Source organism: Rhinoderma darwinii, chromosome 1, assembly GCF_050947455.1.
Source record: "Rhinoderma darwinii isolate aRhiDar2 chromosome 1, aRhiDar2.hap1, whole genome shotgun sequence".
NCBI lineage: Eukaryota > Metazoa > Chordata > Amphibia > Anura > Rhinodermatidae > Rhinoderma > Rhinoderma darwinii.
The window spans coordinates 146,331,815-146,475,993 of NC_134687.1; positions in this window are offsets into that span (position 1 = coordinate 146,331,815).

Consider the following 144,179-nt stretch of genomic DNA (forward strand, 5'->3'; position numbering starts at 1 on the left):
GTGGGTCCACAAACCCAGTGTCCGTGACAGCTTGTATTTCTGAGACTAGGAGTTTGATTCCATCAATTGGTTTGTAACGTCCAGGACCGCGGACCTTGTTCCGACTTACCCCTCGACGGCCGCAGCCATGGACTTATCCTTCCTCGGAGACGCCAGCACTCACTTCTGCTCCGCTCTGCTTTGTCCCGTAGGGTGCGTGTGCAAGTGACCGGCCTTAAAGGGCCAGCACGCGCACATGTATAAAGTAATCAATTAGCCCATGTTCCCCCTGGACTATAAAAAGGGCTCTGCACTCTCACTCCTTGCCTGAGTGTTGTTGTGTATAGCCATGTTAGTCTTAGCAAATGGTCCCTTAGTGCTATCCTGCTCCCGTTGTTCCCGTGCCCTGCTACTTGTATCCTGTATCCTATGCTGTATTTGTTCCTATGCCTTAGAGTGTTGGAGTCATGTTGCTGTCTTACACCACGTCTGGTGTCATCTGCCTTCAAGTTCATCTGTGCCTAAGCCTCTGCTACTGTCTGGACTATCAAAGTTACTATTTGTCATGTCCGTGGCTGCGGGCCGTCAGGTTCACTCTCCTCCTGACGGCCACAGCCATGGGTCTGCGAGCGCTGGCCCCAGTCTCCCCCTCAGGAGACACCAGCGCTCACATCCACTCACCTCGCCCGGGTCCCATAGGGTCCAGTTCCCAGTGTTCCCTATTCATGTATCCCATGCTATCCTGGTCAAGTGCCATGCCGTAGTCGTGCTGTGCTGTATTTTATGCCTGTCCTGCTACTCCACGCCTGACATCTACCTGCTGCCTAGTCCCAGCCGAGCCTGCCTTGCTACTGTCCGAACTGTCACAGGTACCCTATACGAACTATAGACTGTGACCTGTGCCCTGTTGGCCAGCTGCCATGCCACCAAAGCGGTACGGCCCAGTGGGTCCACGAAACCTACATGACACTCTTGTACTAAGACTTTGTATAGACTGTTGTTTGGCCAGCTGCTACTCCGCTACGGCAGTGCGGCCTAGTGGGTCCACATACCCACGCATCGTGACATGGTTAATCTACAAGGGGTTTTGTTCTACCTCCCCCGCCTTAACACAAATAAAACAAAGGATCTATAATGGCGCTGCTGCTTGTTCGTGGACAAAGTAAGTATCCTGAGATCAAGTATAGAGTTTTGTAAAAAACTATTTATTCGCAACGCGTTTCAGCACCGAACTGGCGCTTTCATCAGGCATAGGGTTACAGACAAAAGTGACATGTTTATATAGGGCCAGTTCAGATTGGATGATTGGGTAAAAAACCGCGAAAGCACAGTAACAGGTCAAAGTTCAAAATGTACGATCTAATAAAACAAGTTAAAATACAAATACAAAAGGGGCAGGTAAAGGGTGTGAATAATAAAAGGCTGTATGTTTTGTCAAAGACTGATTACGGGATGGAGTGAGTTAAAACCATGCGTGCAGCGTAAAATGTGTATACTGACAATATCATTTTATTTTATTTTAACTAGAAACAATAGTTGGTACCATCAGGAAGCAGGGGTGGGTAGACATGATTTTATTAGGGGTTTGTGTGTAGTGTTTTTCGGAGTAATACTGTATGTTGTTTTCAATGTTTATACGTTGCCTCGGGAACCAGAAGAGATACGGAAGCCGAGACGCTCCAAAAGGAAATGGAACGCACGGTGAACCGCATTACGCGAAGGAAGAATGAGATGCTCAGAACAGGACCGGCGGAGACTACTGGACCGAATTGGAATATGAAGATCGGGCAGGGGGTGAGTGAAAAATCTATATCTAATATCTAATATAGATATGCTCCAGAACCTTAGGTTAAATAGGTTGATATAACACTTGTGGGCGTTTATTTGGAAGGAGCGTACATAAATGGTAGTGGGTGAGGATAACGGCGGTAAGGATGCCCATACCTATATTAGTTGTTTTGGTGACAATTGCCACAGTGTGCATTATTTAACAGGAGAATTGGATTGTTGGTTTATTAGTTTGTTATGTGAATTCCGTGATAAATGCTCATTGCCCAGCTGGAGGTTGGATATGGCTAAATGCTGTAAAAAACGAAGGGATCTAAGTGATGTTTTATTTATAATATTTTATAATTCTTTTTTTATATTTTTTATAAAAAATTAAAACTGGTTCAGTGCATAGTCTGACTGATTAGTCTAGAGATGACTCTGTAATGTCATTTAGACCCAAAGGGTGAAGTGTGTTCATTTTAAAAATCCAGTAGTTTTCTCTTTGTTTTAACTTGCTGAATCTGTTTGGGACATCAATACTGATGTGTTCTATTGGTGTGATATTGATTTTATTGGATTGGCAGTCATGTACTTGGAGGAAATGTCTAGAAACGCTATGCTTGAGGTATCCATTGTTTATATTGTACCGATGGTTGTTAACTCTGGTCCTTAGACACTGAGTGGTTCTACCAATATATTGTAAGTGGCAAGGGCACTCTAATAAGTAAATGACATAGGAACTGCCAAAATTTAGGAGAGTTTGTATATTGAAGGTTTCGTTGGTAACTGTGGATGTATAATCTAATTTTCTGTGGCTGATGGAATTGCAGCACAGGCAACGAGAGTGTCCGCATTTGTATGACCCTTTGATGCTGGAAAGGAAGTCTGTACTAGTTATAGGATGTTTTCTTACTCTGCTGGGGGCCAGAATATTTTTCAGGGTTAGGGACCGTCTGAAGGTGATATTGGGTTTACATAATAATGTGTCTTTGAGGTACGGATCATTTTTAAGGATGTGCCAATGTTTGGAAAGAATATTCCTGATTGTTTTATTGCCCCTGTTGTAAGTGGTGATGAAGTTGAGATTGGAACTATTTGCACCCAATTTTGAAATCTTGACAGAGGGGTTTAGACAAGACATTTGAGTAAGCTCCGAAGCTTTTGATCGTGCGCCTTTTATGAGATTTGTTGGAAAACCTTTGTCTTTGAACCTTTTTTCAAGGACTGCGCATTCTTTGTTGAAGTCATTGTCAGTACTGCAATTTTTCCTGATCCTCCTGAATTGACCAAAGGGTATGTTTTTCAGCCAGGGGCGGTGGTGGGCACTTCTGAAATCAATATAACTATTAACATCGACTAATTTAAAATGTGTTTTCGTTATAAATTCGTTGCTGACAATGTCGTATTTAATGGTCAGATCGAGATAATCTATGGATGTGGAAGAAAATGCATATGTGAATGCTAGGTCATAATTGTTTTTATTGAGGGTATCGATGAAGCGTACAGCTTCCTCCTCAGTGCCCTTTTAGAATTATAAAATATTATAAATAAAACATCACTTAGATCCCTTCGTTTTTACAGCATTTAGCCATATCCAACCTCCAGCTGGGCAATGAGCATTTATCACGGAATTCACATAACAAACTAATAAACCAACAATCCAATTCTCCTGTTAAATAATGCACACTGTGGCAATTGTCACCAAAACAACTAATATAGGTATGGGCATCCTTACCGCCGTTATCCTCACCCACTACCATTTATGTACGCTCCTTCCAAATAAACGCCCACAAGTGTTATATCAACCTATTTAACCTAAGGTTCTGGAGCATATCTATATTAGATATTAGATATAGATTTTTCACTCACCCCCTGCCCGATCTTCATATTCCAATTCGGTCCAGTAGTCTCCGCCGGTCCTGTTCTGAGCATCTCATTCTTCCTTCGCGTAATGCGGTTCACCGTGCGTTCCATTTCCTTTTGGAGCGTCTCGGCTTCCGTATCTCTTCTGGTTCCCGAGGCAACGTATAAACATTGAAAACAACATACAGTATTACTCCGAAAAACACTACACACAAACCCCTAATAAAATCATGTCTACCCACCCCTGCTTCCTGATGGTACCAACTATTGTTTCTAGTTAAAATAAAATAAAATGATATTGTCAGTATACACATTTTACGCTGCACGCATGGTTTTAACTCACTCCATCCCGTAATCAGTCTTTGACAAAGCATACAGCCTTTTATTATTCACACCCTTTACCTGCCCCTTTTGTATTTGTATTTTAACTTGTTTTATTAGATCGTACATTTTGAACTTTGACCTGTTACTGTGCTTTCGCGGTTTTTTACCCAATCATCCAATCTGAACTGGCCCTATATAAACATGTCACTTTTGTCTGTAACCCTATGCCTGATGAAAGCGCCAGTTCGGTGCTGAAACGCGTTGCGAATAAATAGTTTTTTACAAAACTCTATACTTGATCTCAGGATACTTACTTTGTCCACGAACAAGCAGCAGCGCCATTATAGATCCTTTGTTTTATCTGCATCTCTCGTACTCAAGCGGTCTCCTAGGCGACCGGCTCGGATCTGGCAGCAGCTACCCCGTGGACCCCGACGCTGAACGTTTCTAAACCACACGGTGAGCATATATATTTCCTCCTATTCTTACCTCATCTTCCTTGATCCATACCAAGTGGCGCCGTGGCTTTTTTCTCCTCATTCTGCCTTAACACAAAAACAGACTAGAACTGTATCTTCAGAAATTGGCCCTAGAGTACCATATGATTTTCTAAGGTGGGGTAATTTAATGGTAAGCCACGTTGGAATTAAGACCAACCTGAGTATGCTTAATACTGCAGAATATATGTGTCTATTACGCAACTCTGAAGAAAAAGGTGAATATTAGCATGGAAAGAATATAGTAATTGCAATAAGGGCAATTGCTCTGGGCCAAAGGCTCCTGGGGGGCCCATGAGTTAGTCCTCATTATAATTTTCCCCTTGCTGCCTCCTGTGCTTCACATCAGGCAGAATCTGCACTGTCTGTGTTCTTTCATTTACTGCCTGTGCAATTTCCAAGACTGCTGGCAGCAATAGACGTCATCAGCACAGTCAGTCAATGAGCAGCTGTTGAAGTCTATTGCTGGTGTCCAGCAGTCCTGGCACTGCACGACCTGTAGCAAGCTCAGCTATGAAAGGACACAGACAGTATAGGGCACACTTGGGCAATTGTTTGCGTTAAAGAGGCTCCGTCACCAGATTATCAAATCCCTATCTCCTATCGCATGTGATCGGCGCTGCAATGTAGATAACAGTAACGTTTTTGTTTTTTTAAAAACTATAATTTTTGGCCAAGTTATGAGCAATTTTATATTTATGCAAATGAGCCTTTCTAATGGACAACTGGGCGTGTTTTCTCTTATTTCCAACTGGGCGTGTATTGTGTTTGTAACATCTGGGCGTGTTTATTTGTTTTACTAGCTGGGCGTTGTGAATAGAAGTGTATGTCAGCTGGGTCCTGCATCTATCAGACATTTATGTCATATCCTGTGGATATGCCATGAATGTCTGAGATGGGAATAACTCTTTAACCCCTTTACGGCAGCAATACGGCTATATTAATTCCATCTGCCGATGCCCCGTGCAGTTGTTATGCATATAAACATTGGCAGTCTGGAACGGGGTTTAATGAGTGCAGGGCTGCTTCATTGTAAGCAGCGCTGCACTCTCAAGTCTGCCAGGGCTTTGAGAGCCCCGGAATACATCCCCCTGTAGATAGCCCCACCTTAGCTCCCGCTAGGAGCGGAATCCCCAACCAAAGCACTCTGGCAGGGGATTCCACTCCTACAGGGAGCCCTCGATGTCTCTCCATCTCCCCTGTAGATAGCTCCATTCCCCCTGTAGATAGTGCCACTCCCCTACATATAGCATCACCTCTACTGTAGATACAGTGGGCAATATGGCTCTATGTACAGGCTTATTGCGGCCCTATCTACATGGGCACTGTAGTGTTTTTCAGGGGGTTGGGACAAAAAAAACTAACAAATAAAATTCATCCATTTTTGGTCCGACGATGAAAAACAGATGTCAAATTGTGGTGAAAAACGGTCAGACGGCCGGGAAATGGATTAAAATTTATTATAGATAAATATTTATTTTTTTCACATTTTTTGTGATTTGTCTGCTCATAATATAAATTAAAAACATGGAATTACTTAAACAAATCTTGAAAATAAAAGCCTCAATAGTCTTGTAAAAAAAAAAGCAAAGTAAAAATAGTTGTGATATTCAAAGCGGTGGAAAAGATATTATAGTTTATAGAAGTGCATATCAAAAATGGAAAATTTGACCTGGACACAGGGACATCAATGACCCTTGGCCATGAAAGGGTTAAACAAGGGTTCCGTAGACATGGAGTTGTGAACTATTTTCTGTAATGCAGAGATTTTACAGCGATTTTGGTGACTCCAAAATTACATGTAAAAACGAAGTGTAAAAACTTGTCAGGCATTGGGAGCCGTCAATTAAAAGATGCTGATGGTTTCTTTTCTTATACATTTACTGCTCGGGACAGTCTATGTTCTCTTTAGACTGTTCTGTCCAAGGTGATGGGGCAAGGGTGGGCACAGGGAGGTGCAGTGACTGTGGATGCAAAAGGAGGTTAAGTGTGTTGAATGGGATTTGGAACACAGGAAGGAGGGGTCTAGTATATGGGGAGGTGTGCAGTGACTACAGGAAACAGGCCGGTGAAGTGATTGACAGAAGACCCACAGGAAGGTGAGAGGTAGTGACTGTTGTAGCATCAAGGAGTACACTCCATAAAACAGAAGCCTCCTAGAGTATATTGCAAAAATGATGAATTTAACATTTTTTACAGGTGTGTAAATATGTATGTATGCGTATAAGGGTGTTGCTGCATGAGTGCATGGAGTTGGGAGTCTGGATCACAGAAGGTCTGTCCTTGGTCATCTGCATAATGGTGCACCCAAACCTTAGTGTGTGGGTGAGCATTTAAAATCCTGGAATGGAGGGGCCTTTACCTTCCAAATACAAAGGGGCCATAATACCCCTGAATATTAGCCATTTACTACACATGTTTATTATTATGAATGCTATAGAATGAAACATCATTCTAATTTCAATAAACTTTATTTTGTATGATGTTTGCGATCAGCTACCACTCAACCATACCGCCCACTTCTCCAATTATTTGTTAGGGTTCGTTCACATATATCAGTTGCATCAGCATCAGTTTTTTTGTCTTCCAAGTGAGGGCCTGTTCACATCAGCTTTGGCTTTCCGTTCCGGGGTTCCGTCTGAGGTTTCCGTCGGGTGAACCCCGCAACGGAAAGTCAAACTGAAACCACAGCTTCTATTTCCATCACCACTGATATCAATGGTGACGGAAACATTGCTAATGATTTCTGTTCATCACCATTCCGGCAGGTTTCCGTTTTTCTGATGGAATCAATAGCGCAGTCGACTGCGCTACCCTCAGTTGTCATCAGTTGTCATTAGTTGTCATCAGTTTTTACCATCCGTTTTTAAACATCAGTTTTTACCACAGTGGTCCACCAAGAAGATAGTCTAGGCTCTGAAAATGTGCCAATTTTATCTGAGTGGTGCATAGTTTGTTATAGATTAGATACTTGTTGTGTACTATGTGAGGGCTCTCCTTCTCTGCTCCGGCCTCGGCGCTACACTGAAATCTGACAAATTTATTGTGATGTCACGTGTGTCATATTCAGTGCAGCGCTGAGGCCGGCGCTGAGAGAGAGCCCAGAAGGCAGCTGCTGTCCACTGACCTCACCTCAGATCAGATATACGAAGCAGCCAAGTGAGCCTGTAAAGACTCCAAACACTAGCCCTAACTTCAGGGAAAGCCAGTTTTTGGCGTCTTTACAGCTACACAATCCCACCCCGCATCTCCTACCCACGCCATGCCGAGATTGCTGTTGTATCTATTCACACAACAGGATCCGGGTGTAGGGCGTTAAAAATGGCCGTCTTAGTCCATTTTTTACGGCCGTTTTGCATCTGTTTTGTATCCATTCCATGTTCGTGTTTCCGTTTTTGCCAAATTTGTATAAACAGACGAATTTCATGTGTATATAATAAAACAGTGCCCTCTCTAGATAATGCAGCAGTTCCCTCTGTATATAGTGCCACAAACCCCCTGTAGATAATGCCACAGTGCCCTCTGTAGATAATGCAACACTGCTCTCTGTATATAGTACCACACCCCCCCTGTAGATAATGCTGCAGTGCCCTCCTTAGATAGTGCCACACACCCCCTTGTATATAGTGCCACTGCCACCGACCCTCTGTAGTTACAGCTCAGTAATGATACATTCTGAGACTGAGAGAGCGGGGTTACAGCTCAGTGATGATACGTTCTGAGTCTGAGAGAGCAGAGTTACAGCTCAGTGATGATACGTTCTGAGACTGAGAGAGCGGAGTTACAGCTCAGTGATGATACTTTCTGAGACTGCTGCTGAGACTGAGAGAGTGGAATTACAACTCAGTGATGATACTTTCTGAGCCTGAGAGAGCGGAGTTACAGCTCAGTGATGATACGTTCTGAGACTGCATGTCAGGATTTGAATCCATTAACTCCTGTGTCCCAAGCAGATCTACTGGACAGCTCAAATGGTCAATCTAGTGTCTAGCTTCAGTTGATAATTGCCTCTTGAAATTCTTTCCTTCATTGCCTAATTAGTCTCACCCTTTTGGCTTTTATATAAGCTTGGACCTTGTCCTTCTTTGTCAGACTATTGAGATTCCTGCCTGTAGTCTTGTTACTTGATGCCTCTCTACAGATTGATGTTGCTCATCTGCGTACCAAACTTTGATTGTTTCATGACTACATCTCTACGTCACGCTACAATATGCTGCAGCTTATCTGTGTATCAAACTTGGATTGTTCCCTGACCACTGTTCTGCTTCCCGCTACAACCTGTTGACGCTTATCTGTTTACCAAACTTGGACTGTTACTTGACTACTCGTGCTATTATCACCCTCCTGCCTAATCGTTTCAGCTATTGGACTCCAAATGTACTACAGACCTCAGAATAGAATAGAAAACTTTTGCCAACTATGACAATCGCAAAACAAAACATCTCCAATTTACACATTAGAAAATGTAAAAGCACACAGACCTTGACACTGCTGCTGAGACTGGAAAAGATGAGTATACAGTTTGAGACTGATGCTGATACTGGGAAAACTGGGTTACAGCTCAGTGATGATACATACAAGTACCCGATGGATGTTAAAAGTATTTTTTTTCCTGAATTGGGCCAGTATACGTTGGCATACCTTTTATTATGTGGCATGGAATGGAATAGTAGACTACGCTATTGCAAATGAAGATATAAAGTTTAAAAAAAAGTATACTGCGCAGTACAGTCTGTACTTTTTCTCCTTGATTTTTGTACTTGCCATTGCCCCTGTCTTTCTAGGCCATGTTTATTTAGGCCTATCAAGAAAACAATAGATCTGTCATTCTGTCATACCAATCCTCCACCTACTATTATAATAAGATTACCTTTATAGGAGCAGTAAACTGACAATAGTTTGCCCTGCCATTCAGGGTAAGCCTGCTGACTGCTAAAATAAATACAATATACAGTACTGTATTAAAATGTTAATGGCATAGCACTGCCAAAATGAAGAAAAACTGCAAAAAATTTGAAAAAAAATTCACATGAATATTGAGTTTAAAAAGATTCCTTTCAGAATATCCCTTTAAATGGGTCACACTGAAGACTGACATTAATGGTCAAACTTGCTACTTCTAAATTAAGAATAAACAAGAAATATAATAGATGCAATTATATATGCTCACAACACATTGGCCAGCATTTACTAAGCACTTTATACCAGTTTAAGGAAAGAGCAAAATGTGTCAATTTTGCCAAATTTGAAAAGTGAAAAGTGGGCATGATCTCCATGAAGGAGTAGTTTAAAGGGGTATTCCCACAAACACATGTATCCCCTATCCACAAGAGACTGAATGTCCCCCAAAGTGCTCCATGGGAATGGAGCGCTGGTGCGCCTGCTCAACCAGTGCACCATTCATTTCTATGGAGCTGCCGGAGACAGAGGTCCCGGAAGTCCAATACAAATGAATAGAGCGCTGGCCGAGCATGCGGTCGGACCCCAGTGATCACACATGTATCCCCTATCCTGTGGATAGGGAATAAATGTGTTTTGTGGGAAAACCCCTTTAAAGAGGATCTGTCATCTTTCATATGCCACCAGGACCACTGTTCTAGGTGGTCCACAGCCAGAGATATGGCTATTTGAAGTGATCCCCCTGCCCTCCAGCCTCAGTCTCTCACATTGTGTGAGGCAGCTTTATGCTGATAGAACAGCATCAGAGGCTGTGACGGAGCGCCACCTCAGGAGAATCGCTGGTGTTGACACCCACTTGTCTAGTATAGGCTCATTTGCATATTTAGAAAAAGTTCATAACTTTTAAAATAATAAACGTTTTGGCACACAATTTTCCCGAGCATTATCAGTGTGACAGCGCCTATTAGATTAGCTAGGAGATTGGGCATTACTAAACTAGTGACAGAGCCTCTTTAACCCCTTAATGACCGGGCCATTTTGCACGTTAATGACCATGGATTATTTTTTGTTTTTTCACGGTCGCATTCCAAGAGTCGTAACTTTTTTTTTATTCCGTCGACATAGCCGTATAAGGGCTTGTTTTTTGCGGGACGAGTTGTATTTTGTAAATGTACCATTTTTAGATGCTTATAATATATTGATTAACTTTTATTAACTTTATTTTAGGAGAGAATTGAAAATAATCAGCTATTCCAGCATTAATTTTCACGTTATAAATTTACGCCGTTTACTATGCAGCGTAAACAACATGTTAACTTTATTCTATGGGTCAGCACGATTACGGGAATACCAAATATGTAAAGGTTTTATATGTTTTCCTACGTTTGCACAAAAAAAACCTTTTAGAAAAAAAATACTTGTTTTTCCATCGCCACGTTCCATTTTTTTATTTTTCCATCTATGTGGCCGTATGTGGGCTTGATTTTTGTGGGCCAATGTGTAGTTTTCATTAGTACTATTTTGGGGTACATAGGACTTATAGATTAACTTTTATTTTATTTTTTATGGGGGGAATGGGAGAAAAGAGAGAATTTTTCGGACGCCGTTCAGCCGGCGGTTTAATTAATGTGTTAATTTTATTGGTCAAGTTGTTACGATCACGGGGATACCACATATGTGTATGTGTTATTTGTTTTGACACTTTTACTAAATAAAACCACTTTTTGGGCAAAAAAAGTAGTTTTATATGATTTTGACTGTCATTTTTATTTTTATTTTTTCACAAACTTTATTTAACTGATTGACATTTTTTTTTTAAGTCCCACCAGGGGACTTCACTATGGTATCTGCTGATCGCATATATAATGCTTTGGTATACTTAGTATACCAAAGCATTATTGCCTGTCAGTCTAAATCTGACAGGCAATCTGTTAGGCGATGCCTCCGGCATTTGCTGAAGACAGACCTGGGGGTCTTTGTTAGGCCCCCAGCTGTCATGGAAACCCGACGGCGACCCACGATTTGTTTGCGGGGGTGCCGATCGGGTGAGAGAGGGAGCTCCCTCCCTCTGTCAAACACATTAGATGCTGCTGTTACTATTGACAGCAGCATTTAATGGGTTAAACTGCTGGAATCGGCGCGCGCTTCAATTCCGGCAGTTGCGGCAAGAGCCAGGCTGTGTATAACAGCCGTGCTCCTGCCTGTTAAGGATCTGCCAGGCACAGCTTCTGTATCCAAGCCCATAGGTAATCAGTCTGCACCTGCTTCTATGTCTGTGAGACTGACTCCATCTTCCACCACTCAGGATGGCAGGCTTAGGAGTGGGAGAGCCTATGACAGCCTGGCCAGACGGAGCTAGCTCCCGCCCTCTGTCTATTTATACCTGCCTTTCCTGTTCCTCCTTGCTTGTGATTCTTCTCTGTTGGTTTCCTGGCCCTGCTGCAGCTTCTTGAACTACTTGTCCCTGCTTCGTATTGACCCTGGCTTACAGACTACTCTTCTGCTCTGCGTTTGGTACCAGGAGCTAAGCTCCCTAAGGGTAGGATATTTAATCTCTCTTGTCCCGAACGTGAAGCCATGAGAGAGTATATCCAGGAATGCCTGGCCAAGGGTTACATTCGCCCCTCTACTTCTCCGGTAGGTGCTGGCTTCATCTTCGTAGGGAAGAAGGATGGTGGTCTTAGGCCATGCATTGACTACCGTAACTTGAATAAGGTCACTGTAAGGAACCAGTATCCCCTTCCTTTGATTCCTGATCTCTTTAATCAGGTTCAGGGGGCCCAATTGTTCTCTAAGTTTGATCTACGGGGGGTGTATAACCTTATCCGCATCAAAGAGGGGGGTGAGTGGAAGACTGCGTTTAACACGCCCGAAGGTAATTTCGAATACCTCGTCATGCCCTTTGGGTTGTGTAATGCTCCCGCGGTCTTCCAGAATTTCATAAATGAGATTTTAAGAGATTACCTGGGGGTATTTCTTGTAGTGTTCCTTGATGACATACTTGTGTTTTCCAAGGACTGGTCCTCCCACATTGAGCATGTCAGGAAGGTGCTCCAGGTCCTTCGGGAAAACAAACTGTTTGCGAAGACCGAAAAATGTGTGTTTGGGGTGCAGGAGATACCATTTTTGGGTCAAATCCTCACTCCTCATGAATTCCGCATGTACCCCGCCAAGGTCCAGGCTGTGGCGGAATGGGTCCAACCTGCCTCCCTGAAGGCGTTACAGTGCTTCTTGGGGTTCGCTAATTATTACAGGAGATTTATTGCTAACTTCTCGGTCATCGCTAAGCCTCTTACGGATCTCACTCGCAAGGGTGCTGATTTCCTCCACTGGCCTCCTGAGGCTGTCTAGGCTTTTGAGGTCCTTAAGAAGTGCTTTATCTCGGCACCGGTGTTGGTTCAGCCCAACCAAATGGAGCCATTTATCGTGGAGGTTGACGCGTCCGAGGTGGGAGTGGGGGCTGTCTTGTCCCAGGCTACCAGGTCCCTCACCCATCTCCGTCCCTGTGCCTACTTCTCCAGGAAGTTTTCGCCCACTGAGAGTAACTATGATATTGGCAACCGCAAACTCTTAGCCATTAAATGGGCATTTGAAGAGTGGCGCCACTTCCTGGAGGGGGCTAGGCACCAGGTAACGGTCCTTACCGACCACAAGAATCTGGTTTCCTAGAATCGGCCCGGAGGCTAAACCCGAGACAAGCTCGATGGGCGTTATTTTTTACCAGATTCAATTTTTGGGTTACCTATAGGGCTGGGTCTAAAAATATTAAGGCTCATGCACTGTCGCATAGCTTCATGGCCAGCCCTCCTTCGGAGAAAGATCCTGCTTGTATTTTGCCTACAGGTATAAGCATTTCCTCTATTGTTTCTGATTTAGTCTCTGAAATTGCTGCTGATCAAGGTTCAGCTCCCGGGAACCTTCCTGAGAACAAGCTGTTTGTTCCCCTGCAATTCCGGCTAAGGGTACTTAGGGAAAATCATGACTCCGCACTATCTGGTCATCCAGGCATCCTGGGTACCAAGCACCTCATTGCCAGAAACTATTGGTGGCCTGGGTTGCCTAAAGACGTTAAGGCCTACGTCGCCGCTTGTGAGGTTTGTGCTAGGTCCAAGACTCCCAGGTCCCGACCAGCAGGCTTACTACGTTCTTTGCCCATTCCCCAGAGACCTTGTACCCATATCTCCATGGATTTTATCACCGATTTGCCTCCATCTCAAGGCAAGTCGGTGGTGTGGGTTGTAGTAGACCGCTTCAGTAAGATGTGCCACTTTGTGCCCCTCAAAAAACTACCCAATGCTAAGACGTTAGCTACCTTGTTTGTCAAACACATCCTGCGTCTCCATTGGGTCCCTGTCAATATTGTTTCTGACAGAGGGGTACAATTTGTTTCTTTGTTTTGGAGAGCCTTCTGTAAAAAGTTGGAGATTGATCTGTCCTTCTCCTCTGCCTTCCATCCTGAAACTAATGGCCAAACCGAGAGGACTAATCAGTCTCTAGAACAATATTTAAAGTGTTTTATCTCTGACTGTCAATATGATTGGGTCTCATTCAGTCCCCTCGCCAAATTTTCCCTTAATAACCGGGTCAGTAACTCGTCAGGGGTCTCCCCCTTTTTCTGTAATTTTGGGTTTAATCCACGGTTCTCCTCCGTTTCACCTTGTAGTTCCAACAATCCCGAGGTAGAGGTCGTTCATCGGGAACTGTGCACAGTCTGGGCCCAGGTTCAGAAGAACCTAGAGGTGTCCCAGAGCATACAAAAAACTCAGGCAGATAGAAGACGTTCTGCTAACCCCTTGTTTATGGTCGAGGATCTGGTGTGGCTATCGTCAAAGAACTTGCACCTTAAAGTCCCGTCCAAGAAGTTTGCTCCCCGGTTTATAGGGCCGTACAAGGTCATTGAAGTCCTCAATCCTGTCTCCTTCCGACTGGAGTTGCCCCCATCTTTTCGAGTACACGACGTGCTTCATGCCTCCCTCCTTAAACGCCTCCTTCCCTGTTTTGCTGACAAAGACACGCGAGCCAGGAGGGGGGGTCACTGTGTTTTGCGGTGTATCACGCTATGGAAAATTATTCTTATAATAAAATAAAACAATTATGATATTCCAAATACCCCTATATTAAAGTGGACTCTAAATAAATACATTTCCTGTCCAGAAGGTTTAACTGGATTTCCACACTATGTATATATTTACATGAGCCACCTGCCCCCAGTGGTATCAGGAATAGCCGGGTATAATCTGGTACCCAACCATCTGTAGCGATGGTCGGACACTGTGGATGACACGGGCTGGTATTATTAGGCTGGGAAGGGCCAAAAACAGTGGCCCTTCCCACCTTGGTAATGATAGCCTGCCTCTGCTATGTTGTATCTGGCTGGTTATGAAATTGAGGGGGACCCCACGTCATTTTCATCAACTATTTAGTGATTTTTTTTAAAAAACAAAACAGAATGACGTGGGATCCCCCCCATTTTTCATAACCAGCCAGATACAAAAAGCAGCCACAGCCTAGCATTACCACTGTGGGAAGGGGCACGGTTTTTGGCCCTTCCCAGCCTCATAATACCAGCCTGCAGCCTCACCAGTGCCCGACCATCACTACAGATGTTCGGGTACTGGATCATACCCGGCTCTTCCCGGCACCCCTGGTTGCGGTGGGTACCGGCGTAATAATGGGGGGTTAGTGCTAGCTTTTTTACTGACTAACACAAAGCCCCGCTTTAGTAATGAACGTCGTCAAACAGACAACTGCCATTACTAAGGCGCTAATAAAGTATTAAAATAACCACGGAGACTGAGTAATATTACTCAGGCCGGTGTTGCCCAAACTTCTCAGCAGAGAGGTACAGTTTCTTTAACAACGTTACCACTAGTTCAACCAGGCGATGATGAATGGCTTACCATTCAGTTGGACAGTGTCTCGGGCACTACTCCCTGATACAAGAGACATTCTCTTTCAATCTTCCACTTTGCCATGACTAAGGCTGCTCAATCACTGGTCATGGGGAGGCTCCTGCCCATCACCCGCTAATCCACAGCAACTCATTGTTGGGTGACGTGAAGGCTCCTGCCTGTCACCTGACAATGGTCTGGGACCCACTACATCTCAAGGCCCTCACTCGTCCATTCGGCACCAATTGCAGCTCGCAGAGCAACAGCTGTTACAGTTGTTTTCACCCTTACCTTTGCTTGAATTTGGTTAGACACCCCAATTTCTCATAAAATAAATTTAACACAGTTAGGTGGGAACAGCCACCTTTTTTATGCTAAGCCTGAGGGCACAGCAAAGCAACACTGGTAACATCCTCGCTGCTGTTATGGTGCGGCAAACATACTAACTAAGATGGGGTCCAGGCCTTTTTCCTGGTGGCAAACAATTTAAAGTGAGTCATCATTGCCTGTTAACTATAACATAAATTACCCAGCAAGAATAAACATAAAACATGCGTAGGTCGCTTAAGGCCTGTTCACATCACCGTTCATTTCTGTTTCCGGGGTTCCGTCGGGGGGCTCCGTCGGGTGAACCCCGCAACGGAAAGTGAAACTGACAGCACAGCTTCTGTTTCAGTCACCATTGATCTCAATGGTGACGGAAACATCGCTAATGCTTTCCGTTCGTCGCCATTCCGGCTGGTTTCCGGGCTTCCGACGGAATCAATAGTGTAGTCGACTACGCTATTGAGTCCGTCGGAAAACCGGAAACCAGCCGGAATGGTGACGAACGGAAAGCATTAGCGATGTTTCCGTCACCATTGAGATCAATGGTGACTGAAACGGTAGCTGTGCTGTCAGTTTCACTTTCCGTTGCGGGGTTCACCCGACGGAACCCTCCGACGGTACCCCGGAACGGAAATGAACGGTGATGTGAACAGGCCCTTACTCTTGCATCAATACTCCTGGGGGAGGCAAAAGCAGGTTACAGCATTTTCATGAAAGAATGCACACTACATTCTGACACAATAAAGAAAATGCTCACAAAACATAACTTGCATCCTTTTTGTGGGATTGGAACCATCCCCACATTCTTACACCTCAGCCATTTAACTTGTGTGATCCTCGGCATTGGAACAACAAAATATAAGGCTGGATGGCCAAAAACTGGAACACAACAGGAACACAAACAGTCCCTTAAAGGGGAACACACCCCACATTAGTAAAAGCTCTGGTATGAGAGGTTCGACCCAATATGGACGTCAGGCTGGGCATTGATTGACATGATCATGGGAACGTGGAATGGCCCTTTGAATGAATAGTTCACAAGCACACAGTCCCCATTGCCTGCGGTATGACATCTCATGCCAAAGTATAGTCCTTCGCTGGAAGCGAATCTCTCCTCTGGAACAGTAGCTGCAACTGGGTCATCCTCTGGCTCCAAATCCCACTAAACCTCTTGGGGTTAAGCAGTTCTCCACTGTGTAAAGGCACCAGCCCAGCTAACAGGGTAGACTATCCTCCAGGGTCTTGTGATACTAGCAGCCTAGGCACTCTTTGAATTTACCCTGGCGGGAGGGCCAATCTGCTTACCCAGCTTGAGGTTTTCTAACCTCTCTGGCATACTGGCCTACTTGAGAGATCGACAGTGGACCTCTTTACTAGTACCATTCAGGGCATCGAACCCGTACCCCATTTTGTTGCTGGACCAGGTCACAAAGCTTTGGTTCCTGTATTCCTGCTCACTCTGGTCCATTGGGCCCATCGGCTGGTCTTTTACATGCTGTGCTTTTAGAATCTGCTGCGCCTCATGCACTGGAAGCTGGTCAAGGCACTGCCTGCCTCTGATGCAGCCTAGGAATGGCCTCCACTGGAACTACCGCCAATTGTGGTGGTGGCAGTTGCGCATTTGCACTTAGGCCCTCCTTTATTAACTTGCTTAGGCCTAATTGCACAGTCCCACTCAGACCTAATTTTACTGCCTCACTCAGGCCCACTCTCATGGCCTCGCTCAGGACTACTCCTACAAAACCATACCAAACTTACTCCACAGCTGTCTCTTTTTATGTTCAGCACAGCAGCAGGTAGACTTCACTCCACTTGCTTTCTTAGAAAATTGTCAGTCCTCAGCAGAGAGAGGACTGTCAGTAAATATCAGCTATGCCACAGCTCTTATATGACCCATGAATGCTGGGGCACTTTTTCACCCCAGGGAGAAGATTGTCTGGGAACAGGGCTAATTAATGATAATGACTCCCTTTCTCTGCTTTTCTCTGTTGTTTCCTCTGTCTCAGCAACCCTTTATTCAGTCTGGCCAAGTAAGGCTGGGTTCACACAACCTATTTTCAGACGTAAACTAGTCGTATTATGCCTCGTTTTACGTCTGAAAATAGGGCTACAATACGTCGGCAAACATCTGCCCATTCATTTGAATGGGTTTGCCGACGTACTGTGCAGACGACCTGTAATTTACGCGTCGTCGTTTGACAGCTATCAAACGACGACGCGTAAATTGACTGCCTCGGCAAAGAAGTGCAGGGCACTTCTTTGCAACGTAATTTCAGCCGTTCTTCATTGAACTCAATGAAGAGCAGCTCAAGATTTACGAGTGTCACAGGCGCCTCGCATAATACGAGGAGGAGCATTTACGTGTGAAACGACGCAGCTGTTTTCTATTGAAAACAGTCTGTCTTTTCACAGGTAAATGCCTGCTATCGTGTGCACATGCCCTAACACTCGACACATTAACTGTCCCTAACCAGCAGCAGCACCTCTTACTGCCTAACGTGCGCTCCACATCGCATGCACACGCTTGCATCTCCCTTCTACCATAAGAAGTACCCTTCAGTCACTTGAGGACCTGCCAGCCCAGAACATGTGACCACAGGTCCTTTGCCCATAATAACACAGTTCCACATCAGGGAATAATACAGTCTGGCCACCAGATGGCAGCATAGTCATAGAAACAAAGCAATATGACAGCATTTACAATGAATAAAAAGCACGTCACACAGAAATAAGGCCAACATAACAGCAGCATTCACTATAGCCCTTTTCCCATATCTGGACCTAGAAAAAAAGTAAATTTAATATGCATAACACCCTACATTTAAAGCAACAGTAGCACTTTCACTGGGGTGATGCTGCTCCACGCCTTACACCACTATCCAGAATATAAGAAAAATTTGTTGCTGAGGCTGCAGTTCAGGCCTTATATGATCTCCCATCATCTTTGTGGCTCCAGAAGGTTTGTTTACTGGAGTGATAAATCAAATTTCACTATCTGGCAGTCTTTGGATGAATCTTGATTTGGCAGATGCCGGGAAAATGCTACCTACCAAAATGCATACTGTACTATGAAATTTGGTGAAGGATGGATAATGGTCAGGGTTTGAGCTAGCCTTCTTATTTTCAGTGAAGGATAATATACTGAAAGGGTAATCCGCTCACAAAAACACATGCTCATTGCTGTTAATATCCAAAATCATTCTGTGACATTGCTGAAGGGGCTGGCTAAGCTACTGAGCTACCAGTTTCTTCAACAATGTCACGGAATCACGAGCCAACACAGGAAGGGGGAAGAAGCTCTTCTCCAACACGGTTGTCCTTTCTCTGCATGATTTGAGAGGCTGGACAATAAGCTATTAGTGGGCGGAGAAACAGGAGTGAAGGTGGAAGTAGAGCATGCTGGGATTTGAAGTTTTTCAGCAAATAAAAAGAAATGAAGGAGCAACTCGGCAGGGATAGCGGTGCTAAGTAGTTGTGGAGTAAAGGATTTTTTTTTTTGCGTACAGTACTTTATATCTGGGAGCATGACTGAAGTGTTTTAAATGTGTTTTGGAGTATTTTTTGTATGCCATCGGTTAATCCCTTTAATGCTACAGCATATAAAGACATTTTACACAATTGAATGCTTCAAAATTTGTGACAAGAGTTTGGGGTAGATCCTTTCCTGTTCCACTATGACTGTGTTCCTGTGAACAAAGCAAGGTCCATAAACACATGGTGTGACAAGTTTGGTGTGGAGAAAATGGATTGGCCTGTCCATAACCCTGACTGCCTCCTTATAGAACACCTTTGGGATGAATTGGAAGCAGATTGCAAGCCTTCACATCCTACATCATTGCCTGACCTCACAAAATCTCTTTTGGCTAAATGGGCACAAATTCCCCTCAGACACACTCGAGTTATTAAAGAGGCAAAAGAGGGCCCAACTCTATATTATCACCCATGGTTTTGGAATGGGATTTCCAACAAACTCATATTGGCGTGATAATCGGGTGTCCATATACTTTTGGCCATATAGTGTATTTTAGTGAGTTGAGTAATGTAATAAACAGTCAACCATCAGCAAAGACTAAACAATAATAATTGCTGCAGATTTCTTACTCACTTGCACAGTGCCAAGTTGGCTTCATAACTTTTAGTATAATATTTTTGTGATTTTCAACAATCCACGGTATTAAAAAGACATTCATATATAATCATGTCATTTTGATTGAAGCCTTTTGTTTAAATCAATCAATTTTTATTCGGGATAAAGTATGGCTTTGTAAATGTTTTTTTCTAAATTATATTACAAAGTGTCCAATGTTTCTGGTCGTTTCCTATTCCTTATTCTACTTTGTTCACCTGTCTGAGCTTTCTGCACTTTTGAGGCAGCAGCAAAATTAATTGAGGTTTATCATAATCCAGGCACAAAACAAACTAGATTTCATTACCTGGAAATAAGTTGGCTAAGACTTCTTTATGTCCATTTGCAGATGCTTTCTCTGGAAGGAAAAAAAATGTTTTCATTTTATTTTGCTTCCTGCATACAATTGGAAAGGAGAAAGATGAATATGAAATAGGTTCAGAGAATACACTAACAGTTAATTGATATTGATACATCCCTGCTCAGCAGCATAGCATAAAATAAAATTAAATTCACAAGAGCATAAAAAGACCTGCAAATACATTAGCATAAGCAACACAGAGGAACAGAAATGATCAACTTTCATTATTTTCTCATTTTTCTATGTTATGCTCAATCAGTGTTGTTCTCTTGTTTTATATTTATTCTGTCATTTAATTCAGTTTTATAATTTAACTGCAAATCTACCTATACTATCCTTTCTGACCTTGCCCTAGACTAAATTTGTCACCGAGTTTTCAGTGTTTCATTGCCATGGAATCATTTATGTATATATCCCAATCTGCAGAAACAATATAATTGGAAAACAATATTCGCATAAAATCATAACATATTTACGGTTTCCAAAGTTACTTAAAAACTAAATAACTTTTGCATACTGATGACTATTAAACACTGGGAATAGTCCATGACTGTAAAGTTCTTTGTTTCACGTGTTTGCAGTACATTAGGTTTGATGGTTGCCCTCCGTAACCTTATATAGATTTACATTTATGGTGAATAATTCAGTGGTACATAGCTAAGTTTCATTCCATAGGGTTATAATGGTAGGTTTACTGGAAAATATAACTGTATCATTACTTACTCTAACACCATCGTATGGCCTGTAGTCCATCCACCAATTGACATCTCTACTAGGTCTCTCAATATTTGTCTGCTATAAATAATATCATATATAGCTTTTGGATTAGTGGAGACATTTTGGGAGTTTTTTTTTTTCTATAAGCACATCATGAGAATTACAATCTGTTCCCATTGCTGGATTATTCATAAAACCATTTAGCCAAAGTACAAACATTCAATATTATTGATTATATTATCTAGACTTGTGGCTGAATGTCTATACTTTTAATGGTTATCTGCTCTCAAGTAGTCTCAGCTGTTTTCCTAAACAAACCCCCCTAACATACAAATCTAGTGGTTAGGCTTTTAGAGACTTGTCTCATTTAAGGTTGTGTTCACAGTTGTGTCGGATGTGAATGAAGCTTTAACTGGTTGAAGTCATTTTATAGTCCTAAAAACCTGCCAACGATGTTCCTCAATTGTAATACCAAAGAGGTGTTGCTGCTTTTGACTATGCAACATGAATACTCTGTTGGATATGCCTTGAATGGGCCTCATGGGGAAATATTGATTTTCACCCTATGATGGTACCGATGCACCTGCATAGAGGGAATTTCATGAAGACCTTATCATTTATTAAGGTCATGTTATCAAAAACAGCAAGTCTTTTAGAAAAAGGTTCAGTGGTCTTAGGTGTGCTACCAAATAGATTAGTTCTTATCGTTTCTACAATTATCAATATTGTTAATAATCCATTATTGTTAAAGGGGTTCTCCAGTCCCAAAAAAATTACGCTACAGACTCCAAAAAAGCATAGTTACCTGATTATAGCCTGATTATAGTCTTATAGAGGCCATTTTGGTAAGCTTGCCTCTATTTTGTTTTTGAATCTTTCTTCTGTGGAAAAATCTGGAAGCACAAATGATAATAGCAGCGTAAGATGTACCAATGTAAGAATGTTCAAATTTCATCCCTTTTTTTGACACCGCAATTTATACATTTAAACATTAAAATGATACTCCAAACATACAGCTCTGGTTAGCCCAGTGGTGACCATGGATGCTTATTATAAGAACAGGAAAGATATTTGAACTGACATGGATGAAGATTAAAAACACAACATAGTTGTTTGTATATATGGCTATACCGTTTTGGAAGTTTACATGCCAATTCGTAAGAGATCTAGCGTTAAGGCCCTTTTAGATGGGCTAATTATCGGGCAAACAAGCGTTCATATGAACGCTCGTTGCAGACTATTGCCCTGGTGAGCAAACGCTCGTTCATCGGCTGATCTGCTCGTTTATGCAGCATTAAATATTATCGTTCTCGGCAGCACATCTCCCTGTGTAAACAGGGAGTTGTGCTGCCGACATGATGGAAATGTATGGGGATGAACGATCATAGTAATCTCTTGTCCCCATACATTGCTGATCATAGCTCCTTGTGAAAGGAGCAAACGAGCGCCAATCAACTAGCTGTCTCGTTGATCGGTGTTCGTTTTCACTACCCATATCGGGCCGCGTAATAGTAACCAAAGAGATGAACAAACTATATAAGCAACCTGTGCAACTGCACAGGGGCCCTGAAGGAAGGGGCCCACTGCTACCTTAAAAATAATAATAGTGGTTCCAGCTGTCATTAGATCCCATGTAAAAGGCTATGCTCTTTCCTATCAAGGACAATTACTGGTGGATTTTCTACAGCAATGAGGGATTTTTATAGGATGACTAGCACCCTACTATCTTTAAAGCAGATGTAATTAAAGAAGTTCATATTTGGTGTCTGCCCCAGGGTAAGCAACTGTGATATCACAAAAGTGTTTTAGTCAGGTAAGCGGCTGTGACATTACAAGTGGGTTTCAGACAGGTGAGCTGTTGCAAATGCACAAGTGGGTTTTAGTTAGGTAGGGCTTTGTTCACATCTGCATCAGGGTCCCGTTCTGACGTTCCGTCCGAGCTTCCCGTCAGAACGGGACCCTGACTGAAACAAACGGAAGCCATAGGTTTCCGTTTGCATCACCCTTTATTTCAATGGTGACAGATCCGGTGCTAATGGTTTCCGTTTGTCTCAGTTGTACAAGGGTTCTGTCGTTTTGACGGAAGCAATGCCATAGTTGACTACGCTATTCATTTCATCAAAATTACGGACCCCTTGCACAACTGAGACAAACCATTGGTACCAGATCCGCCACCATTGAAATCAAGGGTGATGCAAACCGAAACCTATGGTTTCCATTTGTTTCAATCAGGGTCCCGTTCTGACGGGAAGCTCTCATGGAACGGCAGAACGGAACCCTGACACCAATGTGAACGAAGCCTAAGCTGCAGTGACATCAGAATTGTGTTTCTGTTGTCACATCACAAGTGGGTTTCAGCCAGGTAAACAGCTATCTGCTTCTGTGAAATCACTGCTGTGTTAAAGTAAGGTAAACCACTGTGAAATTACAAGGGGGTTTCAGACAAGTAACATACCGTACTATGACATTACAAATGTGTTACGAAAGCCGTGGTGATATCACAAGTGTGTTTTTGTCAGATAATCTGTTATCTCTTTACAAGTGTATTTTACTCAGGTTAGCTATTGTGACATCACAAATAGTTTCTGGCAGGTAAAATCAGGGGTGGAAATATCATACAGCATGTACTATCAAATTAGGATTTGTAAATTAAGTAGCCCATAAACATACACAGTGCTCCTCTGTTGTTTGTTGTCTGCCCTGAGATTTATTATTATCCAAAGTATAGAAAAATTATACTCCGGGTAAATTACAGTAGACACATGCGTAGCTTCTGTCAGAAAGTGACGTCAGGGCTACTTCTCAAATGTAAGTGAATTCATTATATTATTTACCCTCAGAGATACAATGCCATTAATGTTGTGCACAACTAAGATAGAAAAAGGTTAAAAGATTCCTATAATAAGTATTGCACATGATCACAAACTTCACAAAACCCTCAACAATTTTGGAGAATAATCAAGATCACCTAAATGTATAGGCTGTATTTACTTGTGCCTTTTTGGGTGTAGTTGGGGTGTGCTTTTTGCAGTGCTTTTAACCCCTAAGTGACCACCAATACGCCTTTTCACGGCGGTCACTAAGGGGCCTTAGGCTAGGTCGTCGCCTCTTCACAGCAGTCCAGTCTAAGTCCTGGACGGGTGTCCCATGCAGGCTGGAGCCGGGGGTTGACTGCCTGATGACAGTCGGACTCTTGCTCCAACGGCCGCGATCGAAGTTTACTTTGATCGTGTCCGTTTAACCCGTTAAATGAAGTGGTCAATAGCAACTGCGGCATATGACTTGTTTACAGAGGGAGGGAGCTCCCTCTGTCACCCATCAGTGGCCTGCAAATGCAATTGCGGGCTTCTGATGGGGTGCCATGGCAGCCGGGGGCCTGATAAAAGCCCCCAGGTCTGCCCTGGGCATATGCCTATTAGGACGTGCCAGAGGCATGTCCTAATAGATTGCCTGTCAGTTGTACACTGACAGGTAATAATGCTTTGGTATACTAAGTATACCAAAGCATTATAGCACAATCTGAAGATAGTGGGACTAATAAAATAAGTAATAAATTTGAAATAAAAGTTCGTAATAAAAATGACAGTAAAAAAATAAATAAAACAATTTTTTCCATAAAAAGTGGTTTTATTTAGTAAAAGTATAAAAAATAAATAAAAAATACACATATATGGTATTGTCGCGACCATAATGACCCAAACAATAAAGTTAATATGTCATTTAAACCACCAGGTGAACACCGTAAAAAATAACCGCAAAAAACAATGGCAAAATTGCTATTTTTTTTCCATTGCCCCCCAAAAAGTCATAATAAAAGTTAATCAATAAGTCCCATATGCCCCAAAACAGTACCAATCAACACTACGCCTTGTCCTGAAAAAAACAAGCCCATATATCACTACATTGACAGAAAAATTAAATTACGGCTCTTGGAAAGAGACGATGCAAAATCAAATTATTTTAGTTAAAAAGTGTTTTTATTGTGCAATAGTCATAAAACTTAAAAAAACTATACATATGTGGTATCGCCGTAATCATACCAACCCATAGAATAAAGGCAATGTTTTATTTACGCCACACAGTGAATGGCGTGAATTTAAAACGCATAGAACTTTGGCGGAATTTCAGGGTTTTCTTTTATTTCCCCAAAAAAAAGTTAATAAAAGTTAATCAAAATATTATATGTACCCTAAAAATGTGGCAATAAAAAGTACAACTAATCCCGCAAAAAACAAGTCCTCATACAGCTATGTCGACAGAAAAATAATAAAGCTATAGCTCTTTGAATTCGATATGTATTATATATGAATATTATATTTGAATATAAAGATGTAAAGGGCTCTTGTGTATACCTTGTCAATACCTGTTTTAGTTGATGTGCCATTTATGGAATGTCTGCCATCTTGGTTTCTTCTTCCCCTCTGATGTGGTTCTGTCTAATGCAGCCTACATTTCCCATGATGTTTCTGGCTTTGCAGAGGAAGAGGGGGTGAAGTCTCAGACGCTAAGACTGCACTTGCTCTGCTCTGAGTCCTATCTAAGGGCAGCAAGTGATAGTTCAGTGACATAGAACTTCTGTCCCCTAACTCACACTTCAGAGTCTGTGTATTCCTGTGTGATGCAGCTTAGATTTTTACCCTCGCTCCTGCTTGTGATAGGTTTCTCCATGTCAATTTTTACACATGAGCCAGTGAGAAGCAGCATCTCATAAAAATTCACTGGCCTCTGCACACAGCACTGACAGATACTAAAGAGAGTTAGGCCAGATTCACACAGATTTCACATCCGAGTTGCACCCGTGCCAGTCCCGTTTTCATGGATCCCCATAGACTTGAGTCTATCGAGGGATCTGTGAAAACTGAAGAAATTAGGACATGTTATTTTTTTCAACAGACCCTTCACTTGGTTCGTTAAAACAACGGCCATGGGAATGGCCCCTTTGAAATACAACCATACGTGTGACTGCCGTTGTTTTAACGGCCGTCACACGGACATATACTAGGGTTATCTGAATTTGGCCTTAGTGTCAGTTAGGGGAGCTTAGAACTCAACAGCTAATCATTGTTTAGACTCACCTTTTATATCTCTGCACTCTTGCTCCCTTAGATATAAATAAGAATAAATAAACTCTTCAGCAGCACTATATGCATGGGGAGATATAGAGAGGAACAAGGAGGGTGGAGCAGGGTGGGTGGAGGAAAGGATTCAGAAGCTGCCAGGGGCAATTTGATAGGTGATTATGTAATCCTGTAGTTCACAGGAAGTCAGACACACAGAAGAAAATTACCTCCTTTCTACATATGAGAGAACAGTCTATTTTGGTGGTCACACTGAGATGACATGACACAGCTGCCCATAATGAAAGGGTTCAAAATGTATAGTGGAACTGAGCAGGGAAAAAGCAAATGACACTGCTAGAATATTGCTGATGAGTTAGGATGTTGTCACGTTGGGTATGTGGACCCACTGGGCCGTACCACTTTGACGGTATGGTAGCTTGCCAACAGGACACAGGTCACAGTCTATAGTTCGTATAGTGTACCTGTGGTTGCTCAGACAGTAGCAAGACAGGCTCGGCTGGGACTAGGCAGCAGGCAGGTGCCAGGCGTGGAGCAGCAGGACAGGCGTGGTACACAGCATAGCACGACTTCAGCTCAACACGGCACTTGACCAGGATAGCACAGTATACAGTTTACAGGTAGCAGGAACGGGGAACACTGGGAACTGGAAAACACTTAGGAGACCATTTGCATAGACATACTAGGATAATGACATTGTAGGGAGGGACACAGCCCTTCTTATAGTCCAGGGTGCTCTGGGAGCAATCAGCTCAATCTCCCACCTGAGAAACATGAAAGGAGTTGGGGATCCGGAGGGAGGCAGCCGAAGCTTGTAGGAGACAGGGTTTATCTGTTGCAAGATCTCGATGGGTCCGAGGAACCTGGGAGCAAACTTGTAAGATGGCACCCTCAGCCGGATATTTCCAGAGGACAGCCAGACCTTGGTACCTGGAGAAAACTGTGGAGGTTCTCTTCTCCTTGTTCATGCGGTCCACCGCCAGCAGAATGGAGGATCGGGTCTACTGCCAGATCTGCAGGAAGTCCCTAAAAGCAGAATCAGCTGCAGGTACTTTGGACATAAAGGACAGCGGAAGAGGGAGTCTTGGGTGTTGGCCGTAATCTATGAAGAATGGTGTTTTTCTTGTGGACTCACTAGTATGATTATTATACGAGAACTCGGCCCAAGGAAGAAGCTGCACCCAGTCATCATGCTGCTTGGAGATGAAGTGTTGTAAGTAGTTCTCCATAATTTGGTTGATCCTCTCGACTTGACCATGGGACTGAGGATGGTAGGCTGAGGAAAAGTCCAACTTCACACCGATGAGTCCGCAGAGGGCTCTCCAGAACTTTGAGATGGTCCTGAACCGCTACTCTAAGACTCTTAGCCCTGCAGTTGCCCCCAGCGGTTCTTCCGAGATATTTGAGGTTAAGGAGATCCTGGACACTTTTGTTTTATTAGTCCCCTTAGGAGACTTGAACCAGGGATCGTTGGATCGCTTGCATGATATACTGCAATACTAATGTATTGCAGTATATCTTGATATGGACAGTCTCCTTTGAAGCTCCATACTTCCTCTTGGTGACATTTCAGTAATAGTACATCATATTTTGCCAAGGGGTTAAAGTCTTATTTCTCTACTATAGTAAAGAGGAATAATATAAAGGCCTATTTACAAATCTCAATGTAATGTGGCAAGATGCAAATTCCATTTTGCAACATTAGACATGTTTGAAGGTAGCTCATGTATATTGGTGTAAGAACACTTTCTGCTTCTATTAAATGCTAGATGCGACCATTCTAAGGTCAAGATTGGAATATGCATTGTATTAGAGGTTCAAATGCCAGGCTTCATTCACTGTTATCCTGATCTCTTAGAATAGTCTAATTTATTACTTAAAACACTGTATCTCCCAAACGGAAACATCAAATAACATGTGTAACATCTGTGGTTGCTGACCACGAACTCCTTCCATCCGGTCGATGCCCTTCTCTCCAGAGACGTCTGCACATGCGGCCGTCCTGTTCCACAGTGACCACCATGGTGCGCTTGTGAGCTCAGTCCAGACAAGGAGCCAGGTCGCACATAGGTGGGATATTAAGCTGATTGCTCCCAGAGGTCCCCTTAACCATAAGAGGCATGGTCAAAGCTGTGGACTCCAAAGGCGTAAGCCGCATTTAGGAGCCTGAAGAGTGCCTTCACGTCAGCCTCGATCCTCCATAATCCATTTGTTTCTCGACAGTTCTCGTTGGAGGTGGACGCCCCCTCTATCGGTGCTGGTGCACTCCTGTTGCAGAGAGGTTCCAAGGGCAAGTCAATGGTATGTGGCTATTACTCCAAACTCTTCCCTTCCGCAGAACGCAACTACTCGATTGGGTTTCGGGAGTTACTAGCCATCAAATTGGGTCTGGAAGAGTGGAGACATCTATTACAGGGCGCAGTTCATCCCATCTTGATATTTACGGACCACAAGAACCTCACTTATCTCCAGACGGCCCAATGACTGAATCCACATCAGGCCAGGTGGTCGCTGTTCTTTGCCCGGTCCCAGTTTGAGCTCCACTACCGTCCTGCCGACAAGGGGTGAGGGTGATGCCTTGTCCAGGTCGTTCGAGACAGAGGACACTATGGAGTCTCCACAGAATATTATTAATCTGTCCTGTATCATCCCTGTCAACCCTCTGCAAGTTAGAGACATTCCCCCGGGGAGGACTGCGACACAGTTCCAAACTGGCAGGTCACGCGTGTGTCCGTAAGACCCGAGACTTGATTGCTCATCAGTTCTGGTGGCCCACGCTGCCCAAAGACATCACGGTCTCCTCCTGCACGGTGTGCGCAGCAAATAAAGTTGCCCACTCCAAACCAGCTGGCCTGCTCCAGCCGCTGCCTGTGCAGAATGACCTTTGGCAACGTATTGCTAAGGATTTTGTCACAGACCTGCCTCCCTCTGCGGGATGCAGTGTGGTTTGGGTGGTGGTGGACCGATTTTCGAAGATGGCTCACTTCGTTCTGACAGGTCTACCTTCTGCATCTCAACTGGCCGCCCTCTTCATCCAACACTGTTAAATAAAGGTTTTTTTTATGTTTAAAAAAAAAAAAAAAAGGGTATTAAAAGTTAAAATAAATAACCTTTCCCATTTTTCCCCTAAAAAATAAAAGTTAACGTAACTGTCCGAACCATCACAATATAACTTTGTTTAACGCGCTCGGTGAACACCATAAAAAAAATTATGAAAAAACAAATTGATGTTTTTTTGGTCACCATAGATCGACAAAAAAAAGAAATAAAAACTGATCAAAAAGTCGCATATGCCCCAAAATGGTATCGGTGAAAACTACAGCTCGCCTCGCAAAAATTACTCCCTCACATCGCTAAATTGATGGAAAAATAAAAAAGTTATGGCTCTCACAACATGGCAACACAAAACATTTATTTTTTAGCAAATAGTTATTTTTTTTTTTAAAGTGGTAAAACATAAAACAAAACATATAAATTTGGAATCGGTGTAATCGTATCCACCTGTGAATAAGATGCACATGTAGTTTTTACCGCCTGATGGACTCCGTAAAACAAAAACCCCTAAAAAATTGATTGTTTTTTTCCCATTTCACCCCACAAATAAAAAAATGTCAGCTTCCAAGTACATTATGCAGAGCAAGAAATGGTGCCATGACAAACTAAAACTTGGCCCGCAAAAAACAAGCCCTCATATGGCTATGTCGACAAAAAAACAAAAAAGTTATGGCTTTTGGAAGGCGGGGAGGAAAAAACGAAAATGAAAAAAAATAATAATTGGCCGTGTCTCCTAGGGGTTAATAACGTTTCTATAATCTAGACCATCATTTGTGTCTACACCAATAGTGAGAGCCTGTAAAACGTTTAAATATTTCAGAATTTTAGTTAGTATACTTCCCAAAATCATTCTATTTCTTGCATTCATAGTCTCTCCTTAGAATAGGCCATCAATGTTTGATCGGTGCTGCATGTTATGGACAAGCTGCTGTGCCTCTGTAAACAGTGAATTTCATGGTCCCTTATTTCTGCTTATCGGCAAGGGCTGGACCTCACCAAACAAATATTCATGGCCTCTCCTGAAACCCCTTGAAATATATCCAATTCTTAAAGGGGTGTTCCCATGAGGGACATTTATGACATATCCACAGGATATGTCATAAATGTCAGATAGATGCGGGACCCACCTCTGGGACCTGCACCTATCTCTAGAACCGGGTCCCCTAAACCCTGTTCTAGCTTTTTGTGCTCACGCTCCCTCCTGGTCCCTTCCTGATTAGATGGTCGGGACATTGTCGGGAGTTACAGAAACAGCATAACTCACTGAGCTACGCTGTTTCCCTAACTCCCATAGTAGTGAATGGCAGTTAGGGAAGCAACGTAGCATGCGAGCTACGCTGTTTCCGTAACTACTATTCAGTTCTATGGGACTTACGAAACAGCAAAGTTCAATGAGTTATGCTGTTTCCGTAACTCCCGATCATGTAATCAGTAAGTGGCTGGGAGGCAGTGTGAGCACAAAAAGATAGAATAGGGTTTAGGGGACCCTGCACTAGAGATAGGTGAACCCCTTTAAATATTTGCTTGTCCAAAGTCAAATCTATTAAATAGCACAGTGGATCCACAACCTGCTAAATATTACAATAAGTAGATAGAAAGATAGATCCTTCCGCTCCGCTCTGCTGTGTCCATAAGGTGTGCGTGCACGCTCGCACACTGCCTTGAAGGCCCAGTGTGCACATGTAAATTATCAGTAATTAGCCCATGACTACGCTGGACTTTGAGAAGGGCTCTGCCCTTTTACTCCTTACCTGAGCGTTGTTTGTACTCCTCTGTTACTCTTGCAAATAGTCCCGTAGTCGTATCCAGTTCCCTGTGTTCCCATGCCCTGATACCCGTACCCTGTATCCTGTGCTGTACTTGTTCTTGTGCCATCATTAGTGTGAAGTTGCATTGTGCTGTGTTACACCACATCTGATTTCCTCCGCCACGTCTTGCATCACCTGCTGACAAATATTCCGGCTGTGCCTGTCGTTACTACTGTATGGACTATCACAGGTACCCTTGTGCTTAGACTATATATATTGACACTGTAGTTTGGTCCCAAATGTCCCCACCGCTGCCTGTTATAGACCCATCCCATGCAGCCTCCTCTGCCGCAGTCATTAGCGGGATTACCTACTAATTATTCCCAATTTGCAGACGTCTTCAGCAAAAAGGAAGCTGAGATGCTTCCTCCACACAGGACTTACGACTGTCCGATTGAACTGGTTCCAAACGCTTCTCCTCCCCGTGGACGGGTATATCCTCTCTCCTTGCCAGCGACTCAGTCTATGTCAACCTATATCAAGGAGAATTTCGAGAGTGGTTTCATACGAAGGTCTTCCTCCCCGGCCGGGGCCGGGTCCTTCTTCGTTAAGAAGAGAGAAGTAACTCTGTGTCCCTGCATTGACTACCGTGGTGTCAACCAGATCACGGTCAAGAACAAATACCCGTTGCCACTAATATCCGAGCTGTTTGACCGCATACGAGGAGCCAGAATTTTCTCTAAACTAGACTTTGATGGGGCTTACAATTTTATCCGAATCCGTCAAGGTGACGGGTGGAAGATGGCATTGAACACTCGAGACGGGCACTATGAATACCTGGTGATGCCCTTCGGTCTGTGTAACGCTCCCGCGGTCTTCTAGGAATTTGTCAATGATATCTTCCTCGATCTCCTCTATGTCTGTGTTGTGGTCTATCTCAATGATATTTTAATTTTCTCTCCAGATCCGACGACTCATCGGAGGCATATCCGTCAAGTTCTACTGTGTTTAAGAGAGAATCGTCTGTATGCCAAGCTGGAGAGGTGCGTCTTTGAAAAAAATGCTCTGCCCTTCCTGGGCTACATCATCTCGGATAAAGGTCTCAAGATGAATCCTGAGAAAGTAACGTTCATCCTGGAATGGCCACGTCCTCAGGGCCTGCCGTCCATACAACGTTTTTTTGGGATTTGCCAACTTCTAGCGGCAGTTTATCCCAAACTTCTCATCACTGACGGCTTCCATCTCTACCCTTACCAAGAAGGGTGTGAACGCCAAGGTGAGGGCTCCAGAGGCAGAATCTGCATTTAATAGCCTCAAGAATGCCTTTACCTCAGCCTCAATCCCCCATCATCCTGATGTCTCTCGACAGTTCTTGTTGGAGGTGGACGCTTCCTCTGTTGGTGCAGGTGTGCTTGTGTTCCAGAGAAACTTCAAAGGAAAGGCGGTGGTGTGTGGCTATTACTCAAGACTTTTTTCCTCCACTGAGCGCAAGTACTCTATTGGGGATCGGGAGTTATTGGCCATCAAATTGGCACTGGAGGAGTGGAGACATCTGCTGGCGGGCGCAGCTCATCCCATCCTGATATACAATGACCACAAGAATCTTACTTATCTCCAGTCAGCTCAACCCCCGTCAAGCCAGGTGGTTGCTGTTCTTCACCCGTTTCCAATTTGTGCACCACTACCGTCCTTCTGACAAAAATGTGAGGGCCGATGCCCTATCCAGGTCATTTGAAATAGAGGACATTTTGGAGTCCCCGCAATGTATCGTTGACCCGTCCTGCATTATTATGGCTAATCCCGTTCAAGTTAGAGACATCCCTCCGGAGAGCCTTCTATAAACTCCTGGATGTAAGATTGGACTTTTCCTCAGCCCCCAGTCCAATGGTCAAGTCGAGAGGATTAACCAGATCATGGAGAATTATCTCCGCCACTTCATCTCCATGCAGCATGATGACTGGGTACAGCTTCTTCCATGGGCCGAGTTCTCGTATAACAACCACACCAGTAAGTCCACCACTTCCACACCGTTCTTCATTGTCTACGACCAACATCCATGAATCCCTCTTGCTGTGGTGGCAACATCTCAGGTACCTGCAGCTGACTCTGCATCTGCTCTGGGGACTTTCTGCAAATCTGGCAACAGACCCGTTCCTCTATTCTGCTGGCAGTCGATTGCATGAAGCGAAAGAAGAAGAGAACCGCCTCAGTATCTGGCTGTCCTCGAGGAATATCCGTCTGAAGGTGCCTTCATACAAATTTACTCCCAGGTTCCTTTGACCTTTTGAGATTCTGCATCAAATTAACTTAGTCTTCTATAAGCTTCGGCTGCCACCTACCCTCAAAATTCCCAACTCCTTTCATATGTCCCTCCTGAAGCCTGTGGTCCTGAACTTCTACACTACAACTCCTAGCCCTGCAGTTGCTCCCAGTGATTCTTCCGTTGTGTTCGAGGTAAAGAGATCCTGGACTTCAAGAGAGTAGGTGGAAGGACTTTTTATTTGGTGGATTGGAAGGGATTTGGTCCAGAGGAGAGGTCCTGGGAGCCAGAAGAGAATCTCAATGTCCCTACCCTCATTAAGAAGTTCTTCTCTCGCTCTGGTCTCAAGAAGAGGGGGCATTAGAGGGAGGATACAGTTACATCCACGGCCGCGGACCAACGGGATTACTCACCCCTCGATGGCCGCAGCCATAGACTTGTGAGCGCTGGTCCCCATCTGCTCCCCAGGAGAAGCCAAAGCTCACTTCCGCTCCACTCTGCTGTGTCCCATAGGGCCAGTGCGCGCACATGTAAATTATCAGTAATTAGCCCATGATCACCCTGGACTATAATAAGGGCTCTGTCCTTTTACTCCTTGCCTGAGCGTTGTTTGTATTTCTTTGTTAGTCTTGCAAATGGTCCCGTAGTCGTATCCTGTTCCCTGTGTTCCCTTGCCCTGCTACCCGTATCCTGTGGCCTGTGCTGTACTTGTTCTTGTGCCATCTTTAGTGTGAAGTTGCACTGTGCTATGTTACACTATGTCTGGTGCCCTCCGCCACGTCTTGCATCACCTGTTGCTAAAGATCCCATCTGTGCCTGCCGTTACTACTGTCTGGACTATCACAGGTACCTTGTGTTTGGACTATATATATTGACTTGGTACACTGTAGTTTGGCCATCTGCCATACCACTATGCCGGTGCGGCCCAGTGAGTCCACACACCCACAGATCGTGATAGATAGATAGATAGATAGATAGATAGATAGATAGATAGATAGATAGATAGATAGATAGATAGATAGATAGATAGATAGATAGATAGATATAGTATTTTTTTTCTAAATAAGCTACAATTTATATTCAGAACAAACAAGTATATTTAGGAATAGTATAAAAAAAAATTGGTCTCAAACTGTTCAAAATCAGTGATTCTTACTTTTGCGTATTTTCCTATTTGTTTACCATAGATTTTGCTGTTATTCCTCTGAGAAATTCTCAAGTGCATTTCAAAAGTATTTCAGGTATGTGTTTTTAAATAAAGCAAAAGCTTGTGCATTTATAACTTATTCATACGTAATGGTCTTTGCGTTAAAACAATATTGTTTTTCTGTGTACTGGGATTCATTATAACAGGTATAAATTAGACTGTTAAAACAGCAGAATGCAAGGAAAAACTCCTTAAGAGCTTCTTCTCCTCTTTGCACTAGCCGGAGGCCATCCCAAGAACTACTCATTTGTCATAAACAATTAGGATATGCCCATCAAACAATTGTTCTTGTCCCATGGATACACTGCTTTTAAGATCTATAGCATGCAGTGCATTACAAACACAGACAAATAAATACTTTTATGGCTGTAAGCTTCTAAAAATAAGATACAATTATTTCTATTTCAGGGAAACCAGGAATCAAAGATGATAATTTTCAACAGTCATGACACAAAAAGATGTGTATATCCTATAAGCTATTGTGTCTGCTTATTATCTTAGAAAACACAAGGAGAGCAGCACTTATAGGCTCATAGCCTTATTTGTAATTCTTTGGGAGCAAGCCCTCGGACCCCGATCACCGATTCCATATATAGAAAAACAAAGGAAGGCAGCACTCTACAGCAGATGGTTTTCAAGTGAAAAATTGCATTTTTATTCACCCATTGGCAGTGCATTGGCCCCAGCATGGACCTTTCTCAAGGTTATTATCTTAACCACATCTCATACACTTTACAGAAGGTAAACATTTTGAGTTTCATTTTATTTTAATTTTATGTTGACAAGGAACAGAAATAAAATAAATAAATATATATATATATGTGCTTAGTGTATACACACTGTAGTCGCTGATTTTATTTGTCTATTTGTTTCCTGTAGTGATGTTCATATTATAAAGTTTATTAGGTCGTAAAGAGTAGTACAGTGGTAGTAAATAAGGTAGAATCGATTTACCAGGTTGGAGTTTCGAAGCTAAACAGAATAATTTGCATTCAAATTTGCTATTCTATATTTTCAAGCTTTTACTTAGGGGGTCCCTACTACTGTATTTTGTTAAATAACCTCTCAATATCCAAGAGCAGGGGCAATTTGACCATTGACTCTAACAGTAAAAAATCCCAGTACGCTGGTCAAGCAGGGCCCTGGGAATATGTGGGAATAGTTTTTGTTAAACTTTTTTGATACCAGATTATATTGATACTTGGATACATCTTATGTCTGGTAGCTGCTGTTATGGTTTTTGGATGTCTGTTTGCTTGAATTTATTTTACCCTGTCTTTTGCTCTAAACTCTAGTTTGCTTTTTGGCAATTTATCCTAAGGGTATAAGAGGGCCCTACTAGGGACAGGGTGGAGGTCAGGGTCCCCCCTTTCAGGGGGGATGCTCTGATTAGGCAGGTCAGCACTAGGGTGTACCAAGGTCCGATATTTTGCATGCCTTTTGCCTTTAAGGCCTTCCACCCCCACTTTTGGTCAAAAATTCTAAAGTGCAATTTGACAGTACATCACTAGGGCATAACAGGGCCAGACCCAGGATAAGACAGAGGTTGGAGTCGCCCTTTTCAGGAGTTTGATTAGGCAGGGCTACACTAGGGCGTATTAGGGTTTGTTTAGTAGGTTTAGTACTTACTATTTTAGCTGCCTATTATCAAAACTTAAGTCCTATTTTATACTGGGGGATTTTTGTCTCTGTGAATACACTACAAGCAGTACTGTTGTCAGGGGCCAGACCAATCCACTGCCAAACAAGAGACCTGAGCTCTGGTAGTTAAAACTCTGCTTCTGCAGCACACATCAGGATAGGCACTCCCAGTAAAGTTACAAATCATAGGGAGGAAGGTGGTCCTGTCTGACCAATGATTAATGTGAAAGGAATAGAGGAGACCTGCTCTGTCCAGAAAAAGAAAAGGAGCTGCCCATGTTTCTCCGTGTGGCTGGGACTGCTACAAAGAAAACCCAATCGCTGAGTGGTAAAACACATGCTAGCGGCAAATGGGGAGTTTCATATGTACTCTACCCAAGAAAATGACATGGATTTTTAACACTGACTAAATTCACGATTTTAACTGGTGTTTTACTGTATACTACAGTAGTTATTGCCAACAGTCAGTGATATGACTGGAAATTTATGTAACGTCAATATGCACAGCAGAAGCAATAAGCTGCGTACAGCCTGCTTTACAAAGGAGAATGACTAAAATAAAGATACAGGTCTAACAAAGGAGGGGCCCCATAGGGCCCTGTGAATTTACTTGTATGGGGCCTAGAAATGTTATATGGACTCTATAGTACTTGTAGACTATGAGAACATTTCAGTCAGCTTTGGGGCTGTGCTTAATGGGAGATAGAGTGTTGATGTGTGAGCGCTGCACGGTGATGGAATGTGCTGAGTGGGGCAGAGAGAGGCTGAGCAAAGGAGGCTCCGAACTGCACAAATGGTAACACACAATTCACACATGGCAAATTCCAGTCCTGGAGAAGCCCTTTCAGCGCATCCCTCCATGTGATAATCTCCAGCACATATACCGGGGGGATCGGAGGATGCTGTGGTGAAGGAAGGTGAGGCTGCTCTGGAGAGCCTGCACCTTGTGCCTCCTCTGCACTCACTATTCCACTGAGCTAAAGTGCAACTCATTCTCCCAACCCGTGGTTCAGGTAAGTGAGTCCCCCAAACTCTGTAAAGTAGGAAGTGGTCCGGGGAATAGAGCTGTAGTGTCCTGTATATTATGATAGTGCAGTGCGTATAATAACTGTGCTCAGTACAGTATGTAACTATAGTAATGTATATTTAATAGTGAGTCCCAAAAATTACTATTGTCCTGTAGAGGGCCGGTTTTAGACAATGTGTGGCCCTGTGTAAAGTGAAAAGTGGGGCCATAAAGGCTGAATAACTGTATCAATAATGCAGCCAATTCAGAAGGTGGTTTGCAAGACCCAAAGAATATGCCCCCCTCCCACACAAAAACATTATCTATAGACATATACAGTTATTAAATTATACCACTATGCCAGATTAAATATTACCTGCATACTGTTGCTGAACACAACTCACTATTATAAGACAAATATTACCAATAATAACACAATATAAGGTCCAAATAGTACCACCATGCCATAACCCCATAGCGACTGAACAATACCCCCATACTGTTACTGAATAATACCTCCACACCGCAACCACAGTGACTGAATAATATTACTATACTGTTACAGAATAATACATCCAAACCATAACCACATAGTGACTGAATAATACTCTCATACTGATACTGAATAATACCTCCACACCAGAACCACATAGTGACTGAATGATATCCCCATACTGTTACTGAATAATACCGCCGCACAATAACCACATAGTGACTGAATAATACCCACATACTATTACTGAATAATACTTCCACACCATAACCACATAGTGACTGAATAATACCCCCATAATGTTACTGAATAATACCGCCACATGGTAACTACATAGTGACTGATTAATACCCCCAAACTGTTACTGAAAAAAAAAACACTATACAGAGTCCAATATTACCACCATATAGTTACCATATAGCGGAAGATTCCAGTTGTAAACAGGAACTCTGCAGACCGTATACAGTGGAGGAAATAAGTATTTGATCCCTTGCTGATTTTGTAAGTTTGCCCACTGTCAAAGTCATGAACAGTCTAGAATTTTTAGGCTAGGTTAATTTTACCAGTGAGAGATAGATTATATTAAAAAAAAAAAAGAAAATCACATTGTCAAAATTATATATATTTATTTGCATTGTGCACAGAGAAATAAGTATTTGATCCCCTACCAACCATTAAGAGTTCAGCCTCCTCCAGACCCGTTATACGCTCCAAATCAACTTGGTGCCTGCATTAAAGACAGCTGTCTTACATGGTCACCTGTATAAAAGACTCCTGTCCACAGACTCAATTAATCAGTCTGACTCTAACCTCTACAACATGGGCAAGACCAAAGAGCTTTCTAAGGATGTCAGGGACAAGATCATAGACCTGCACAAGGCTGCAATGGGCTACAAAACCATAAGTAAGATGCTGGGTGAGAAGGAGACAACTGTTGGTGCAATAGTAAGAAAATGGAAGACATACAAAATCACTGTCAATCGACATCGATCTGGGGCTCAATGCAAAATCTCACCTCGTGGGGTATCCTTGATCCTGAGGAAGGTGAGAGCTCAGCCGAAAACTACACGGGGGGAACTTGTTAATGATCTCAAGGCAGCTGGGACCACAGTCACCAAGAAAACCATTGGTAACACATTACGCCGTAATGGATTAAAATCCTGCAGTGCCCGCAAGGTCCCCCTGCTCAAGAAGGCACATGTACAGGCCCGTCTGAAGTTTGCAAATTAACATCTGGATGATTCTGAGAGTGATTGGGAGAAGGTGCTGTGGTCAGATGAGACTAAAATTGAGCTCTTTGGCATTAACTCAACTCGCCGTTTTTGGAGGAAGAGAAATGCTGCCTATGACCCAAAGAACACTGTCCCCACTGTCAAGCATGGAGGTGGAAACATTATGTTTTGGGGGTGTTTCTCTGCTAAGGGCACAGGACTACTTCACCGCATCAATGGGAGAATGGATGGAGCCATGTACCGTCAAATCCTGAGTGACAACCTCCTTCCCTCCACCAGGACATTAAAAATGGCTCGTGGCTGGGTCTTCCAGCACGACAATTACCCAAAACATACAGCCAAGGCAACAAAGGAGTGGCTCAAAAAGAAGCACATTAAGGTCATGGAGTGGCCTAGCCAGTCTCCAGACCTTAATCCCATCGAAAACTTATGGAGGGAGCTGAAGATCCGAGTTGCCAAGCGACAGCCTCGAAATCTTAATGATTTACAGATGATCTGCAAAGAGGAGTGGGCCAAAATTCTATCTAACATGTGTGCAAACCTCATCATCAACTACTAAAAATGTCTGACTGCTGTGCTTGCCAACAAGGGTTTTGCCACCAAGTATTAAGTCTTGTTTGCCAAAGGGATCAAATACTTATTTCTCTGTGCACAATGCAAATAAATATATATAATTTTGACAATGTGATTTATTTATTTTTTTTTACATAATCTATCTCTCACTGGTAAAATTAACCTAGCCTAAAAATTCTAGACTGTTCATGTCTTTGACAGTGGGCAAACGTACAAAATCAGCAAGGGATCAAATACTTATTTCCTTCACTGTAAGTGATTACAGCATATTTGTATCCAGTGACTCACAGGTGATGTTTTCTCTGATTAGAGTCATTCACTTTCCCTTTTTTTCTTCATCCGGCCGAGACCACTGTGACAAGTGGCGGATCATCATTAGGGCAGTTCGGGTGGGTCCCGGGGGCCCAAGGCTCACAGGGGGCCCATGGCTGCCCGAACCGCACATGACTGCATGAGACCTCTCATGCCTGGTGGCATTGCTAGCACCGTAGGGGGCCCCGGGACACAAATACAAATGAATACTATGGGCTGCAGCCACGTTAGGTCTGCAGGCTATAAGTTACTGGGCAGACTCCCTGCACAGGCCGGCGTGATAACTGCATCACGCTGGTCTGCGAATGCGTCCCACCCAGAGGATGTGTAGCGCAATGTCCATTGCGGGAACGGGGCTAGGTAAGTAAAATATTTTTTATTTTATTTGTTTGTTTGTGGTTTTTGGGGGGGAGCGCTGTGTAGCACTATATACAAGAAGGGGAGCTCTGTGTACCACTATATGCAAGGGGGAGCACTGTGTAGCACTATATACAAGAAGGGGGAAGCGCTGTGTAGCACTATATTCAAGCAGGGGGGAAGCGTTGTGTAACACCATATACAAGGAGGGGGGAATCGCTGTGTAGCACTATATACAAGAAGCGGGAGCGCTGTTTAGCACTATATACAAGAAGGGGAAGCGCTGTGTAGCACTATATACAAGAAGGGGGAAGCGCTGTGTAGCACTATATACAAGAACGGGGAGCGCTATGTAGCACTATATACAAGAAGGTGGGAGCGCTGTGTAGCACCATATACAAGAAGGGGGAAGTGCTGTGTAGCACTATATACAAGAAGGTGGGAGCGCTGTGTAGCACCATATACAAGAAGGGGGAAGTGCTGTGTAGCACTATATACAAGAAGGGGAGCGCTGTGTGACACTATATACAAGAGGTGAAGCGCTGTGTAGCACTATATACAAGAAGGGGGGAGCGATGTGTAGCACTATATACAAAAAGGGGGAGCGCTGTGTGACACTATATACAAGAGGTGAAGTGCTGTGTAGCACTATATACAAGAGGGGTAGCGCTGTGTAGCACTATATACAAGGGGGAGCGTTGTTTGACACTATATAAAAGGGGGAGCGCTGTGTGACACTATCTATAAGGGGGAGTGCTGTGTAGCACTATATACAAGGGGGAGCGCTGTGTGACACTATCTATAAGGGGGAGTGCTGTGTAGCACTATATACAAGGGGAGAGTGCTGTGTGACACTATATACAATGGGAAGCGCTGTCTAGCACTATATACAAGGGGGGAAGCGCTGTGTAGCTTTATATACAAGGAGTGGAGTGCTGTGTGACACTATATACAAGGGGGAGCGCTGTGTAGCACTATATACAAGGGGGAGCGCTGGGTAGCACTATATACAAGGGGGAGCGCTGTGTAGCACTATATGCAAGTGGGGAAAACGCTTTGTAGCACTATATACGAGGGGGGAGTGCTTTGTAGCACTATATACAAGGGGGAGAGCTGTGTGGCACTATATACAAGGGGGGAAGCACTGGGTAGCTCTATATACAAGGAGGGTAGTGCTGTGTGACACTATATACAAGGGGGAGTGCTGTGTAGCACTATACAGTGAAGGAAATACGTATTTGATCCCTTGCTGATTTTGTAAGTTTGCCCACTGTCAAAGACATGAACAGTCTAGAATTTTTAGGCTAGGTTAATTTTACCAGTGAGAGATAGATTATATATATATATTAAAAAAAAGAAAAGAAAATCACATAGTCAAAATTATATATATTTATTTGCATTGTGCACAGAGAAATAAGTATTTGATCCCTTTGGCAAACAAGACTTAATACTTGGTGGCAAAACCCTTGTTGGCAAGCACAGCAGTCAGACGTCTTTTGTAGTTGATGATGAGGTTTGCACACATGTTAGATGGAATTTTGGCCCACTCCTCTTTGCAGATCATCTATAAATCATTAAGATTTCGAGGCTGTCGCTTGGCAACTCGGATCTTCAGCTCCCTCCATAAGTTTTCGATGGGATTAAGGTCTGGAGACTGGCTAGGCCACTCCATGACCTTAATGTGCTTCTTTTTGAGCCACTCCTTTGTTGCCTTGGCTGCATGTTTCGGGTCATTGTCGTGCTGGAAGACCCAGCCACGAGCCATTTTTAATGTCCTGGTGGAGGGAAGGCGGTTGCACCAACTGTTGTCTCCTTCTCACCCAGCGTCTTACTTATGGTTTTGTAGCCCATTCCAGCCTTGTGCAGTTCTATGATCTTGTCCCCGACATCCTTAGAAAGCTCTTTGGTCTTGCCCATGTTGTAGAGGTTAGAGTCAGACTGATTAATTGAGTCTGTGGACAGGAGTCTTTTATACAGGTGACCATTTAAGACAGCTGTCTTTAATGCAGGTACCAAGTTGATTTGGAGCGTGTAACTGGTCTGGAGGAGGCTGAACGAACTCTTAATGGTTGGTAGGGGATCAAATACTTATTTCTCTGTGCACAATGCAAATAAATATATATAATTTTGACTATGTGATTTTCTTTTTTTTTTTTTATATAATCTATCTCTCACTGGTAAAATTAACCTAGCCTAAAAATTCTAGACTGTTCATGTCTTTGACAGTGGGCAAACTTACAAAATCAGTAAGGGATCAAATACTTATTTCCTTCACTGTATACAAGGGGGAGCGCTGGGTAGCACTATATACAAGGGGGAGAGCTGTGTAGCACTATATACAAGTGGGGAAAATGCTTTGTAGCACTATATACGAGGGGGGAGTGCTGTGTAGCACTACATACAAGGGGGGAAGTGCTGTGTGACACTAAATACAAGGGTGAGCGCTGTGTGGCACTATATACAAGGGGAAGCGCTGTGTGGCGCTGTTTACAGGGGGATGTGTGTGATGCTATCTACAGGGGGTCTGTGTGGCGCTATCTATAGGGGGTCTGTGCTATCTACAGGGGGATGTGTGTGGCGCTATCTACAGGGAGGTGTGTGTGGCGCTATCCTTTGTGCTATCTCTGTAGACAGTGCTATACTTAGCCCCCTGTAGACAAGGCTATACAGCCTCCCCACACATTGCTACACCCTTCCCCCCTGTAGACAGTTCTATACTGTCAAGTATCACAAAGAAGGACAATCAATACGGTATTTTTTTTCTAATCCCACCCAATCCTCGCCCATACACACCCGGTTCAGCCCACACAGTATAATACTCCCATAGTGCCCCCCACACAGTATAATGCCCCCATAGCTGCCACCATAAAGTATAATGCCCACACAGATGCCCCATACAGTATAATGCCAACACAAATGCCCCATACAGTATAATGCCCACACAAATGCCCCATACAGTATAATGCCCACACAGATGTCCCCATACAGTATAATTCCCACACAGATGCCCCATACAGTATAATTCCCACACAGATGCCCCATACAGTATAATGCCCACACATATGCCCTCATTCAGTACAATGCCCAAACAAATTCCAGCATACAGCATAATGCCTCATAGCTGACCCATGCAGCATAGCAGCATAATACCCCCATAGCTGCCCACAGTATAATGCTCCCCATAGCTGTCCCACACAGTATAATGCCCCCCATAGCTGCCCCCATACAGTATAATGCTCTCCATAGCTGCCCCTGCACAGTATAATGCCTCCCATAGCTGCCCCCACACAGTATAATGCCTCCCATAGCTGCCCCACAGTATATTGCCCCCCATAACAGCCCCTACAGAATAAGGCCCCACGCAGTATAATGCCCCCATGGCTGCCCCACAAATTATAATGCCCCCCATAGCTGCCCCCACAGTATAAGGCCCCAAATTGTATATGCCCCCTCATAGCTGCCCCCACAATATAATGCCCCCATAGCTGCCCCCACAGTATAATGCCACCCATAGCTGTCCCCACAATATAATGCCCCCCATACATTATAATGCCCCCATAGCTGTCCCCACAGTATAATGCCCCCATACAGTATAATGCCGCCCATACAGTATAATGCCCCTCATATATTAAAATGCTCCTATAGCTGCCACCATATCAGCCCCCCTTCCTTACCTAGTATAATGCCCCATAGTGCCTAACAGAAAAATAATAACATAACTACTTACCTATCCCCGTTCCCACGAAGAGGTGGAGGATCCTTCTCCTCCGGTTTGTGCTGTGAGCGACTCGGCAGGCGCGATGACGTCACTACACCGCGCCTGCCTGCGCCGAGCCGCTCACGCCAGAGTGAATGCTGGAGCAAGGAGCCATCAGCTCCTTGCTCCAGCATTCATGAAGCGGGTCCAGCACGGTAAGCGCTGCGTGGCTATGGGGGCTCCTTGTTCTGTCATAGTGTTCAATAGCATCTGCATCCGAAGGACGCAGACACTATTGAATGTGGCGTCGCTACCACTGTAGCAGCCATAACGGCAGCTAGCGGAGCCTCCGGGCATGGTGGGGGGGCCGTAGCAGCCGCAATGGCTGCTACAGCGGTAGTTACACCACTATTCAGGGGCACAGTGTTTGGTACTATTATAGTCAGGGGCGCAGTGTTTGGTGCTATTATATTTAGGAGCACTGCGTGACCCCATGATAATTTTAGCATCGTTTATAGGTGTAGAAATGTTGGAAAAATGAGAAGCCGAAGGCATCTGAGTGGCAAATTCTGCAGAAATGGATCATGGCCGGGAGAAGTAGTCATGAAGTCTGGACCGGATGGAGAAGAAAATAGGAAAAAAACTACTAGAAGCATTGTCACCTGTAAGTCACTAGATTTATAGACAATCTGTCACCTCTCCTGACATGTTTATTGTAGGAAATCCTTGTATTTCACAAAAAGTCTTTGTGCAGTCCAGGACTGATAGACAAATTGATGTTACCAGTCCGCTTGTCAGGAGGAGGTCCATGCACAGTGTGATACTGTCACTATGTAGGGACTCTGCCCTTTGACAAGGGGTATCATAACACCCATTTGTTAATGTTATTAGTCCCTAAGTGGGTGGGTCACATGACACAAAAACCTTCCACAGGTTTGTCTAAAAGTCAAGACGTGTAGAAATTAACCCTAGGTTATCTACTTCATAAAAGAAAAGTGGAGATGTTTAGATCAGACTCCAGGGAGGGACGGTACCCGTGGCGAATATAAGTCTATGGGCCTGTAATTACGGGCCGTAATTACGGCTCGTAATTATAGGCGTTTTTATGTTCGTGCTCCCCCTTAAGCTGGGGGAGCAGCTTCTAACCGCTACTACATCTCGGGCAAAATCTATGCCAAATATCTACTCACTCCTGCTACTTTGTGCCTCTAGCGCACAAACTTACTTTGTGAGGGAATTGGAGAATTAACTTACTAGACACACCACTCAATACTCCTGCTCCACCTCCTATGGCTGGCAGTTCTGGAACCTAAATATTATGTAAACTTTTAAATGTACTAGCTCTTATTATGGTAATACACCTCGGTATCTATGGGCTTTATAAATAAACCCTGTACTTTTATCTTTGTATTTTTCATATCAGTTAAACAAGTGCTTTCTTGGAAGTAAATCTCCCCTTTTTTGTGCTGAGGTCTGGTCTCGACACTATTTTGTATATTTTGTAAATTTGTTTATTAGTACTTTTTTATGTGATTGTTTTTCTCACAGGTTTCTATGAGTACATATGCCTATTTGCTATCCCGCGTGGTACTCAATTGGCTTGGTTTCTATTAATTGCCTTTTCACCTGTTTGTTTTGAAAATTCTAATAAAACAAATTTAATAAATAAATAATAAAAAGTCGATCTTTTAGTAAAATATACTGTCCTAGTTAAGCGCATCATTTTAAAATGCTGCTGACTATTATGCCAGAAAGTGCATGAAAATATTGTAATAATGAAATAGTTTGTATAATATATATTATATGTGAATACCTCGCCTCTACTCGTCCTCTTCAGTGCTTAGTGATTGCTATTGATGTATATGTTGTATAGCTCTTGCATGTACTTATGTACATAGCATTTGAGTTAGTTATTACAGTTTCACCTAAATAATTTATCGTTCCAAAAACCACTAGATTTTTTTCCAGTGATAGGTGGGAGCAAAAAAGCAGATACTTAGTGGTATGAAAATATTTTTTCAAAATTCAATGCTCAAGAGTGTTGATAAGGCATACACAGTCTGATCAGACTTTCTTGTCTTATAACAGGCCTTCAACAGGAAAAACGGAAGAAGGGGATGTTATGCTATTTTAATATGATTAATATGATATAATAAATATTACATACCATGACCCCCTGTGCCACCTAGTAGGTCACTGTTTGAAATTACCAGGTTGGTGGATGGGCTAACAGACAATACAAATGCTTGTGGTAGACAAGGGCCAAACAGTACATGAATGAGATTTGGCATGTCAAAGCCTAAACTTATCTTGTCTGTTTATAATTGGAAAGATTTCAGAGTACATATGGGCAGCACAGGTTCATGCTACTACGCATGCCTTCCCATTCATTTTAATGATATGGTGTACTGGTGGTCAAACTGGAGAGCTCCTGCACATGTACAGACTATGCTCAATAAAAAAAAATCAGCTGGGAGAATAGAGGACTGGGAAAGAGGTACTTCGCTTGCATGGCTATCACAATGGGCACAGGTTGGTGGAGGTGTCCAGTAGCAACAGCAAAAACAAGGAGCCTGTCACCGGAACTTGGTAAAAGAATATCTTTTGATAGAGGCACTTTCTTGTATTAATTCCAATTTATGAAAAGAATAGCCTTCATAAGGGGATTTGTTTATATATAATGTCTTTGCTGAGACTACTTCTTTATGCATTTATTGAAAACTAGAACATATTGCTATTATTTATACCAATGTGTTATGCAAATTACTTGCCACAGTTCCCTTGAGGGATCATACCCACGACCGTATCAGGGCTCTATATAAGAGTTAGAGCAGCAACAGCGCCCATAGTTTTCAATGGGGGCATATTGTACGTCTATATGCCTCCAATTTCATATGAATTAATACTAAGTATTTTTCTGTCAAAATCCTTATGAATCCGACAGAAAATAAAATTGTGCCATACTCAATCAGATGCCATATAATGGAGGTACCCTCCCCTAGAAGCATTATCTCTAAGGGAGAATATATTTGTAATGCAGTGCCATAAGAAGGCACCATAATAAATTGTATGTCTGTATAAGGACATGCAGGGTGTGAAAATGTTGTAGATTTTAACTGGCAATAATTTAAGAATAGTTTTGGGGACACGATTTTCAGGGAGGTACCCCTAACTCTATTTTTGTTAAAGGAAAAGATTAGGGTGAGTGAGGCTTGTTTGCTACCAGAATTAGCCACGTCACAATTTTTAACCCTACCCCCTTTCAACCATTGAGCTGAATTTTCGGACTTAACTGAGTGAATGGTGACACAGATTGTATATTGCCTTTTAATTGCCACTGTGATCAATATATTATAACTTGATTATAAAAGTTATGTTTTAAACGGATACACTATTGCTGCAGTGAGGCATGAGATAGAGTTCATCTCTTTATTACAGTCTATCATCAACTAGTTTGAATGTCAGCAGGATGTCAATGGCTTTGCTGAACACTTTGGACAGCTATGGAATCTGAGATGTTATATGAGATGTGAGTGTTTATTTGTTTGAGGTTGTCTGCTGAAGAATAATGACTTGTTATCTGCCTATATAAACATAAGTTCATGCCATTTTGCAGTTTATTTAGCTAGTAATACCTTCTATTCAATGAACTGTATCCGCTCTCTGCCAGTCACAGCTGAAATTGCATGTCACCTATGTCTTAGATCACCTACTAATGTATAAAATGTCATGTATTGTTCGTTATTATTTGATGAAGAAAAATAAAACATAAACAAAAATCAAACATTGATCTATTGATCTCATAATATAATTTGTCTTTGCTCATGTCTTTGAATTCTGAAGGCTTTCAGATTGAAAACTGACAGACCTGGGTCAGAAAATGGGTGTTTACCCTGTGTTTTAGTCTCTTCTTCCATCTTCTGGGTGTGATTCTAGTGCTTGGCTCTGCACCCTAAGCCAATAAAATGTCTCCCTACTTCTGCTGCCCCCTCTCCTCTCACGGCAGGCAGTGTCACGGGCATTCAAAAAGAGTCAAAAAGAGAGAAACTGCAGCTAGACCCTCCTCTGCCACCCATCTTACTGTCTTCTGTTTACTGTGTTACTTTAGATGGATGTTTTGTGGACTAGTAGCTTTCTGAACATTTACACAACGTTTTATATATTCACATGTATAACATAGGTACTCTTTTAACTATGTTATTTGTGCTCCATGTATGACAGTGGTGTTTTTCACATTGCCGTGACCATCCTCTCCACTACTTGTTCCTCGATACAACAGTAAATAATGTATCACAAAAAAGAATAAGTGCAAATCAATATAACGCAATCACATTTTCTAATACATATGCATTGCTTGTCCACAGAACAATGAATATGCATTAGTGCTTCATCACGGAAAGGTGATTTATTGCACAAGTGACTGAAAAGCAGTATCTATTTTCTATTCTTTTGGGGAATATGTCATGCTGTGAAATATGAAATATAACTCATGTATGTGCCCAACAGCTCTAATTTTGAATTACAATATTTCAAATAAACGGAGATGTGTGTGGTTCGGCAATATTCAAATTTTCAAAGAGTTCTTTTAATTCATAGCTCTCAAATTAATTTGTGGGAAAATTTGTTTTGGGATTTGTTGCCAGTTTAAGTGGTCAGGCACTGTCGAGTATGTAATCATATCATTATAATATAGAATCAATCTGACACTTGAATCTTTAATTGCTCTTCCAGCAGTTTATCACTTATTTTATTCTCATTTAAACATAGGCAGGATGTATTACTTTACTGTTATTTGATATTTCCATTTAAGAAGTCATTTTGATTATTTAAAAAAACAGTGTAAAACGTACCATGAAATAGGCTAGGAGAGTAAATCACATTTAATACATTAGTATACAGCTGCTTTCATTTTCACAAAGTGTAACTTAAGCTCCTAATTGTCTAACGCACTTACAATTTAAGAGACCCGCAAGTAACAAATAATTGCCTGAATTTGCCAAATGACGGATCACAATGCCTTTTGTACTGACATGTGAACAAATTTGCCTGGTATTAAATTTGTGTAATTTTATCATACTGTGATTTATGTACTGTGATAAGTGTCTACTGTAAGAAAAGCTAAGTGCTAATATGGACTAGACTAGATTTTAAATACAATTAGCGGGAATGTTAAAGGACATGCCACAATTTCATAGACTTTAACGATTAAGATGCCTTTCTGTCATTTAACACACATTGTTAATCAGGTCATCTGATACACAATTGCTAGTCAACAAAAGAGCAATGACTGTTGTCATGGTGGGAGCCACCAACTTTGGAAAAATAATAAGTAATTTGGGGATGAAGACATGTTTGCTGGTTACTAGTAAACTATTCAGGGTAGTCCCACACTAGTATATGTCTCGGGGTCCCTTTTTTATGTTACTCTGGTTATATTATGTATGAAAAAAGTCAGAGCAAAAAGTTATTAAAGCAGTTCTCACAACTCTTGCAAATAAAAGTAAGTGATCATAATGTACTGTATTACATTATTACACTTACTTACTGTCCATTTTACTGCCAGTTTAAGTTTTTCTTCCTCAATTGGACATAGAACTATGATAATTTAGCACTGTATTTTGGTGTACATTCTACAAAAATCATTAACTGAGGTTTGGTTTATTGCAATAAGTAAATGTAGTAATATGCAAAGTTATCAAATATTTGTTACAGTTAGTATGCACAACCAAAACTTTTTATTGATTTACTGGCTACATATATAATGTAAGACAATAGGAGAATAAAACAGATAGGGAGTTGCATGATGGAACATGTAGTTTTAAAAGCAGTGCTGTCATTCATGATGCTCGGCTACAGTCAAAGTCAAACCAATGCAAACCAGTTTTCAACAAATGTTACCTGAGAAATCCAGGTGCCTGTCTATAATATCCCTTAGGAAGATTCACAACTCATTAGTATTGGTTATGTTGAATTCAGATAAAGGTCAAAGTCAAGCTGCAGAGATCTGAATCAAAGACATAAAGACAGTCAACAACAGTACTCTGAAGTTACAATGTGATAGCAACCTAAACCAAAGTTATTATCTCAAAATTAAATGCTATAGAATAAAGAATACTCTCCTTAAAGGTAATGTGTTGCCAGCAAAACATGTTTTTTTTTTTAGTTAAACAATTAGTGTGTAGGTGATTAAACATTGTTCTAATTTTTATTTTATTTTTCACGAGTCAGAAAATATTATAAATTGGATTCAATTGGATTCTAATTTATAATATTTTCCATTGCTGGTCACTAGATGGAGCCATTCCCAAAATTGCAGCATTGCATGTGGTAAAGCAACCACATTGCTTTATGCTGCAAAATTGGGTAAAAATCCCTCGCTCTAGTGAGCTCTGAGAGTCCCCCCCTCCTTTATCCTGGCTAGTGCCGGGATAAACGAGGGGATTGAACGGTCTAACCTCCTACACTGTGTGTCGCCATTTTTTGAGCTAACACACAGTGTAGTAGGTTAACATACAGTAGTAAACACACACTGAAACACAAACATACATAGAAATCCCTTACCTGCTCCAGTCGCCGCCACTCCCTCCTGTCCATCCGCTCCGTCTGCTGCCGCTGCTCCATGTGCACAAGTCCGGAAGCCGCGACCGGAAGTAGTAATATTACTGTCCGGCCGCGACTTCCGGTCCACAGGAAAATGGCGCCGGATGGCGCGCATTTCAAATTGAACTGTGTGGGAGTGGCGCATGCGCCGTTCCCACACAGCGGCGTACATGATAGTGGATGGAACGGGCCCCGTTCGCAGTCCCTATGGGACTGGAGCTGCCGTATTCCATGTCTGTATGTGTCGTTAATCGACACATACAGAAATTGAAAAAAAAATGGCAGCCCCCATAGGGAAGAAAAAGTGTAAAAATAAAAAAAAGTAACACACAAACACACAAATTAATCCAAACGTTTTTAATAAAGCACTAACATCTTTAACATATTAAAAAAAAAATTGTGGTGACACTGTTCCTTTAAGTACAAATGTGACCTTTAAAATACATGTTCTTATCTTATCAAATAGCTGCCTCCCCCCAAAAACAAAACCACACACCGAGATAGATACAGTAAATAAATAAAATAGATAGATAGATCCTACCTTCCCCGAGTATATCCTGCATGCTAAGACCCAGAACAGGGTACATGTGCAGCGTAGGGACCCACCTTCTAAGTTAGGCCATCTTGTCATTGCAGGTGGGCTCACACAATTTGATCAAAATGTGTGCTAACAACCTCACTACTGTAAGTAGATTCAGCAGTAATGCATATTTATTTATAGATAGTGTTTTAGGTGGCTTTGGTGTCCGCAGAGCGCTGTCGCCATTTTCTTGTGTATTGTTTTGCAGTAACAGGCGTGCTTGCACCTGTATACGTGTTTTTTTCATTTTGCTGCAATGTGCTGGTCAAACTTGTCGTAATTTGATCAAAATGTGCGCTAAAAACCTTACTTCTATAAGTAGATTCAGCAGTAATGCATATTTATTTATATATAATGTTTTAGGTGGCATTGGTGTTCGCAGGGTGTTGTCAACATGGATGGATGGATGGATGGATGGATGGATGGATGGATGGATGGATGAATGGATGGATGGATGGATGGATGGATGGATGGATGGATGGATGGAAGCTTTTCCAATCAATAGTAAATTTTTTGACTGGGTTCTAACACCATCTTGGGCCCTAATGTCTAACATGAGTTCTAAGTACATAAATGTGTTGTGAACAGCAGTCCTAAAAGAGCTTCTTTCACTATCCTAGAGTCAGCTTTGGTTTTGCCAACTTTACATGTGCAATGTTCTTGTATTTTTTCCCACCAACACATAAGCAACTGTAACGTCCATGGCCGCGGACTGTCGGGATTACTCACCTCTTGAAGGACGCAGCCATGGTCTGGTGAGCGCTGGCACACATCTTCTCCCCAGGAGACACCAGTGCTCACTTCCACTCCACTCTGCTGTGTCCCGTAGGGTGCGCACGCACGCTCATGCCCGGCCTTAAAGGGACAGTGCGCGCACATGTAAAATATCATTAATTAGCCCATGATTACCCTGGACTATAAGAAGGGCCCTGCCCCTTTACTCATTGCCTGAGCATTGTTCATATTCCTCTGTTGGTCTTGCAAATGGTCCCTTAGTGTTATCCTGTTCCCGTTGTTCCCGTGCCCTCCTACCTGTATCCTGTATCCTGTGTTGTAGTTGTTCCTGTCCCCGCTATAGTGTTGGAGTCAAGTTCTGCCACGTCTGCTCTGTTACACCATGTCTGGTGTCATCTGTCTCGTCTGCATCACTTGCCGTCAAGATCCCATCTGTGCCTAGCCGTTGCTACTGTCTGGACTATCACGGGTACCCTTGTGCTTGGACTATATATATTTAACTTGACACACTGTAGATTGGCCAGCTGCCATCCCGCTACGGTGGTGCGGCCCAGTGTGTCCACACACCCACAGATTGTGACAGCAACGTTATATTTCAACTGAGAATAGCTCAACTATATTGCACAAAAATATTACCTACATTGCTCATTGAAATTGTTCTATTCTTTGCAAGGTTTTGTGTGAACTTTAGGGACAACTGAGCAGGTAGATATTGGTCTTCTTCCTATTTTTTAGAGGTTCTTTATAGTTTCCTTTTATATGATGAAGAGACATCCAAACTTACCTCCATTTGTAATATAGTTAATAATTGATATGTCTTAATATTGCTTTTATCATGCCCTGAGACTAGGAGATGCCGGCCAGTAATCACAGATCCATGGCCGCAGCCGCCGAGGGGTGAGTAGGAAAGGTGGTCTGCTGCCATGGACGCTACATTAGTTAGTCATAAAATTTAAAAAAAGGAACTTTGTAACATAAACCTCACCTGTAACATGAGACCTATATCTCCTAAAAAATCTATATGATATGTCAGAATATATAGCCGCCATGGACGCTACAGTATCCCCCCTCTTCTTGGGACCAGAGCGTGAAAGAAATTTCTTTATGAGGGTAGAGGCATTAAGGTTCTCTTCTGGCTCCCAGGACCTCTCCGCAGGAACAAACCCTCTCCCATCGACCAAATAGAAAGTCCTTCCTCTTACCCTCTTGCAGTCCAGGATCTCCTTCACCTCAAACACATCAGATGACCCGCTGGGAGCAACTGCGGGGCTAGAAGTCTTAATGTATAGGTTCAGGACCACCGGTTTCAGGAGGGACACATGAAAGGACTTGGGGTTTCTGAGGGTAGGAGGCAGGCAAAGCTTATAGGAGACAGGGTTTATCTGTTTTAGTATCTCAAAGGGTCCGAGGAACCTGGTAGCAAACTTGTACGAAGGTAACTTTAAACGAATATTCAGTGAGGAGAGCCAGACTTTGGTACCTGGTAGATACTGAGTCGGCTCTCTCCTTTTTATATCCGCTTTTTGCTTAATGCGATCGACTGCTAGTAGAATAGAGGACCGGATCTGTTACCGGATTTGTGGAAAGTCCGCAAATGCAGAGTCAGCAGCGGGTACCCGAGATGTGTCCGACACAGGAAGAGAGATTCTAGGATAATGACCGTACACAATGTGGAATGGTGTGGAATGGGGGGACTCACTTGTGTTATTGTTGTATGAGCACTCGGCCCATGCAAGAAGCTGTGCCAGTCATCATGCTGCATGGAGATGACGTGGCAGAGATAATTCTCCATGATCTGGTTAATCCTCTCTACTTGACCATTGGACTGGGTGTGATAAGCTGAGGAAAAGTCCCATTTCACATCCAGGAGTCTACAGCGGGCTCTCCAGAATTTTAAGGTGAACTCAACCCCCCGATCAGACACGATGTGAACGGGCAAGCCATGCAAATGGAAAATGTGCTGGTTAAAGAGACTTGCCAGTCGAGGAGCAGAAGGAAGGCCGGTCGGTGGGATAAAATGTGCCATCTTCGAGAACCGGTCCACCACCAACCAGACAGTGTTGCATCCTGCTGAAAGAGGAAGGTATGTGACAAAGTTCATCGCAATTTGCTGCCAGGGGGCATTGGGTACAGGCAGAGGTTGGAGCAGGCAGGCTTGGTGTGAGCAACCTTGTTAGAAGCACACACCATGCAGGAAGAGACAAAGTCCACAACATCTTTGGGTAACGTGGGCTACCAGAAATGACGAGTAATCAGGTCTCAAGTCTTACGAACATCAGCATGCAAAGGCAGTTTAGAGCTGTGTCCCCAGCGGAGAATTCTTCTCCTGTCTGCCAACCGAACAAAAATCCTCCCCGGAGGGATGTCTCTAACTTGCAAAGGATTGGCAGTGACAATGCAGAACGGGTCTATTATACTTTGAAGGGACTCCACCGAGTTATCCGTCGCAAATGACTGGGACAGGCCATCGGCCCTCATATTTTTGACAGCTTGACGGTAGTGGAGCACAAATGGAAACGAGTGAACAGCGACCACCTGGCTTGACGGGGGTTTAGTTGTTGGGCCGACTGGAGGTAGGTGAGGTTCTTGTGGTCAGTGTCAATCAGGATGGGGTGAGCTGCGCCCTCTAGCAGATGTCTCCACTCCTCCAGAGCCAATTTGATGGCCAGTAGCACACGATCCCCAATAGAGTAGTTGCGCTCTGCCGAGGAAAGAAGTCATAGCCACATACTACTTCCTTTCCTTTGGAGCTCCTCTGGAACAAAAGTAAACCTGCACCAACAGAAGAAGCGTCCACCTCCAATGAGTACTGCCGAGACACGTCAAGATGATGAAGGATCGAGGCTGAAGTGAAGGCTTTCTTGAGGCTATTAAACACAGATTCTGCTTCTGGAGTCCACATTTTGGTGTTCACACCCTTCTTGGTAAGGGTAGAGATGGGAGCCATCAGTGATGAGAAGTTTGAGATAGATGCCAGTAGAAGTTGGCGAATCCCATAAAAACACTCTATCGACCACTCCTGGGCGAACTTTACCTTCTCAGGGTCCATCTTGAGACCTTGATCCGAAATGATGTAGCCCAGGAACGGCAGACATTTTTTTCAATTTTGCACTTCTCCAGCTTGGCATACAGACGATTATCCCTTGATCATAGTAGAACTTGACGAAAATGTCTCCAATGAGTCATCGGATCTGGAGAGAAAATCAAAATGTCATCGAGATAAACGACAACACAGGCAAAGAGGAGATTTTGGAAAACATCATTGACGAATTCTTGGAAGACCGCAGGAGCGTTAAATAGACCGAAAGGCATCACTAGGTATTCGTAGTGCCCATCTCGGGTGTTGAATGCTGTTAAAACCGGCCGGGGAGCAAGACTTTCGTATGAAACCCCTCTCCAGATTCTCCTTGTTATAGGCCGACATGGATTGAGTCTCTGGCAAGGAGAGAGGATATACCCGTCCACGGGGAAGAGAAGTTTCTTGCTAAAGACGTCTGCAAATTGAGAAAAATTAGTAGGCAATCCCGCTATCTACTGAGGCAGAGAACGCTGGATGGGATGGATCTGTAACAGGCAGCAGTGGGAGCATGTGGGGCCCCAATGGAGAACCTCTCTGTAACTCCAATCCAGGACAGGAGCATGCAGCTGGAGAAAAGGCAGGCCCAGTAGAACCAGATTGATGGCTTTAGGCAAGACTAGGAAGGTAATCAGTTCAGTATGAAGGACTCCAACTAGGAGCCTCATTGGCTTGGTTTCAGACACGATTGGATCGTGCAGAGGAATACTAATCACCGAGGCAACAACCAAAGACGAACCACTAGGTCTTGCTGGATGAAGTTTGCCGCGGATCCTGAGTGTAGAAAGACAGAAACCCGGTGCGTCTTCTCGCCAGACACTATGGTCACAGGAATGGTCAGTTTGGAAGAGAATTTCTTATTTAGTGCTGTTCCACCTAGGGTTGTCTCTCCAACCAATCCTAAGCACTGGTGTATCTTTGGCTTCTGGGGACACAAATGCACAACATGGCCTCCGAGGCTGCAATACAGACACAGTCCTGAAGTGCATCTGCGTTGTTTCTCCTGGGTAGACAATTTGGCCTGGTCCACCTGCATAGGCTCCTCTGGTGGGACGACTGAAGAGGACAGTAGGGATTGCTGGAAAGTAGAAGCCAGCCTAGGAAATCCTCCCTCCCGGTGAACCTCTTGGGAACGCTTCCGGATCCTCATGTCAACCCAGGTGGCTAGTAGAATGAGATCATCCAGGGTAGGTTGTAGATCGCGAGCGGCAAGCTCGTCTTAAATCCCAGAAGACAGTTCCTGCCAGAATGTAGCCACCAAGGCCTCATTGTTCCAGGTTAGTTCTGCAGCCAGGGTAAGGAACTGAATGGCATACTCGCCCACGGAGATGTCTCCCTGGTATAGGGTCAGCAGGGATGCATCAGCAGAAGAAACTCTCCCAGGTTCTTCAAATATAGAACGGAAAGTCCGTAAAAAATACTTCAAGTCATGAGTCTCTGGTCCCTGATGTTCCCAAAGAGGATTCGCCCATGCCAGGGCTTTGCCAGTAAGGAGAGAGATTATGAAGGCGATCCCTGCGTCATCAGAGTAGAAGGCCTTTGCGTGTAATCTGAAGTGGATCTGGCACTGGTTCAGAAATCCCCTGCAGGACCTTGTTTCTCCGTCATAGCGAGGAGGTAGTGGCAGGGAACATCGGGGGCGGCACTGGTACTGACAGTAGGTGTAGCAGGAGTAACAGCAAGAATAGATAGGTGCGGTGACGACTGTGGCTTGTGCTTCCAGCTGATGTGCATTGGCGTTCACCGCCAGGAGGAGTTGGTCTTGTCGTGACTGAAGGTCTTGCATGTCTACCTGCATTAGCCAGCACTAACAGATCCATGTCCGCCGCCGCCGAGGGGTGAGTAGGAACGACGGTCCGTGGCCATGGACGCTACATTACTTAGTCAATAAATTTTAAAAAAAGGAACTATGTAACATAAACCTCACCTGTAACATGAGACCTATATCTCCTAAAAAATCTATATGATATCTCAGAATACTAATTTAAGTGGAAAATAAATAAATCTCAGAGATCTAACCATTCGTCAACTAATCATCCATTACATTCCCTTATTTATCAGCTGTCCATTATCAAGCTATGCCTTTTAGCAGGAAACAAATTGTTACAAGTTGCATTTAAAAATATATATTTCAGCTAATTAAATTCCATTCTATCTTCCTGTAAAACTTTGTACAATGAGCAACAATTCCAATCACATAAATCCATCATTTTTGAGATGATTATTTGTTTAGATTTGTAATTCAATTCAAGTTGTATCAAGGGTCTCCTGAGAGACCCTGTCACTTCAAAGTTCACAAGGTTATAATGTTTCTACATTTATCACAGTACAGAAAATAAATAAATAAAATAGGCAGCACAAAGGTTATATGTCAAGATCACATTTTTTATATTCCTATTAAACGATGTGTCATATTTATATTTATAAAACAAGCTGCTGGCTTAAGAAGCAATTTATTATTGAACTATGCTTCAAGTGTGTCCCACAACTGCCCTGTTAATTATTAGGGCAAGGAGCAAACATGTCACCTTCATAACCATATAAAAATATGGAAAATTAAAGGGAGTCTATCACCAGGATTTTTATCCAAAATCTGCTTACACCGCTCGTCTGGTATTTTGAAAAGCACTGCCCACATACCTTTATTAAAATTATTTAAAAAACAAAACAAAAAAAACCCATCAGGAACCAACTTTAATACCTCCATGCACTGTATGCTAATTAGACCCAAGGAGTCCTCCATAGCAGGAAGTGTCCTGCACGTTTCCTTCTAACACCTCCTTGTTCCATCCCCTCTTCCTTTAGCCAAGCTGCTGCACCACAAGACGCTTCATTCAAATCCCTGTGCAGGATGTTTGTGAACCCAGTGCCCAGAGCAGGGAAAGCCACTGTGCATACTCAGGATGCTGACTGCACGGTGGAGGCGCATGATTTGGATGAAACGGCGTCTGACACAGCACCTTGGCTGAGAGAAGAATGGAGGGAACGGGGAGGCGTTAGAAGGAAAAGAGCAGGACACTTCCTGCTACGGAGGACTCTGAGATAATTTACACACTGATTGTATTACACATGTAAGCCAAGTTCACATTTCGCATTTTACTGTGGTATTTTGAGCGTAGATTTTTATAGCGTAGTCACAGCAGCTACAAGTTACATATAATGTATGCGGCCAGTTGTAAAGTATTGTTTTTCCTCTTTAATTGAACGGAGATTAAAAAAAACTGTGGAAATAAACCTCATGCAAAAGAAAACTATTTCAGCAAAACAAAGTATTTTTTTGGGGGGTAAAGGGGGAACTAAAATAGAGTTCCATAGCACAGGGAGCTATATAACCTAAGGCCAAAAGACATAACTTTTTTATTTTTCCAGAAGTTTTTACTTTGGGGGACGAGTTGTAGTTTAATGCATGCTCAATTTTCATTTATTCATCTTAATTTTTTCCTCCCCACCTTCCAAAAGCCATCCATTTTTTATTTTTTCGTTGACATATGAGGGCTTGTTTTTGGTTGGACACATTGTAGTTTTCATGATGTACTAAGAAACTGCAAAAAAAATATTTGTGGTGTGAAAAGGGACAGAAAACAGTGACTACGCCATATTTCGGGGGGTTTGTTTTTACGGCGTCCATCCGGCAGTAAATAACTTTATCATACGAGTTGATACAATTATGGCGATGCAAAATATATATGTTTTTTTTATCTTTTACTACTTTTATTAAAAAAAACTATTTATTAAAAAAAATAGTTTTGTGTCGCCATATTGATGTGAGGGCTTATTTTTTTATTTGTATCATTTTGGGGTACATGTAACTTTTTGATCACTTTTTATTCCATTTTTTTTGGGGGGGGGGGCTAAGGTGAGTATATAACAGCAATTTGGGTTATTTTTACATTAGTTTTTTTTTTACAGTGTTCACCAAGCAGGATATATAACATTATATTGTAATAGTTTGGACTTTTACGGATGTGGCAATACCAGTTATGTTAACTTTTAATTTTTTTAACATTACTTTAGGGAAAAAATGGGAAAGGTTGTTTTTTTAACTTTTTGTATTTTTTTTGGAACATTAAAAAAAAAACACTATTTAAGGTTTTTTGTTTAGTTTTTTTATTTTAGTTTGTTTCCTATGAAGCCCTTCATCGAAATGCAAGGATTCAGGACTTCATCGGAATACAAGGATGGCAGACCTGAGGGCCTTCATTAGGGCCCCCTGTCGCTGACCATCTGCACCACTCGATTGAACGCGGCATCTAAGGGGATAAACATGTGGAATCAAAGTGATCTTTGATTTTGTCCATCACAGCGAGGTGTCGGCTGTATTACACAGCCGTCACCCATTAAGTATGTAGTGAGTTTACCCTGCAAGCCTGTTCCATACTTCCCCTTAACGGCTGCCATGTACATATTAGGGTATGTTCACACGACAACGCCAAATACGTCTGAAATTACGGAGCTGTTTTCAGGAGAAAACAGCTCCTGAATTTCAGACGTTTTTACAAGTGCACACGTTTTTCGCGGCGTCTTTTACGGACGTAATTGGGGCTGGTTTTCATTGGAGTCAATGAAAAACGGCTCCATTTACGCCCCAAGAAGTGTCCTGCACTTCTTTGACGCGGTCGTAATTTTATACGCCGTCTTTTGTCAGCGACGCGTAAAATGACAGCTCGTCTGCACAGAACATCGTAAGACCCATTGCAAGCAATGGACAGATGTTTGCCGACGTTTTGGAGCCGTCTTTTCAGGCGTAATTCGAGGCGTAAAACACCTCCATTACGCCTGAAAAGAGGTTGTGTGCACATACCCTAAAGGGTTAAGGGGTTAATTTCTCCATTGTTTTTTGGATGTTCCTTTTACGGCATTCTCTAAGCGGTAAAAATTACGAGTGAACTTTATTCTGCTAGTCAATACAATTCTGGCAATACAAAATTTATATTGTTTTTTTATATGTTTTACTATTGTTAAAAATAAAATTTTGTGTTGCCATATTCTAAGAGCCATAACTTTTACATTTGTCTGTCGATGTAGCTTTGTGAGGGCTTGTAGTTTGTGGGGCGAGCTGTGGTTTTTATTGATACCATTAATGAGTACATGCGACTTTTTGATCACTTTTTCTTTTATTTTGTGTGGGAGGTAAGGTGATCAAAAAACAGCAATTCTGACATTTTGTACTTTTTTACCCTGCGCTTTAAATAATGTTATATTGGACTTTTACTGATGAGGCAATACCAATTACTGTATCTTATTTGTTTTTTTTTACATTACTTTATGGGGAAAATTTTTTTTTTAACTTATAATATTTTTTTTTATATTATAAAAAAACTTTTTAAAAAAAATTCAATCCCACTAGGGGACTTGAACAAGCAATAATTAAATTGATGGTACCAAACACTGCAATACTACAAGCACCAACATGGCACACCTGGTGGTCAACCATCGGCACCCTGCAATCACATCAGGTAGCGGAGACGATAGGGTGACAGAGGAGGACTGGCGTTCTGTCTAATTGTTTACTGCAGATGCTGCGGTTGCTATTGATCGTTAGAGAAAAGTGTCAGTTGTAATACACAGCTGACACCCGCAGCATATGGAGCGGACTTAGTTTGTGAGCCCGCTCCATACTACCCTTTCCAACTTTCTCCATACATATAGGGCAGATGTCGAGAAGGAGTTAACCAGGGGACACCCCTCTACTCTTTTTCAATGTGTTAGGAATACGCCAAAAGCCAGTAAAGGTACTAAATCTAAATACAGTATGCAATTTAAGAATGTGATATAACAGCCTGAATTTGCAGAGGACACATCTGCAGCAACTGCATAATACTACAATGTGGAATCAGGAATTGGAATAGGACACATACAAGTGACAGAACAAGAACAAGTAGGCTGAAGAACAAGAACCAGTAACACCAGAGAAACACACAGAACATAAATATCGACCAGGATCAATTGCCAGGAGAATCACAATGTCCCTTTAAATCACAGTGCAACACACATAGGCCACAAGCAGTTGATGGCAGTAAAGGAAAGCAGCAGCAAAAAAAAAAGGTCGGCAGTTGCTCAATAAAGGCCAACTGCAAGAGCAAAATAGTTATCAACAAATCCCTTAGTTGTCTGATTTGGGCAATCCCTTTTTAGTTAAGTCCCGCTGCAGGGAACCTGTAGAGGAACCTGGTAGCAATTCTGCAGCGCCACCACAAAGGGAATGTAGCATAACATGATTTCCTAATCCAGTCTCCAAGGAACCCCAACAGGTCATGTCTTATTGATTTAGTGAAAGTAATTGAATCATCTGTCTCTCCCATCCCTTAATTAAATTAAAAGGCATATGTGTTTTTTCAGCCATATTAACTATATAACTATGTAACATTAAATGTAACATATGTAACATTTTTATCAGAATTTACATACTCATTAATGTCTCCAGTGTCCTTTTGTAGTGATGCCTGAAAGAATATTCACATGATCTGTGACATTTCGTATATTGTGGATTCAGAGAGGGGGATACATTGTGATGAAAATAAGAAATGTCACAGATGAAAGAAATATACAGTGAGCATCCGACAAGTTCAAAGTAGATTAGTATATTTGTTATTTAGGTGTATTACACTGATTTAGATACATTTAAAAGGCAGGATAGCACCTATAAGAAAATGCTAAATACATGACCTGTTAATGCTCCCTGAGGACTGGATTGGGCAATACTGGTTTAGTGTTTCTAGTGAGAGACTGTTAGGAAACATCTGTTCCTTTAAGAATGCCATGACTACTAGTCTAGCTTCTGGGTGGTTCTGGTTTTTCTTGTTGAGCCTATCCCACTTCTCTGCCTTTCTTCCTGTCAGGAGTAATGGTGGAGTATTTATACTTGGCTTCCTCCCCTTTTCTTTGCTTGTGAATTTTCCTGTCTACATGTGTTTTGATTAAGCTACTGACTATACCCTGTACCTTTCAATTCTTGGACTTCTTGGAACTAGACCTCGGCTGGACTCTGGATTACCCATTGTTTGCTGATTTGGATTTTCTGCTCCTGGCTGGTTCTGACCTCTGCTATTCCTGACATCTACTTGCTTATTGATTTAGACTTTCTGTTTACCCTCTGGCTGTCTTGTTACATGTCATGGTTTAGCCTGCATTGCACCTCTTATCCAACACTAAACTCTGTTAAAACAAACTGGTTTCTACGCAGCAAAAACCAACTTGCCTTGCGGTGGGCTCCGGGGAACACCATAATGTAGCCTTAGACTCTGTTGATAAGAGTTGTGATCAATTTGGGGTTGCGGATTTATTTGCACACTCACTCCCGACAGTCTCTAGCAGCCTTTGGGGAATCGCTCACCTAGCAATTCCATAAACTTCCACCCTGGGAATTGGTCAACTAGCAATTCCATAACAGAGACAGTCCTTGTAGCTGCTCTCTGATCTAACTAATTGCTCTACTTTACAAGGTAAATTTTCTGAGGCTAAGAGTAACCTTGGTTTTAACCTTGTGATCACATGGAGGTGTTACTAGGCTTACTAAAAGATAAGACATACAAATATTTTTAGATCTATTATAAAATATATTTGCCAAGACTATGATCAGTGGCGTAACTACCGCCGTAGCAGCAGTAGCGGCTGCTACGGGGCCCGCGGCATGAGGGGGCCCGTGTCGCCCGCCGGCACGGGCCCCCACCATGGCCAGAGGCTCCGCTAGCAGCCGCTATGGCTGCTACAGCGGGACGCCACTGAACACTACGGCAGAGCAGGGAGGTATCTCCCCGCTCTGCCATTAACTGGTTCCCGACCGCTGGCTGTATTTTTACGGCCAGCGGTCAGGGACGGGTCCTTAAAACCCGAGCCATAGACTTTCTACGGCTCTGGTTTTAACTTGCTGCCCGCGCGATCGGGCAGCTGAATGTCGGGTCTCCGGCTGTCAGTGACTGCCGGGGACCCTGAGGAGAGGATAGAAGCAGCTTTCGCTGCTTCTGTCTTCTCTGATCACTTGTACACAGCGCTGAATGCGCGCTGTGTACAGGAATAGAGACAGCAGCAGCGGCGCTGTCTCTATTCCTCCCGGTGATCATGTGACTGGTCACATGATCGCCGGGTGCCATTAGTGGCAGACTGCTGCTGGGTCTAACTAGACCCAGCAGAGCCCTATTAGTGACAATCGTCACTATGAGAGGGCTGATTTCCCCTGTAACTGGGGCTGCTGTGCAGCTCCAGTTACAGTGGAAAAACATGGTGTAAAAGAAAGAGAAAATATATATAAAGTTCCCCAAAGGTCTTCTTTGACCTTTGAGGGACAGACCATAGTAATAAAAAAATAATAAAGTAAAGTGCAAAAAAAATTAAATAATAAATACACATATAATACCCACCCCAAAAAAAAAACGTTCCCCCCCCCCGCCAATCATTGTTGTAACGCTAGCGCTGACCCAATTACCCTAATATAGACATGTAATATATCAAAATTTACGGTAGACAATGACGATCACAAATAAAAGATCTATTTTAGGGTAAAACTATGTTATTACCAAAAAAAAAATAGCTGAAATGTAAAAAAGCTTATTTTTTTACTATTATTTTCAAACTTTATGAATAAAAATTCTAAAATAGCAAAAAAGGTGTGTATAAAAACGATAAAAAATGAAACCTGCATTGTCTACAGAAAAAACGTCGCAAAAATCACGTCGTTAGCACAACAAATAAAAAAGTTATAGCCATTTAACGAACACGTGCAAAAATGGCTAAACGGTGTCTGGTCCTGAAGGCGCAAAATAGAGCAAAAGACATGTATCCCCTCTCCACACAGGACAGGGGATACATGTGTGATCGCTGGCATTGATAGGGAGAACGGGGGACTGAAAGTCCCCTGAAGTTCTCCATCACAAACCTCGGACTTCCGGGGTCTGTGTCGGCAGCTCCGTAGAAATGAATGGAGCGCCGGTCGTGCTTGTGCGCATGCGTGACCAGCTCTCCTTTCATTTTTATTGAGCTGCGCAGACGCCGGAAGTCAGAGGTTTGTCATGGAGAAGTTCAGGGGACTTTCAGTCCCCCGTTCTCCCTATCGCTGCCAGCGATCACTCATGTATCCCCTATCCTGTGGAGATCCTGTGGAGAGGGGATACATGTATTTTGTAGGACACACTGTAGGTCGCATTTTTTTGGGAGGGGGGACGCTGTATGGCGTTCCCTACAGGAGGGGGAACGCTGTATGGCATTCCCTACAGGGGGGGTGGCTGTATGGCGTTCCCTACAGGGGGGGGGCTGTATGGCGTTCCCTACAGGGGGGGCTGTATCGCGTTCTCTGCAGGGGGGCTGTATGGCGTTATCTACAGGGGGGCTGTATGGCGTTATCTACAGGGGGGCTGTATGGCGTTCTCTACAGGGGGATGTATGGCGCTATCTACAGAGGGGGGGCTGTATGGCGTTATCTACAGGGGGGGGCTGTAAAAAAGGCACTATCTACAAGGGGGGGGGGGGTTGTGTGACACCCAGGGGAGGTGGGGCCCCAGTCAAAAGTTTGCTATGGGGCCCAGTCTTTCCTAGTTACGCCCCTGACTATGATTATATTAGCCACAATTAAAACCATGTTTAAAAATATGTATGAATATTGTCAGTTTGTGGGTTTTTAACATAGTAAGTCATGCACCTACAGTAGAAAGGAAATCTTCTATCAAAGTGTTTCCTAGCCTTTTAGCCACATTGACTGCCCCGTGCTCTTTAGAGTTTTATCATCTGAGTAAAAACTATTGGTTTAATTCAGAAGGTGATTTATGATTCACTATTGTAGGTCAATATACCTTGACCTATTTGGTCAATAGAGGACAGGGAAATCACTATTCTTAAAAAATTGCCCGTGCTCAAAGCAATTATGGAAACATTGCAAAATAAGCAATTATGGTATGAACCTTCTAGCTTATTTTCTTCTTTACAATGTCTTCTTTACCTAAATTGGTTATGGATTTCCATGTATTTATGAAAGATTGTGCATCTAATAATTATATTTGCATGTTTTGTAGGAAGTGAACATTGAAGTATCATTGCGGTTACATTTGACTGCAACTCAAAAGATAAACTATTTGTAATTTAAATATAGAATTTCAATATTCTGACAAAAACCACAGAGCACAAAGTTATTACAGATGGTTTTCTGCATATATCATATGGTAGACAATCCAGTGTTACTATCCTTATTATTGTTATTATAAGCCTTTTTTTCCAATCATTTTGCATTACATCACTGATAAACTATACAGTTGGACTTTACTTTAAGGTGGTATTTTGAATTACTGGGCAGGGGAAATTAGGATATTTTCTTTCTTTAGCCTTGAGAAAGTAAAAATGTCTGATACATTAGGGGTTAATTAATGTAAACATATGGCGAAGGGTTTGATTTTGCAAAATACAAGTCATGCTGTCTCCCTCGTACTGCTATACCATATTTCATAGAGATTACTTTATTTTTGCTCACAGACCACATCATGAGTTACATGCTACAAATACAAAACTGAATAGGTCAAATAATTATTTTAAATTTTTCATTTTTATATTTAGTTTTCATGTTATACAAAACTTAATTCATCTGCAATCTTCATATATCTGTGTATAGTATGAAAATCTCCAAGAGTTGTCTATTTTGTCTCCTATATTTAATGAACATTAGGGCAAATATACTATAGTGTCTGGGTCTAGATATTATTGAAAAATGTGCCAAATATTGGCACAAATGAACGCAGTTTGGTACAATTTTGATGTTTGCACCTCACTAGAATATTTTTAAAGTGTACTGCAAGGGGGTGTGGCTTAGCGAGAAAGGGACATGTCTAACCATAGAATAGGTGACACATGCATGATTGCCACGGGTCCTACCGATTGGAACCCCAGCAATTAGTCGAACGAATGTTCGAAGTACCTTGTTTGAATGGAGATGTAGACACTCCTCGCTTTCATTATTCCTCTGTGATTTTTTTTTCCAAAGCCTTTGAATGGGACATAAAGAAACTGCATTCACATGCATTGCTAGAAAAATTGCTGAGGGCTCTATCTTGACATGGCATTTACGCTTAAATCCATACAGAATCTACACCATGTGAACATGGTTTAACTCATAAATAATTTTTATTTGATAGTTCATTCATTTACTAACATAGTGTCACGTTGGGTACGTGGACCCACTGGACCGCACTGCCTTGACGGCATGGCAGCTGGCCAACAGGACACAGGTCACCATCTATAGTTCGTATAGTGTACCTGTGGTAGCTCAGACAGTAGCAAGACAGGCTCGGCTGGGAGTAGGCAGCGTGCAGGCACCAGGCAAGGTGTAGCAGGACAGGCGTGGTATACAGCACAGCTCGACTTCAGCTCAACACGGTACTTGATCAGGATAGCACGGGATACAGGTTACAGGAAGCAGGAACGGGAAACACTGGGAACTGGAAAACACTTAGGAGACCATTTGCTTTGGCTGGGCCCCTCTTATAGTCCAGGGGCTTATGGGCTAATTTGGACTATTTTCAGGTTCCATGGCTGCGGGCGTCAGGAGGTGATTGAGCCTGATGGCCCACGGCTGTGTGCATGACAGTATCCCCCCTCTTACGCCCCCTCCTCTTGGGGCCAGAACGAGAGAGAAACTTATTCAGGAGGGTAGGGGCATTGAGGTTCTCTTCTGGCTCCCAGGACCTCTCTTCAGGACCAAACCCCATCCAATCCACCAAATAAAAGGTTCTTCCACCCATTCTCTTGATGTCCAGAATCTCCTTAACCTCAAGAGTCTTTGATGAACCGCTGGGAGCCACTGCAGGAGTGAAAGTCTTGGAGTAGCGGTTCAAGATCACTGGCTTCAGCAGGGAGACATCGAAGGAGTTGGGGATCTTGAGGGTAGGAGGAAGCCGAAGCTTGTAGGAAACAGGGTTGATTTGTTGCAAAATCTCGAAGGCTCCAAGGAACCTGGGAGCAAATTTGTACGATGGCACACTCAGCAGGATATTCCTAGAGGACAGCCAGACCATAGTGCCTGGAAGGAACTGGGGAGGCTTCTTGTGTCTGCCTTTCTCTTCATGTGGTCGACCGCCAGCAGAATAGAAGATGGAGTCTGCTGCCAGATCTGTAGAAAGTCCCTGAATGCAGAGTCAGCTGCAGGCACTTGGGACGTAGTGGAAATAGGAAGAGGTATTCGAGTGTGTTGGCCATAGACAATGAAGAATGGACTCCTAGCGGTGGACTCACTGGTGTGGTTGTTGTAGGAGAACTCAGCCCAAGGAAGCAGCTGCACCCAGTCATCCTGCTGTCTGGAGATAAAGTGTCATAGATAGTTCTCCATAATCTGGTTTATTCTCTCGACTTAGCCATTAAACTGGGGATGGTAGGCAGAGGAAAAGTCCAACTTCACACCGTGGAGTACACAGAGGGCTCTCCAGAACTTTTAGGTGAACTGAAGCCCCCGATCTGACACAGTATGTAGAGGCAAGCCGTGCAGACGGAAGATGTGTTGGACGGAAAGATTGGCCAGTCGGTAAGCGGACGGTAGGCCGGTCAGTGGAAGGAAAGGAGACATCTTGGAGAATCGGTCCACCACCACCCAGACCGTACTACAACCAGCAGACAGAGGCAGGTCCGTGACAAAGTCCATAGCAATATGTTGCCAGGGGGCATCGGGCACAGGCAGCGGCTGGAGCAGGCCCGCCGGTTTGGAGTGGGCAACTTTAATTGCTGCGCACACCGTGCAGGAGGAGACCAAGTCTGTGATGTCTTTGGCCAGCATGGGCCACCAGAACTGATGAGCAATCAGGTCTCATGGACACCCGCGTGACCTGCTAATTTGGAATTGTCTCGCCAGCGGAGGATTCTTCTTCTGTCCGCCAGATGCACAAAAGTCCTCTCCGGGGGAATGTCTCTAACTTGCAGAGGGTTGACAGGGATGATGCAGGATGGGTTAATGATACTCTGTGGAGACTCCATAGTGTCCTCTGTCTCTAATGACCTGGATAAGGCATCAGCCCTCACATTCTTGTTGGCCGGACGGTAGTGTAGCTCAAACTGGAACCGGGCAAAGAACAGCAACCACATAGCATGACGAGGATTCAGTCGCTGGGCCGTCTGGAGATAAGTGAGGTTCTTGTGGTCTGTAAATATCAAGATGGGATGAACTGCACCCTCTAATAGATGTCTCCACTCCTCGAGATTTTATGGCCAGTAACTCTTGATCCCCAATCGAGTAGTTGCGTTCTGCGTAAGAGAAGAGCTTAGAGTAATAGCCACATACCATTGACTTGCCCTTGGAACCTCTCTGAAACAGGAGTGCACCAGCACCGACAGAGGAGACGTCCACCTCCAACGAGAACTGTCGAGAAACATCTGGATGATGGAGGATAGAGGCTGAAGTGAAGACACTCTTCAGGCTATTAAATGTGGCCTCTGCCTCTGGAGTCCACACCTTGGCATTCATGCCTTTCTTGGTGAGGGTAGAGATAGGAGATGTCAGTGAGGAGAAATTAGGAATGAACTGTCTGTAGAAATTGGCGAATCCTAGGAAGCGCTGTATGGCCCTCAAGCTTTGAGGGCGTGGCCATTTCAGGGCGGACTTTACCTTTTCAGGGTCCATCTTGAGGCTTTGATTCGAGATGATGTAGCCCAGGAAGGGTAGATCATCTTTCTCAAACACGCACTTCTCCAACTTGGCGTACAGGCGATTCTCCCTTAACGGCAGCAAAACTTGATGGATATGTCTCCGATGAGTCATTGGATCTGGAGAAATAATCAAGATGTCATCAAGATAGACCACAACACAAACATAGAGGAGGTCACGGAAGATGTCTTAAACGAACTCCTGGAAGACCGCGGGAGCATTACACAGGCCGAAGGGCATTACTAGATATTCATAGTGTCCATCACGGGTGTTAAATGCAGTCTTCCATTCGTCACCTGGCAAATTCGGATTCGGTTTTAAGCCCCATGCAGGTCTAACTTTGAAAAAATCTTGGCACAACGTATGCGATCAAACAGTTCAGAGATCAATGGCAACGGATACCTATTTTTTACCGTGATCTGGTTGAGACCCCGGTAGTCGATTCAAGGACGCAGCGAACCATCCTTTTTCTTGATGAAGAAGAACCCGGCTCCTGCCGGGGAGGAAGACTTCCGTATGAAGCCCCTCTCCAAGTTCTCCTTAACATAAGCGGACATGGACAGAGTCTCTGAAAGGAGAGAGGATATACCCTACCACGGGGAAGGGATGCACTAGGAACTAGGTCGATAGGACAGTCATACGCCCGGTGTGGGGGCAGCGTCTCCGCCACTTTCTTGCTGAAGACATCCGAAAATGCAGAATAATGACTGGGCAGTGGATGGCGTACTCACCCACGGAGGTGTCTCCCTGGTGTAGGTTCAGCAAGGAGGCAGCTGCAGACGAAACTCGTCCAGGCTCCTCAATCACCATGCAAAATGTCCGTGGGAACCCCTGGATGTCACGGGTCTCTGGTCCTTGTCTCTACCAGATAAGGTTCGCCCATGCAAGGGCCCTGCCAGTGAGGAGAGAGACGTTGAAAGCCGACCCTTGTACCATCAGATGAAAATGCCCTTGTATACAGGCTAACTTGGATCTGGCACTGGTTCAAAAATCCATGGCAGGTCCTTGCGTCTCTATCATAGCGGTCAGGAAGTGGCAAAGAAAATCGGGGATCAGCACTGCCAGGAGGTGTAGTCAGAGGATCAGTACTGCCAGGAGGTGTAGTCGGAGGATCGGCAGCTTGCACCTCCAGCCAACGTGGAATAATGTCCAAAGTCTGGAGAAGTTGGTCCTTTTGAGACCGGAGGTCTAGCATATCCGCCCGCATCTCTTGTGACGTCATCATGGTCTTGGATTGACCAGCGGGGTCCATGGCCTAAGCCTACTGTCACGTTGGGTACATGGACGCATTGGACCGTACCGCCTTGACGGTATGGCAGCTGGGAAACAGGACATAGGTCACCGTCTATAGTCCGTATAGTGTACCTGTGGTAGCTCAGACAGTAGAAAGACAGGCTCGGCTGGCAGTAGGCAGCGGGCAGGCACCAGGTGTGGTGTAGCAGTACAGTTGGGGTATACAGCATAGCTCGACTTCAGCTCAACCCGGTACTTGGTCAGAATAGAACGGGATACAGGTTACAGGTAGCAGGAAAGGGAAACACTGGGAACTGGAAAACCCTTAGGAGACCATTTGCTTAGTCAGACTAGGGTAACGACAACAAGGCTCAGGAAAGGTAGGAAGGGGCTGGGCCCCTCTTATAGTCCTGGGGCTCATGGGCTCATTTTGACTAATTACAGGTGAAGTGAGCGCTGGCGTCTCCTGATGAGGATATGGGGACCAGCGCTCACAGTTCCATGGCTGTGGGGGTCAGGAGGTGAATGAGCCTGACGGCCGTGGCCATGGACGTGACACATAGCAGTGTATGTGAGAGTAGTTTTTGCATATACCAGTATACATGAATTAAAATAACAGCTCCCCTACAACATTGAAACATTGAGTAGATCATAAAATTAATGCTCAATTAATGATCCTCATTTATTGAGAAAAGTAATTCCTAACCCTATTAGACATGTAGGAATCCGTGAACAAAACTAAATTGAAATTGTGAGCATAGTATCTCCATTTTAATGTCAAATCATAGGAGGAGGAAAAAATCTGATGTAATTAGCACCACTGTTATTTTCCTGTAAACTGTCTGTAACTTCAGCTGATGAGCATGCAGAATCATAAGAGCTGATCTGCATCTATGTGTTAAATTTTACGGCTGTCACATGAACATCAAATGACCAGTTTATGTTACACAGTATTCAGGCTGAAAACATTACATGTGCATCCTGTGCTGTTACGAATAAAGAATTTTGTTTGCTACTTCAATCAACTAGTCAATCTATTCATATATTAGGGGAATCCATGAAAACAAATTGCAGTATAGGTAGTATGTGCCCAGTGTTGAAATAGCTCCCTCTACAGGTGGCAATAATCTAACCCAGTAGAATACAGAAGGCCATTGCTGGTTTTCATACCAGCAGTTGGCTGTATGGATGTCTAGCATGTACAGCAAGTCAATGTGCAACATACCTACATGAGGCTGGGTTCACACAAGCATGTTACGTCCATAATGGACGGAACATATTTCGGCCGCAAGTCCCGGACCGAACACACTGCAGGGAGCCAGGCTCCTAGCATCATAGTTATGTACGACGCTAGGAGTCCCTGCTTCTCCGTGGAACTACTGTCCCATACTGAAAACATGATTACAGTACGGGACAGTTGTCCTGCAGCGAGGCAGGGACTCCTAGCATCGTACATAACTATGATGCTAGGAGCCCGGCTCCCTGCAGTGTATTCGGTCCGGGACTTGCAGCCGAAATACGTTCCGTCCATTACGGACGTAACATGCTTGTGTGAATCCAGCCTTAAAGTGAAGGTTCAACTTTGATACTCATTCACTTGTACATTAGAGATTTGAGTTTACAACAGTTCCATCAAACAAACTAATAAGCCGAATCACTCCCTAAGGCTCTGTACACACCACCTTTTATGCCCTACATTTGATGTTTATGCTGTAAAAAGCTCCCGACATAAACTGTGATGGGTGCGCTAACAGTGGCATCCGTCACCATAGACTATAATGGTATTCGTTTAACGGATACAACATGAACTCTCATAACCCCCGTTTATGACATATCCTTTAAACGGATACCAGTTTAGCCTATGGGTGACGGATGCCACTAATTAGGCATTTCTCACAGGCATTTGTCACTCTTAGGGTATGTTCACACACACACTAATTACGGACGTAATTCGGGCGTTTTTGCCCCGAATTACGTCCGAAAAATGCGTCTTGAAAGCGTTGACAAACATCTGCCCATTGAAAGCAATGGGATGACGTTTGTCTGTTCACACGAGGCGTATATTTACAAATAGACGCCCGCGTCAAATAAGTGACCTGTCACTTCTTGGGGCGTAATTGGAGCCGTTATTCATTGACTCCAATGAAAAGCAGCGCCAATTAGGTCCGTAATGGACGCGGCGTTCAAGTGCCTGCACATGCCGTTACGGCTGAAATTACGGGGATGTTTTCTCCTGAAAACATCCCCGTAATTTCAGCCGTTACGGACGCTGTCGTGTGAACATACCCTTAGACTAACATGGTATCCCTTTCACGTATACATCATAAAAAGCTATTAAAAGCCCATGATGTTTACATTAAACGGATGCTTGTAACATAAACCATACAGTGGAATACGTCAACCATAGGCTCTCATGTTAAAAAAAAACATATACTGCGCGGCATACAATTTTTTTTTCTGCATACCGCGATCTATATCGCCCAAAAGGCCACTTTTTTTACTTCTCTCGAGCTAATGGAGACACATTTAGCGTGTATGCTTTCCCGACATACATGTTAATCGTAGGGCCAAAACGTGGTCTGCACAGAGCCTAAGGGAGAACATTTAAATTAATAAGGGAGGCTGGAGGTTATCACAACAACCACTCTCCATTGACAGAATACATGTACCAGAAATGGTGCCTATATTTTATTGAGGGTACAAAGTACGGCAGGTTGATTTCCCCATGTATTCTGTATCCTATTAATTACCTCTGCTGAAAAAGAGAGAGGATTGGCTAATAAATATATATTAGGGAATTTATGTGAATGCAATTTTCTAATATATAACCAAAGGTTCTCCAATCGTGAACGTGCTCTTTAAGCCCTTTAACCACATACCTATTAGTCTCTGAAAAACCTTATAAAGTCCAATTAGTGCAATCAACCAAAGAATTCACACAGAAACCCTGAAGTTATGTTTAAGGAACAAGCTTATCAGGTTTATCAACCTCATATATAATAATCCGACAGGCTGTCAACTGAACGGTGATTAACTGCTTGACCATATTGTCCCCATACACAGAGAACAAACAATAGGTTACAATCTTTATTCTCCCTGGTAATAGGGAATAGCCAATTAACAGATTTTGGACTAGGTATTGTTGTTATTTTTACAAAGCACCTAAAGCAAAATAAATATAATTTACCTCAAAAGAGATTATATTAGGAAAGGTGGCAAAGAAAAACTCGCAATTAACTTTGACAATGCTCATTTTTTAGGATTAAGAACATTGACAAACAGATTATACTGATTAAGGTAACAGCGACATCCAATGCATAGAGTATTACAAAGTACAGAATTGTTCTGTGATGATAGATAGATAGATAGATAGATAGATAGATAGATAGATAGATAGATAGATAGATAGATAGATAGATAGATAGATGATAGATAGATTCAGGACTCTCTTATGCCAGTTACAAGATTCGTGTTATGACCAGCGGGTTTTGTACCTACTGAGCTACTCCGCTAATGAGAGTAGCGGCTGACAACGGATAACAGGACACAGCCAGTAGCGGGTAGCTGGATAAAGGCTGATAATAGAGATGGATACAGGCTGGTAGCAGATAGCTGGATACAGGCTGATAACAGAGAGCTGGATACAGGCTGATATCAGAGAGCTGGATAAAGGCTGACAACAGAGAGCAATAGCAGACTGGAACCAGATGCACACAGGAATCATTGCATGATACCACTAGATTGTTCCAATGTTGCTCAGCCAGGGTGTGTCTAGTGAAGCAGACTATACCTGGTGATTGACAGAGATAAACTGGGGAAGGATTTGGGTGCACGTATTGGCCCTATAATATGCAGGAGGTGAGCGTGCGCGCCCTTACTAAAGGTAACCTGGGTATATGGAAGAATTACCCCATGAGCCTCAGTACCAATATAGAACCCCCATTGAGCGCGTGCCAGCCACTATTTAAAAGTTAAGAAAAAGGATCACATGACCCCAAGTGGGCTTCCCCATAATGCCTTGCAGTCAACCTTCCCAAAATGCACTGCGGTTAACCCTTCCTCTACCCATATAAGTTTCGATCATTTTCCCATTGCTAATGCTTGCTTAGCGTTTAGGCCACGTTCACATGTGGCAGAATATTTCCGCTGCAAATGTTGGTGCAGATTCAGGCAATTATGCAAAGAATCTGCACCAACATTTGCATTTTTGACAGGTAATTCAAACGTTGCAGATATCACAGCGGACTTGCCACAGATTTCAGTTTTTGCATTGCAAAGGCTGAAATCCACAGTGAAATTCCGCTGCTTCTCTGCAACGTAATGAGCATGTTGCGGAGGGAAAATTCTGCACCGCGGCCTATGGTCCACACAGTTATTTACCGCAACTTTTGAACTAAGTTTCCTAAACATGTATAGAGACAAATGTAAAAAATGGCTGCTGCAGAATTCCAATTTGGACTGTTCGCAGCGGAATTCAACAGCAATTCTGCCGTATCTGAACGTGGCCTAAGACCTTGAAAGTGGTTGGATCCTCTGCTAGAAAACACCAGGGAGACAGACACGAGTATTCAGGGTAATCGGGGCACTTTCATTTTGCAATTAATTTATTTTACCAAATCAAATGGGATGGCGGATTAGACCAAATCAGCCTCCCAGCGAATTTCAGAAAATTCGCTCATCTCTACTCACTACCATATAATCAAGTAGTATTTACTAGGTTTAAAGACGCTCTGTCACCACATTATAAGTGGCCTATATTATACATGATGTTATCGGCGCTGTAATGTAGATTACAGCAGTGTTTTTTATTTAGAGAAACCATCATTTTTGACGGAGTTATGACCTATTTTAGCTTTATGCTAATGAGTTTCTTAATGAACAACTGGGTGTGTTTTACTTTTTGGCCAAGTGGGCGTTGTACAGAGGAGTGTATGACGCTGACCAATCAGTGACCAATCAGCGTCATACACTTCTCTCCATTCATTTACACAGCACATAGCGATATAGCTATATCGCTATGTGCCGCCACATAAACACACTATAACATTACTGCAGTGTCCTGACAATGAATATACATTACCTCCAGCCAGGACGTGATGTGTATTCAGAATCCATACACTTCGCTAATACAATCCCGACACTATAGCACAACAAGAGTAATCTCGTTTGAAATGAAATAAAAAACACTGCTGTAATCTACATTACAGCGCCGATCACATCATGTACAATATAGGCCACTTATAATGCGGTGACAGAGCCTCTTTAAGCCCTTGCTATCCAACTGGTTTGCATTGTGTCTCTGCCTACCCAGTGGAATATGCTATAATAATTCTGCAGTTCACATGCTACTGTAAGACTGTAGGTCCATGACATATGGACTTTTTTAACGCCTGGCAACATTGTCAATGTTAAACTAAAATTGACTTTATTTACTACTATGGGGCCCAAAAGGGGCACACTCAGGTACAGTAATAGTGCTATTTTTTTTTGTGGGGAAAGAACACGGTGGTAGCGCCTTTGTGCAAATGATCTACTGTTTGCATTACTACAGTTCAGTTTATTATAAACAACCTGACTTTGCTATGGAGCCCTATAATTTTAAGATATACCCCTGACTCCTTCCCCCATCAATACATAATTAGGCAGATTTGCTCTACTAGTACCTGAAATAGTTAGGTGACAACCCTGTAATGGTTGTAATTGTGATCTTGTCACACAGCTTTCCCAAAAATAGATAACACAGCAGAATTTTTTTTCTAAGAATTTGATAAATATATCATTTTGAATGTGGAAAAATTATTTTCATGCTGCAGCCACTTTTGGACCAAATGACAGAGCCCCATTTTGAAAATTTGACATGCGTTACTTTATCTGGTAATAACTTTTGAATGCTTTCCCTAAACCAAGCGATTCTGAGATTGTTTTCTCACGAGACATTAAACTTTATGTTAATGGTAAAATTTGGTTGGTACATTAAAAAACTGTACCCCTCAAAGCAGCATTTAGAAAGTTTCTTAACCCTTTAGGCGTTTCAAATGAATTAACTGGTTGCCGACACAGGACGAGAATGCTTGTCCTGAGCGGTGAGTACTTGGCGCATTAGAACGAGCATTCTCGTCCTGTGTGACAGCCGTCTGTGTGCGCGATCGAGAGCAGGACAACGGCTGTAATACACAGCCACGGACCTACTCTGACAGCGGAGAGAAGAGAAACATCCTCTCTCCGCCGTTAACCCTTTGAATGCCGCGATCATGAAAGCTGATTGCGGTGTTCAAGGAGAGGGGACTGCACTTTGATCACGTCACAGAAGATAACTGTGACGCGATCAAAGCCCATAACTTGTATGGCCAGACAGCCCAGGGTCCATTGAAGGACCCCAGGGCTGTCTGAACATATTTCCTGCAGTTAGGGCATACTGAGGTATGCCCTAACAACTGCCTGTGTACAATCCGTACACAGGCTAATGTACTGGCATATAGATCTATGCCAGTACATTACAGTTACAAAATCAAAATCAAAATGATCAATCCCTTTATGGGATTAAAACAAAAAGTTAAATGAATGTAAAAAAGAATGTATGATAAATAAATAAATAAAAAGTAAAGAAAATACACAGAAACACATTTATTTATAATAAATAAACGTTTTAAAATATAAGTCCCACAACATGAAATAATATAGACATGTGTGGTATCGCCACGAACGTAACAGCCTGTACAACAAATGTATAACATTATTTATGATGATCGGTGTATGCTGTAAAAAAAAAAATATTAAAACTGCTGCGGAACTGCTTTTTTTCTGCATTTTCGCTAAAATAAAAATATATAGAAATTAAACGATAATGTATTTGTACCAAAAAATGCTGCCTACATAAAGTACAACTCGTTCTGCAAAAAAATTATTAAAAAATAGAAAAATTGAAGACATTTTGTAAAAATTAACATGTTTCCCTATTTTTAACTGCAATATGTCACATATGTACACACATAGTGTACAATTTTTTTTTTATTAAATATATAATTCCATCTCTTTACTCTATTCTGGCAGCACTTTTGAAAAAATAAAATACATTTTCAGCAATTTAGAGGACTTCAAAATTTATGAAATTATTATTCAATTTGTAAGTACATTTTGTTTTCCTGCACCAAGCCAGGTTTTCAGAGGCTCATAGGTCTCAGAATGATGGAAACCCCCACAAATGACCCCATTTAGAAAACTAGACCCCTTAAGGTATTTATCTAGTGGTATAGTTAGTATTTTGACCCCACAGTTTTTTGCTAAATTTAATGCATAGCAGGTGAGAAAAAAAATAATTTCACTTTTTTCATAAAAGTATCCGTTTGAAGACCAATTTCTTTGTAAAGCGAACATGAAAATGAAGAAACACACTACAAAATCTATCACCCTGTTTCTCCTGATTTCAAAAATACCCACATTGTGGCCCTAATACGTTGCCTCGACACACGGCAGGGCCCAAAAGGAAGGGAGAACCCAGAGGCTTTCAGGACTCATATTTTGCTTGAAAATGTTTTAGGGCCCACTGTACATTTGGAGAGGCTTTGAGCTGCCAGAACGATAGAAACTCCCCATAAATGACCCCATTTGGAAAACTAGACCCTTTAAGGTATTTATCTAGGGGTATAGTAAGTATTTTGACCCCACAGTTTTTTGCTAAATTTAATGCATAGCAGGTGAGAAGAAATGTAATTTCACTTTTTTCATAAAAGTATCAGTTTGAAGACCGATTTCTTTGTAAAGCTAACATGAAAATGTAGAAACACACCACAAAATCTATCACCATGTTTCTCTTGTTTTCCAAAATACCCACATTGTGGCCCTAATGCGTTGCCTGGACACACGGCAGGGCCCAAAATGAAGGGAGCACACGGAGGCTTTCAGGACTCATATTTTGCTTGAAAATGTTTTAGGCCCCACTGTACATTTGGAGAGGCTTTGAGCTGCCAGAATGATAGAAACTCCCCATAAATGACCTGATTTAGAAAACTAGACCCCTTAAGGTATTCATCTAGGGGTATAGTAAGTGTTTTGACCCCACAGTTTTTTGCTAAATTTAATGCATAGCAGGTGAAAAAATATATAATTTCACTTTTTCATAAAAGTATCAGTTTGAAGACCGATTTCTTTGTAAAGCGAATATGAAAATGAAGAAACACACCACAAAATCAATCACCCTGTTTCTCCTGTTTTCAAAAATACTCCCATTCTTGCCCCAAACTGCTTATTAGACGTGTGGCTGGGCCAAAAAGAGAGGGAGCACCCTTTGGCTTTCAGGGCACAATTGAATAAATTCTAGGCCCCATATCATGCATAAAAAAAAACATGCAGAAATGACCCCATTTTAAAAACTAAACCCCTAAAGGTATTCATCTAGTGGTGTAGTGGGCATGCAGACCAAAACAATTTTAAAAGAGGAAATAATGGGTATTCTTTCAGACACTATGTGTATATAATGTTTTCTTCAAATTCTTATTACATTTCCACATAAAATAGAGGAGACGTAGTAGAAGGTTATTTTGTTAGAAATATGCCACATTAATAAATTTGTGCGGCATACAGAACAGACGTGAAGCCGTGTATTCATAACGGATGCTTGTCGCTATATACGCTATATACGCATTTACCTGAACTTATGACTATGTCTTGCTAAAGAAGCAGTAGTCCCGCATCTGATGTCATTGTGGACAGAATTCTGTCCTAATATAAAATCAGTCAGAGAGGAAAAAAATAAACTGTACTGGAGTGACAGGCAATATCTTCAAACAAATGAAGGAAAATATATCCAACTATGTTGCAAACTTGAGTCTGTTAACTAGATAGAAGAACACCTGCAAGGCTGTCATGACAAGCTTTTTTTTTTTCAGTGATTGGTTGTACAACGTCTCTTTGGCTCCATCAATCCTTATGAGGGATGAACATGCCAAGTGACGCGGTACACCATAACAGACCCCTGCCCGGCAAAGTAGGAACCGCTATGTGCACAAAACAACCAATCACCTACAGAATATATACAGGGGCAGTGTCCAAAACCATCTATAGGAACAGTAATCACTAATCCCCAAAATGATGTCAGTATTTCCAGAAGAACTGTAACAAAGCCCATGGTGAATTGATAAGGAACAGCTCGATTATTAGAGATCCTCCACAAAAAAAAAATATCATGCCCATATCACGGTACAGAATTAGGAATGTAACAGCTGTATGTGGCAGGACATAGTCATAAGAAAAAGGAAATACATCCCCAATTTCTTCTTGTAATCATTGCTAAAATGCAAGACTTCCACTAATTCAGGGGTGGCTTAGGCCGCAGGTGTTGGATTTATCTACTAATAAATGCAATGCCCACATTTATTTTTTATTTCAAGAACACTTGTGGGGTCCATGTTCTGAATAGACAGAGGTGGGCTCCTGCACAATAAACAGTATTCATTTGTGAGTGATCATGTCCAGGATTTAATTGTCCAAGAAATGTATAAAAAAAAAATCAAAAAGGGGAAAATTAGTTTTACAGTTTGAAATAAATACACTTTGCTACCTCCCCATGAGAATCCCTCCCTCCCTTGGAAAGCCCAGAAACTAAACAAAAAATATGAATAAATGAAATTGACTCCCTAAAATGAATCCCCCATCCCACCCTTTTTGGTGTTCCCTAAATTATATATAAAATCAATAATTAGAAACGGTGTGATAGGTCTCAAAACAGGGGAAGTTGCACAGGCCTGGATTTGAAGGGCACATGGGACAGTAAAACCGGGTATCCCTCCTCCTTCCATGTTTACTACACACTCGGCATCTCCTTTGTTCCTTATTCTCAGTGACAGTGACGGGGTGAAGGAAGTTGCGCTCAGTGAGCCTTTTGACTTCCTCTGACTGAAAGGATTCTCCAGGTGCGGGGGAGTCAAACAGGAGACGCTCTATAATGTTCTCCTGATATTGGAGGAAACTGAGCGTACCCTGGGTCTTGTAGAGCACATAGCTGTTAAAAGTAGCCATCTGGATGAGGTAGATCGCTACCTTTTTATACCAGGCCCTAGTTTTGGCCAGGTATGGTTGTAGGACCTGGTCAGATAGATCGACTCCCCCCATGAACTTATTATATTCCACCACGCAAACCGGTTTCCTCTTATCAGAGGTAGCTCCCCTCTCCCTCACTGCCACTGTGGTGTCTTCATGCATGGTGGTCATGTACACCTCCTTTTTATCACTCCATTTGACAGCGAGCAACTGGTCGCTTGCAAATGAGAGTGTCGCACCTCTTTCTATTCGCCTGGACACCAGTTGTTGATGGAAGCCGACTCTATTTTTGTGTAACGTTCCACAGGCCCCTGTATTAGCAGCATGGAGGGACTTATACAGGGGGACACTGGGAATGGCACCATGAGATCCCAGACAATTTTCCCACTAATGCCAACATCCTCTGGGCATCCTGGGGGATTAAGGTGGCAGTCCCTGCCCTCATATATAAAAAAAAGCCACAGGTGTAGCCCGTTGTGCTCTCGCACACCTTATAAAGCTTCCCACTGTATCGGGCTCTTTTGGAGGGGATGTATTGGCGAAATGATAGACGGCCCTTGAAGGACATAAGGGACTTGTCTACCGCTATTTTTTGGCCTGGGGTGTATAAATTTACAAATGACTCAGATAGGAGGGAGATGAGGGGTCTTAACTTGTTGAGGCGATCATGGCCTGGATCACTTCTTGGGGGGATTTGGGAGTTGTCTGAGAAGTGCATGAAACGCATTAGAGTCTCATAGCGCATTCGGGGAATGACAGCAGCAAATACAGGGGTGCTGTGGATAGAGCTGGTAGCTCAGTAGGAGCGGATAGAAGTTTTTTTTTACTATCCCCATGTTTAGGGTAATTCCCCAAAAATGTTTAATCTCACAGACGGTTGTGGGGATCCATCCTCTGGCATAGTAAAACCTTGGATTATGGGTAGCAAATTGCCTGGCGTATAAATTTGTCTGCTGGACAATTAGTTACAGGACCTATTAACAAATTAAAAAAATATAGGGGGTAAAATTTGCGACATCAGTGTTGATGCCTGGAGTCGCCGTAAATGGCGGAATTGGGGGGGAGAAAGAAACTGCAGGATCCCACATTGCGGGAGGGACTGCATTACTAGGCCCTGCTCCTGACCCTTCACCGGTGACAGCTGCATCTACCACCATAGGGCTGGGGGGGTCCAGTGGCAAAAGCAGAACTTGTGTCGCTTTCTGAGCCAAGTTCTGCTTCTGACGCAGTATCCGTACCGCTGCCGGAACTGCTAGAGCACAGCATGGCGTACGCCTGCTCTGCAGAGAACATTCCGCGGCTTCTGCGATTCATTATTTTGCTACACTAAACTAACAAATGAAATTATTATTTTTTTGTATTTAAAAAAAAAAATTATATTTTATATATATATATATATATATATATATATATATACAACACTAACAAAAAAACAAAAAAAAAAATACGGTAAACCACAGTTAATAACAGCAACTGAAACTAAATCAGTAGAAAAAAAAAAGGATAAAGGATTACGGAGATCACAAGGAATTACAGGTAATCTGGGGTGATTACAGGTAATATGGGCTGATTATGGGTAATCTGGGATGTGATTACGGGTAATATAGGAACGTGAATATCTGGTGTGTTTTTCACAGTAAAACAGCACAAGATTTGTATAGTATCTCTCTCTCTCGCCTCTCACAGATCAACTACAGTGAGAGGAGGGAGGTAAACTGCACAAATCCTGTGCTGTATTTTGTAAATATGGGACTATGGTCACTGTGATAGGTATATCACAGTGACCATATGATCAGGGACCAATTATAAGGGTCCCTGATCAGTTTGTATTTACAGGCAGAATATTTGCTTTAGACTGACAGCGCATGCTGTGCGCCATTTTTCTTTTTTTTCCCGGCAGTTAGGGGTGGGGGAGCACGGGGGGTTACGGGGAAGAAGTGGGGGGCACGATCGGTGACAGCAGGGGCCTAACAAGTAGTTTTTTTTATCTCCTCTCACCTAACATACATGGTGAGAGGAGATAAAAAACTCATTTACATTGGCACATACATTGTAACGGCGGTGACGTAGAAAGGCTATTGCATTGGAATAAAGCCCGTTAGTGACCGACATAAAACCACTATTGGGCGGTCACTAACGGGTTAAGGGGTTAAAACAAAGTAGAGGTGAAATGTATACATTTCTTTTTTTTTGCAGAAATTCATTTTTAATAAAAAAAAAATCTATATCACAGAAGGTTTTACCAGAGAAACGCAACTCAATATTTATTGCCCAGATTCTGCAGTTTTTAGAAATATCCCACATGTGGCCCTAGTCTGCTAATGTACTGAAGCACAGGCCTCAGAAGCAAAGGAGAACCTAGTGGATTTTGGGGACTTCTTTTTTATTAGAAAGCGCCATGTCAGGTTTGAAGAAGTCAAAGTTACCCCATTTTGGAAACTACACCAATCAAGAAATTAACCTAGGTGTGTAGTGAGCATTTTGACCCCGGAGATGTTTCATAGATTTTATTACAATTGGGCCGTGACAATGAAAAATGTAATTTTTTCCAATAAAAATAATTTTTTAATTTCCACAAGGACTAAAGGAGAAAAAGCAGACCTACATTTTTAAATCAATTTCTCCTGAGTACAGCAATACATATATGGCGATAAATGGCTGTGTGGACACCTGGCAGATCTCAGAACGGAAGGAGCGCCATTTGACTTTTGAAGCTCAAATTTAAAAGGAATGGTTTGCAGAGGCTATGTCACAAAACAGTGGAAACCACCCACAAGTGACCCAATTTTTGAAACTACATTCCCCAAAGAATTCATCTAGAGGTGCTGTGTCCTATTTTTGATCCCACAGATGTTTCATGGAATTTATTAGAATTGGGCCATGAAAACTACAAATTTTAATCTTCCAATAATTTTTTGCTTTAGGCAAAAATGTTTAATTTTAGTTAGGGGTAATAGGAGAAATATCACCCCACAATTTGTTACACAATTTCTCACGAGTACAGCAATACCGCGTATATGGTCATAAACTGCTGTTTGAGTATATGGCAGGGCTCAGAAGGTAAAGAGCAGCATGCAACATTTGAGGCCTACTATGGTGGTATTTATTGACCTGTGTCATGAAAACAGAGGCTCTGGGGTGACAAAATATTAGAAACACCAAAAAGTGACCCTATTTTGGAAATTATACCCCTAGCAGAATTAATCTAGGGGTATAGCAAGAATTTTTAATTTGTGCAGTAACTAAGGATTACCTGGAAAACCCACAATGGAGGGAAAGGGAATGGCAGGTCCCACTACCAACCTACCCACCATTCCATAAAATCCAGCCAAAAAAATAAATCAAAGGCCTCAGCAAAAAAGATTTGCTGAGACAACCAATCTCATCTGGATTTATTCTTCTCATCCAGTTCTGCAATCTGAGTGAGATAGACACTCACTCAGGTTCTTAGTATTAGTAAGTAGAGATGAGCAAACTTATCAAAAGTTCGGTTCGGCTAGTTTGCCGAATTTCCCGAAAAAGTTCGATTCGGACCGAACTAGTTCGGACCGAACCTGTAATTTCCGTGCGCCGAGCATGCTACTGTCCAGGGTGCTGATAGAGTTAATGGGCTGCACTAACTCTTTCAGCAACCTTGACAGTACCATGCTCGGCGCACGGAAAATACAATTTTAATGTAATAAAAAAATTAAAAAAATAAGTTCATACTTACATTCCTCCTGTCCGGCCTCCAGCGATGACGTTTCATCCATGTCGCCGCTGCAGCCAATCACAGGCTGTAGTGGCGGTCACGCACGTCAGGATGACGTCAGAAGGCCGGCCTCCAGGGATGACGCTTCATCCCACGTGACCACCTCTGCAGCCAATCACAGGCTGCAGCGGCGACATGGAAGAAAACCTCATCGCTGGAGGTTGGACAGGAGGAAAGTAAGTATGGACGTATTATTATTTTTTTGGGCATGTATGTATGTTGGCATGTATGTATGTTGTCATGTATGTACACTACCGTTCAAAAGTTTGGGGTCACCCAGACAATTTTGTGTTTTCCATGAAAACTCACACTTATATTTATCAAATGAGTTGCAAAATGACTAGAAAATATAGTCAAGACATTGACAAGGTTAGAAATAATGATTTTTATTTCAAATAATAATTTTCTCCTTCAAACTTTGCTTTCGTCAAAGAATGCTCCATTTGCAGCAATTACAGCATTGCAGACCTTTGGCATTCTAGCTGTTAATTTGCTGAGGTAATCGGTAGAAATTTCACCCCATGCTTCCAGAAGCCACTCCCACAAGTTGGATTGGCTTGATGGGCACTTCTTGCGTACCATACGGTCAAGCTGCTCCCACAACAGCTCTATGGGGTTGAGATCTGGTGACTGCGCTGGCCACTCCATTACAGATACCAGCTGCCTGCTTCTTCCCTAAATAGTTCTTGCATAATTTGGAGTTGTGCTTTGGGTTATTGTCCTGTTGTAGGATGAAATTGGCTCCAATCAAGCGCTGTCCACAGGGTATGGCATGGCGTTGCAAAATGGAGTGATAGCCTTCCTTATTCAAAATCCCTTTTACCTTGTACAAATCTCCCACTTTACCAGCACCAAAGCAACCCCAGACCATCACATTACCTCCACCATGCTTGACAGATGGCATCAGGCACTCTTTCAGCATCTTTTCAGTTGTTCTGCATCTCAGAAATGTTCTTCTGTGTGATCCAAACACCTCAAACTTCGATTCGTCTGTCCATAACACTTTTTTCCAATCTTCGTCTGTCCAATGTCTGTGTGCTTTTGCCCATATTAATCTTTTCCTTTTATTAGCCAGTTTCAGATATGGCTTTTTCTTTGCCACTCTGCCCTGAAGGCCAGCATCCCGGAGTCGCCTCTTCACTGTAGACGTTGACACTGGCGTTTTGCGGGTACTATTTAATGAAGCTGCCAGATGAGGACCTGTGAGGCGTCTATTTCTCAAACTAGAGACTCTAATGTACTTGTCTTGTTGCTCAGTTGGGCAGCGGGGCCTCCCACTTCTCTTTCTACTCTGGTTAGAGCCTGTTTGTGCTGTCCTCTGAAGGGAGTAGTACACACCGTTGTAGGAAATCTTCAGTTTCTTGGCAATTTCTCGCATGGAATCTCCTTCATTTCTAAGAACAAGAATAGGCTGTCGCGTTTCACATGAAAGCTCTCTTTTTCTAGCCATTTTGAGAATTTAATCGAACCCACAAATGTAATGCTCCAGATTCTCAACTAGCTCAGAGGAAGGTCAGTTTTATAGCTCCTCTAAACAGCAAAACTGTTTACAGCGGTGCTAACATAATTGCACAAGGGTTTTCAAGTGTTTTCTAATCATCCATTAGCCTTCTAACACAGTTAGAAAACACAATGTACCATTAGAACACTGGAGTGATGGTTGCTGGAAATGGGCCTCTATACACCTATGTAGATATTGCATTAAAAACCAGACGTTTGCAGCTAGAATAGTCATTTAGCACATTAACAATGTATAGAGTGTATTTCTGATTAATTTAATGCTATCTTCATTGAAAAAAACTGTGCTTTTCTTGCAAAAATAAGGAAATTTCTAAGTGACCCTAAACTTTTGAACGGTAGTGTATGTATGTATATATGTATGTTGTCATGTATGTATGTATGTATATATGTGCATGCATGTTGGCATGTATTTATATATGTGCATGTTTGTATGTATATTTGCATGTATATATTTGTATGTATGCATGTATGTATGTTTGCATGTATGTATGTTTGCATGTATGTATGTTTGCATGTATGTATGTTGGCATGTATGTATGTTGGCATGCATGTACGTATATATGTGCATGTATGTATGTTTGCATGTTTTTATTTTTGCATGTATGTTTGCATGTATGTTTATATATATGTGCATGTATGTAATTATGTTTACATGTATTTATGTTTGCATGTTTATTTGTGCATGCATGTATATATGTATGTATGTATCTTTGCATGTTTGTTTGTATGTATGTATGTATGTTTTCATGTGTGTGTGTATGCATGTATGTATGTATGATAGTTTGCATGTATGTATGTATATATGTGTGTATGTTTGCATGTATGTATATTTGCATGTATATATGTGCATGCTTGTATATATGTATGTATGTTTGTATATATGTATGTATGTATGTATGTTTGCATGTATGTTTGTTTGTATATATGTCTGTATGGCCATGTATGATACTGTCTGCTGGCGCCCTGTATCTAAGTCAACTTCGCGGCAGGCTTCTATACATGGTATAACAGTCAGTATCACACATTAAACTGAATCTAAGCCTAAGACATGTTTTATTTCATTTTTTTTTAAATTTATTTTTTTAGAGGTTTGGTGTTTGGACTACGTCGGTTTCGAGGACTACTTAGATGACGTTTTTTTTTCTACAATAAAATGGTTAATGAGGGTTGTGTTGGGGGTGCTTTATTTCAATAAAATATTTTATCTATATCTTTGTCTTTTCTTTTCAAATTTTATTACTAACACTTTAGTAATGGCCGCTGTCTGAGTGACAACATCCATTACTAAGGCGAGGCTTAGTGTTAGCCAGTGCAGAGGCTAACACTAACCACCATTATTACCCCGGTACCCACCACCACCAGGGGTGCCGGGAAGAGCAAGGTATGATCCAGTACCCGACCATCTGTTGTGATGGTCGAGCTCTGGGGCGGCCGCAGGCTGGTATTATGAGGCTGGGAAGGGCCAAAAACAGTGGACCTTCCCACCCTTGTAATGCTAGCCTGCTGCTGCTGTGTTGTATCTGGCTGGTTATAAAAGTGGGGGGGAGCCCACGTCATTTTTTAAAATTATTTATTTATTAATTTGTAACTTTTTTTTAAAAAAGACACGGGGTTCCACCCAATTTATCATAACCAGCCACATACAACACAGTGTTATTAGCCTGGGAATGGACAAAACCAGTGGCCCTTCCCACCCATGTAATGCCAGACTGCTGCGGCCTTGTATATGGCTGGTTATTAAAAATGTGGGGGACCCGTCTATTGTTAAATTTGTTAAATTAAAAAAAAAAAACGACGTGGGGGTCCCCCCCATTTTTATAACCAGCCCGATACAACACAGCAGCAGCAGCCTAGCATTACAAGGGTTTGAAGGTCCACTGTTTTTGGCCCTTCCCAGCCTCATAATACCAGCCTACGGCCGCCCCAGTACCCGACCATCACAACAGATGGCCGGTTACTGGATCGTACCAAGCTCTTCCCGGCACCCCTGGTGGTGGTGGGTACCGGTTTAATAATGGGTGGTTAGTGCTAGCCTCTGCACCGGCTAACACTAAGTACCGCCTTAATAATGGACACTGTCAATCAGCCAAATGCCATTATCTAGGCACTAATAAAGTTTAAAAAAAAACACAAAGACAATTCTTTTTTATTGAAATAAGAAATCCCCAACAAAACCCTCGGTAACCATTTTATTAAAATTTGAAAAAACGTAGATCTACGCAGTAGTCCAAAGAATCGAAGACGTTGTCCAATCGGTACATCAAAATCTGCAACAACATAAAAAAACAGTTATCAATGTGAACAATAACAATACTTCTACTCACCTACACACATATATACACGCACACACAAACAAACAAACAACCATACACAAACACATATATACACGCACACACAAACAAACAACAATACACAAACACACACATATATACACAAACACAGCAAGATATACACACACACACACACACACACACACATACACACACACACACACACAAACAGACAAACACACACACATATACACGAACTCACACATATACAAACAAAAACACACATATCCAAACACAAACATATACACGAACACACGCATATACACAAACACACACACACATATACACAAACACATATACACAGTTATACACAAACACAACAAGATATACACAAACACACACACACATAAAGAGACAAACACACGCACACACATATACACACACATATACACGAACACATATACAAACAAAAACACACATACCCAAACACACACATATACACAAACACACACATATACACAAACACACACATATACACAAACACATGTACACAAACAGACCCATATATACACAAACACACACATATACACACAAACACACACACACAAACATATACACAAACACATATACAAAAACACACCCATATATACACAAACACACACACATAAACACACAAACACACACCCATATATACACACATATACACAAACACACATATACAAAAACACACACACACAAACATCTACACACACACACACACACACACACACACACAGTTCACAGCAGCACAGAGTATTTCAGGAGATGAGCGTGCGGATCTTGTGCGGGGTGGTGACTTGCCAATCATGTGAAGGTGTTATTGAGGACAGGAGTGGAGGAGAGGTAACAGACTGAGCTACGTAATGGTAAGAGCAGAGTTCACAGCAGCACAGAGTATTTCAGGAGAGGAGCGTGCAGATTTTGTGCTGCTGTGAACTCTGCTCTTACCATTACGTAGCTCAGTTGTACCTCTCCTCCACTCCTGTCCTCAATAACACCTTCACATGATTGGCAAGTCACCACCCCGCACAAGATCCGCATGCTCATCTCCTGAAATACTCTGTGCTGCTGTGAACTCTGCTCTTACCACTACGTGGTGACTTGCCAATCATGTGAAGGTGTTATTGAGGACAGGAGTGGAGGAGAGGTACAACTGAGCTACGTAATGGTAAGAGCAGAGTTCACAGCAGCACTGAATCGGCACGCTCATCTCCTGAAATACTCTGTGCTGCCTTAAACTCTATGGACAGGTCAGGATCCTGTTTCTTTTAAATGCTGCACTGTAGCGCAGCCTTATATAGTGGATCGAGCGGGTTCCCCAGCAGCATTTAAAAGAAACAGGATCCTGACCTGTCCACAGAGTTTAAGGCAGCACAGAGTATTTAAGGAGATGAGCACGGCCGGCCACGGGCAGCCGGTCATTTTTCCGAGCCGTGCTCCCATTATAAAATATATTACCCGTAATGACGGGTGGCTACATGTGTGCACCCGTCATTATGGCAGCGTTGCTAGGCGACGTCAGTAAATAGTCACTGTCCAGGGTGCTGAAAGAGTTAACTGATCGGCAGTAACTGTTTCAGCACCCTGGACAGTGACTACCGATCACAATATAGAGTAACCTGTAAAAAAAAAAAGACGTTCATACTTACCGAGAACTTTCTGCTTCCTGCAGTCCGGTCTCCTGGCCGTTGCCTTGGTGACGCGTCCCTCTCGACATCCGACTCGACCTTCCTGGATGACGATACAGCTCATGTGACCGCTGCAGCCAATCACAGGCTGCAGAGGCCTCTGCAGCCAATCACAGGCTGCCGCGTCAGAAAAGAAGGTCGGACTGGAGGAAGAAGAGGGACTCATCACCAAGACAACGACCGGGTACGTATGAAATGCTTTTTATTTTATTTTTAATCAGCAGCCTCTTTTCTCTATCAGTGATTGATAGAGATAAGTGGCTGCCGATTTGTATAATATTTTTGACCGGGTTCGGTCAAAACGGGTTCGGCCGAACCCGGTGAAGTTCGGATTCGCTGCGAACCGAACTTTTCCGGATGTTCGGACCGAAACCGGGTTCGGTTGTCCCGGTTCGCTCATCTTTATTAGTGAGTATTAGTGAGAATTTTTAGTTTTGTTTTAGGGTTTTGGGTTAGACATTTTAAATAAGCAATGGGGCTGGTCAGTAAAAAAAAAAATGGTCATGGCCAATAACAGAGACAGAAAAGGTGGATAAAGAATAAATAGATTAAAAATCCAAGGAAATATGATATATTTTGAAACATTATTTCATGCACAGGCTTTGTGGGATAAGTCTCACATTGGTATGTGGTGTCCTTCCGAATGCCCCACGTGGCTCACTACCGGCATTTCTTTGGGGGCTTCTGTTTCCCCAGGAGAGATAACACAGACGCATTTCGGGACTCTGTCTATATTGCGGCCTCGGAGGCCATCTTGTGCGTCTGTGTCCCGAAAAGCCCCAGAGCCTAGAGTTGGTCGGAGAGACAACCTTGGGTAAAGAAGGACTTTCGTCTAAATTATCCATTCCCGTGACCATAGTGTCCGGCGAGTAAACGCATCGGGTCTCTGCGTATCTGGACTCTGGATCCGCTGCTAATTTCATTCGTAGAGACCTGGTGGATCTTCTCCAATTGTCCACTACCCCTCTGGAGAGGCAGTTGATGGTTGCATCTGTGAATGGACGACCGCTGCCCGACCAAATTATAGCTGTGACCAAACCACTGAGGCTCCAAATGGGAGCCCTCCACTCTGAGCTCCTCTTGTTCTTTGTCCTCGCTAAAGCTGTCAAGCTTGTGCTGCTGGGCCGTCCTGGCTCCGACTACATGCTCCGGTCCTGGACTGGAATTCTGGAGTGGTTCTCCAGTGGGGCCCGAGTGTCACAACCATTGCCTGGTACAGATTTGTTCGGCTCAGCCTCCTCTGCGTCGGTCCTTGGCAGGATTGTCCGGTCATTATTCTGCATTTTCAGATATCTTCAGCAAGAAAGAGGCGGAGACGCTGCCCCCACACCGGGCGTATGACTGTCCGATCGATCTAATTCCTGGTGCATCTCTACCCCATGGTAGGATATATCCTCTCTCCTTGCCGGAGACTCTGTCCATGTCCACCTATGTTAAGGAGAACTTGGACACAAAGAGAGTGGGTGTAAGAAGCTTTTATTTGGGGGATTGGAAGGGGTTTGGTCCTGAAAAGAGGTCCTGGGAGCTAGAAGAGAACCTCAATGCCCATACCCTCCTGAAGGGCCAGCGCACGCACCTGAAATGAAGTACAGAGTTAGCCCATGAGCCCTGGACTATAAGAAGCCTCTTTCTGCCTTGCCTGAGCCTTGTTGTCGTTATCCTAGTCTGTCTAAGCAAATGGTCTTCTAAGTGTTTTCCAGTTCCCAGTTTTTCCTGTTCCTGCTACCTGTATCCCGTGCTATCCTGGTCAAGTACCGTGTTGAACTGAAGTCATGCTGTATACCACGCCTGTCCTGCTACAATACGCCTGGCGCCTGCCTGCTGCCTAGTCCCAGCCGAGCCTGTCTTGCTACTGTCTGAGCTACCACAGGTATACTATATGAACTATAGACTGTGACCTGTGTCCTGTTGGCCAGCTGCCAAACCGTCAAGGCGGTACGGTTCAGTGGGTCCACTTACCCAACGTGACACAGTAATGGGGGAAATTGGGCTGTAACAGGCCCAGCATTGTGGGTAGCAGCAGGATGGAATGTTTTTGTAGAGGGTGGAAAAGAGGTGGGGAGGTTACTGGAAAAGCAAGGGGGTAAAGATGTTTGGGCAGCAAACTGCATAGACTAATTGTGGCAGAAAAAAGTTTTTATAGTGGTTTGGACTCAATCATGAAAACCTTCACACTAAGCCCACAAATGTGTTTAAATGGTCCTGGCAGCATGATTATCTTATGAATAATTCATACACACTGCCCCTTTAACTCTTCTTAACACAAAACAGATGAAGACAGTATTTCAGTTTTCTGCTCATGCTACACTATGCGAGTTTGAAATGTTTATACTGCATGTTAATGTTTTTTTATTTTTACAAATGATATATTGTGTTCCTTACAAATTGAGTCATAATCTATGAAGATAAGTGATTAGTATGTAGGAGGACGGACTCGCTACAAATTACCGGTTTGGAATCAGTAGAGTGATGATTAATCTCATAATACTTTAGAGAGATACAAATTCAGTAACACGCAGTTTGGTTTTGATTTTAAAAATAATTACAACATTTCTCTAAACATATTTAAAATCTTCATTGCAGGATGATGATCAAGTAAAATAGGACACTTTGTAATCAAGGGTGCTCCAGGCATATTGACAACACTATAAAAGACATTCCTTGAACAATAAAACTGCCTTTCAAATTCAAGACAGGGATCATCAAATATATCCCAAACTATTTTCTTCCTCCTAAGTGTACTTCTTGATCACTTTGTTGCAGCACAGATTAAATATGCAGAGAACAAAAAACTAACCCATTCACTTTCATTGAACGCGGACACTTTTCCGTAGCACTACGGAAGGGTGTCCGTGCCGTGGAAATGTTCCGGGAATTATGGAACATGTCCGTTCTCTTGCATTTTGTGGGCCGTGCTCCCATAGGACATGCAATGAGTCTCATGCAACAGACACGCTGCGTGAAAAATCACGCATGTGTGAATAGCCCCATTGATTTGCACGGTTCCGTGTGCTGTCAGATATTTCAATGGACATCACACGGACGTAAAATACATTTGTCTGAATAAGGCCTTAGGCTGCTTGCAGACAGCTGCAATATAGGCAAATTTTAGCAATACCCACACCACAGTAGTCCTACTGATCCAGATTTAGGGTGCAGTCGCATGCGACAGAGTTTGTTGCAGTAATTGAAAATCATTTTGTTTTTGTTGCCTGAACATCAGTTCCATTCATCTGAATGGGGTTGTTTCTGCAGCAAGCACATGGATTACTGCAGGTCTATTCAGATTGCAGAAATTACTATAACAAAATCTGCTGCGTGTGACTGCACCCTTAGATCACCATTGACTCTGGGGAAACTTTGCTGTGCATCCTGCACTTGTTTCTTTTTTATTGCTACCTCCAGATATGGGATGTTCTGCGCTCCATGAGAAGTTTAAACGTGTAGCCAGGAGTCGCTTCCAGGATAGCGGGTGGTCCTATCCGTCCAATGCCCCAACACTTTTATGCAAATCTAAAAGTAACTTTGCAGTGGAGACGTCTGCCAGAAAGATGTGGGGGTTCTGTTATTTTCTAGGTGCTTCCCTGTAACTGTTTATGTATTGTGCCACACAGTAGGTGTGTATTATATGGAATAGTGTACCTCTTATTGTAAATTATAATAATATTAGAAGTCAGTGAGGTGTTCTGTGACAAATTGAAAGTATTAAGATGCTAAATCATTTTGCACAATCTCATTTTGAAGAGAATGAAGTGATTGAATAATGTGAATTACTTTCTTTCTGCTCAAAACAGCAAATCTACAACAATTGAGGTATGAACTACAATGAAACCCACAGTGCCCCCTAAAGGGCAGAATGGTGGGAGGCGTTCCAATAAGCCACTATTTAGACACAGGGCTAGGGCAGAAAACTGAATCTATACCCTGAGTAAAGGAACACCTAAATATGACTGACAATTTCTTCATACGTTAGCCACATTAACTGCCAAACAATGCAAGCCACAATGTCTTCAAAAAAGTACCTGTCACAATCCCCCATAACAGTGCTACCCGCATACAGTACCATCTACAGCTAGTCCCTCCCCCCAAACACTGGTTTAACAAAGCATATTGATCTTCTCTATGTTCCCTCATCACTGACCTCTTGCAGTAACATGCAAATCGCTAGTTAGTAGCTTTTCACATCTTACTTAATCTTCCTTTTCCAACTGCAGAGGAGGACCTACCCTTTCTTTTATATATCATTGATCTATCGAGTATCGATCTATATATGAAATGCATTCGAAAAGCCATCAGACCCTTTACATTTTTTCACATTTTATTATGTTGAGGCCTTGTGCTAAAATAAAATAAAATTAAAAAAAAGTTTCCCCCCCATCATTCTGCACTCAATACTCCATAATGACTAAGTAAAAACAGAATTTTATAAATATTTGCTAATTTATTTAAAGGGAAAAACTAAAATATTGCATTGACTTAAATATTCAGACGCTTTACTCAGTATTTCGTTGAAGCACCTTTGGCAGTGATAACAGCCTCCAGTCTTATTGGGTATGATGCCAAAAGGTTTGCACACCTGGATTTGGGGATTTTCTGTCATTCTTCTCTGCAGATCGTCTCAAGCTCTATCAGGTTGAATGGGGACCGTCGGTGGACAGACATTTTCAGGCCTCTCCAGAGATGTTCGATTGGGTTCAAGAGACATGTAAGGAGAAAAATTGTGGACCAAAGTACAGCGCTGCTAACATCAAATTCAAGTCCAGATGAGAGGTGATAAATGGGACTTATTGGGTTTAAAAATAATAAATAGGCAATTAAATAGGCTACGCTATTATTATTTTTAAACCCAATAAATTCCATTTATCACCTCTCTGTCTGGACTTGAATTTGATATTAGCAGCGCTGTACTTTGGTCCACAATTTTTCTCCTTACATGTCTCTTTGAGCGGTCTGTGCACCACCGGTTTGGACCTAGATGCAGCTACATCACCCATTTACATTATTACCTGCCTACAGTAGAGTTGTGCCTACTACTTGCACAACCCCCAAAGTTGAGCAACAGTTTCACCATTGCTCATTTCCTCATTTTCGCTTGTGATCTGCACCATGTGGCGCTGTGGTATTTTCTCGTTTTTCGATTCGGCTCAAGTCAGGGCTCTGGCCATTCAAGGACATTCACAGAGTTGTCCCTAAGCCACTTGTGTGTTCTCTCGGCTTTTAGGGTCATGGTCTTGTTGGAATGTGAACCTTCTGCCCATTCTGAGGGCCAGAGCACTCTGGATCAGGTTTTTATTAAGAATATATCTGTACTTTGGTCCATTCACCTTTCCCTCAACCCTGACCAGTCACCGTGTTCCAGCCACTGAAAAACACGCTGCCACCACCATGCTTTACTGTAGGGATGGTATTGGGCAGCTGATGAGCAGCGCCTGGTTTCCTCCAGACATGACTCTTAGAATTAAGGCCAGAAAATTCAATCTTGGTTTCATCAAGCCACAGAATATTGATTCTCACAGTCCTTTAGGTGCTTTGTCGTAAACTCCAGGCGGGCTTTCATGTGTCTTTTACTGAGGAGATGCTTCTTTCTTGCTACTCTGCCATGAAGCCCAGATTGGTGGAGTGCTGCAGTGATGGTTGACCTTCTGGAAGTTTCTCCCATCTGCACATGGGATCTCTGAAGCTCAGCTTGGGTGAACATTGGGTTCTTGGTCACCTCTCTTACTAAGGCACTTCTTCCCCTATTACAAAGTTTGGTAGGGCAGCCAGCTATAGGAAGAGTCCTGGTGAGGGGCGTAGCTAAAGTCTCAAGGGCCCTGGTGCAAGAATTCAGCTTGGGCCCCCCTACCCCTCCCCAACACCACCAGATCCCTGCGTGCACCTATGCCCAGCAGCCTTGCCCAACAGACCCCATGGATGCCCCAACTGTATGCTGCCCCCACACAGTATAATGCCCCCACCCAGTATAATGACTCACATAGCTACCACCACACAGTATAATGCCACCCATAGCTGCCTCCCATAACTGACTCCCGTAGCTCCCACCACACAGTATGCTGCCCTTCATAACTGCCCCTATGCAGTATAATGGCTTCCATAGCTGCCCCCACTCAGTATAATGCTCCCCATAGCAGCCCCCACACAGTATAATGCCGCATAGCTGCCTCCACACAGTATAAGGCTCCATAGCTGCCTCCACACAGTATAATGCCCCCCATAGCTGCCCCCACACAGTATAATGCCCCCACGCAGTATAATGTCCCCCATAGCTGCCCCCACACAGTATAATGTCCCCATAGCTGCCCCCACACAATATAATGCTCCCCATAGCTGCCCCTACACAGTATAATGCTCCCCATAGTTGCCCTACACTGTATAATGCCCCCATAGCTGCCCCCATACAGTATATTGCTTCCCATAGCTGCTCCCCCACAGTATAAAGCTACGAATAGCTGTCCCACATATTATAATGCCCCCATAGCTGCCCCCATACAGTAAAATGCCCCCATAGCTGCACTCACACAGTATTATGTGCCCCCATATCAGCCCCCCACAGTATAAAGCCCCCCGATAGTTACCCTCATACAGTATAATGCCCCCATATCAGCCCCCCATACAGTATAATGTCCCCATAGCTGCCCCCACACAGTATAATGCCCCCATATCAGCCCCCATACAGTATAATGTCCCCATAGCTGCCCCACACAGTATAATGCCCCCATAGCTGCCCTCACACAGTATAATGTGCCCCCATATCAGCCCGCACAGTATAATGCCTCCCATAGCTGCCCCCATACAGTATAATGCCCTCCATATCAGCCCCCCATACAGTATAATGTCCCCATAGCTGCCCCATACAGTATAATGCCCCCCATATCACCTCCCCATACACTATACTGCCCCCATATCAGCCCCCCATACAGCATAAGCGCCCCCATATCAGCCCTTATACAGTATAATGCCCCCCTCATATCAGCCTCCCATACAGTATAATGGCCCCCTCATATCAGCTCCATACAGTATAATGCCCCCCCTCGTATCAGCCCCATACACTATAATGCCCCCTATATTTGCATAATAGAAAAATAATAAAATGACTTACCTATCCCCATTCCCACACTGGGTGGAGGATCCTTCCCCTCCTTGGGTCTGTGCTATGTGTGACTCGGCGCAGACTGGCACAATGAAGTCACTACATCTTGCCTGTCTTCGTTGAGCCGCTCATGGCACAGTGAATGCTGAAGCAAGAAGCTATCAGCTCCTTGCTCCAGCATTGCATTCAACAGGAACCGGGACCTCATGAGTGACTCGCGAGCCCCCGGAGGTCCTCACATGACCCTACAGGGGGCCGCGACCCACAGTTTGTAATGTATTGTATTGTGCAGTTTGCGGTGGAGAGAGGAGGGGGGGCTGTAATTTAACGACCAATAAAACACTTTACATACACAATACGGGCCCCCTCTGCAGCTCACCTGGAGTCTTCCAGGATCTTCCTCATCTTCCATGCTGGCTGGAACGCTCCACACATAACGTCATGGTCACATGGCACACTGAGTGTACCATGTGTCCGTGACGTCCAAGGAGCCTGGCCCATTACTAGGAAGTGCCGGCGTTACAGCACAGGGAATGTATTTAATCATTAGCGAGCTTAGGGGCCCGGTCGCAGTTGCGACCACTGTGAACTCTACAGCTACTCCACTGGTCCTGGTTGTTTCAAACTTCTTCCATTTAAGAATTATGGAGGCCACTGTGCTCTTTGGAACTTTCAGTGTAGCAGAATTTTTTTTATACCCTTCTCCAAAACTGTGGCTCCACACAATCCTGTCTCTGAGCTCTACAGGCAGTTCTTTCCTATTCACTTTTGGTTTTTGCTCTGATATGCATTGTCAGCTGTGCAGGGGCGTAGCTAGGGGGGGGGCAGGCGGGGCATTTGCCCCGGGCGCAAGGGAGGGGGGGCGCCGAAGAGCAGCTCATCGCTGCTGACAGGCGCTCCGTATGTCGGACACCTGCAGCAGCTTAGGAAGAGCCAGGAAATATAGGGCGTTCTGACTGGGGTCTGTGACAGCCATGGAGTGGACCAGTCCAGTCACCTGACCTGTCACCTGACCTGTCAGCAAGGAGAGATGGTGAGTGTCTGGGTGTAATGTGTGTCTGTCTGTCTGTCTGTCTGTCTGTCTGTCTGTGTGTAATGTGTGTCTGTCTGTCTGTCTGTTGTCTGTGTGTAATGTGTGTCTGTCTGTCTGTCTGTTGTCTGTGTGTCTGTCTGGTGTGTGTGTGTGTGTGTGTGTGTCTGTCTGTTGTGTGTGTGTGTGTGTGTGTGTGTGTGTCTGTCTGTCTGTGTATCTGCATGTGTTTGTCTCTTATATCTACTACATTATCTGTACTGTTAACGCCATACAGCCCCCCTGTAGATAACGCCATACAGCCCCCCCTGCAGGGAACACCATACAGCCCCCCCCTGCAGGGAACACCATACAGCCCCCCTGTAGAGAACGCAATACAGCCCCCCCTGTAGGGAACGCCATACAGCCCCCCCTGCAGGGAACGTCATACTGCTCCCCCCTGCAGGGAACGCCATACAGCCCCCCCTGTAGAGAACGCCATACAGCCCCCCCCTGTAGGGAACGCCATACAGCCCCCCTGTAGATAATGCCATACAGCCCCCCAGTAGATAACGCCATACAGCCCTCCCCCTGTAGGGAACGCCATACAGCCCCCCTGTAGATAACGGCATACAGCCCCCCAGTAGATAACGCCATAAAGCCCGCCAGTAGATAACGCCATACAGCCCCCCTGTAGATAATGCCATACAGTCCCCCTGTAGATAATGCCATACAGCCCCCCGTGTAGATAACGCCATACAGCCCCCCCTGTAGGTAACGCCATACAGCCCCCACTGTAGATAACGCCATACAGCCCCCTGTAGATAACGCCATACAGCCCCCTGTAGATAACGCCATACAGCCCCCTGTAGATAACGCCATACAGCCCCCTGTAGATAACGCCATACAGCCCCCACTGTAGATAACGCCATACAGCCCCCACTGTAGATAACGCCATACAGCCCCCACTGTAGATAACGCCATACAGCCCCCTTTGTAGATATCTACAGGGGGGCGGTAAAAAAGGCACTATCTACAAGGGGGGGTGGGTTGTGTGACACCCAGGGGAGGGGGGGCCCCAGTCAAAAGTTTGCTATGGGGCCCAGTCTTTCCTAGTTACGCCCCTGATGCTATCTGTAGTGTTACATAGAACCGCAGGTAACATCTATTACATTATCTGTACTGTGTAGCAGAGCTGAGATTGTAATTTAGCACAATGTGTTATCTGTGGTGTTACATAGGACTGCAGGGGACACAACTACATTATCAGTACTCAGAGAGTTATCACTGTGTTATCTGTGGTGTTACATAGGACTGTGTGTGAAATCTACTACATTATCTGTGCTGTGTACATATGTGCCTGTGTGGGTATATATGGGTCTGTTTGTGAATATGTCTTTGTGCTTGTATATTTGTGCCTTTTATGTATTTGTATATGTTCCTGTCTGTGTATTTATCTGTGTGTGTCTGTACATCTATATATTTACCTGTATGTATGTATTCCAGATGTGTGTATGTATATTTGCCTGTATGACTAAATATCTATCTTTATGTATGTACAGTATATATGTTCCAGCGTGTCCATATATGTGGTTAATTTTTGGTTTGTGTAGGGGGCGGCAATAGAGAGTCCCGCACAGGGCGCCATCCAAGTGAAGGCCGGCCCTGGCTGTCACCAACCCTAGTCAGAAGGAACTCCGCCGCTGCCTGCGCCGCATGACCTCCTCGGCTTCTTCGGTAAGTCACACCAGGCAGAGCGGAGAGTGATAGCGGTAGGCTACCACTCACCGGTCTGTTCACAGTGTGGCGCTAAGTACAAGGGGTGGGAGTGTGGCGCTATCTACTAAGGGGGGAAGCGGGCTGTGTGTGGCACTATCTACAAGGGGGGCTGTGTGTGGCCTCTTTAATTTATTTTCTTTAAATTAATTTTTATGTTAATTACATTATAGAACTATATTGCTTGTAAAATGTAGAAATGCTTTTATACTCGCGTTACATTAAAAAAATAGTGAAAAAAAATTATAACTCATTGATTGGTAGGGAAAGAAAACATGGCGAGGGGGAAGGAGATGTCGGGAAATAAGTTGGGGGGGGGGGCGCCAAACTGAATCTTTGCCCCGGGTGCAGGAGAACCTAGCTACGCCTCTGAGCTGTGAGACCTTATAGAGATAGAGGTGTCTTTCCAAATCATGTCCAATCAAATTAATTTACCACAAGTGGACTCCAATAAAGGTGTAGAAATATTTCAAAGATGATCTAGAGAAATTGGAGGCTCCCAGAGCTAAATTTCAAGTGTCATAGTAAAGGGTCTGAATACTTATATCCATGTAAAATTTGAGGTATTCATTTTTAATAAATTTACAAAAAGAAAATCTAAAATTCTGTTTCACTTTGTCATTATGAGTGCAGAGTGCAGAGGGTATTGAGTGCAGAGTGATGGAGACAAAAACTTGAATGTGTATTTATTTTAGCACAACATAACAAAATGTGAAAAAAGTTAAAGGGTCTGAAGACTTTCCGAATGCACTGTATATATAATCTGTATATATAAATCTGGATTGTGTGGGGTTCCTGACTGTAAGGCTGAATTCACACATGCTGTTTTATGCAGTTTTTGGTGCAGTTTTAATACAGTTTTTTTGAGCCAAACATAGGAGTGGATACAGTGGCGTAGCTATACGGGTCGCAGCGGTTGCACAGGGCGCCCGTTGCCACACAGCACTAACCGTGTAGTAAATTTTTTTTAAATCTTTATTTGCCGTGATGCCAGCACAAGTTATGGATGGGCAGGGCTCCTTAGACGTCCAGGTTACATGGTACACTGACCGTAACTTGAGGCCCGTCAGGAAGAGAATGCAATGTGTGTTGTATCGTGATGTCTGTGTTTGCGGTGGAGAGGAGAGAGGTGGGGGTTTAAAATTACAGGCCCCCCCTCTCCTCTCTCCACCGCAAACACAAACAGCACAATACAATACATTACAAACTGTGGGTCCCGGCCTCCTGTGTGGTTGTGTGATGATCGCCAGGGGATCGCGAGCTACTCACATAGGGCCCGGTTCCAACTGTATCTGCATCCTTAGGACACAGATACAGTTGAATTTAATGATGGAGCAAAGAGCTGACCTCTTCTTACTCCATCTTTTACTATGCGGTGAGCTGTGAGCGGCTCGGCGTAGACAGGCGCGATGTAGTGACGTCATCACTCCGGTCTGCGCCGAGTCATTCATAGTACAGGCCAAGGAGGGAACAGGAATAGGTAAGTAATTATTTTATTGTTTTTCTGTAGGGTGCATATGGGGCATTATACTGGGTGTGGGAGGGGGCAGCTATGGAGGGCATTATACTGTGTATGGGGCAGCATGATACTGTGTAAGAGGCAGCTATAGGGGAATTATACTGTGGGGGGCAGCTATAGGGGGCATTATACTGTTTGGGGCAGCTAAGGGGGCATTATACTGTGGGGGCAGCTATGGGGGACATTATACTCTGTGGGGAGGCACTATGGGGGCATTATATGGTGTGGGGCAGGCTACAGGGGCACAATACTACTGTATGGGGCAGCTATGGGGCATTATACTGTGTGGGGGCATTATACAGTGGGGGCAGCTATGGAGGGCATTACATTGTGTGCGGGGCAGCTATGGAGGGCATTACATTGTGTGGGGGCAGTTATGGGGGCATTATACTGGGTGGGGGCCATTATAAAGTGTGAGGGGCAGCTATAGGGGTCATTATACTGTGTGGAGGGCAGTTATGAGGACATTATATGGTGTGGAGGCAGCTATGGGAGCATTATACTGTGTGGAGGCAACTATGGGAACATTATAGTGTGTGGAGGCAGCTATGGGAGCATTATACTGTGGGGAGGCAGCTATGGGAGCATTATACTGTGTGGGGGCAGCTACGGGAGCATTACACAGTGTGGAGGCAGTGATTTGAGCATTATATTGTGTGGGGCAGCTATGGGAGCATTATACTGTGTGGGGGCAGCTATGGGAGCTTTATTGTAATGGCAGGAAGGAGGTGAAGGGAAAGTGAGCCCTAATCTACCCACCGCCCTGTCCCTGCCTACTTGCAACGACCCGCCCTAGGCGACGGGGTACAACTGGGCGGCGGTCCCTACGCTGTCTAAGTGCACGGGAGAACAAACAGGGAACACGCAAGGGAAGGGGCAGTAGCCCACGGAACGCCGCGAGGAAACGGAGCGGTGAATGAATAGTCAGGACCAGGATGAAGTGGAGTATACCAACGTGAGCACGGAGAAGGAAGCAAGCCAGGGGCAAAGCGAAGCAGGTTAAGCGGAACTGCAGCAAGGCAGAAGCACGGCAGAAGCAGGCTGGAGCAAGGCAGCAGTGGGGCCAGGAATCCAGAAGAATTACAAGCACTGAGGAAGAGAACACGGCAGGTAATAAAGGACAGGGGGCGGAGCTAACTCCGACTGACCAGGCCGCGATAGGCTCTCCCACTCCTGAGCCTGCCACCCTGGTTGGTGGGAGACGGTGTCAGTCTAACAGGTCTGGCCTCAGGTGTGGATTGATTAATCCCAGGAGTATACCTAGACGTAGTACCTGGCAGATCCCTAACATTTATACTGTTTGGGGGCATCCATGGGGGCCGTTGGGCAAGGCAGCTGGGCATAGGTGCACGTAGGAGTTTAGTGGTGTTAGGGAGGGGTAAGGGGGCCCAAGCTGAATTCTTGCACCCGGGAACATGAGCCTTTAGATACGCCCCTGAGTGGATACAAATAAGAGGAGATAATTTAGCCTTTCCTTTAAAAAAAAAACTATTATTTTTGGATCTACGTCTGGATTTGAAATTGCACCAAAAACTGTATGTTTGAATCCAGCCCATAGGTGAATTTCACTCTGCAGTGTTTATTCATCAGTTTTCTGATGACCCTCATTTTTGTTGCAAAAAATAGAACTGGTTAGATTGTGACAATGTGGCACTGTTTATGTAGGATGTATATATCACGCTATGTATAGCCTAATATATGATTTAAGATGACCAAACTAAAGACAGAACAATTTATTTTTTTTTCAAATATTCTAGTAAAATAAAAGAATATATCATCCTGACCGTCATTTATATATTTCCTGAAAGCATGCAGAAGTTCATAGGTTTTTCATAGTAAATGGAAACGAGACTAATCAATTTATTATAAAGCCCGCACTAAGATGTTTTTGTTAACCTTTACCTCCCAAGAGTTCACAAGCCTGGATACACAATGTCTGGATACACAATGTCTGGATACACAATGTCTGGATACATTTGCAATGGTATGTGTAAGTTCATATAAACACACTTTCAAAATACTTTTATCTCAGTGTGTAGCATTGCTGAAACATGCCAAGATGCCAAATGTATACATTTCAAATGGTATGAGGCTATATCCATTTTTCTTTTACCTTTTATGGTTAGCGAGGGTAAGTTAAGTTTATAAACTTTGCATGAATATAAACTGACCTGGTCAGCCTAATGGAAATTACATAAACACCGCCGTGAACTGCCAGTAAAACAAAGCACGTCTTCAGTCGCATATTTCCAAGTTTGGACTGATACAGAATTCTTCTGTATCTATTCATTGTACATTGACATTAGTGTCAAGGCAGAAACACTAAACGCCTGGTATCACACATGCAGTTTTGATGCAGTTATCGGCTTCATTTTTTTAGCCAAACACAGGAGTGGACACAAAAGGAAGAAGATGTATCAGTCTTTTCCTTTTACCTTTCCTTACTTTTGGATCCTTTTCTGGCTTTTGCTAAAAAAATAAAACTGCACCAAAAACTGCATCAAATCTGTATGTGTGTGATTTTGGCCATAGTAATTTTGCAGGTTCTGTGTAACTGACATAAAATCTGTTGGCTACACATACACATTTAATCACAACTCTTCTATTACAGATATAACGGTATTACAGCCCACTGAATAATCTATTAGTTACTTTTCTCTGTATCACTTGTTATTTTCTTGACAACATGTTTTTGTGAGTCAGGATAGCTCAGACTTTTGTCAAGCAACAGCTTCAATACCAAATGAGGCATGACTTACATGTGAATTGCACACAAACTTTATATCTTTAAGGTCACTTTTACACCGCAGTATTTTGGTCAATACTTTGAATCAATATTTCGAAGCCAAAACCAGGAGTGGGTCCGAAACATGGAAGAAATACAAATCTTTCCATTATACTTAGGCCTCATGCACACGACCGTATTTTTTCCCACCCGTAAATACTGGCGTAAATACGGGTCCGGTGTCACACGTATTCCACCCATTTTGCACCAGTATGTACGAACCCGTGCCCGTAAATATGGGTCCGGTGTCACCCGTATTCCACCCATATTTACGGGCACGTTTTTGGTGGCAAAATAGCACTGCACTAATCGGCAGCCCCTTCTCTCTATCAGTGCAGGATAGAGAGAAGGGACAGCCTTTTCTGTAATAAAAGTTAAAGAAATTCATACTTACCCGGCCGTTGTCTTGGTGACGCGTCCCTCTCTTCACATCCAGCCCGACATCCCTGGATGACGCGGCAGTCCATGTGACCGCTGCAGCCTGTGATTGACCTGTGATTGGCTGCAGCGGTCACATGGCCTGAAACGTCATCCAGGACGTCGGGCCGGATGTCGAGAGGGACGCGTCACCAAGGCAACGGGTGGGAGACCGGACTGGAGGAAGCAGGAAGTTGTCAGTAAGTATGAAAGTCTTTTATTTTTATTTTTTACAGGTTTATACTGATCGGTTTTAAAGAAAAACAGATGTGGTTATAACCAACCATACCTAAAGAACCCAAAAATGCAATATAATATAGCACGGTGCCATTCCTGATATAAGTTAATGAAAAAAAGAAAAAAGATTTTGATTCTACTTTGGGGGTGGTGGGGACCCGGGTCCTGATGCCTTATTTGGTAGTAGTTCTCCGTCCCTGCCTCCCCTAAGGTATTATCTGTATTTCATATGCTTATATGTATGAGTGAATATATTTTACATACAAATAGGTTAAAAGAATTGAATAGACTTCATTTTATGTTAAAATGTTAAAATATTATTAGGGTGGCTCCCCTATTGAAGAAAAACTTTTTTCCTTCTTAAACCTATCATAAAGTCTAGATATTAATAGTTAACCGTATTAACGGAAGAATTTATTTATTTATTTTATTAATTAAATCTAGGTATCAATGGTATCGCCATATAAAATTTAACAATTGGTCTTATTTTGATCAAGTTGAGACACATCACTGATTACCCTCCTCCGGATAAAAACTGAATATTTCAATGAATTTGTTTTTCTGGATATTCTAATTGTTTGTTTGAATATAAAAATATTTTAGCTTGCTATTAAAATTGAGAGATATATTTCATGGCGGCATCTCATGTAAGAGTTAAATATATAATATCCAGTGTGAAACATTATGTTCTTGATTATGGAACCAATGAATGAATTTGGGACACTATATATATATATGGTGTGTTTGGCAGTAATTGTCAAACTGCTCTGAAGAAATCCCGTTCAGGGATGAAACGCGTCAGCTGTTCCAATCAATGAGGCGGGTAGTGACGTCCTAACCCTGCCCAGAGAATACCTGTCCAGTTTTGAAGAGCTCTGTGGAAAGGAACATACGTTGGAATAATTACCTACCTGGTTGCCGGCGTGCGATCCGGTCCGGTCCGTTCCTCTTGGAGTGCCTGGTCAATTCACCTGAAACTTCAGTGTGCGATCCTGCTTTGCTGGGCTCTTATCTCAGTGAATACAGTGGCCTTTACCAGTATGGATCTATAGAGGAAGGCGCCAAGGGAAGTAATGGTGGAGATGTGGATGCCTTGTAATCAAATGTGTGGCCACACAGGCAAACTTTCCTCTTGAGGAGATCTATCTTTTACATCGGAGCTAATTATCTCCCTGCATGGTCTCCCTGGCATTTATTTGATTTCGGAGATGAAGGTAAAAAACCATTCAAGCTTATACTCTACTCCAAAATTCTATTGCCTGTAGGCTATACATTGACCTAAGGGTCTGTGAAAAGACTTCCTATTATCATCAGTTTTGAATTGGAATTACTTATCTACTTGATGAGAGAAAAAAGCACGTTCATAACCACATTCCTTCAAATCGTGAGGCTATTTTTCCATTTTTTTGAGAGTTGTCATATTATATATACATGAAAATATCTTGTTATAAATATTATTAACAGCCACTTCGAATGGGGTTATTTTGCAACATTGTGATACTAATTATATACATGTTTGGAAACCGCAGGTGTGAATACAGTCTAGCGGTTTGCCAATTTGAAATCTTCTTGTAAAATTGTATAACACACATAAACCGCAGGTGTGAACACAGTCTAGCGATTTTCGATTTTGAAATCTTGTTGTAAAATCGTTTAAATACATATACATCATGCTATATATCCATCTGGCAATATCACTTGCGCTTTGAAGGTTCATTGCATGTTATATTATTAACAGCTACCACAAATAGGTCCTATGGTTATATTTTGATATATATTATATATATGCTTGGAAAACGCAGGTGTGAACACAGTCCAGCGGCTTTCCATTAGGAAAATTCTTATATTATTAACAGCGGCACCAAACAGGTCCTTTAGCAATATGTGATTACATAAATGTTCGTAAACCGCAGATGTGAACACAGTCCAGCGGCTTTCCATTTGGAAATCTTTTTGTATAATTGTGTGGTACACATATACTATACTATATAACCATCAGGTAATATTACCAATGTTTTGAAGATTATTCGTATGTTCTTTTTCCTGGCCAGGAGAATTCTCTTTTTAAATTGTATTTTTGTGAATGTATAAATTTATCTTTTCCGGTATTATCTGGATTCAAAAAATAAAATAATTATTTACTTTTATTGAGCCCAAGAGTGCTTAGTTATATTTCTGAAACCTTTTCCTTTTTTCTTTTTTTCATTAACTTATATCAGGAATGGCACCGTGCTATATTATATTGCATTTTTGGGTTCTTTAGGTATGGTTGGTTATAACCACATCTGTTTTTCTTTAAAATTAATTTTTGGAGGGTGTTTTTCCTTCCTGTTTTTGTTCATATACCTTTCAAAGGAAAGTATTTTCTTTCTTGAATTGTGAGGGTATCAGTGGTGTGTCTCGATTATGGCTTATTGTCTGGATTTTGAGGTTGATGCACAGATTGCTGCACTTTTGAATTGTGAAAGGAATAGAAGTGCAGAGGATATTGGAGGAGATATATATGGTCTATTTAAAAATCATCGGAGACTTATCTTGAGCCATCTGAGACGCAAGTGGGATATTCAGAGTTTAGAGGCATATAAGCTGTCTAAAATTGTCCCAAGAGGATTACGTAGACGTACAACACCTGCATCACATTTTAAGAGCGAAGTATTTTTGGAAAAGTGGGATGATGAGTGTCTGAGACACTCAATGAATTTGATGGACTTACTAATAGAAGAGGAGAAAAATATGCTTGGTTCACTCAATATGGAAATTGAGGAGAGTGTTAAAAAATTGGATATATTTTGTAAGGATCAGGAATTTGAAAAATTAAATAATAGTCTGAAGAAAGAGGTAGAAGTGGAACTTCGGGAAATATCAGTACGAAAAAGGAGAAAATTTCAAAGGGATACTTTTGATTTTGAACAGAAACAAATTTTCTCCTTTACAATAAAAAATAGAGAAAGACAGAATAGGAATAGGGTACGGATGAGAAGAAATACCTTCATGTCAACAGATGGGGAAACTACAAGTGACCCATCTAGTGATAATGAAATGGGGAAACATAATAGAATTGAGGAATCACAATCCAAGGTTTCTTTTTTAGGGGACCGAAACAGAGGGAAATTCGGAGAGGAAAGAATAGTAGAGAAAAAAGGAGGACCCAATACAAGACAACGCAGGGGAAGATAGATAATAATTTGAATAATATAATTAATCTAACCGATTTCCCTCTATCAATACATCATATATCCCTATTAAACCGTGGATTGGGTTTCTCACCAGTTACCCCTGGAAAGGAATTTGAAATATGTAAGGATCTTCACCTTTTTCTTAGAAAAATCCTCTTGAGACTCTGGCATGGGGAAAAAAATGAGAGAAATACTCAAAATGAGAATGTGATGCCTGATTCACAGAGAGAAATAATGGAATTTGAAATGATTCCTAATCTGGAAATGTCTGATCTAAATACTCTAGCAGATCTAAATGAATTATGGAGGGAAGGTAACCTATTGGAGAATTTAGACACTCCTGGAGAGAACTTTACGGATATTATCCCAGAGTATACAGGTCTGCGGAAAAAAAGTAGTACTATGCCAAGCATACATTCTAACAGATACACACATGCATTTTTAGAGGCCATGCTTAGAGATATAAGTGTCATCGACTGGTCCTCCTTTCTGTGTGAGGACAACTTAACTGAAAGGGAACGAAAAGCCCTAAAAGAATTGCAAAATATTGAGAATATTGTAATTAAGCCCAGTGACAAGGGTGGTAATGTTGTCCTCCTCAGAGAGGATGACTATGTCGGTGAGATTAAAAGACAATTGGAATCGGACACATATTCCCTTTTGAAGGATAACCCACTGGATAACATAATGGGAACTTTAAATAGAAAATTGACTTTTGCATTAGATGAGGGCTTAATTAATAAAAATGAGTTTCAATTTTTAGAGGTAAAAGAACCCCGTATGCCCACGATATATGTACTTCCTAAGGTGCATAAAAATAGGAACACACCCCCAGGCAGACCCATTATTTCAGGGTGTGATGGCCCAACAGATCATCTTGGTAAATACATAGACGAAAAATTGAAACCTTTTGTCCGTACACTTCCATCTTTTGTATTAGACACGGGGGATCTTCTAAATAAAATTGATAATTTGAATTTTGAGGAAGACTTTATCCTGGTGGGATTGGATGTGGAGTCTTTGTATACCTCCATCCCACATGATGTTGGCCTTAAGGCGGCTGCGCATTTTCTGGAGAGGAGAGGGGGAGACTGGGCCCATCAAAATGAATTTATTATTGAAATGTTGGAATTCGTTTTGAATTATAACTGCTTCTCTTTTGATGGTAAATTTTACCGTCAGATTCGTGGAACGGCCATGGGATCTTCTTGTGCACCATCGTATGCCTGTTTGCACTTGGGCTGGTGGGAAGAGTTCATAGTATACCCTCATCCTCTTTTCAGAAAATGCGCATCCGTTTGGCTTAGATACATGGACGATGTCCTCTTGTGCTGGAAGGGATCTTTGGACTTACTTGAAAGTTTTATTGGGGATTTAAACTCAAATGAACTCAATATCCTTTTGACCTTTTCTCATAGTAAGGATCATATTAGCTTTTTAGATCTTAATATTCAAAGGGAAGGAAATAAATTAAAAACGACTACATATCGGAAACCAACATCTGGTAATACTCTTTTGGCAGCAAGTAGTCATCACTTTCCATCTCAAATTAAGGGGATACCAATAAGCGAATTTCTTCGAATTCGCCGTAATTGCACAGATTTCAGGGATTTTAAAAGCGAAGCACAAGACTTATCATCTCGCTTTGAAGAAAGGGGTTACCCCAAGAAGATGATCAAAAAAGGATACAATAGAGCATTTAGGCAGAATAGAGAGGAAATTCTTAAGAGAGGTAAAAAAGATAACAGTGATAATAGAGTCAGATTCATTTCAAGGTATGGGTCCCATTGGAACATACTTCGGAATCTGATGATTAAAAACTGGCCACACTTAACCTTGGATAAAAGAATCAATTCAATAGTGGGGAATGTACCGAGCATGGTCCCAAGAAAGGCTCCTACTTTGAGGAATTTATTGGTGAGTTCTGAGTTTAAGAGAAGGACCCCAAATAATGAGAAATGGCTACAGAAACGTCCAAAAGGAATGTTCATGTGTGGCTCTTGTAAATGCTGTAAGTACGTCTTAAAATCAGATACTTTTCTGGATAGTGAACATAAAAGGGAATTTAAAGTCTATAATTTTATCAACTGTCGCTCAACCATGGTCGTTTACTCCATTACCTGCCCATGTGGGAAACAATATATAGGGAAAACGAAACGAGAATTACATGTTCGCATTAGTGAACATATTAGAGATATCATTAAGGGTGAAATGATTAATCCTTTAGCCGCACATTTCAAAACATACCATGCCCAATCACCAACTGGCTTAAAATTTATGGGGATTTACCAACTTTTTCAAGATAGAAGGGGAGGTGATCTCAATCGAATACTCCTCCAGAAGGAAACTATGTGGATCTATACTTTAAGAACATTGAATCCCAGGGGATTGAATAATGAAATTAAATTTAATATGTTTCTTTGAATGGTTGGGGTTTGAGAGACTGTCCTGTATTTCCCTCAATTCTCGGTATTTTGGAGTTAGCTGGTGTTGGATACAAATAATCTCTGATACAAGAATATTGGATTAAAGAAAGGGACCCCCCCCCCTTTTTTTCGTATGCCATCCCTGGAGAATGATCTAGGAAAATTGGTTGTGTAAAATTTGGATTTAAATATATACACTTTTTGGTCTCAATTTTGGAAACCTGATAGTTAAATCCTAATCTGCCTTTTATCCGAATATTATATAATAATTTTTTCATTATAATTTGCTTTAGTGGTATGACTATGAGTTACTTTATTTCCAATATAGAACGATCAATCAATTGGATTAATAATATCTAATGGGTGGAATTTGGGGACCTGCTGTCTTACAGACACTGGATCCTCATTCGTGCCTTCTCTTGGAATTTCATGATGGCTCCTACTATTCACTTGAGTTTTTCATATGCATATGCGAATTATGATATAATTTAGTAGCAAAATTAACCGATTTTGATTCTACTTTGGGGGTGGTGGGGACCCGGGTCCTGATGCCTTATTTGGTAGTAGTTCTCCGTCCCTGCCTCCCCTAAGGTATTATCTGTATTTCATATGCTTATATGTATGAGTGAATATATTTTACATACAAATAGGTTAAAAGAATTGAATAGACTTCATTTTATGTTAAAATGTTAAAATATTATTAGGGTGGCTCCCCTATTGAAGAAAAACTTTTTTCCTTCTTAAACCTATCATAAAGTCTAGATATTAATAGTTAACCGTATTAACGGAAGAATTTATTTATTTTATTAATTAAATCTAGGTATCAATGGTATCGCCATATAAAATTTAACAATTGGTCTTATTTTGATCAAGTTGAGACACATCACTGATTACCCTCCTCCGGATAAAAACTGAATATTTCAATGAATTTGTTTTTCTGGATATTCTAATTGTTTGTTTGAATATAAAAATATTTTAGCTTGCTATTAAAATTGAGAGATATATTTCATGGCGGCATCTCATGTAAGAGTTAAATATATAATATCCAGTGTGAAACATTATGTTCTTGATTATGGAACCAATGAATGAATTTGGGACACTATATATATATATGGTGTGTTTGGCAGTAATTGTCAAACTGCTCTGAAGAAATCCCGTTCAGGGATGAAACGCGTCAGCTGTTCCAATCAATGAGGCGGGTAGTGACGTCCTAACCCTGCCCAGAGAATACCTGTCCAGTTTTGAAGAGCTCTGTGGAAAGGAACATACGTTGGAATAATTACCTACCTGGTTGCCGGCGTGCGATCCGGTCCGGTCCGTTCCTCTTGGAGTGCCTGGTCAATTCACCTGAAACTTCAGTGTGCGATCCTGCTTTGCTGGGCTCTTATCTCAGTGAATACAGTGGCCTTTACCAGTATGGATCTATAGAGGAAGGCGCCAAGGGAAGTAATGGTGGAGATGTGGATGCCTTGTAATCAAATGTGTGGCCACACAGGCAAACTTTCCTCTTGAGGAGATCTATCTTTTACATCGGAGCTAATTATCTCCCTGCATGGTCTCCCTGGCATTTATTTGATTTCGGAGATGAAGGTAAAAAACCATTCAAGCTTATACTCTACTCCAAAATTCTATTGCCTGTAGGCTATACATTGACCTAAGGGTCTGTGAAAAGACTTCCTATTATCATCAGTTTTGAATTGGAATTACTTATCTACTTGATGAGAGAAAAAAGCACGTTCATAACCACATTCCTTCAAATCGTGAGGCTATTTTTCCATTTTTTTGAGAGTTGTCATATTATATATACATGAAAATATCTTGTTATAAATATTATTAACAGCCACTTCGAATGGGGTTATTTTGCAACATTGTGATACTAATTATATACATGTTTGGAAACCGCAGGTGTGAATACAGTCTAGCGGTTTGCCAATTTGAAATCTTCTTGTAAAATTGTATAACACACATAAACCGCAGGTGTGAACACAGTCTAGCGATTTTCGATTTTGAAATCTTGTTGTAAAATCGTTTAAATACATATACATCATGCTATATATCCATCTGGCAATATCACTTGCGCTTTGAAGGTTCATTGCATGTTATATTATTAACAGCTACCACAAATAGGTCCTATGGTTATATTTTGATATATATTATATATATGCTTGGAAAACGCAGGTGTGAACACAGTCCAGCGGCTTTCCATTAGGAAAATTCTTATATTATTAACAGCGGCACCAAACAGGTCCTTTAGCAATATGTGATTACATAAATGTTCGTAAACCGCAGATGTGAACACAGTCCAGCGGCTTTCCATTTGGAAATCTTTTTGTATAATTGTGTGGTACACATATACTATACTATATAACCATCAGGTAATATTACCAATGTTTTGAAGATTATTCGTATGTTCTTTTTCCTGGCCAGGAGAATTCTCTTTTTAAATTGTATTTTTGTGAATGTATAAATTTATCTTTTCCGGTATTATCTGGATTCAAAAAATAAAATAATTATTTACTTTTATTGAGCCCAAGAGTGCTTAGTTATATTTCTGAAACCTTTTCCTTTTTTCTTTTTTTCATTATACTGATCGGTAGTCACTGTCCAGGGTGCTGAAAGAGTTACTGCCGATCAGTTAACTCTTTCAGCTCCCTGGACAGTGACTATTTACTGACGTCGCTTAGCAACGCTGCCGTAATGACGGGTGCACACATGTAGCCACCCGTCATTACGAGAGCTCCATAGACTTCTATGGACTGTCCGTGCCGTTATTACGGCCTGAAATAGGACATGTTCTATCTTTTTCAACGGCACGGGCACCTTCCCGTGAGAAAACTTGAAGGCACCCGTCGCCAATAGAAGTCTATGAGCCCGTTATTACGGGTCGTAATTACGACCCGTAATAACGAGAGTTTTTACGGTCGTGTGCATGAGGCCTTACTCTGTGAACGTTCCACTCCTAGCTTTGCATAAAGACACTAAAGTAAAATACTGATCAAAATACTTTCATGTGAAAGTGGCCTGATATGGATCCAGCAAGCCACATGTAAGTCATGGGGCAATTATATCTATATCAATTCTATCTATCTATCTATCTATCTATCTATCTATCTATCTATCTATCTATCTATCTATCTATCTATCTATCTATCTATCTATCTATCTATACATATATATATATATATATATATATATATATATATATATATATATATATATATATATATATATATATATATATATATATATATGTATTTCACCTAAGCCTTAGCTAGTACTAGAGAGAAAAAAAAGGATCACATTTGGATAATGGACATTTGCTAAAAAAGGGCGAAAAAAGCAACACAAATGTGTGATACAAGAGAACTTCTTCTCATAATAGGTATTTTTATACCATAGCAGATTTTTGCCATATTAATACATACAATACAGCAATACATGGCCACGGTGGTGTAAGGCCAATGTGCAGGGTAGTCGAGGAAAAATAGAATAGAGGCCAGGATTAATGACAAAATCAAGGTCCTTTAGACTTGTATAACACTCAGGCATGGCTGCAATCAGACAGCAATACAACACTTCTCAGGATACATGCGAGATACAATCTCTTTAAAGCGGATCTGTCAGATATTTATGGTGTCCTGTCTGTAGCAGCATAAATAAGGCTTCGTTCACATCTGCATCAGTGCTCTGTTCAGGGGTTCTGTCGGACCTTTCCGTCAGGGGAACCCATGAACGGAACCCTAACTGAAACAAACGGAAACCATAGGTTTTCTTTTGCATCCCCATTGATTTCAATGGTGACGGATCCAAAGGGTTTCTGTTTGGCCCCGTTGTGCAAGGGTTCTGTCATTTTGACGGAATGAATAGCGCAATCGACTACGGTATTGATTCCGTCAAAACTATGGAACCCTTGCACAACGGGGACAAACGGAAACCATTGGCACCGGATCCGTCACCATTGAAATCAATGGTGATGCAAACGGAAACCTATGGTTTCCGTTTGTTTCAGTCAGGGTTTACGTTCATGGGTTCGCTGAACGGGAAGCTCCGACAGAACTCCTGAACGGAGCCCTGATGCAGAAATTATTAGATAATGTTCTGTAGTTTAGGAGAATTTAGAACTTATACCAGCGCCACAAGTATGAGTCCAAATATATTCATATATTCATGCTCCCGCACCCTCCAGCTGCTGATTGATACTTTTCTTCCTATTACTGTGCATAGGAAGAAAAGTGTCAATCAGTGTCTGGAGGGTGCGGGAGCATGAATATATGAATATACAGTATGCGACCAGCACCATTTAGTTGTAGAAGAGAACCTTCTGAATACAGGGGCCCGTCTTCTCAAACTCCAGTCCTCACAACCTTTAATCCTGCCTATACACTAGAATGCAGGGGGGCTCCTGCCCACCCGTCTACCTGCCAAATCACGCTGTCTCACACGCGAAGCCTCCTGTCACATCCACCCGACAACCACAGTGAAACACACAAGCGCGTGGGGAGACTCCTGCATATTACCCCTCGAGGCAATATTCTGCTCCGCACCCACTCTAACTCAGGGCCCTCTCATACCGTCTGGCACCAATGCAGCACACAACAAGTCTGCTTGCTCTCTCTTGGGCTTAGCCTGCTCACTAAACCCAGTAAGTGCCTTTTAACAGCTAAGCCGCCATCATCATGAGGCATGTATCGTAGCCCCACTTGCGTCATCACCGCTGTTACAGCGTGGAAGGTACCTCCTAAATAAAATAGAGTCCAGGCCTCATCTTTAAATGTCTTACAGATAGAGCAGCCACCATTGTCTGAACCAGTTCCCAGTTACAACCAAACACAATGCAATATAGAATAGATTACATCAAATTCATAACACCCAAATTGGCTATCCCCTCAACATGTCTTTCGCTATCATCTTCTGCTCTTGAGGAGAAAAGCAGGTTAAACTACAACACTTTGCATTTGAAGAAACAGTACATAATTTAAGTGCAGCATCTCTAACACAGCAAACACAATGCAAATAAAGTGAAATCTATGACCTCCTTGTGGGAATGGGATATACCCCACATTCTAACACCTTTCAACTCCAGCCCACAAGTACCTCGTATAGGTCAAGTTTTCAGGATTTTCTTGGTATTGCATAAGTGATGGAATTATTATCAGTGCACCAGGCACAGCCACAGATTCTCAAACCATTACCTGTTGAGGTTATTTAAAGGGTGACTAAACTTTCAGAAAACTTCTGACATGTCATAGTGACATGTCAGAAGTTTTGATCGGTGGACGTCTGAGCACTGAGACACCAACCGATCGCTAAAACGAAGCGGCAGAAGCGTTTGAGTGAGCGCTGAGCCGCTTGGTTTCTGATCGACTTTTCTCAGAAAGTCGAGATAACAGTGTACAGACTGAATAAAAAGTCTATGGGCCCGTACACCAAGTGCTCGGCTTTCAGAAAAAAGTTGATCAGAAACTAAGCGGCTCAGCCCTCTCATGCTTTGTTTTAGCGACCGGTGGGGGTCTCAGTGCTCGGACCCCACCGATCGAAACTTCTGACATGTCACTATGACATGTCAGAAATTTTCTGAAAGTTTAGTTACCCTTTAAGCACCGAAGCTGAGAAATACTGTTATGATTATCATTGGGACCTGTTCCCGAAATCTTCGTGCGGAAGATTTTTCCATGCAATACATTTTCCCCAGGGAATACATTTTCCTCAAGTGAATGGCCGTCCATCTTATACATACAGAGTGTGCCAGAACTAGAGCCGATGCTTGGTATTGGCTCTCCTCTCTGGTTTATAGAGCGGGCTCCCGAGCAGGAGACCACCTCCATGATATCCATATCCCCTGATAGAGCATATGGACAGGAGATGTCCAGATAAGACAAATCTTTTGAAACTTATAATTCTGATCTAGGAATTTATACACTATACACACAAAAGTATTATCTTAAAAATTAAAAGGTCTAAATAACTGTTGCTCACATTAGTCCTATGGTGTAACATTTATTTTAAATATAATTTCTGAATTATTGTGTTAAGATAATCTTAGTTTGCGTATGCAGAACTTGTCAAGAAAGTAAGAGAGGGGAACAGATTAAGAGGACCATAAAATGAAGATTAAGAATCATAATCTTTATATTATGTCAACATATTCCGCAGCGCTTTACATTTGGGCAAGTAACTAGTTAGTAGAATGACAAGTAAGCACAACAAATGACTAAACATTGAGAACAATGAGTTCCCTGCCCATTTGAGCTTACAGTCTAAACGGAAGCACCAAATTCTACATATGTATGCAAAATTTTGTTTTTATTTCCCAGGAAATGGTAATTATTTAAAAAGCCAAAAGTGAATCTGGACAAACCTGGAAACAACCTGATTTTTACAGTCAGCATTCGATAGTACTTTTACATTTTATCCTTTCAAACAATTTAATTCTATATGATTCCATTTATAGTGCATTGTAGATGAGATATCTAAACAGATAAGCCTGCTATTTGGGTTTTATTATTTTTTAAATGGGTTGTATAGATCCAAAGAATGATGTAATCTCCCTAGGGATGTCAGCTCCGTAGATCTTAAGAACAAGGGGGCAATGGTATCGTAGTTTTATCAGATATAGCGCCGCTCTTATACATAGGCTGTGTCCAGTATTGCAGCTCAGCCCCATTTATGCCCCTGTTAGATTGTTAAGAACGTCATTACGTTTATAAGCATCTTGAGAATGTAGTAATAGGGTGAGAATTTGCAGAGACTAATAAGAGCCACTATTAGGTTACCCAGTGATTCCCCAGTGACTTCTATCCCCTCTCTATTGACATGGTAGCTCTCCAGGTAAGAGCCCTACTATCAGAACTGTCCATCAGTGTTTCCGTTACTTTGCTCACTATTATTGTGATAAATGCAACTAAAGTTCCTCCTTTCAGCTATAGATTGGTAATATAAAGTATATTCTTATGAATTGTTTCTGGATCTTTCTTGAACATTTTTTTTCGAGAATTCTAGAAAGGTTCTAATATGGTAATGAGAAAAACATTGCTGTCATTTCAAATCCAAAATAATGTTAAACCTTTTGCATGGTATATTATTTTCTTGCAATAAAAGAGATGGGAGGAGTGAAAACATTATTATGGTGATAGCCCGAGAAAACGTTCTCCAAAAACAAAGAAAACCAAGTCAATTATAGCTTTGCTATGTTACAAAGCTGACATTTGAATTATTACAGATTTCCAGCTATGCCTTTCTTTGATAAACAACATTGCATGGAGGGAAGAGGCAGAAGGGATAATATCGGGACAGATTTGTGCTGATAGAAGAGGTTTTCAAGCACTCCCTATTACTGGATCAGATTATCTTGATACTTTCTAATCTCTTATTTCAGGACTCTCGTCACCTTACTGATTAAGGGGATTTGTCAACGAGAGGTTGCTCTAATTGAGATCAAATATCTGGTATAACTAAATTCTATACTCAATTATCACGAAGAGCTGACATCCTGTCACCTGGATCGGTCCTAATAACAACAGCATTGCAATGATAAACTGCTGAATAACCCAGCACCCACCGAACCTCTAGTGTTTATATAGAATGTGAAAATGCAGGAGTGCTCTGGTTCTTTACTGTGATAATATGATGTAGATGCAAGAAAACAACATTGATTGACATAGGCTACAGTGTCAATATTTTTAAATTCTAGCCTCTTTGTAATACATCTGTATACTTTTTCTGCTATTTTCACTTACATTTAAATGTAGTTTTCTCTGTGGAGTATCAAAACAAATCTCCCATTGCAAATTGGAAACCATCAACGGACTGCTGTTGATGGATCTGTTATTCTCATGACGTGCTTCTCTTTACTAGCGACAGTTATTCAGATAATCATGTGTTACAACAGTGGTATGCAGGAAAGTATCTTTATCTGTATATCCGTCCTGACTTGAGTTAACGCTAAAAGATAAAAGTGGTGGTGCAATGATGTGCAATGATCTGGGGAATGCTTTCTTGACACACTGGTTCAACACATATCACAGTGACCTGTACAATTACCAGATTGCATAAAATTCAATAGAACAGCTAAAGGATGTTGTAAAATGGGAGATGCGCAGTTTGTGCAGTCCATAAATCTGTAGGAACTGCATGATTTTCATGTCAACATTGGTCAGAAATAAATCTCTTAGATCAAATTCAGACGTAGCGGATTTGCAGAGTGGATTCTACATCTCAAATCAGCAGCAAAGTATGATACATGTGGATGGGATTTTTTAAGACCCATCCACATCTAGCGGAAAAATACAGTGCGGAATTGAGGGCATGCTGCGGATTTTAAAATCATTAACATGTCAATTATGTCGCTGCATTGTTTATCAGATGAAATCCACTGTGAATCCGCAGATTTACACATGTAATATATGGGGATTTTGCTGTGGAATCGCCATAGAGAAATGTGGCGAAATCTGCGGCGGATTTCTTCCTCTACGTATAGACTGAGACTCATTCAGATGGCTGTAATGAGGCCACATTTAGCATTTGTACTAGGGCTGCAGGTCTAATGACCCTAATTAATAGATTAGGGATCTATGATGCTGTTAGTTTGAGTCATCAGACCCAAGGTCAGGACTTGCAGACGCAATATGTATGCCAAAATACAGCCACATTACAGCCGTCTGAATGAGGCCTAAAGAATGTTTCCATCAGAGTGCTGAATTCATGTCATGAGGAATTCAGACTTTCAAGAGGTAACTAGAAAGGTGTACATAATAGATAGATAGCCACTATCTATCTATCTATCTATCTATCTATCTATCTATCTATCTATCTATCTATCTATCTATCTATCTATCTATCTATCTATCTATCTATCTATCTATCTATCTATCTATCTATCTATCTATCTCCTATCTATCTATCTATCTATCTATCTATCTAAAATGTCGACCGCCAGTAGCACCAGCTGTAACAGATGGGTGCAATCCTTGAGAACCCGATCCTAGATTCCAAAGTTTTCAATATTTCCAAAAGTAGACAGCACTCCAATTCAAAAGTGAAAAATTGGTCTTTTTATTAGCCCTCGTGCAACGTTTCGGCCCTCCAAACTGAGCCTTTTTCATGCTTGAAAAAGGCTCAGTTTGGAGGGCCGAAACGTTGCACGAGGGCTAATAAAAAGACCCATTTTTCACTTTTGAATTGGAGTGCTGTCTACTTTTGGAAATATCTATCCGTCTGTCTGTCTGTCTGTCAGTCTGTTCAGTGGCAAACATAGAAGAAATGGGGCACTATAGCAAAGATCAAACTGGATGGTTTGTCATCCAAAATAGAAGAGCTTTGTGTTTGTTTCCCTCTCCATGCCCTTTTCAATTCCCTTTGTTCAATTCTTAAAACTCTTTTTTTCTAAGTGTCCTTTCTCTGTAAAAGTGCGACCTGCACGGGTACTCGACACCCAATAGAAAAGGAACTGGGCCCTCCACTCTAAGGGCCACATGGGTTGCCTCATCTATCTATGTGTCTGTCTGTCTGACTGTCTGTCTATCTTTGAGTGTTTTATTATCAATAACACATATACAGTATAGCATTGTTAGAATTTCTTATTCTCAAAATGTTCACAATACCAAGAACATACTTAGTCTCTAAAAAGATCACACTGTCAATCATTTTTGTAAAAGAAATGTAACCTTCTTAGCAGTAAAGATCACTTTGAATTATTTATATTGGTGAAGTCATTTCTATAGAACTGCTGAAATGCCCAGTGGTCAGTGTGGGGTCAGATACTTCTATTCAAGATAGATTATTAATGAGACCAAGCTCAGTACATAAAATCTGTTTGTTTTTTTTGTTTTTTTTGTTTTTTTATCTTTCATTTTGCATCCAAATATTCTTTAAAATTGACAAGCACAGTAATACTTGTTCATAAAATTTTCTATTAGATTTTCCAAATATTTTAGTTGCAAAACCAACAAAGCAGGGAAAAACAAATCAACCCTTCTCCCCTGCCCCACCCTGCAAAGTTATATGAGAAAAAATAAATTCTATACATGTAATAACAGTATGTAAAACACATACTTATGAAGTGAAGCAGTGGTGGTATTTCAAGACCGTACATCCAAAGACATCTTTGGCAAAGTGCATTAAGAATGCTCATAAAAAGATAGGGGCAAGCTATCAATAAAAGTTACCTCCGAGAACAGTCCATTATTATAGACCCCACCTTGTCATGAAGACCCATAATATGCAGGACTGTAATTCTAAGCAGTCTATCTCATTGTGAGTGCCAACGATGCCAGTCCCGGATTGTCAAGTTATGAGTACCAAATAGTTTTAAACTTCCATGGAGTAATCCTTTTTAATATATACAAATTCCTCCATTAGCAGATTCTTTTTAACTTTAGTAAGGAATTCCTTTTTAGAGAATTTCCTTTGTAGCTAATTTAAGGCTATCAACTTTCTGGCTATGTAAAGAAAACATATAAGTCCCAATGTACCTGGGGAATCCAAAGTGAGGTCTTCAACATAGCCCAACAGGCATAACATAGGTGCCCCAATGAGACCGGTATAGGATTCATTAACAACTTTTATAACCTCAGTGCAGAAAGACATAAGGCCCACACGTAACCACAACACGTGAATATGGTCAGCCTCTTCTTCAGTGCATCCAGGGCAAGAAACATCACCACACAGACCTATTCTAACTAAGAACTTTGGTGTTTTATTAATTCTATGTAGGATAAAGAATTGTGACAAGTGGCCTGACTCGTGAGGGATTGTGAAAATATATATTTTTTTCCCAAAGTAATTTTTAGAGATCAAGGCAGCTCACTTGTCTGTATTGTACATTTCAAGCATTTTATACAAAAACTTTTACAGTAATAATAATTAAAATAATAAAAAAATCAAAGTAAAAAAAAAAAAATTCTCACATCGCATACTTTCACCCTAAAGTAAAAGTGTTGCCCCTCAGTAAAGGTGTATTAAACTAGAGGAAGCAAGTTACAGAGGATTTGCGCATACAAATTCCTGTGGGATTGCTGTAGTTATGACAATACCCAATACTGATTTCTGATTGCTGGCTTTCATCTGCAAACTACGGTATCCTGGTGGGCAGCCATCACAACAAGTGGCTACAGGAACAGTGAACTAATACAGTATGTCACATTGTCACGTAGATTGAAAAAGACATGAGGTTTGGTAAGGGACATTATATACACATTATTCAATTTTAATCAACACTGCAAAAAAAAAACATGCAGTAGTGTTTATATATGTTTCTTACCTTTACATTGTAAAGGATTTGGGTTCCCTATTAGGGTCTATTTATACGTCACTGTCATATCACGGTTTTTTATCCAATTTTGTAGCGATTTTACAAAAATCGCAGCAAAAACTGCAAGATGACCGTGAGGTGTAAATAGACCCTTAATCCTGTTTACTGTATGTCTTTTATATTATAACACTATAACACAATTTTTTCAAGGCCAATTATTATGTAAGCTTTCTGTCTATTATTTCCCCCCACACAGGAATCCGTTGTCAAGTACACACTACTAAGCTCCTCTCAGTGTGGCAAAAAAATGAAAGATTTGCAGATGGAAATGACTATTGCAAAATCACAAAGATCTAACTTACATAAATATTTGGTATTTGTACATAGTGTGGGAGATTTATCAATAGTGTCAGGGGTGCATGTATTTATGAGTCCAAAAAAAATGACTTAATTTGCACCACATTTATCAAAATGGCTCATGTAGCATGATGAATTTGGTGCAACTCGCTACACAAGTTTGACACTCTTCCTTATATTACCTCATGGCTGGTTAATAACCTCCTAATTTTCCCGTCATCATAGCCATATGACTGCTTGTATTTTTCAATGGCACCATTTTGAAGTACATATAGGAGGAGATTTATCAAAACTGGTACAAAGAAAAAAAGTGGAAATGTTTCCCATAGCAACCAATTAAGTTGTTTTTTGAATTTTTAAAAGGGCCTATGAAAAATTAGACCTTGAACCTGATTAATTGCTATAAACAACTACGGTACTCCACTTTTCCTTTGCACCAGTCTTCTTTTAACTTTTTTTAAAATATTTTTTGAAGTCCCACAACGGGACTTCAATCTAACATTTTCTGATTTTCAATATAGTTCCTACGTTGCAATTTATTATGCTCTAGTGTCACACTGACAGACAGCCTATTAGGCCCTTTTAGGCAAAAAGCCATGGTAGGCATGGGGGGCCATTGTGAGGACACGGCTGCCATGTCAACCCCTCTGCAACTCGCGATCGCATCCTGGGGCGGAAAGGAAGTTCCTCCCCTTAGCCACTTTGATGATACGTCACTATTGACTATGGCATCTAAGGGGTTAAATAGCAGGGATTGAATACTGGCTGTTGCAGCTGAATTTATATTACAGCTGACACCTACTGTTAATCTAGCGGGCACATTCTTGCGACTTATATTTACAGCACTCTGAAGGAAGTACATCCCACACATGCCGTAAATTTACGCCATGGGAAGTTGTTAGTAGTCCCTTGCACCAGATCATAAATATATGATTGAAGGAACAGGGGGAGTGGGAAAAGTAGTGTGTTTCATAGATATAAAAAATAAAAAATACTTTATTATTAAATTGTTATTAAAAACAATGTTGGATGTAATTTACGTTGCGCCAAAGTCCCCTAGATTGGCACAATATGACAAATTATGTCTAAATTAAATTGCTCCAATTCTGTAGTAGTATATTGATTTATATAGACGACTGACCTCTCAGTGTTGGTGAGAAAACAGTCAATTGCAAGCAAAAAATTATTATTAAGGTTCCTCCAACGGGCTGTAGATAAAGCCCAGCGATGGGGAAACCCCTACATCAATCTTGCTGCAATGGGTTCCATGTACATGCATATAACTGCATAGATTGCATGCACAAATATCCTGTGTGAGCAGACACGACACAGCAGAGTCTAAACTGCTGCGTGCCAGCAACTACACAGGAGTAGGAAGGAAAAAGACACAACAAGTGACAGCACTGTTGAATTGCCTAGATAGTGACCTGTGAATGATGTATCAGCAAATACTCTGCCCTGTCAGGCAGTCAATGACTTGCGAATCCCAGCTTGTGTGTTATCATGTATGTGTATCTCGGCATAGCAGAGTTGAAACTGCTATGCTGTAACAGCTCTGCAAGGGGGAGTAACAGATCGGCCGTGCTCCCGGACGGGCGGCCACACAGGCAGTGTGCCTGAACAACGAGCTCCAGTGCCTTGCAGGGGTGAGTTTCCCCATCGCTGGGCTTTATCTACAGCCCGTTGGAGGAACCTTAATAATAATTTTTTGCTTGCAATTGACTGTTTTCTCACCAACACTGAGAGGTCAGTCGTCTATATAAATCAATATACTACTACAGAATTGGAGCAATTTAATTTAGACATAATTTGTCATATTGTGCCAATCTAGGGGACTTTGGCGCAACGTAAATTACATCCAACATTGTTTTTAATAACAATTTAATAATAAAGTATTTTTTATTTTTTATATCTATGAAACACACTACTTTTCCCACTCCCCCTGTTCCTTCAATCATACATTGACAATCGGTGGTGTACACCTAGTGTGAGTTACTCCGACATATATTATATATAAATTGTACGGGGGTAATACCCATCCAAATATATAACACCAGATCATAAACACTGTCTGTAACTCCTTTTCAAAGGTTTGAAGAGAGAAGTAAACAAACATGTACAACTGGCTATCACACACTGGCTATCACACAGATGTCACATTCTTAACAATCCACACTCCAGCGCCGTCTCTTCTCACCTCCAGCCAGTGCCGCAATGAGTCTCGCAAATGGGCTAGCAGGGATATGCAATGTTCCAGGTAATCAAAGCGAAGGGCGGACTATTTAAAATCTTTGCACACTGGTCTCAAAGTCAGTTATAGATTTTCCTATCCCTAATTTGGCTGTGTGTTCATGCTATTGTTATTGTATTTTGACTCCTGATTGAGCCGGCTTGTTTGATTTCTGTCTGCTGGGCTCCCCACTGTACTGCATATCTGGTTATTGAATGCTTGGTTTGTCTGACTATCCTCCTAAACTACTCACTACTGTACCATAGCTGGACTACTTTTATAGACCATTAGCTTATCCGACTACATTTATGCTTCACTCCTGGTACTGCAATTGAATCTGCTTGACTTGTATTGCCTTTCTTTTCTATCAACTACATATCTTTCTGGGGATATTATAGTGACTTTCACATTTGTCTTTGCCCATGCTGTATACTGGAGCAACCGTATCTCCTAAGTGTATGTGCACACGATAATGTCAATTACGGCTGAAATTACGGAGCTGTTTTCAGGAGAAAACAGCTCCTGAATTTCAGACGTAATTGCTCGTACTCGCGTTTTGCGAGGCGTTAATTACGGCCGTAATTTGGAGCTGTTCTTCATTGAAGTCAATGAACAACGGCTCAAATTACGTCCCAAGAAGTTTCCTGCACTTCTTTGACGACGCTGTTATTTTACGCACCGTCTTTTGACAGCGACGCGTAAAATTACAGGTCGTCGGCACATTACGTCGGCAAACCCATTGAAATGAATGGGCAGATGTTCCATTACGTCTGATTCCCCATTTTCTATACATTATTCAGGGAATTACTGGACCAGCTAAAAAGGCTTGCATTCTCTGGCGAGCCGAGTACCAAAGTCGGGGTAAAGGAGGGTGCTATAGATGAAATTATGCTGTCCAGTCGGTTCTTTCCCTGAGTATCGCAGGAATCAGACCATTATAACAGGGAATAGGCTTTAGAGTTCTACAAACAAAAATGTATTGGTTGGAAAATGCAGAAAATGTAATAAATTACAAACTTGCCCCTTAGTTTTCCTTTTTCCATATTAGGCGTCTTCATGGACTTCAGGGGTGATTAAAAATATCTGAAAACTTTACCCTGAAAAGGTTAGAAGGCCTTGTTTATAAGAAACAACTAAATTCATGGATATTTTTTCTTGAAAGTAAATGGAATATTTCTTTGGGAAATACAATGTTTAAACATGCAGAGGATTAAACCAAATTATTATACAAAGTAATGTTCCACACAACTGTAAAGTCTCTGTGATCCATGTAGCGGGCAGGGAAGAAACACTAAATTATTTTGGTGTAAATATTATACTAAATGTCTAGCAGGCATAATAAATCACAACAGCAGCCAGCTAAATTCAACACGTGTTATATCGTTGTTTTATGGTACTTGTTTATCCACATTGATAATGATTCAGCAGAAATATTTAAAATGTGTGGTTTATGCGAGCAGTTTTGCTCTCTCAATAATTTAAATACACTAGTTCCTGCATTAATAATGGACTTTTTCCAGGAATTTTGTTGAAAAACTCTACAATAATAATAATAGAAGAATATACACCGTGAAGTGAATAACATTCATTATCTTGTTAAAATGGCGCATGTCATGGGGTGGGATATAATAGAAAGCAAGTGAACAGTCATTTCTTGCAGTTGGGAGTGAAGGCTAGTCTGTCTGGTCCAATCGCACACAAGGAGAGCTTATGAAGTTTAAATTGCTTCAAAAAGTGAATGTTAATGATGATAGAAAGATGTAAGAACATGCAGTGCATGAACGCTTGCAGCATTTTGGGCCGCATAGCCGTAGAGCTATGACAATCCAAGTTCAGTGTGCCTATGCTGACCCGTGTGCACTGCCAAAAGTACCTACAATGGGCACATGAGCATCAGAACTGGATCATGAAGCAATGAAGAAGGTGGCTTAGTCTGAAAAATCACGATATATTTTGCATCATGTTGACAGCTGGGTGTGAGTGTGTCATTTACCTGATGAAGAGATGGCACCAGTATGCACTATGGAAAGAAAGAAAGCCATTGGAGGCAGTGTAATTCTCTGGGAAACGCTCTGCTGGGAAACGTTGTGTCCTGGCATTCATGTGGATGTTACTTTGACATGTACCACTAAGCTAAACATTTTTGCAGACCAAATATACCTCTTCATGGCAACAGTATTTCCTAATGGCAGTGGCCTCTTTCAGTAGTATAATACGCCCTGCAAACCAGTACAAATTGTTCAGGAATGAGGAACATGACCAAGAGTTCAAGGTGTAAAATTCCCTAGATCTTGCAACTTACATGGCTCAAAGAATCTGATGCTAATATCTTGGTGCCAGATACCACAGAACACCATTAGAGGTCTTGTTTCACTATGCATAGTCTGGGTTTTATGAGTCTAGTGGGCGGTCCTAATTATGGATTGACAGCCTATCTTATATAAATGTTTATGCAAAGATAGCTGCCAAGCACGGAATATCACCATCCACTGGACTCATGAGCCAACCGTGAGTAGAGATTTAATTCAATAAAAACAGGTTATACTTAATATTTTCCCACAGAACTATGTAACAATCTGCTCAGCTCCTTATGTTCTATAACTTAATGTTACAGGTTCTTTTTAACAGCCTAGGACCTGCAACTCATAGTCAATGTTCCCTCTAAGTCTTGGCAGCTTCTGAGCGGGGCAGTTAGGGAGTGGGGCAAGTCTCCATCAATGGTTGGCGATCTGATAGCCAAAAGTAATACCCCCAGTAAACGCTAATATAGTGTACTAAATAAGAGAATAAGAAAACTTATTTTAAATGAGTTTTAATGCTATAATATTACAAGTACACCAGTAAAATAGACAGTTATAAACACCAATTATAGGCATCAATGCCAATAAATACTCCACGGACAGACCGCGGACTGTCATCCGCATTTGCGGACCGCGCTCAAATTATAAAATATGGGAGCACGGTCCGTAAATGCAAAACATAGGACATGTCCTATTTTTTGTGGGTCATTTCTACAGCCCGGACACACATATAAGGGAAGGTGTCTCACGCCCATAGAAATGAATGGATCAATATTTTTATCTGCAATTACAGATCCGTAATTGTGGATAAAAATTATGGTCGTGTGCATGAGGCCTGAGTGATAATAAAGAGAATAAGTACCACTTTTTTATAAGTGATCACACGAGTGGGATAGTAAAGGGCACAACTCAGGTTGAATTAAAAAACAATTAAAGTAATACAATTGAGATATTACTACTAATAAAAAACCCGCCTGGGTTTGAACCATTGATGTCTCACACATAAAGCCATCACGCTAACCACTAGATAACAGAAACTGTGACATTCAAAGCTCCTTCAGAGCTTTCACCTGGCCAATCATTTCTTGATTGGTCCTTAGGTTAGATAAATAGGAGGGACATACTTGTAGATGCCACCCCCAGACGAAGGCGGAAGCCGAAACGCGTTGGGGCCGGCCGCCATTCTTGGAGTCTCAGCTACATGGGTTAGTACTTTGGTAGTACTCCTTGGTTTATTGTTCGCTGTTTCCTGGCATTTGGGCTCTCTTATATATACACGATTAACCCCCCGGTATTTACACATACATGAGTTTCGTGCTTTGGACATTATAACACTTTGTTTCTTAGTCCTGTTCTCAATTTGTACTTTGTATGCATGGGAGTAACATCCCTCTTACTGTTTTTCTGAAGCAGTTTAACATATTTCCTGTAGCCTGTATACCTCACCTTATCTACATCATACCACCTATATTGCTGTTTTTGAGGTATACTGTAATGTGTCCTTACCTATATGACCATATTTGATCTATATTGACCCATGTGGCGGCCATGCTTTTATTTGTGATTCATTTTTAGAAACTTGTTTTGTGTAAACAGTGTAATATTGTTAAATAAAAAGATTAATTATTTTTTGACTTAGAGACTCCTTGGTTCTTCTTTTGTTTGGTGCAATGTATTTTGGGAGTACAGTCGTAAGTTATAAGGGATGATATACATAATTTGTGCCAGATGATGCAGCATGCATGCCCTGTATATAGGATTTATTGTATTTTTGTCTGTATTTATTACAGAATTGGGCATCACAATCCCGATGGACTACAAAGCCAGAGAACGTGCCTGGCAGTCCAAGATTGAATCTGTTTTTAACAATGAGTCCACAGATACTAGCACAAGTGATCAGAGAAATAGTTTAGACATACAAAGGAAACTTAAGAATTTACTTCACAGACGAACAAAAACCTGGTGGAACAGAGCTTTTCTCGAACAGTACATACATAAAGGGTTAATACCTAGGGGGCTGCGTATACAGCTATTTCCCTCCTTCCCTATAGATAATGAGAGCTTCATCTCTGATTGGGAAGAAGCCTGTAATATATGTTCTAAAAAGTTTATGAATCTATTGATAGGTCTCAATAAAGGAACATTAGAAACAATAGATGTTGAAATTGAGGCACTAAATATTGCATTAAAAGAGATCACTACACCAGAAAATCTCTCACTTTTTAGCCATGACTTCGATAAACAGTTTGAGATTTGGGAGAAGGAGATTCAAGTCATGAAGACCAAAAAACTTTCAAGAGATCAAAATGATGCATCTCAACACAGAGTGTATCGTTGGAGACGAAAAGAACGTCAGGGAAATTTGAGCAGATCATCCTCTATGTCATCCACTTCACTTCAAAGTGAGAATGAAGTAACAACACTACAGTCCCTCACACTTAGTCAAAGACCCACTAGATCCAAACGCAAATTCGATTACAAAGATAGCGGCTACAATAAAAGGAGAGCCAACAGACCTGCTGAGTCCTTGGATCGAAATCCCAAGGTGATCAATTTGTCAGAACATATACTTTCCGTAACTGATATAAATGTATTAAGCAGAGGTTTGACTTTCTCACCGACTGCACCATTTGATGCTTTTACAGCAATAAAAGATCTGAACCTGTTTGCCAGAACCTTGATGTTCAAGAGATGGCACTATAAGGAAGAGGATCAGATCTTTGACACTGTTGAGGAAAGGACTACATTAAGAGATTTAGAAACACTTATGGGCGAACAAGATGACATACAGGTAAGAGCCATTCCTGACTGTATAAAAAGAAAATCGGCCAAATTTCCACCTCTATTCCTATGCCCAGCAATTGATACATTCGTGAAAACAGTGTCCAAAGAATTTGATAGAATACCAACAACTTTGGTTAATGACAATTTATCTAAAAATGAAAGAGAAAGTCTTTCTAAGTTAAAAAATCTTAGAGACGTCATTTACAAACCCGCCGACAAAGGGGGAAACATTGTTGTGTGGCCGAGGACGATGTACGAAAATGAAGCGAATCGTCAGTTAAGGGACAAAAAATGCTACAAAAAATTAACATTCAACCCTATTTCTTCCTATAGTGAACAACTGGCTAAAATTCTAAAACAAGCGATGGATGATGGAGTTGTGACTAAGGATTTATATGATGCACTCCTTGTTCCAATACCTGTAGTAGCGACATTATATCTTTTGCCAAAAGTCCATAAAAATATAAAGACTCCACCAGGAAGACCGATCATCTCTGGCCAAGGTAACTTTACAGAGAATATCTGTAAATTTATAGATTATTATCTTAAGCCATTAGTGGAATGTTTACCCTCCTATATCAGGGACTCATCAGATCTCTTACAGAAATTGGAATGCACCCATCTAGATGCCGACATGTGGTTAGTCACCTGCGACGTCGAATCGCTTTATACTAGCATTAGACACCACGATGGGATAAAAGCTACCAATTTTTTCTTGAGTACGAGTAATTTGGAGGAAGGGCTCATTAAACTGCTTGGTGTATTATTAGATTTTGCCTTGACACACAATGTGTTCACGTTCAATGAGTCATTCTACCTACAGCTCCAGGGAACGGCAATGGGGGCATCTTGTGCCCCCTCATATGCCAATTTGTTCCTGGGGCTGTGGGAGAGAAATTTATTCCTGTCAGATCACGGTACGTCAATGAACCGAGTCATTTTTTGGGCCCGCTTCATTGACGATATCTTCTTGATCTGGCAGGGGACTCTTGAACAATTACAGCAATTTATGGCAGAATTAAATCTGAATGATCAGAATATCAAACTCACATACAAATGTGATAAAAAACAAGTAGATTTTTTGGACATCAAAATCCAATGTGATGAAAATGGTGATGTTCAAACTGATCTTTTCAGGAAAGAGACATCTGTAAATTCTCTTTTACACGCTACCTCTGCACATCCGAAACAAACTATTGCTGCTATTCCCACAGGTCAATTCCTTAGACTAAAGCGTACGTGTTCCAGAGAGGAAGATTTTAGAAAACAGGCTAAGGATTTAGAATATAGGTTTATGGATCGGGGCTACAGCAATCGGTGTATCAGGAAAGCGAAAAAAAGAGCTCAAGAAACGGAGAGAAACAAACTCTTACAACCAGCGGTTCGAGAAAATAAAATTAACGAGGTGAGATTTATCACGCCATATCATTCCCGTTGGGAAGAGATGAAAGATCATTTAAAGAGATACTGGCCAATTCTGAAAGCTGATCCGATACTCAATAAGATATTGCCTACACAGCCATCTGTAACCTATCGTCGAGCTAAAAACTTGAAAGACCATTTGGTCCGAAGTTTTTATACCCCAGTTCCACAGGGAATTAGATTCTTTGGGACCAAAGGCCCAAAATGGGGGTGTTCCCCTTGTGGAGGATGCATTTCATGTCCCAATATTGAACGTGCAGAAGAGTTTACTGATTCTGAGAAAAGTAAAATATTCAAAATTGTGTGGCACATCACATGTGCTACACGCGGGGTGGTATATTATGCAGTGTGTCCATGTAATAAAGTATACATAGGACTGACAACACGCGAATTTCGAATCAGAGTACGTGAACATGTGCGGGATATTGAATCTGCAAAGGAGGTCCATGATGCTGATAAAATAGAAAAATTGAAAACGATTCCACGCCATTTTAAACAGTATCACAATTGTAATTCTAGACTACTAAAGGTACGAGGAATAGACCATGTGGAATTAAATATAAGAGGTGGAGATTTGATGAAGAAATTATTGAGATTGGAAAGTAAATGGATCTGGACTTTGAAGACCATGCAGCCGAGAGGCTTAAACGAATCGCATGGGTATGCCGCGTTTCTCTGATCACTGTGTATGTATTTGTGTGGCATCATTTTTGAATTAATCTTGTGATGTAATATTATTATTTTTGTGATTTTAACATGTGTTCCTTTTTCTCTCCTAGTTTTTCTTCCCTAGTTTACCAGACGTAGACGTGTATGAAATACTATCGATATACAGTGATGCATTATTTCTGCAGTGAAAGACAACAATTTATGCCGAAGCGTTGTGTTACAGTGATTTATATATATAGAACAATTCGTTCTTCAGATGTTGTCTTACTCCGATAGGAATCTATATATGGCAGCGTAGAATAATAATAAAATAATGAAATGTATAATTTTTAACAATTTTGTAGATTTTATGAATTTTTGCACTATTGCACTTTAGTATTGAAATGTATATTTTTATATCCTTATGCATTTATTATGTTAGCACCTTTACACACAGAGAATTTCTGTACATATATACAAATATATTTTTTCACCAGACTATATGTGCATATGATTTATGTACATACAGATGCATGAGCATGACAATAAACGCTTATCACTATACAGTATATATATTTATCTCTATATTTACTTTATATAGTATGGTGTTATGCGTTTGAGATATATACTTGTATGTATGTGTATATGTGTATATAATAATTTTTCTCTGTTATATATAACACTTATTTATTCATTTCCTTTTTTCTTTTTTCACCACAAAAGATATATGTATATACACTAATTTGTATTGTGTAACACAGTATATTCTGTGCCATAATGGCTTAATCCACGTTCATTTCTATTTAATTTCTTCTTTATGTCTTAACCCCTTAGTGACCACTAATACGCCTTTTTACGTGATTCACTAATGGGCTTTAGGCTAGGCTGACGCCTTTTCACGTCAGCCTAGTCTAAGTCCTGCACGGGTCTCCCGTGCAGGCAGGAGCCGGGGCTCTGCTGTCTGATGACAGCTGAGCTCCTGCTCCAACGCCCGCGATCGAAGTTTACTTCGATCGCGGCCGTTTAACCCGTTAAATGCCGCCGTCAATAGCGACCGCGGCATTTAACTTTGTTTACAGAGGGAGTGCGCTCCCTCTGTCACCCATCGGCGGCCCGCGAATGCAATCGCGGGTCTCCGATGGGGTGTCATGGCAGCCGGGGGACTGATAAAAGCCCCCAGGTCTGCCCTGGACATATGCCTGTTAGGACGCGCCGGAGGCACGTCCTAACAGATTGCCTGTCAGATTTACACTGACAGGCAATAATGCTCTGGTATACGAAGTATACCAGAGCATTATAGCAGCGATCGGAACATCGCACAGTAAAGTCCCCTAGTGGGACTAATAAAATCAGTCATCAAAGTGAAATAAAGATTATTAATAAAAAGTACAGTAAAAAAATAAATAAAACCATTTTTTTCCATAAAAAGTGGTTTTATTTAGTAAAAGTGTAAAAAAAAAAAAAAGTACACATATGTGGTATCGCCGCGACCGTAATGACTCCATTAATAAAGTTAATATGTAATTTAAACCGCAAAGTGAACACCGTAAAAAAAAAACGCAAAAAACTATGGCGAAATTGCAATTTTTTTCCATTGCCCCCCAAAAAAGTCATAATAAAAATGAATCAATAAGTCCCATGCACCCCAAAACAGTACCATTCAAAACTACGTCTTGTCCCGCAGAAAACAAGCCCAAAAAATCACTACATTGATGGAAAAATAAAAAAATTACGGCTCTTGGAAAGCGACGATGCAAAAACAAATAATTTTAGTTCAAAAGTGTTTTTATTGTGCAAAAGTCGTAAAACATAAAAAAACCTCCACATATGTGGTATCGCCGTAATCGTACCGACCCATAGAATAAAGGTAACATGTTATTTACGTCGCATAGTGAACGGCGTCAATTTAAAAACGCATAGAACAATGGCGGAATTTCAGGTTTTTTTTATAATCCCCCCCAAAAAGGTTAATAAAAGTTAATATAAAAATTATATGTACCCAAAAATTGTGCTATTAAAAAGCACAACTAATCCCGCAAAAAACAAGTCCTCATACAGCTATGTAGACAAAAAAATAAAAACGTTATAGCTCTTTGGATGCGACTATAGAAAAACGAATAAAATAGCTTGGTCATTAAGGCCTAAAATGGGCTGGTCACTAAGGGGTTAACATAAAGTCATGTATTTTAATATAATCTATTATGCATTTTCTTGAAGATCTTGTGCGATACATCACAAGGATATTTCCCTTGTGTTAAAAACCATATATTTTCATAGATTACTATGGGTTTTTTGTATATTTATAAATATTTATAAACATTGAATACCTAATTTTCATTGCACGGTGTGGAATCCTTCCCTATACGTACATATTACACTTGGTGGATTCATTATCAACATGCCTCAATCTAGTGCGCATGCGCTGGCGTCCTTGGCAACTCACTAGGAGTCGGCATCTTGATGTGCGCGGGATGAAGGGCGCCGCTGTGACATCATCACGCGGCGCACTCATCACGTATCACATGATGCCCACACCATGTGATGTTTGTCTACTGACAAACGCGGACATGACGCCACAGCTGATTGAGGTATTTGTATTATACAATTTTTTCACCTGGCCAATCATTTCTTGATTGGTCCTTAGGTTAGATAAATAGGAGGGACATACTTGTAGATGCCACCCCCAGACGAAGGCGGAAGCCGAAACGCGTTGGGGCCGGCCGCCATTCTTGGAGTCTCAGCTACATGGGTTAGTACTTTGGTAGTACTCCTTGGTTTATTGTTCGCTGTTTCCTGGCATTTGGGCTCTCTTATATATACACGATTAACCCCCCGGTATTTACACATACATGAGTTTCGTGCTTTGGACATTATAACACTTTGTTTCTTAGTCCTGTTCTCAATTTGTACTTTGTATGCATGGGAGTAACATCCTTCTTACTGTTTTTCTGAAGCAGTTTAACATATTTCCTGTAGCCTGTATACCTCACCTTATCTAGATCATACCACCTATATTGCTGTTTTTGAGGTATACTGTAATGTGTCCTTACCTATATGACCATATTTGATCTATATTGACCCATGTGGCGGCCATGCTTTTATTTGTGATTCATTTTTAGAAACTTGTTTTGTGTAAACAGTGTAATATTGTTAAATAAAAAGATTATGTATTTTTTGACTTAGAGACTCCTTGGTTCTTCTTTTGTTTGGTGCAATGTATTTTGGGAGTACAGTCGTAAGTTATAAGGGATGATATACATAATTTGTGCCAGATGATGCAGCATGCATGCCCTGTATATAGGATTTAATGTTCCCTCTAAGTCTTGGCAGCTTCTGAGCGGGGCAGTTAGGGAGTGGGGCAAGTCTCCATCAATGGTTGGCGATCTGATAGCCAAAAGTAATACCCCCAGTAAACGCTAATATAGTGTACTAAATAAGAGAATAAGAAAACTTATTTTAAATGAGTTTTAATGCTATAATATTACAAGTACACCAGTAAAATAGACAGTTATAAACACCAATTATAGGCATCAATGCCAATAAATACTCCACGGACAGACCGCGGACTGTCATCCGCATTTGCGGACCGCGCTCAAATTATAAAATATGGGAGCACGGTCCGTAAATGCAAAACATAGGACATGTCCTATTTTTTGTGGGTCATTTCTACAGCCCGGACACACATATAAGGGAAGGTGTCTCACGCCCATAGAAATGAATGGATCAATATTTTTATCTGCAATTACAGATCCGTAATTGTGGATAAAAATTATGGTCGTGTCCATGAGGCCTGAGTGATAATAAAGAGAATAAGTACCACTTTTTTATAAGTGATCACACGAGTGGGATAGTAAAGGGCACAACTCAGGTTGAATTAAAAAACAATTAAAGTAATACAATTGAGATATTACTACTAATAAAAAACCCACCTGGGTTTGAACCATTGATGTCTCACACATAAAGCCATCACGCTAACCACTAGATAACAGAAACTGTGACATTCAAAGCTCCTTCAGAGTGTTATATAAACCTTTCAACCAGTACAAGTCAGTCAACACTCAGCCCCATTACATAAAGTAAACTTGCCAAGAAGTAGTAGTTTGGGATCAATTCTATTATGGGCGGCACTGTCTGTCTCTCCTGAGGTCTTTCTTCTGCATGGGGGTGGTAACTGATCAGAGTGAGACTCAAGTCAGACTAGCTGCCGCTGCTGCTGCATGCAGTATGTACTGGGAGTGACTGTGAGACTCACCAATCCCAGCCCCACTTGTAGCTTTCCCACACTAATTAAGCTACAAGCAGGGCTGTGATTAGCAAGTCCAACACTCCCCGTCTGCCTGGTCTTGGTCTGAGCCGAGGTTGTGACGTCAGGACCAGGTAACTCACTGGTCCAGGGACCGACCCATTGACGGTCTGTCTCTGACTGAGGTCAGTGACAGTCGCAGACCGTTAATACGCTCCTCCTCCTCACTGTCCGCAGCCACTCCAAGTCCTCCTCTCTGCCCGCCACCCTTCTTGATTGCACTGCCTCTGCACATGTAAATGTTGGCACATGAACAATGCAAATCATATGCGGGAACAGAAGAAATCCCAGACAGTGCTTTTTCCTGCCGGACAGCAGAAAAAAGCAGTGCGCGGGATTTAACATTTAGTGAGCGTGGGGACCGTAAAAGGTGTGCGGCCACGCAGCCGCACACCTTATAGGGAACAGTGCTCATGGTACATCCTGTCTGACATCAATGATCTTCCACCACTGCCACATTGCTTTTATTGAGTTAAAAATAGAAGCAATTCAGACTATAGTGTATTATGGAATAGCTGTGTTTGTGGGATAGATAGATAGATAGATAGATAGATAGATAGATAGATAGATAGATAGATAGATAGATAGATAGATAGATAGATAGATAGATAGATAGATAGATAGATAGATAAAGCCAGCAAATTCTTTGAACACACCAACTCACTGATAAAACATTTGCACACTCGTAGCATTCTCTCACTCAACTTCATGAGGTATCCATCTGGATTTTTTTCTAACAGCCTTAAAGCAATCCTATAAATATGTTGAGAGCTTACTGGTTGGTTTTCCATTACTGTGCGGTCCAACTCATCACAAACCATCTCTATTGGGTTACTGTAAGGTAAGTGTGGATACCAGGTCATCTAATGCAGCTTTCCATCACAGTTTTTACACAATCCTGTTGCAAAAAAAATACCCAGCCCGCTCAGTCAGATGGCCATGTGTGCTGCTGCACAAGGCTGTGGTAGCATTGCTGGTAACATCTCCCTTGAATTCTAAAAAAATCTCCAACAGAGCAATCAGTAAAATACCCCATCACCCTTACACCCCTACAACCACACATATAGACATCATCTGGTCACCTTCTGCTGTGTGTGTGTCACAGATAGGTGGCTTAAACCAAAATTTCACATTTGAACTAAGAATAAGGACAAAATAAAATTTTTGACTGGTCTGATATCCACTGCCTGTGTTTGTTGGCCCTATCAAGCTTCTTAGAATTATTACTCTGCTTCAGTAGCGGTTAAGTGTCAAAATCTGACTGTCTGCAGCCACCTCTAGAGGGAGCTTGCTAAAGTAAGTTTCTATGCTCCCCCTAGTGGTTAATGCAGTTAGCAAGAATTTTATCTGTATCAGAAAAATGAGGATGTGCCCTTTTAAACATATATTAATCAGCATAACATTTTTAGCCTATTGAGATTAAACAAAACAATAGGTACATTTTAACTGTTCACAAACTGTATCGATATTTCATTATCAATAATAAATTAAACAGATACATTTCCAAATGAATGTTCAGTTTATAGTGGTAATATATGTAGATGCAGTAATTTTATAAAAATAAATATATAATAAAAGTCATATTGTAGCAATATTCTATTTTCTATCAGGTATTGGATTACCACTATATTATTTTGTATCAGTCATATTAGCATCTTATATTCAAGTACACATAAACAGTACTAAATTTGATGACAGTGAAAAATGTGATTTCATTATCTATGTTCATGTTTTACTTCATTAAAAAAACAGCCACAGTGCTGACTTATATGAGTGATTATATTGATACCAATGTATGCCTCAATCAATTCATCGCATCTAAAAGCCCAAAGAACAAATTAATACAAATGAACCACTAAGCCCCCTTCAGCTACTTCTAATAGGATGATATATGTTAAGATCAACTTAACAAGTGTGCTTCTGAAAAGCCTGTTAGCTGTAGCTTAAGCCCTGTACAATCTGGAGAATATTGAGTTAAATGAAGTGGTACAATAAATTTACAAAACAGGGACAACATTGAACCTAATAAACATGATGATAATTAATTTGAATATAAAGTAATATCTGTAAAATCTGCCTTGTTTGTTTCTCTTTTATTTTATATTATTACAGTTCTATATATAAAAGTAGCTAATATCAGTTATTCCAATCTTACATGGTGCAGTAACAGTTTTATGTATGCTCCGAAACACGTAATGCAGCTGAATCGATTCTCAGATCTGCAGGAGCTGTGACCATTCTCACTGAACATTGGAGGGAGCCACTGTCAGATGACAGCCACTTTGCCCTCTCTTTGTTTGACTGCTAACAGCAGAGATTGGTAAAGGAATAGCCTGCAATAATATAATTGCATGTAGTTTACACGTGCAGGCACGTGGGGCAGATGAGTCCAGGCATTTAACTATTAACATGGACTAACAAAACTTGTTACATTTGATCGAAGCCCATTCGGGTCTTGCATAAAAAATGTTTTAAAGGACTAAAAACTGAGCTATAGCCGAAAAACTGAAAATGTATTGGTGCTGTTTTCATTGAAAGGTAGCATTAGATAGTGAATTACAAGGGATAGAATGAACAACTAAATTGGTAAAAGTCATAGAAAAAATGCCATGCCCTTTAGAGGAGGATAGGTCTAAGCAATAGTAGGAAGAGATGTTTAGAAAGGTTGTTAAGAAATTTGATAAATCAGGCCAAAGAGTTTGGTTCTCAGAACAAGATTATAGAGAGGGCCTCCACCACACATTAGGGCTTAGTAGTCCTCCGCCAAAGGCAGAACACCAAGTATTTGTGTATTTAAATATTGTAGTTTGCCTGGATTTTTTTGGTAAAACACTATTAAAAATAAGCAGCAAAATTGCAGCTAGGAGGCGTACAGGACCTTTAATGACCGCACGGTCACATGACCAAGTACCTTCACCCAGGCACTGCAGAGGAGGAGGAGGGTTAAAACTGGTAAGATTCTGTATGTGGTGTATGCTATCTGTGGTGTTTATAGTGTATACTGTGTGTATGTAGTGTATGGTGTATGTAGGGTGTGGCATGTGCATTGTGTATGTAGTGTGCAGTGGTATTTTAAGGGTATTATGCGCTCTGGGCTGTTTGAAAAGAGTGGGCCCTCTCCAGCCCTGAATTTTAATTTCTTCTTATGGTATTAGAATCATATGTCTTACTGAAACCAGCCAGTGCTGACCTCTTGGGTTGGGCTTTTCTCAGCACAGCAAGCATAATGGGGTAGATCAAAATGAGGACTATCTCATGGACCCCCCAGGAGCCCAGATTGCCCTCATTATAGTCTGTCTCTGGTAGTGTGTATTAAATGATGTGTGTGTACTGGGTGTATAGTGTTATGCAGTATGTAGTGTGCGTGTGTAGTTCTAGCAAATGCCGAATGGGTCACTGCTGAGTTGGTCGGGAGTCAGTCATCGACAAATTTTACTGCCCACTACAGTTGTAGTGGCCATATTGGTATCATTACCAAGAGGGCCCGGTGCTCTTAAATTTGATTGGCGGAAGTGATGCATATCAAATCTAATGGATAATGTCTGCCATCAATAACTCCTCTCTCCTCTTCACTTCTAGGAACCACAACACTAGGTCCTTACACACAAGGTCTTTGATGCTGGGTGGCATCAGTGCCAAGTGCCTGGAAGTGAGGAGCAATAAGTAAATGGTCAGTAATGGTATCGTTTGTGGTGTCTGAATCAATTTTGGGGTTTGATCAGGGGTCTGACTTAATTTTAGGGTTTAGTCTGCGGTTTGAATTAATTTTAGGGTCTGGTCTGCGGTCTGAATGAATTTTTTTATCTAAATTAATTTTACGGTTTGGAGTTTGAATTTATTTAGTGGTTTGGGTTGTAAATTCATTTTTGGGTCTGGTCTGTGGTTTGGATTAGTTTTGGAGTTTGGGGTCTGGGTTTGCATTCATTCTGGGATTTGATAGCGAAACCACCAGACACTAATAAACTTTTTGTGCACTACTGTTGCATTTAATAAAAAATTTATTATGGTGAGCCATCGGCAGATTAATTTGGCCCTGCTCAGTACATATTATAAGAGACCAGTGGGAATTGTAATTAATAAATAGGAATTTGGATGTGGTGGCGGTGACTAATTTTGTGTAATTCCGAAAGCCTTTTTGAGTCATCCCACTATTAACCTTAGACATGCTACGATCAGGAAAGTTTCAAACCCTGAAACTCCCATCAATTCTGACAATAAGAGGTCCTCTGGTGCCTAAAAGAGACTGAGGGATCTAAGTGGGCAGGGCTGTCAATCACTGGATGGGTGGAGCGTTCAGTCATCTACCAATTTGTAGGTGGGCTTTTAATTGTTGGGTGGGATGAGCCAACAATTACTTATTGGGCTGGGCTTTCAGGACCACTAGGCCGGCACAGTAACTGACAATCTCATAATGAGAGAGAGTTTGAAATCCTTTACCTTCTATTAATTAAGACAGCTAATAAAACATTTTATGAGCTTCAGGTTGAGTTTCAACCTAGCCTAGAAATATATGGCACTTGTCCTTTAACCCTTCTCTAGCCAGATTATTAGATGACACTGTTGCTGTACCGGAAGAGTTATTGTGTAACAACAATATCAGTGTCTGAAGTTACAGTTTCGTTCTGCCTCGGTTTATTGCCACTAAATCTAAACTTAGTTTTACACATTCCAGAAATTGGGGTGTCGGATTCTGTTGAATTCTTTGGCATAAATTATTTTTATTTTATTACATCATTGTTCACATTTCAGCTCCACATTCACCTACTAACCAACATGCAGACTACTTTAAACACATTTGGCACAGTCATAAAGGGGTTGATACTGACCTTATTTTATATTTATTTTTCTATACTCTACAATTGAGAAAAAAAAATCTGTGTTCATAATTATATATTACAACATATTAAAACTGTTAAATTCAGGTATTTTCTATGTTTCTTAATCCTCTGAAATACATTCAAGCATATGCATGTTACGTAAAATATGCCTTTCATATTTATACACACTAAATGCGGTTACCTCAGATGGAGGTTTGAACTTATTTAAGGATTTATAATTATTTTCACTTGGAATGGCAGCTCAAAAGTCACAATGCATTAGATCTATAAATATAGTCCATAAACTATCGAGTAGTGCACATCTGAAAAATTGAGTAGATGCAGAATACATAACCCAAAAAAGCTGCAAATGTTCTCCCTTCTTCCCATGAGTTTCTTTTCCTTAACTGAGATAGTCCTAAGTAATATCATTAAGTCCGAATACATCACCCTCTAGCACTGTAGTAGTTCCATTACTCAATCCAATGTTTGCAAATTGCGCTTGTCTTCAGGCTGCTGGGGGATGCGTCCATTTCATAAAAGCATTAAATGATTTAAGATTCTTTAAGGAGGAAGGGGAGAAGCAAGAAAAATGCAATAAAAGGAAAAAAAGATGCTTTATAACAATAACGCTAACAATAGAGTAATATTTTTATGATGACAGTTTTAAAATACTAATAGTCCAGAACCACCCAAAAATATTGCAGTACAATTTAGTGCTTTAGAGTCAGATAGACAAACCCCGGAAAACAACATAATATAATAAGGAAAATATTTTATAATAAATACAATAAATGTAATAAACACAATAAATGTTTTACAATTTACATGGGGAAAATATTCAGGTACTATTTAGAAAAATCTCAAGTACTCCCCTTACACAGAGTTGAATGTACGTTTATATCTTGTTTGTGTTTAAAATGAGTAAACATTTTAAATTACAAAAAAAAACAAAAAGAAAAAAAGAAATGAAAAATAAGTTGGTATTTTAATTGCATGGCATTAACTATAGTACAAGTAGTCACTTGGAACTGGCGGCCAGGATTGAAGAGTTGTACTATTTGTAACTGTAGATATGATGTTATGTTTATAGTGTGAATAACAAACTGTACTTGCATCTGTTTCGGCTTACAAATCCTTTTACAATAACCGTGTTTCATCAGGATGAATGGCAATACTTAAATGACTAAATAAAGATTTTCTGAACAACATTTAATATTGAAACTTGTGGGGATTCCTGTGTTGGCAGCTTGCTGACTACAAGCTGAGCACCTGGCAAGGATTCATTGTGAATGCAGGTGTCTTATTCAACATTCGAGTTTTCATTGAGGCCAAGGACATAGTGAGTGACATTATTAACATACTTTTTACTGAGGCCAAGAATGTACTGAGTGACATTATTAACACTCTATAAAGGTAACAGACTGACATATTCTGGGCCTTACGCAAAAAGCAGTGAAATGTAAGAGAAATACATTAACCATACAAGTGCGATGAATATAATATAATTCGTGCAGTTTAGGAAATTATTTTCATTTACAATAAGATGATCTGAAAAAAACAAAAAACAACTAAACCGGAGACTTTTGATAATGTATTAGCCACTTTTTTTTTTTTGCTATCAAGCATTAGTACTCAAACAAATCGTAATTGTTAGTTGTAAATGAAGAACATGACTGGTACTATTTGATTTTAGGGCATTGCCTACTTAGAATATATATGTACAGTATATATTATACTTGTATTGACTGGTGGTGGCGATAGATGAGGTAGCGGGAAGGGTTACACTTCCTTCCCCACTACAGTGGGCAGATAAACTTACTTATTTAGATGTAGTGATTAGGCCCAATATTTGTAGTTTTGTATTAGATAATATCACTCCTTTGGTACAGTCTCTTAAGATAGACCTTGATAGATAGAAACACCTCCCTCACTGCTACAGGCAGAATGAATCTATTTAAAATGAAGTCCCTGCCCAGGTTTTTATACATTTTTCATAACTCTCTATTGTGGCTACCACTATCGCTGTACACTAATATCGATAGAGACGCCATATCTTTTATTTGGGCAGGGGGTACCCCTAGAATTGCTCTGGGCACACTACAACTACCGACTTATTCAAGTAAAATATTTCCATCAAATTTATTACACTCCTTCCAAATTATTTAGATTTGGAGGTATACCAACTCCTGTTTGCCCACGTTGCCAGGGACTTGAGGGCTCCTTGCATATGTTCTGGGAGTGTTTAATTATTAATAATTCCTGGACTGAAGTACTTCAGTTTCTCGAGCTTAAACTAGGACTCCCTCGTATTCTTGACACTAGAATTTGTCTCCTATTGCTGGTGGAAGAAACGATACCTTCTATGGCTGTCAGATCTCTCATGACACTACTATTATTTTATGCTAAAAAAAACTATACTCATGCACTGGAAACATCATAAGGTTCCTACGTTATCCGCATGGATTGTGCTGGTTAACTCTACCCTGCCATTCCTTAAACTCACATATGAAGCTCAAGGATGTCCTGACAAATTTCTGAAAATATGGAACTCTTGGGTGGCCAACCCTTCATACTAGCTCTAAACTTGATATTGTCCAAGATATCTGGACCTGGAATCTGCTGCCGTCTCTTTGTGTCCCCCACTCCTTTACTGCACTTCTCCCTTGACATGTATTCACCAAGCTTTCTTATATTTTTTTATACTGATAAGGAAAGGCTGTTAGTTAAGGTTTTGTTTTTGTTTTCTATTGTCTCTGCATATTGATGTCTCAAAAACTATTTTGTATGTTTTAATTAATAACTGACCTTATACGATTGGTACTATTGCATTGTCTCCTATATGTATCATTCAGGATTTTCTGCCTTTATACTTGTACCGCTGTTTGCTATGAGGTCTTAATAAAATTATCTTTAAAAAAAATAAAAATACTTGTATTGACTGTTTGCAAAGTTATAACTATTGTATTATGGTCACTAAACTGAGCTTTGTAGTAAAATTGTTTCTACAATTGTTTGTAAGTGTGTGTGGTCTTTAGTGACCCACTCTCCATCAATCTTCCCTTTGGTATTTAATAATAATTGTTGTATTGTATTTTGCGCTTATGTGATATTGACTTTATTTAATATTACATGTATCCCCTGTTTAATCCACTACACTGGACTGTCTCCAAAAAGACTTCAGATGCCAGTATTGACTAGGCTCCACAAACCTTAAAGGGTTCAAGCTCTACGTCCATATAGAAATAGAGGTTGACATATATCAATATACTCCAGGTGTAGCTTCTACAGCTTGTGTTTTAACTTTGTATTCTTTTCTTTTGAAATTAGTTAAAAGAGAGTTAATACATAAAAAGGGAAACAAACACACAAACAAACAAACAAACCATCTTGTATATTGCATATAGAATAAAAGAAAAAAAAATATCACATTGTATCTGTATGATCCAAATATTTAGATTTACTATACCTTCAAGCATACATGATATAGCATATTAAACAACTACAAGGCATCAATGCAGATCACATATACAGTAGGCCTAGAGTTTGCTGGCAATACAAGACATCTGGAGAAAGAGAACAGGGACAAAAGAAGCAAAGCACCTGCTCCAGTAACCCAGATCATAAATGGATTTGAGGCCCAGTCCTCTAGGACCAATCAACTCTCTAGTTATTGTACACACACAAACATTATTCTGTTAGTCAATCAATTCAATGCATAGGGTAATACAACTCAACATTAGAACACAATTCTTCACTCATATAGCAACCAAATCTCTGTGTGAATTATTGCCTATGTTTTTTATGTAAAATTTTGGTCAGTGGGATCTACAATGAGACAAACTCAAGTCCTGTCTCATGCTTCAGGTCTAATTATAGGTAAAAACTTAGGAAAGATTTAGTAATAAAAGGTTTCTAGGTTGCTGTTGTACATATCTATCCATGTGTGTAATATTTAAATTACATGCTAATACAACACACATTCAAGATTATACAGCCTAAATGACAAACTGGAAAGATCTTGTGATACAATGGAAAAGAGTTTCCTAAGCAGAAGCTTTTAATATTTAATTAGAGAGTTGCAAGCATATGTAAAAATATAGCTTTATCACAGCTGACAGTGCTATTAGCACCATCATGGGGCCCTAAAGTAATGCAAATGATGAAGGGGACTTAAGATTTAGTCTTAGTGTAAATTACGGTACTCATACATATTTATGAACACTCATGTATGGCAGTGATTCCCAGAAATATCTTATATACTTCAGTCATATTGTACTCTATATGTATATGTGGCTTATTCCTATTGCTCTCTGTGTGTCTATAATTTGTTCTTACTGCTCTCTATATGTATATGTGGCTTGTTGATACTGCAATCTATATGTATATTTCTGAAGCTCTGCATCTTTTCCACAAAAGTGGCAAGGGCGGTGTAAAAAGGTCAAAAGTGAGACTTTCAATGAATTCAATGGGGAGTTAGAACTTGCAACAAATAGCAGATTAGTACAATATGGAAATGATCCCTGGCTCTATCACATCCAATAGATATATATGTCTTTCAGGTCGGAGCAGGTAAAAATATTGGGTGAAAATCTGTAAACAGCACAGGTAATATACAAGAAGAAAAACAGGCAGTTTTTACCACTCAAATGGCACTGTGAATGGCAGCCCAGCGGGTAATCAGTGTGAATACTCTCTATGCGATAGAAAATCCGGGGTCCAGTAAAACTCTTGCCCTAGTGTTGGCGTGCCGCTCATGTTTTTATCAATTTTATTGATTATATGTGTACTAGCTTTTTGTTTTCTCGTAAGTATGGAATAAAATTTGGCATGACAAGAATAGTGTCCGGGAGTGTTGCATTATTGTTTTCCTTTTTACATTGGAGACAAAGGTCCTTTTCGTTTGTTGAAGGACATCGGGAAACCGTTTTTTCCTACGTCAAACTGCAAATACCAGCAGAACAATGTACACATACTGGAACACTGATTTTCTATCGTATAGAGGCTGAGAGAGAGTATTCACACTGATTACCCATTGGACTGCCATTCACAGTGCAGTTTGAGCGGTAAAACTCCCGGTTTGTTTTTG